Raw genomic sequence first — 142,350 nt, forward strand, 5'->3', positions numbered from 1 at the left:
GTTCTTATTCCCAGAACTCTTCTTAGATATTAGATTGACCCTTAGCCAACCAAATTAATTTGGCTAGAGACACTTGCTTAAGAGTCTCAGCCCAAAGTGCCAGTCTGGATTTTATTTGTAGTTATATTATGGGCAAACTAGATGGCCATTTCTTTAACAAAATGCCTTGAAGTTTAAAAAATGTTCCCCAACTCTTTTGCCACATGTTGTTTTGTCAGTACGAGTCCAGTTTTCACATGCAAAGTGAATCAGCTTCATCACTCTCGGTGTTAAGTACATTTTTGCAAGAGGTCCCATTTTTAGCCAAGTCACAGCTGAGCTTTACTTTCAGCTAATTAGTACTTGTTCTTAAATTGGGCAGTTCTAACCCAAGCTAGAAGATGCGATGCGATTTACTTCCTCTCTACCCTCCTAAAATTAACCAAGCTGTACAATTCAAGTGCTCCCTTGTTTTCCCTTTGTCTCCCCCAGGGTTTGGTTCCATCATAAAGAATTCAACAGAACTCACACTATTTCAACAAATCTTGCTGTTCTGATCTGAACAGTAATGGAGTACTTTCTTTCAAAACCTCGGCTCTTTGGTTGCCAAGCAACCATTAATTTATTGCAACTAACTAGTTTTGAAATTATATGTGATAGTTGACTAAATAATATGCTTTCCATACTCCTAAATTCACACAACATTGGGCAGATTTGAATGGATATGGTGTTCTTGCAGTATAAAAAAAAATAACAAGGAACATCTCTTGAGATTAAGAGAAGAGGGAATCTGACTATTCCCTGATTTAGGAATACAGGGATCTGTGGAATCACACAATGTGATGTCCACAAAATTGGAGCAATTCCAGGTACTAGAAGATCCCTTTTCCTGAAGAAGAGTGACAGGAACTAGAAACAAGTTCCCTTGAAGGACCTGTTATTTTGTTAAGCTGATCCACTTTAGCCCATATTTTATTATATAAGGACCTTATAAATAAACCAATAAATTGGTTTGTAGTCAATTTTATTAAATAAGCTAAATTTAAGGGGATAGAAATAGAAAATGACGTTCTTTTCTCATCCAGCATCCTCTCCAACCTATTCCATCATATCTCCCTTCCCTTCTCCTGTGTCCATTTAGGGCAGATCCTATTTAAATCAGAACTTCCATATTGCATCTGGCTTAGATAATTTCTTCTCCTTTAGTCATTTCTGACCAGCAGCTTGGAAACCTATGGGTGGAGAGCAGGAACATCTTTCACCCCTCCTTACTGATCCACTCCAACACCCCCATCTCTGCCCTGGCTCTTCTGCTGTCAGGACAGGGAGGAGACTAGGGAGGAAAGGTGCTGAAGTCTTTGTGCTTGTCTAGAATGATTTCTCCTTCCTTGGCTGCTGCTGTCCTTTGTGGGCAGGCATCCAAACGCCATCATTCTCACCTGTGGATTCTTTAGTTACCTGGGAAGGACAGACACCTGCATTTCCCATGCTTTGTAGTTGCCCTCAAATCCTGCATGAATTGCTCACCTTACAACTTTTACCTTACAGTGCTAGGGTCTCCACATTTGAGTAGGTGGCCCTCTTGGATGAAGAACCTTCATGATGGTTTGTGCCTTCCACGTGCTCACTGAGCCCCTTTTGCCGTATCAGTGATAGACGTGCAGGTTTGATGTCATCCTTCCACGAGGCAGGAGCACTCCCTGCTCTCTGGAGCTCCAAGGAAGGGTGCTCATCTCTCTCTAGGGCTCTCCCCATGCTGTTCCTTTGGGAGGATTAAGGTGGGTTTGCATGGTTTTGCATCCAACAGGAGTGGGATAAATGAGAGATCTAATTTCTATGGGATGAACACATAGCCTCTTAGAGACAGATTTTCCTTCCCAGGGCATGTGGGAGAAAGAGCTATGGTTCTGCACTGCTGTGAATTTCTTTTCTCCAATAAATGTAATTCTTTGTCCTTCAGCCTGAATGGGTAGTGAAGTGAGGTCAGTGGATGGTGATGGCATTTTGCAGAGTCGCCTCTGGTAACTGTCCTTTAGAATTTATTGATACTAAACACCTGTTTCCTGAGCTTTGGTTTTGTAGTTCTGTGACAATGAAAATATCCATTCAGTGTCATTATAAAGGCAACCACAAAAACAGGCAAGGTTTTAGCAGTGGAAACAGAACCGTAGGGTGTGATAGCTGCTCATCTTGGAGTCTGCCAGTTTTGCTCAGATGCCTTTGATTTTCTTAGGTTGAAAGAGAGATGGGAAGTTCAGAGTTGGGTCAAGGACAAAGGCCACATCAGAAGAATGAACAGAGAAGAAGGTGTGGTCAGGCAGCAGGACCTCTGACTGACAGACAGACATAGAAAGATTAGAAAGGGATCTGTAAGGGAGAGAGTGGGAAGGTAAGTGGTCCTCACCCATCCCTCTTCTCGATTCTTCTCTGTGCTACGCTGGGCCTTCCAAGAAGCAGTTACCAAGTGAACCATTGGATTGTGACGCAGGTATGGGCATTTTGAAGGAGGGAGGGAAGGAGGGATGGTTTGGGGAAAGAGTCTGAGTCTGCTGGAAAGTTCTTGCAAAGTTCAGTAAGGCCGTCAAGTTGTTCTTGAGCCTATGTCACCCCTCTGAGCTGCCCCTGCCACCCACAGTCATCGCCCTGGAGCAGCCCCTGCAAACACGGTCCCAGCAAAGACAACTAAGGGTTCTGGGGCACAGCAGCTTCCAGTCAGTTGAACTCCTTGTCATTAGAGACACGAGAAGCGCATTTACGTGGCCACTGCATACTCCAGACAATGAATGAATGAACCAGTCAATATCCTTTCCTTTTTCTTGACCATTAGATTAAACCACCCAATCTTACCTTTTCTTCGATGCCAAATTTCCTGAAATACAAGTACACACCCAAGTGCTCTTCCTTCTGTACATTCCATTCCTTTGTTCACCCCCAACCAGATAGGCTCCCCTCCCATTGCCCGTGAACACTGCTCTGGCCACAGCTATGGTCCATTTCCGGGGACTGCAGACATGCACCTGGAGTTAAAATAAAGTCAGGTAGGGAAAAGAGTTGTGGATTGGGGGATGCGTGAACAGCCGGAAATCTGATGGAAGGAAGCGGAAAGCAGATGTTTGAATGTTTTAGAAAAGAGAGGGGAGAAAAGAGAGCAGAGAGGTTGAAGAACGGTGTGGATTTTAAAAATAACTTCTGGGATGTCCAAAATCTTTGCAGATATATGGTCTGGGAAGACCTCGGGCTTTCTGGCCATGTGTAAAGAGAAAGGAAAAAACAACCCATCAAATCTGCCATCTTTGGTTGACTTCAGATTTGTCCAAAGAGGTCAGCAAAGACATTGATAAGAGTCTTTGCTCTCCCCAGAGAAGAGGCAAGCAGGAGAGTGCATGCTGGGCCTCTGCTACCCAGACTTCCTTTCTTTCTTGGGCCCTCTTCCAGGTTCAGCAGCTGCTGTCCTCCTGGTGAGGAGCTCTACTGACCCATAATGAACCACCACAGATTATGTGTCTCATGATTTTCAACTTGAATTTATATCCTTCCCCTTTAAGTCTGAGCACATTAGTTAAATTTTCTGGCATACTAGACCATGCGGTTAGACAAGAGAAAAAACTGCAGATGTAAGATATTGGAAAGGAGGAGAAAATAAAATTAACCTTGATTTCAAAGGATGCATGTATCAAAGAACACAAGAAAACAAATTAAAAATACAGTAAGATAACTCAGTAATGTGACTAGGTATGAAATTTATATTCAGAATCAAAAGTCTTCACATAAGCAAACGCATTCAACATTAGAACACATAATGGTGGCAAAAGACGTCATTTACAAAAGCAGCAAAAAAGAAATGTAACGTTAGGAATAAATTTAACAAGTAAAGTTCTACTTAAAAGAAACTTAAATTTTTTTCCTGACAAACACTGAAGAAGACTTAAGGTGGACTCAATAAGTGGTCTACTTCACAGAAGAAGTATGAGCAGTCAACAAATATGTGAAAAAATGTTCAACATCTCTAGCAATTAGATAAATGCAAATTAAAACTACACAGATTTCATCTCACTCCAGTCAGAATGGCAATTATTAAGACTACAAGTAACAATAAATGTTGGTGGGGATGTGGGGAAAAATATACACTCATAAGTTGCTGGTGGGACTGCAAATTGGTGCAACCACTATGGAAAGCAATATGGAGATTCCTCAGAAAACTTGGAAGGGAACCACCATGTGACCCAGTTATCCCACTCCTCAGCATATACCCATATACTTAAAATCAGCATACTATAGTGACATGGCCCCATCAATATTTATAGCAGCTCAATTCACGATAGCTAAACTATGGAACCAGCCTAGGTGTCCTTTAACAGATGAATGGATAAAGAAAATGTGGCATATATACACAATGGAATATTACTCAGCCATAAAGAAAAATGAAATTATGACATTTGCTGGTAAATGGATAGAACTGGAGACTATCATGCTAAGTGAAATAAGTCAATCCCAAAAAAACAAAGGCCAAATGTTCTCTTGATATGAAGATACTGACTCAAGGGGGGCGGGGAGGGGAGGTTTACCAGATTGGACTGCATTGAGCCGGGGGAGGGGTGGGGAAATGGGAATGGGAAAGATGGTAGAATGAATTAGACATAATTTTCATGTGTTCATATATGAATACACGACCACCATAACTCCACATCATGTACAACTACAAAAAAGGAAGTTATACTCCATGTGTGCACGATATATTAATATACATTCTACTGCCTTCTCTAACTAAAAAGAACAAATTTAAAAAATGCAACCTAAAAAAATTACAAAGAGGTCATCTACCCTAAAAGTAACCATAAAATTATATAATCACTATTTAAAATATCATTCTTTTTAATTAAACAAACAGGTTAAAATTTTACATGGAAACATGTACAAGCAAAAGTTAGATCAAAATATTCTGAAAAAGAAGGGTGTTGAGGAAGAAATATATCTGTAAAATGGATCATATAGTAATGATTAAAATGCTCAAATACTATCATTGGGAAAAGATGGATTATTCAATAAATGGTGAAACAAACTAGGTAATCATCTAGAAAAATAACCGAGTTAAATTCACTATTAAATGTTTCACTCCAGGAAAAAATTCAAATGGGTCAGATTTAAATGTAAAAAAATAAATCATAACTTAATGTAAGGAATGAAAGATTCCACTCTCACGACGTGCTGGTGACATACTGGCAACAGGCTGAACTCAGCTACATCTGATTCTCCCAGATGGGCGCAGAGGCAGTGAGAGGCGCTGAAGACAGATTTCAAAGCCAATGCCCAGACTTCTGGCAACAGCATAAAAATTACAAAAATAAAAAAAGGGATAATCAACCCTGACTGAAGCTTGGAATGCTACATTTTCAAGGTGAAGATGTGTGGGCACCTGTTATGACAGATTAAAATCGATCTCACTTCATGGGGAAAGATACATACCTGTCTTATTCATACATTGACAGTGCCAATGAATTAAAGTGCACTTCACTCTTCAAAAAAAAAAAAAAAAAAAAAAAAGAATGTACATAAGAATGTATAGGATATTTCTAAGACATCTCACAAAAAACGTTACCAAACCTGGCCTTATTAAGAATTTTCTAAAAAAAAAAAAAAAAAAAATCACAATGGTTCATACCACCTCCAACAAAATGAATATACAAATGAAATTGCTGGAATACATACTTGCAAACCATATTGCAAAAGGCTGATCTGCCTAATGTATAAAGAACTCCTACATTGCAGTGAGGAAAAATCATAACAATCGAATGGAAAAATGGGCAAAAGATAAGAACACATGGCGACGCCTCCATTTTCCCTCATAAAGAGAACAATGTAAGTTGAAACTGCACCAGGATGCCTCTTCTCACTTATTAAATCTGCAAATGTCAACAGGTTTTCTACACATCGAGGGAAGGAGCTAGTATAAAATGCAAAAACCTGCCTAAAGAGCAATTTCACGTCAATCAAAGTTGTAAATATCCCTAAGCTTGCTCTAGTGTTTCCCCTTCAAGGAATTGTCAGTCATCTATTCTGGCACAGGCAAATCGTGTGTGTGTTTGATTATTAGATGCATCACTGGTTGTAGAAGCAACAGCTTGAAAACAACTTGAATGTTGATCAGTGGGGAACAGTAAAATAAATAAAGGCATATTCATAGAGTAGAATAATCTGAGTCTTTGAAAAAAGAGGAAGAGGAATATTTTATGTATGGCTATATATGATATGCAAGGTTTAGGACAATTATTTAATATACCACCATTTGTAGAAAAAGAAAAAATGTGTTTGCATCCATTTGCTTATATATGCCTGAAAACCTCTATAAAGACATAAGGAATTGATAAGATTGGTTTCAATTGAAGAGAAGAATCAGGTGGACAAGTAGAGAGAAGTGTTTCAAAGTTTTTTTAAGCTGTGTGAATGTATTATGCCTTGGTGCCTTAATATTGAGTATAGTTATATCTTCATTTCATATTCTGGCACTTAAAAATGGCTGTTTTAAAGATATGCTGAGATCCTCAATCTCTAGATACCAAAATTAACATAGAGATATGTCTACATATGTCTCTGTATATAAAATATATAAATAGGTATAATCCAACTCTACAGCCTTTCTAGAACATACCTAAAAATCAGAAAATAGCAAAACAAACCAGAAAACAGACAAAATAGATGTCCCAAAGTCCATGAACTAAGTGAAGTTTAGGCACTTTACTCACAGGGAGTTTGTTAAACTGCCTTTTGCCTATTTATTTATTTATTAGAGATAATTGTATCAAGTTTGCTAAAGTAATTTACTTATAGAAAGTCAATAAGAAAGGGCAGGGCCTCCTGTGAGCAATGAGGACTGTGTCAGCTCATGGCCAGGAGCATTTGGGGAAAACTCCTCTGCAGAGCTGCTCCCCAGTCTTGAGATCTTTGGTTCATGGAGACCAGGAGCTGGCCTTCTCTGAGATCCTCTCTGTATGGCCGCGGCCACCTAATGTTGATCTGGAGGGACCAAGAAGGCATTCATTCAGAAATGCTCAACAGGATCTTTTGAAACAGACTTTCATGCCCAATATTTAAATGAATGAGAAAAAACTTTCAGTGATTGAAAGTCTAAAATTTAGGCTATCTGGAAAACACAACAATGCTGTTCAGTTTTCCGGTGGTTTACAATCTATGTTTAAAACGCTTAACTGAAATATTCACCAAAGACACCAGAATAACTGGTCAGAGGTTTCTATCTCTATTGAACACAATAAAATAACAAGATGAGGATTCAACAAATGAAAATGCCAATACTGAGAACTGGCAGAGGGTATACCAAAAACGAAGCAACACAACTATAATAGCATAAGAAACAATTCCATAATACTTAAGGGCCCAGAAGAAGCTTCTAACTTTTCTGCAATGAATGGCTCCAAAATAATCACAATAAACATGTTAATAAGAGGTAAAATCTGTTAGCAAAGAGAGGAGAATTGTACCAGTCATCAATCTAGGACAGGTTGGAATAAAGGAGATGGTAATTTAATGATTAACCATAATGGAGTAATTAAAATGATGACTGGTGTACTCTTTGACCTAGCCATTTCTAGGAATTGTTCTTCTAGATAATATGTACATAAGGGTACAGAGATATACACACCAAGATATGAATGCCTTTGTTAGAAACCTATCTGGACTGCTTTGAAATAATGAGGCTAAAAGTAACTTAAATATCCAGTGAAAGGGGACCGATAAAACAGATAAAACATAAAATTAACTACTTTAAAACAACGAAAAAAATAAAGGTGCAGAATATTTTATAAAAATCATATTAAAAATTATGTGTGTATGTGTGTGTGTGTGTGATTGAAAAAACAATTAGACAGTTACCTACCAACCAAACTATTATATAAATTGGGGATTTGGAGAAATGGACTATGGGTTAGAATTTTTCACATTACTTTTATGTAGTTATGTTCGAATTTTTTAAAAATGTTTTTTAAGTGTTTAAAAACAAGAATCTTGTTGTAAGGTTTGAAAGATTAATTGATGGGATGGAGGAAGCAATCACACCTAAATTATAATTGGGTTAAAATAAAGCATTCACCATGACAGAACTTGAGAATGGGGTACAATGGGTAGGGATCGCTCTGCCTAGAACATGCCCTTCCCTCCTCTGGAACAGCACTTCCTTCCCTGGGGCCATGTCTCTTCCCTTCTGCAAACCTTTGGCTGAGAGAACATACTACGGTCTCTCAAGTTCTCTGCTCCTGACCTAATGACAGGCCTTACTGGAAGCCCCCAGCCTAAGCTGGGCCACTCACAGAAACAGGACCCAGCGCCCAACATGAACCATGGAGGGGGGCGGTCCAGGCAAGACTCACTGCAGATCTTTTCAGCATGTGTCAATCTGTGCTTAAGAAGGGGAGTGTGGTGGGATGTAAAGGTGCATCTCTGGAGCTGTCCCCTCCAGGTGGAGAAAGCCAGGTGGCAGAAGATAATGAGCAATGTTCAAAAGAAGCTGTGACCAGAGATGGAGAGCACATTGTTCCAGCTACACCACGCCCCACTTCCCTTCCTGTGGTTGCAGGAGAAAACAATTCTTTTGACTAAATTAGCTCAGGTTGGGTTTCTGTCCTTTTCAACCAGAAACATACTGGCTAATAATAGAAAGAACAGGCGAATGAGCTAGCACATTCATTTGCTTCCACATTCTTTTCAATGGAAATGTCATGAGGATATATTAATCTAAAAGTGTACTGGAAATATTCAAAAGATTATAGATTGGGATGATTATAACTCTTAGAACTTGAATCATAAATCCAGGAATAGAACAATATTTGTTAAGTTCTTAAAGAAAGCCTGTTCTCTCTCTCTCTCTCTCCATATATATATATATATATATATATATATATATATATATATAATGTTGGAGGGACCATTTATTTGCAAAGAATGAAAAAGGAGATAAAGTTTCACAGGTTCAAAGGCCAGAGAGAGATTTGCTGACTTCTTATCTCATTGCTGAATACATTTAAAATAATGTGTTAGCAGCTTACCATGTGATAAAAGCGTGTTGCAAAGAAGATACTGAGAACTCAGGAAGCAAAATGGATTGATGTCATGGTCAGAGGAAAGCTGGATTTAAAACCACACATGAGATAAAAAAAGAGAATGAATGAGACACACATTTAGACATGGGACAACTAGTGCCAAACCTCAACAGAAAAGAGTCCAAAATTTCTATTTGCTGTTTAATAGAAACAGAAATAAGAACTTTTTTTATTAGTTAACCTGTAGAATTGAATTCCATAAAGTTTTCTTCAACCCATTTAGGAGAACATGTAAATGAGGTCCATATATAAAAAGGAGAATTTTTAAAGCAAAACAGAACAACAAGAATTGGGGGAAAGAAAAGCAATTCAGTAGTGTGCATGCATTTCAACCATAATTACTACTTTTTAAAAGATAAAATAAAATCCACCTCTCAAAAGAGTCCCATTCTATATTTAAAAGCGAAGTCAATTATAAAGTTTAAAAACCAGAAGGTTAGCTGGGGGTCGTGGAACTTGCCTATACTCCCAGCTACTTGGGAGCCAAGGCAGAAGGGTCACAATCTTGAGACCAGTCCCGGTAACTTAGTGAGATTCTATCTCAAAATAAAATAAATAAATAAAAAGGGCTGGGGAGGTATCTTGATGCTTGAGCACCCCTGGGTTCAAACCCCAGGATCACAAAGGTGGGGAGAAAAAGAAACAACACGAGCTGAGACAGTATGAAATCACAAAGAAAAGCATATGTGATGTTCAAAGTGGAAATCATTTCATTAATTATTAAGCACGATGGTGACTATTTAATAATGCAATGCAATGAAGATGCATAATAAAAAGAACAAAAAGCAACTTTGCATCCAACCCAACAGTTTCACATGAAAACATGCTTAAAATGGAAACATGCTTAAAATATATGCTTAAAATGGAAGAAAGGTGGCAGCCACCAGAGCTGTCCTTGCAGACACCAAGTATGTGGCGCTGATTGAGGAGCGCTCCTGTTAGCTTTGAAATGCGTCCCTGGGGGAGGCTAAGCCACCCCCATGCTGCTCCCGTGGGCTCCTCAGCACAACCCACACCTGGAGACAAGGGTTTCCTCTGACTATAGCTAAGTTGGAGGGCTCCCCAGTGACACCCCCAAGCCCTTGTAGACAGCGCGGCATGCAGAAAACTGCCACTCACTTTCTCTTCCTTCACTCTGGGACAGTCTTGCAGGAGGCTTGATGACCCTCCCCATATTCCTTCCCAGGCACTCTCCCTAATAAACCCTGGCACGTTAATCTGGCTTTACCAGCTGCTTCTCTGCGAACTAGACTAAAACACAGAGAGTGATAAAATAAAACACCACAGAGTTCTGAGCCACATGGTACGAAAACGTGCAACGGAAGCAAATTCAGGTACCATGCTGGCTGGAACGTCCACATTTCAAGGGTGTCAGAAGGAAGTCACAGTTAGACAGAACTTTGTAATGACTCCCCACTCCAGTGGCAAACTCGACTTTCTTTTTTTAGTAGAATTCAATGTTTCAAGAAGATCCCAGTAGTTGAACTGGAGATTCAAAACTGTGGGTGATTCATCTCTTCTTCCTGCTGAGAGGGACAGGGGAGCACAGTCAAGCTCCCCAGGTAGTAGCGGCGATCCAGGTGGAGCTGGGATCCCACCATGTAGAGAGCACAACTAGAAATGGAGATTGAAATTCTACAGTGCCAGTCCACACGGAGGCGGGCAAAGAAGCAAGACCTCTGGAGGCCCACCCATCCACTATGAAGCCCATTGGGAGCAACAGAGCTCATCACAGACTCCTTATACTGTAATGACGACTAGTAGTAAGACCCCTGATGTAATTCTTGGGGCTAGGATCAGACCAAAAAGAACTATGATTCAACTCACAATAGCTGAACTATGGAACCAACCTAGGTGCCCTTCAGCAGATGAGTGGATAAAGAAAATGTGATATATATATATATATATATGATATATATATATATATGATATATATATATATATACTGGACTATTACTCAGCCATAAAGAAGAATGAAAGTACGGTATTTGCTGGCAAATGGATGGAATTGGAGAATATCCTGCCAAGCGAAATAAACCAAACCCAAAAAACCAAAGGCCAAATGTTTTCTCTGACACATGGATGCTAATTTACAATGGGGTGGGGAACTAGGGAAGAATAGGGTTACTTTCTATTAGGTAGAGGGGAGTGAAGGGAGGGGAAGGGGTTTGGGAGTAGGAAGGGCAGTAGAGTGAAGCAGACATTATCACCTCCTGCACATACACGACTGCGTGACAATGTGGTCCTCCAATATGTGTAGTCAGAAAAAAGGAAATTATACTCCATTTGTGTATGATTTGATAGGAGGATGCATTTATATTGCATCCTATTGTCATGTACAACTGATTAGAACAAATAAAAAATTCAAAAAATAATTAAAAGTAAAAAGCTGAAAATGAGAACCTTAAAAAAAAAAAAAACTCTGATTTTTAGGAGTGGGAAAGGCATTCACAACATTAAGGTGATAAAACTCCTTAAGAAAAATATTAAGGACTTGAGACAATTCAACAACTCAGGAAATTTTAATAAATCATTGTGAAATTAACTGAGAAAAATAGAGGATATATTTCTGTATAGCTGCCATAAAAAAATCTAAATAGGTCATTAAAGTATTTTTAAAATATCAACCACCAACCTCCTAATAGCAGGAATTCTGCCCAACACATTTTAACCACAACAGATTTAAAGGAGAAATGAATAATTAAAATATTAATAAATTGCTTAATTTCTTGAGATATTAAAAATACTTTTTATAAGTAAAAATTGGCATAGGAAAGAAATTAAGAATGCAATAAAAATTGCATTCTAATAAACACAGTTCGCATATCAAAATGTGATGGGATGTGGCCAAAACAGTGTTTAGAAGAAAATGTACTCATTTTAGATGTCTTTAATAAGAAAAGAAAAAGAGAACTATTAGTGAAAAACTAATATACGATAAAATTCTAGAACAGAATGAAGTATTAATTTAAATATGCAAGCATAAAATAATAACCCCAGAAAATAAATGATATAATCATACACAAAACTAAGAACCGCTTATTTGATGAGAGAAGAAAATTGGCAAGTCTCTTATAAATATAATTTAAAAGACATAGAATAGTCTAGTATCTACGGATATCTACAGAACACCCCAATGCAACATCCCCAGTAAAAAATATCAGTGCACACTTGCATACACGCTGGTGAAAACCCTAACACTCCTCAGACTGGCCTCCCCTGCTGGCTTCTCTCTCTGACCATCAAATGTTGGCATGGTGCATGCTCCAAACTCATTTCTGGTCCCTCGACTTCCAGGACAACATACTTAAATCCAGCCTTGACCTCTCTGGAGCTCCAGAGGTTTTATTTAATTTTCTACTGAACATTTCTTCTAATGAGCATCCTTGAATTTAAAAATCTAAAGCAAAGCGCTCACTAGCAACTTGTTCCTTAATTTTCTTTGAGGAAATTTCACTGCCATTCATCCAGCTGCTCAGGCATCAGACCTTGGCTTGGTAGCCACATCCCCACCCCATCTCACATGAGGGTTCAACAACTAACCATGTTGCTGCAATTCTTAGGGGCTGTATGCAGATCTCTCTTGATTGCGGCCACTTCTTGCCACCTCCATTGCTATCACTTTAATCCCTATCTTCATCATGTTTTTCTTGGATCTTGCAATGATTCCAACAGCCTCTTAATCAGCCTCCTGCTTCCAGTCAACCTTCCCAGGAGTCTGGGCAATTCTTTATGAACTGTGCAATGACACCCCACTGCCCATGCAGGAAGCTTGAAGTCTTCCCTGAGATCAGCACACAGTGCCTTCTGCCCTCCTGCTTATCTGCCGGATCACTCCATCAAAAATGGCACCCAGTTACCACCTTCCTCCATCCCTCCCTGTCCTCTTTTCCTGATTTATGTTTCTGCATAGCAGTTATCACCCCATGGAATTACAGTATTTTTGGTACAGCTGTTTATTGTTTGCTTATCCCTCCCTCTGGGTGCCAGGACACTACATGTGCCCTTGGCCCTTATGATCTTTCTTTATCTAGTGAGAAACAGCATTTCCCAAAACTCTCTTCCAGAAAGTGGAGGGGAGCCTGGAAGAAGGTCTTGCATCGTCCGAGGCTGTGAGAGTCCGCCATAGGTCATGGTCAGAGGCAAGGGATGAGCGCAGTGCTGGGGATTAGAGTTTCAGAAGATGAAAGGGGCTGACAACAGAGGTCTTGGCACCAGTGAATGCCTGCCGGAAGCACAGACAAGGCCTGGAAGTAGTAGTTCCCGCCATCTCTGATATGAGAATGGGAAGCATCTTCCTACGTCCAAGGTATAACTGGAAGCCTTCTTTATTTCTCTGAGTGGGTGAATCTCAAGGTATAAATGAAGCTTGGTAACTTCTATTCACCTCTACTCATAGAAGAGATCTGAAATAGAAGAAGGGATGGCGCCTCCATTCTCCAGGTACAGTGCATGGAAGTGTTGGGAGCGAAACTGGGGGTCACTATGTCAGCCTGCAGGCCCTCAAGGCTGACCTCCGGTTCAGTGAGGGGAGGAACAGCGTTTCTGAGTGGGTTTGAGCAGGCTCAGTGGTAGTGGCCTAGGCAGGGTGCACATTCCTGTAGTTTCAGACATACACAGACTCTGGGTCACCTTCTTGTGTGGGGATTGGTTAACAGCAAAGTCCTGACCTTATCCAGAAATGGTTAGGCATTCTAGACTCAAGTAACCCACTGGTCTTTTAAATATAGATAGTACAAATCCAATGACACTTAAATTTCAACATAGAATTGGCATCAAAACTCAGACTGCTGTACTAAAATCAAATTACATCCGCCAGTTCTATATTTATGGACCACAGGCTTTAGAAAATTTAGAGGACAATCTGGAAAGCAAAGTAAGAACATTTCTCTTCAAAATAGAGTTTTCTTGGGAGGATTCAGGTCTCCAAAAGAGAATAATTCTATAGAACCATTCCCAAACCAGCCACATAAACAGACCCAGACTGTGCTTAGAGGCAAGATCCACATTTTCAAACTGTGCAGTGATAAGTCTGGGCAAACTTACCTTGTTCAATTAAGAAGTGAAAACACCTGGGACTAGACCTCCAAGAATCTGGCATTAGGGACTCTAATGATGGGACTTGTAAATAGTTTTTCTATTTTAACTCCAACTCCCAGAGTGATTCCTTCTTCTGCTGGGTGGTCTCAGTTCCCAGGATTCATTAATATACTCTTTGCTCTTCTAGTCTTAATGTATGTAGTTTCTATTTTTTGTTGATAATTTTGAGGTTGTTTCATTGATCTCCTACCTGTTTGGTTTCTTGATTCTTTTATCACCTGTATATCCAATTAAATAGATTGTTTCCTCTGAAATACCTACAGTGATTTCTGTCTTCTTGGAACAACTCCAATTATCCGACTCATCCAAATAATGCCAAGTTGAACAGCTTGTGCAAGAACATCTAGGTCTCTGAGTAAACCAGCAAGCAGTATAGGAACAACATAGCTGTATGAATGAGATCAATAGACTCTTTTTGACATCATGCTACTTGTTAGGGACAAGGTGCTATGTGACCCAACCCTGTAGGAAACCACGCATACCCTAGACCAGGCACTTACCACTTCTTGAAGCTGTGCAGTTCACAATGTGGTCATCTGCATCTATCAACTCTGGGTAGGTGGACATTTTCAAACCCCATTTCTTTTAGATAGTAGTGCCTGTGTGTTAGTAGGACCAGAGTAAACCAGGAGTGATAGAAAAAAAAAATGACACTAGCCTAAATCAAATAGTCATTTTTTCACATATAAAAGTCTGTTGAGGTGCAGTCCAGAGCTGATATAGCTGCTCTTTTTCACAAAGTCCACAGACCTCCAGAGACTGGATTTCTTCCAGTTCATGGGTGTGCTGTCCCTCAAGAGTAAACCTCATTCTTATCATCCATGGAAACCTCTGCCCCCAGGCAGTAGAATAGGGGCAGGAGCCAAAAGAACAACAACAAATGAAAACTCCACACAAATACACAAAACACACAGAGGTGATATGAAACTGTAAGTATCTTCCAAGGAAGATTCCAAAGAGCCAATGTAGGATACTTTGCTTATATCCCTTTGGCAGAACTTCCAGGAGTGGAGAAGGCAGGTTTACGTTGTTCCTCACCTGATCTATGGTTATCTTTAAGGAAAGAATCAGTTCCCTTAAGTTGCTATGACCTTAGAACTATACAGACTTCCAAGAAAAATGTTGAAGCCAAATCAGAAACCCGGAAGCACAGGCTTTCAATGCTAGATTTTATTTAGATAGAAAATTAGGTAAAAATCACCCAGCTAGTTTAAGAGAAATTTGCAAAAAACCAAGTTTTCTGACTCTGAGTTCAGTGAACTCTTTATGATTTATGACTTGCAAGGAAAGTTTTCTTTATCTTTATGGCATATCAAATATGAACACAGATGGCTAAATATTCTTTGCAATTCCTTCCCTCAAGTCAAGGAGTTTAGTTTTCAACTCCTTTAGTATCAGGTGGTCTTGAGACTTGCACCGGAAGATTACGGCTGAAGTGATGCTGTGTGCCTTCCGAGTCTCGGTCTCCAGAGTCTTGCAACTTCCATCTTGCTCCCTTGGAATCCAAGAACACTAGTCCAGCCAGCCTGATGAGGGAGATCTGAGGCACCTTGGCCAACAGCTGCAGCCAACCACCGAACATGTTGAGTGGGACCATCCCAGACTGGGTAGATGTGAGTCTTCCCCTCTGTGAAACTAAACATGTGAATAAGCACAGCATACACTCCAGCTGTACTGAACTTGTCAATCCATATAATGAATAGCAACAAATTATGAAATTATGTGTTTTTTTTCTGGGGAGGGGATAGTGCCAAATTTGGGGATGGTTTATTATGGAGTAATAAATAACTGGGGCACACCCTAACTCCCTAATCACATTTATCCTGTTCCTTAAGGGTTCATAGAGGGAGAGTATGCAACTTGTCCCATTATTTTGCTTTCTGTCTTTCCAAATGGGAAAATTATTGTTATGAATCCTTCATACACACAGAGAGAACTTACTGGACATTAGATAGAAACTAGACTTAGGCAGTGCTAAACGTTTTATAACATTTGTATTCATGACATTTAATTGCTATGATGCTTAAATAAAATTCTCCAATTTTCCATATGATGAAAAAAGAAGTACCTCATCCCTAGTCATGTAGTTAATGTGACTGGTTTAATAACAGACAGACTTGGCAGAGCACAGAACTGACTTATTCTTTCTTGCAACTATTCCTGCAAAACCTGCTCTATCAACTTGTTCATCATCTCTGGGTGAAGTTAGGCAAGACCAGTAGTTCTTCTGGGTACTTTCAGTAATAAAACATCCAGTCAGTTGCTAATAATAATAATAATAATAATACTGGTGTCTAATCTGCCACCAAAAATCTGCCTTGTCATCTGTTTCAAAATTTCTCTCCCAGTTTGCACTTGTCCTGGGATTTGGGACTGCAGTGGAATACAAGTGATAGTCAACATCTTTCTTTCTTTATCCACCTCCTTTCTAACTTGAAATAGCTGTTTTGGTTCCTTCCAGGTGAGCTTGGGGAGGGAGGAGAAAGATGGGATGGAACTGGTTTTACTTTTAATCTGATGTTGTAGCCTTCTAAATGAGACCGATGTCCAGAGTTTTCTGTGTTCTGGGACACTCTTGTATGTACTCTTCAGAGTGATTCTCCCTAGGAATAAATAACTGAAGTCATCTGAATTGTATCATGCTTCTCCGGTTCATTGTTCTTAATTCTTCCTTAATTTTTCCATCCAGAAGGCTATGGCCAGCCTCTTCCTGCCCACCAGTGTATACATTTCAATGCAGCTCATGGCCAGCTCTCTTCCAAAGGACTCACATAGCACAGTAAACGGACATCCATGAAGGTGCATGTAACAGGCCACATGTTGTTCTTGCTGGGCTGTCTCAGGGCAAGTACCCAGCAGCCTGGTCTTTATGGTTTTCAGGCATGAGTCACGCACTCCTTCTTGATACATCAGGTTCTTCAACATTTTCATGTGGCTCAAAGTGAGAAGTAAACAGGACTCTTATGAGGAGAAGAAAAATCACAGTATCACAAAATTATTAAGTCAACATTCTCCAATATCTTCAACCTTTCAGTGAATTTCTATCCTTGTCATATATTCTTGAGATGTGAGACAAACCAAGAGCAGAAAAACCAGACTCACAATCTCTGATTCTTGACTGCATCACTAGTGTGAAACTATTATGAATAATATGTTCTTAGAAACTCTGAAATGGCATAAACACATCCACACGGATGAGTGAGGAGAGCTAGCACTTGTTGTTTGTCCATACTATGCAAAGCCATGGATAAAACACATCATTTTCTTTAGTCCTTACACTAATTAGATCAAACAAACCGTGATGGTTGCTTTAAAGACAAGGATATCAAGGGCATGGAGAAATCACGATACTTTCCTAAGATCACATGAGCAGGAACTGGTAGAATTCGCACTCCCAACTCAGGGATACCTGGGTCTAAAATTCCTGCTCTGCATTAGATCACACCATTTCTGGGAAGCACACTGAGCTTATTTACTGGGGAAAATGTATACATATGTTTTTATATTTATTATATCAGGTGAAGGATGGGGTAGCCAAGAGGGACACGGAGGGCTGGAGGAGGTTACACCACAGGGCAGAAGAGGCCAGTGGAGATGTAAAGAGGCCTCGGACTTGCTGCAGGAGAGGGAAGGAGGGAACACCAGCACGGTGTCTCTTAAGAGTCCAGGAAAGGTAAACAGGAGACATTAAAGGAGATTAGAAGTCCACAAACAAGGAGGTACCCTTTTGTAGATGAGGGTGGTGTGTGTGTGTGTGTGTGTTAGAAGGAGTTGAAGAACAGAATTTTTAGTGAAAAAATAAGTGGGTGAAGAATGAGTTAAAGGTAATTGCTTCCAGGGTTGGAGATGATGACCATGATTCTTGATATATTCAGAAAATTTTGTTAATGTTCAGTTGTGGCAAAATACAGAAAATTTACCATTTAAGCCATTTCAAGTAGCCAATTCATTGGCCTCAAATATGTTCGCCTTGTTGTATAACTAGTATCACTATCCTTCTCCTGAACTTTCTCCTCTACCCAAACTGAAACTCTGCCCACAGTATACATCAAATCTCCATCCTCCTTTCCCCCCACCCCCAGAAATCAGCGTTCTGTGTTTTGTCTCTATGAACTTAACTACTCTAAGTATCTCACCTAAGTGGAATCATGCAGTATTTGTCTTTTTTGTGACAGGTTTCTTTTCCTTTTCCTTTCATTTATTTATATTCAACTTCATTCAGAAATGTTTGGATCCACTGTTGTTTATATAACCATTTCTTTGCCGTGGAATAGTTTAGGGGGTTATAGTTTTTAAAAAGTCATTATAAATAGCACTGCAATTATCCTTATAGTAAAGCTTTCGGTACAATCATTCACTTCTTTCTTCCCAGTCAGTGTAAGATCCCCCTGTTCTGTGCCAACATGCTCAAGTCAGTAACTAATAAATACTCTCAGTAGAAGATGATCTAACTTAAGAATCAAGGAATTAGGTCAGGCATAAGTGAGAGTCTTTGGATTCCCAAGAGACCAGGCAACCTGAGAGTTGTCTATGCAAATTCCTCCACATGCTAAGATTAGATACTCCTTCCTGGGCTTTATTTCCTTGCCAACCCCTGCCAACTTCAATCCATTCTATTTCTTGAACTCAACACATCTTGCTGATGTCTTAGGATCTAAACTCAACCTTGATTTTTACTTTTTCCTATTCATGTTGTTGGAAAGATCTCCATCTCTTCTAACTGCTGTATTGGCCAAATGACACTGGGGATCACCAATATAATTTGTGGGTATTTTTAGATATGAAATCTAAAGTACAGGCAACAAAAGCAAAAACAGACAAATGGGTATATCAAACTGAAAAGCTCTGTCCAGCCCAGAAAATAATCAACAGAGTGAAGAGACAAGCTGTGGAATACAAGAAAATATATGCAAGCCATATGTCAGATAAGAGCTAATATCCAAAATATGTAAGGAATTCAAACAACTGAATAGTTACAAAACAGAAAACCTGATTTAAAAATGGACCAAGGATTCAAAGACACATTTCTCAAAATAAAGTATATAAGTGGCCAAGAAATACATGAAAAGTTGCTTAATATCACTAACCATCAGAGAAATGCAATTAAAAACTATAATGAGATTGTCACCTGTTAGGATGACGGTCCCAACAAGATGAAGGTGACAGGTGTTGGAGAGAATGTGCAGAAGCCTTTGTATACTGTTGGTGAGAGTATAACACAGGGTGGTCATTATGGAAAACAGTTTAGAGGACCCTCAACAAATTAGAAACTGCCACGTGATCTGGGTGTACATCCAAAGGAAATGGAATCAGTATGTTGAAGAGATTCTGCACTCCCATGTTCTGTGCCAAACCAGTCACGATGGTCAAGATATGAAATCCACCTAGGAGTCCATTTATGGATGAATGGATATAGAAAATGTGCCATTTATATGTAATGCAATACTACTTGGCCTTCAAAAGAAGGACATTCTGTCATTTGGGATGACATGAATGAACCTGAAGGTTATTATGCTCAGTAAAATAAACCAGGCACAGAAAGACAAATACCATATGATCTCACTTAGATGTGGATTGTGAAGAGCTGAAGTCATAAAAGTAGAGAGTAAAATTGTGGTTACCAAAGAATGAGGTGTGGGGAATTAGGGAGATGTCCATCAAAGGATATGAAACTTCATTTGGAAGGAATAAATTCAAGAGGTTTAATGCTAGAGGTCACAGTGGCAATAGTTAATAGCAATGTTATTTTTATTGTAAACAAATGGGATACATGTTGTTTCTGTTTGTACATGAAGTAAAGGCATACCATTTGTGTAATCATATATCTACATAGGGTAATGGTGTTTGATTCATCCTGTTATCTTTTCCTTCCCCCCCCCACCAGTTTTTACAATTTCTAAAGAAGATAAGATCGTGGGTAGGGGGCTGGGTAACAGGATCTTACTGAAGTCTTCCAGGAGCTGAAGATCCAAGACATGGGTTTAAGCCAAAATCCTTAGAGTGTTTGCACACTTAAATCTGTATTAATTAAGCTGAAGCATCAAATCTGAAAGAGGGATACTAGGCCTAAAAGAGAAGACAGAGCCAAGGGTCAGTAGCAGAACCAGAAAGAGCAGTCAAGGTCAATATTAAAATGAGAAGACTCTTAGAGAACATTTTTTTTTCTGCAAAAAAGCTAAGTCATTTTGGCCATTTGCATGAGTTGGTAAGCTGGCTTAATTGTTCACAGATGAAGGAATGCTCCTTTGCCTACAGCCTGAGATGCCCGGCAGTGCGTAAGGGCACACAAAGCAAGGACCACCATTCATGTGATACGATAAGTATTGGGGTTTCCTCACACAGAAGGCTGACCCCATTTGGTTCCTGCCATTTCATTTCTGTGTGAATTTCTGATGGTCTCACACAGGGGCCAACTTTTCTGCTTCCATAACATGATGACCAGACCACAGCTAGAGAGTATGTGGGGTTTTCAGTGGAATATTTATGGTGATTTGGATTCATTAGTTAGCAAATATTCCCTAATGCTCCCCTCCTGCTGGAGCAAAGTACACTTGTGTTCCATTGACCTTGAGCTCGACCATGTGACTTACTTCAGCCCATGGAATGTGAGCAGATTTGATGAAAACAGCCTTAAAATTTCTTACATGCTTTGGGTTAAGTCCTGGACTCTAGTGATCCTTTACGGGAATACATGACTTTCTTAGCCTCTGTCTGTAAGCCTGGGCCCCAGAATAAACACAGATGAGCACAACGTAGATTGGCCAAAAAACAACATGAGCTTAACACACAGAGCTTTGAACCTGATAGTAAGTGCTTCTTTTTGCATCCACTGAGTTTTGGGTGGTTGCTACGAATTACTGGTATGCCAATGATCGACTCAGACAGTTGGTTTAGGTTTAGCATACATTGAATTGACAAAATTAGAGTCTCCTGTATCCAGAATACTGCCATGAATACATATTGGCAGGGAAGGAAGCATGGACAAAATACTAAGGAAAATAAAGGACCAGAATCATCCTTTTGATATGGTTTGAACTTTGGTCATTTGGGCATTACTTACAAGTTTTTGCCATGCTTAAGTACCAACCCAACTATTATCTGTTCAATGTATTTTTAGTTGACTTACTTGTTTAATCTAACAGGGATTTTGTATTCTAATCTTGCTCTAGCTATGGAAATTAAATAAAAATGTATATAGAAATTGAAATAGTAAACTACTTAAATGGTTTCAAAATTACTTTGTGAAATACTGAAGTTATAATTTTTCTATCCCAAGTCCGGTCTCTAATTCTCAAGTATGCTTTCCTTTGAGAAAGTAATTAGAATGTCCCAGAACTTGCCTCTGGGAATCTGTGTCTCCTCCTTTTCTTGCCAAAGCCCTTAGCATGGCTTGTGACACAAAGGATCATTCAGAATCAGGTCTATGATGATTAGGAGGTGGCTTCCTAGTTGTTATCCCTGCAATCAGATGATCTTGGAAGCAAATTGCCACTGATGTTCACACCTAAGTGTCACAATAGGTAGATAAATATCCTGCCCTTCATGTTGATACCGTAAGCACTGTAGTTGGTTGGATTCTGAATCGATTAAAAAAAAAAAAAAAAAAAAAGGCCAGTCTTCAGAAGGTGAAACTGGATGTTCAAGAATTTGGAGAATAACAGCTCTTAAAGCCATCACATAACAAGGCTGGGCAGCAAAGAGTTGAAGAAAGGAAGGAAGACAAAGGAAGAAAACTCTCAAAGGCAGATGCTTAATGCCTAACAGGTTCAATTATTAAAGCTTTGGTTCAGTTCTCAGTTCTAGTAATTATTGATTTTTTAACCTTGGGAAAGTTCACTGTGCTTCCATGCACTTGAGTTTTCTCATTTATAGAACAGAAAATGGCAACTCTCACCTTCCTCATAGAATTGCTGTGAAGACTGAAGGGAAAAAAAAAAAAAAACCAACACAATAAGCAAATCATTGAATGCATTGCTGGCACAAAGGAAGTGCTCTGTCTGGAGTAGGTATCCCTGTTATTATTATTTGCAGTATGAACGTGGCATGAAGCAAAAGATCTTGGAATTAGGATCGACAGTGCCCAGCCACTAAGGAAACCCGGAAGCAGCATCTGCAGAGATAGACCCGGTGGCGGCTCCAAGAGCTGTGCTGTTAGCTCCCCTCTCTCGGTTGCCTCGAAGAGTGGGGGCTGCTCTTCACGCATGGCTGGGCATGGCTGTGGTGGCGGTGACGCCCTGAGTGGGAAGCGGGAGATAAGGGGCACTGCTCTCCTGAGGCAGCTCCCAGCACACAGCTTGCTTTGTCTTCAGGAGCAGCTGGCTGGGAAGGGGTGAATCGGAAGGCTCAGCCTCTCCAGCAAGGCCGGGATCCAGGATCAGGCTGCAAGGACCGTCCCCAGGGATCGAGCCGCGCAGCACACGCCCGCCTCAGTGCACGCCCACCCCCTGAGCTCGAAGGACACCCACATACTCTTATCTAATCTGAGCGGCTGCTGTTATCACTTTACTAGAGAAACAGCTCAGGAATTGATTGGCAGAGGAGGACTGCGGAAGGGGATGGGGTGGAGGAAGTTAGACGTTCATGGGGAGGGTGGTGGACTGCCTGGGGGAAGCAAGGCACCTTGGGCATGGCATGCGCCAGGCAGACCCAAGCTTCTGGAATCCCCACGCACTGTCTTTCCCCTCAGGCTGATCCCAACTCCCATCCTCAGTCAAGATTCCAGTTTTTCCACCACTGACGTCACTGTTCTTCTAGCCATCCAGAAATACAACTTGTGACCCCATTATCACCCCCTCCCATCAATCAGAATCCATGACTTTATTTTCTTGCATAAAACACTACTTTAAAAAATAACAGAATGAATCGAACACTATTACCCTATGTGAATGTATGATTGCACAAATGGTATGCCTCTACTTCATGTACAAACCGAGATACGATATGTATCCCATTTGTGTACAATAAAAATAAATTTTAAAAAATTTTTAAAAATGAGGTCAACAGGAAAAAAATGAAAGGTTCTACATAAGAAAACATATTTAGTAGAAGAAAAAATATTTCTGGATTGAAAGACTGCATGCTAAAATACATGAGGGTCTAAGTGAGTACTACAAAAATCTGTGTGCAAGTAAACAACAAATTTCAACAATTATGTAACTAAATTGGTTATACGTATGTGAAACTGTTAAAGCTATTTAAGATATTCCCCTAAGGTCAAATACTAATGTACTGATATAAACCAAGCTTTAACCTATATGTTAAACTGACAAGGATTTCTTTGGAACACTGATTTGCTCTTAATATTGTGTCTGTTAAATTTTATTCTTTAGAGCAATTAGTCTTAGAGAAATCGGGACTTGTACAATTATGGTTAAACAACAGATGTTAGAGTGTTGTACTATGTTAGAACCTAAATTTTTCTTTTAAGGGTAAGCTTAGTTAATATAAAAACATCAATGTAAGAAAAAATGCTACTTTAAAAATTTTTTTAGTTGTACAAGGACACAATACCTTTATTCTATTTATTTATTTTTCTGTGGTGCTGAGAATTGAGCCCAGTGCCTCACACAAACTAGGCAAGCGCTCTACCACTCAGCCCCAACAAAATGCGACTTTCCATCCACTTCTCTCCCTTTGTCAGCATCAGGGGCGGGTCCTTCACTTCACGTCTCTGCAGAACCAAAGTAGCCACCGACTCCTGTCTCTTATTTAATCAGTCCAGACCCACAGGACCACGTCAACCTTTCTGATGTACCTCTTCCTGTCACTCTAGTCCTCAAAAACCTCATTTCCCCCAATGCCTTATTATCTTTCCTGGTTGAATTGGTGCATTATAATTATATATAATAGTGGGATTCATTATGACATTTTCATACATGCATGTGATAATTTGGTCAATCTCGTTCCCAAGTAACTTCCCTTCCCTCCCCTTATAAGACCCCCTTTATTAAATTCCCCTCTTCCCCCTGTATTTCTCTCTAGCTTCCACATGTGAGAGAACATCTGACCCTTGACTTCCTGAGTCTGGCTTATTTCACTCAGCCTGACGTTCCCCAGTTCCATCCATTAGCCAGCAAACAACAAAATTTCCCCAATGCCATGTTTGCTATTCTGACTCATCTTCATAACTTTTTTCTGGGTCCTTCCACAATATGACCCCAATTGACCGGGCAGCTTTACTTCTCCAACTATGGAACCACCATTTTGTACCTAGCTCCATCCCAGGAAATGCACCCTGGTCCTAGCATAGTGCTGCTGCTCCTGTCAGTATTTCAGGACGGCATTAACTTGACTATCCTAATCAATTCCTTTCTGCCTAGGATGAGGACACAAGGAAACTCTTCCTGGAAATGTGCTTGCTGTACCGAGACTGCAGGCCACAGCTCAGTATGATGCAGGAAAGAGAGTTTCTGACGTGGAATTCCAATCATTCCTACGAACATTTTTAAAGCATTTTGGGTGCATGTGAAAGAAAAAGGGATACCGTACCTGTCATGAAACATTTCTTAAATTAACTGGGTCAGGAAGATGCAAATCACAGGTGCAGAAGAAGGCAGAAGAAAGATAGGGGCTCTGTAGAGTCTCATTCCTAAGTAGCAGGTGTGAGGCCTTGTGAGGTAGGCATAGGAAAACATTACCTTCATTTTCCAGATGACAAAACTTGCTTACCAGCCCGAGAGTTTAAGTGGTTTGTTTATTGTTGCAGAGCTAATAATTAGCAGATTAGGGTCTCCTAGCTGGGTGATCTTTTTAATGCACAACTCTGCCTACAACCAGCAAGGCTATGGAACACCTAGAAAACCAATTAAGCATGCTTGGGGACAGAGTGAATAGGCTTGGAGCTGAGAGGCCTGCTGGGTAAGGTGGCATTCGACCTGTGAATTAAAGAACACAAGAGATTCAATCAGGGAAGAAAAAGGAGGAGAAAGAATATTCTAGAAAGAAAGGAACTTCATGAACAAAGCCACAGAGCAGGATAAGAGGAGCAGACCAAGGGCAAGATTTCTTGCCTGGTGAAGACTCCTCCCTCTTCTCCCCTGAGAAACTGAGATAAAGCAGGAGAGGCTTGAGTGTCTCTCTGCTGATAAACAGGCTCCACCCGGAGGCCCATCGTGTGCGTTTGGGGACAGGGGCAGAGTGGCAGAAGTGCTCTTTCTTTCAGGGCCACAGACGGGGGGCAGGGGCAGGAGGGAGGCCATTTCCTGCCATCCCAGTCCTCAGAATCAGGAAGGACTCTGGGAGCCGGAGAGGACAGACAGATGGCAAGTGCCCTGGAGAAGGGTCTCCTTCTGTGGCCAGCCGCCTGGGGTTGGGGGTGGCTCTCTGAGAATGCCCTGTCCCCCGCTATGGAGCAGAGAATAAGAGGCTTCCGGAAGAGGAAGGGGCAGAGCAGGGAGGCGGTGGGAGAGGAAGGGGCGAAGAGGGGAGAGGGTCACCCTGAGGCCCGTCTGGGGACACTCACTACTTTGAGATGAAAATACATCCGTGGGGAAGGTTGGGCAGGGGAGTGTGAATGGCCTGGCAAGACTGTCTGTACTGCGCCCCCATTTCTGAACTAGCTTCTTTCTCCTCTTCCTTCCTCATCTCCTCTCGTCAGGAGGGTGGAGACAAAAATGGGCAAGAACCGAGGGGACAGAGCCAGGCCAGTGGCACAGGGCCTCCCTGGAGCCAGGAGGTAAGTGACTTCCTCGGTGGCACTGGAGTCAGTCCCTCCAGCTCTAAAGTCCCACAAACACTCCTCGCTGGATCCTCACCCGGGACAGGTGACATCCTGTGCCTTCTCATCCTCCAGTGTCTGGAGAGGGCTGGGTCTGGAAGAATCAGCAGAATTACCTCTGTGCCAAGGGGCCCTAGCACTAACTTATTCCCTCTCTGTCCCCTCCCCTGCCCCTTTTCTGTTCCTCTCTCAAAACCCCTCCATGTTGTGTTTTTTACCTCCTGGCTCCTCCCACAGAGCTCTCCAGAAGAGGGGCTGCCCACTGAATGGAGCAGAGACTGGTCACTGACCAGGCGGGTGCTGTTGGCTGTCTCCCTTTTCAGCCTGCTCCTTGGTTCTTCTGTGCTTTGGGTTTACATCTTCCGGAACTGTGGTCCTCGTAAGCAAGATTTTGGGACACTCCCAACCTAGGCAGCTGTCCCTGGGTCGTGGGCCCCGTCCTTGCTCCCGAGGCTCCTGCCCTTTGACTTACCAGCCGCTCACCCTGACCCTTGCATTCCGGTGCATCCCTGGATCCCGTGCCCTGCTACCAGTCAGACCGTGTTCTTCCCACCCTTGTTTCCCAGGTGATCCTCCCCTTGGATCCTCACTGGGGATTCCTTGGCCAGCCCCTTGGGGGAGCCCTCATCCCTTTCCCTCTTCTCTCCTAGCTCTGAGCTGTTCCCCACAGGCCCCTGTGAGACACCCGTGTGTTTGGATCTCCTGGCTCAATACCAGGCCTCTGGGAATACCAGTGAAGCCCCCTGCACTGACTTCTTCAGCTTTGCCTGTGAAAGGGCCAAAAGGATCAGTAATTCTTTTCAGGCTCTTGCAAAGGAGAACAAGAAGCGCCTGAAGAGACTACTAGGTGAGGAAACAGGCTGGAAGATTCTCTGGGCAAGTAGATGACTGAGCCTAGGACACCATGACCGCCCCAAACTCCGCATAACAGTGGGACAACTGGTTTGCGCCATCCTCAGAGGAATTGCTTGGTTTGCTTCTCTACCACTTCGCTTTCACATCAGATCTCTCCCTCCCTCCCTTCTTCTGTCTCTTCTGGTCCCTCTCCATGTTCCCATCCTCTTTCCTTTTCCACTTATTTATGCTTGCTGCATTCTTTTCAAGTTCTCCCTTTTAACAGGTTCCATAATCTTTGTTATTTGCCCCCATTTTTAATTCCTATCCTATGCATGGGATCTTCTTCCACCTGCCTCACTTGAAGACATCCTGCACTTCAATTCTTCTCTGCTTTGCTCTCATTTTCTAGACTTTAAACCTGGTCTTCTAGTGTCTCCTTGTCAACATTACCTTCTCCTTCCCACCTCTTCCCAAGTTCCCTCACAGTGACCTCTGGCTTCTCCCCTGAAACCTTGGGCCATGGCAAGTTGAAATGGAACAAGGGCTAATGGGGATGGGCGATAGGACATGGTAATGGAAGGAAAGAGGCACAATAGTGGGGTGAGAGGGGCTTTGAATACTGGTGGTGTGTAAGAAAAAGAATGAGGAAGCACAAAGAATCTGCCCGAGGAAGAGGAGAGACAACCGAAATGCAGGTAAAGAACATTCCTGAAGATGGAGGTTATGCAGAAGAATAAACAACTGCCAAGACTGAGAAGAAAACCAAGAGGAAGAACTGAGGCCATCCAAGAGGTGGAAAGGAGTTCCCAGGAAGTTGGTGGATGGCAGTGAAGGATTTAGGAATAAGCACACATAAGGTAGGCAAGAATTTCCAATCCAGGGAGACCTGGAGAATGTGCTGACAGGATAAATTGAAAATGGAACCTCTCCCCCCAACTTTTATGAGAAAAGAGTGGGAGGTAGGTTTTGTTTTGGTAGAGGAGAACTTTCAGTTAAGGCACAGAAATGAAAATAAATACCATGCTCAGGAAAAATTCTGTTGCTCACATGGGATGAAGACATATCATATCAGGGACATGAAAGGAGAATTCTAGGTATCAGTGGGCTGATGATTCGGATAGACGTGTGTTTGAATCACTGTGATGTTTGGATTGTTTGTTTCCTGAGATCAAGAGGTGAGGAGAGTCTGAACGAAGCGAGTCCTTGCGTCCTTCTCTGGGCGAGCCTTTCCATGAGCTTTCTTCCATACAATCCCTCAAGTCCTCTGGTTCCTGATTTTGTCCCTGTCTCTTCTGCCTTCCATTTCTGTCCATTCTCCTTTAATCGTAGCTCACAGAGGACTCCTCTCCTCTTCCTTTGTTCCTCCTTGTTTTACTTTCCACATTTCCTTTATTTTCTTCCTCATCTTCTTGTCTGCAGCCTCTCTGCTCTTCTGCTTCCATCACGTTGATCCATTTCAAATTAGGTGCTCTTTCCATTTTCCTCAACATGATTCCTCCTCTTTCTCTCTGTCCCATAAGTTCCCTTTCTTTCCTTTAAGTGCTTTGTCTCTCACCTTCTCTGTTTCCACACTAGACTCTACCCCTTTAATTCTTCCATTCTTGCTTTTTAGAGGATCCTGAGTCCTGGCACCAAGGCTCTGGGGAGGAGAAAGCCTTCCAATTCTATCACTCCTGCATGGACACAGATGCCATTGAAGCAGCAGGAGCTGGTCCCCTCACACAAGTCATTGAGGAGGTGAGAAAAATTGGGACATTGACTTTTCTGAACATAGAACCCATAAGACCAATGTATGCTTGGGGCTACCATTTTTTTTTCTAGAATCTGGGTCTCTTTCCTAGGGATTCCCAAGTTCTAGGAGGGAGATGGAGATGGAAATGGTAGTGCCCTATGAAGAATCAGGATCTAGGGTAAGAGTAGAGAGGAAGGATAGATATGGAGCCCTAGGGGGATCAAAGGGCTCAGAAGTCAGGAGACAGAGCTATGAGAGGAAGGGAAAATCAAGACAATGGACAGAGGTCTTATAGATCCCTGTCCTTTTTCCTTTTTCTCTTTCTAGCTTGGAGGCTGGCACATCTCTGGTAACTGGACTTCCTTTGACTTTAACCAAACTCTGAGACTTCTGATGAGTCAGTATGGTCACTTTCCATTCTTCAAAGCCTACCTGCGACCTCATCCTGCCTCTCCACACACACCAGTCATCCAGGTGAGAGCTGCACTGGCAAAAAAATAGCTGCAGTTGGGCCTGGCTCGAACTCTAGGCTGTCATCTCTTAGAGGAAGACTACAGGCTGGGGAGACAGAACAGATGTTCAAACTTCCCTATATCAAGAGCACATTGTTGCTATGAGAGCCAGGGACACTAGGTCAGGGTGGAAGAAGGAACAACAGACTCTTCCCAGAGTCAGTTCTGGGAAGACTGGAATAGTTCCAGCCTTCCTTATTGCTAATCTGGATTTCTCTCAACCTCTTAACTAGTCTTCCCAGCTCCAGCTTTGCCCTTTTCTTATTTACTCTTCATTTTTGCCTGAAGGGCCTTTCTAAACTAAGAGTTAACTATGCTATTGTTTCTGTTTAAATGCCTCCCATTTTAATGGCTCACCAGATCATCAAGATCTGGTCCCTAATCCTTAGCAAAGCATTGCGAGTCTTGTGATCTGACCCCTACACACTTCTCCAACCTTATCTCCTGCCACATTCTTTCTCCCCTCATGCCCTAACCTCTGCTGACTCACGTGTAGCTCTAAGAATGCTTCTTCTTTCTTTACATACTCTGCTCCTTTTGCCTACAATCTTCCACACCCAGCCTAGAGAATTCTCATATGTTTTCAAATGTTGACTCTGAGTATCTTTTCCAGAAAGTCTTCATTGACACCCTGGCTATAAATTAGGTGAAGTCCTTCTGTCCTGCCATGTCCTCATGCACTAAGCACTTAACACTCTAAATTGAAGATTTGGGGCCTCCCCCTAACAGGCAGCAAGAGTTCCTCCTCATCAGGCAGTTGGATGTCTTTTTCTTTTTCACTTGTTAAAAAATTTTTGATTCATTATACACAAATGGGGTATAACTATTTTTTCTCTAGTTGTACACAAAGTAGAGTCATACCATTTGCATATTCATACATGTACATAAGGTAATGATGTTTGTCTCATTCTATTATTTCCTTCCCCCCACCCCCTCCCCACTCCTCATTTCCCTCTACAAAATCCATCCTTCTTCCATTCTTCCCTTACCTCCTCCTCCCCCTGACCCCCATTATGTACCATCATCCACTTATCAGAGAAATCATTCAGCCTTTGGTTTTTGGGATTGGCTTATTTCACTTAGCATGATATTCTCCAACTCCATCCATTTACCTGCAAATATCATAATTTTATTCTTCTTTATGGCTGAATAATATTCCATTGTGTATATATACCACAGTTTCTTTATCCATTCATCTATTGAAGGGATTCTAGGTTAGTCCACAATTTAGCTATTGTGAATTGAGCTGCTATAAACATTGATGTAGCTGCATCACTGTAGTATGCTGATTTTAAGTCCTATGGGTATAGGCCAAGGAGTGGGATAGTTGGGTCAAATGGTGACTCCATTCTGAGTTTTCTAAGGAATCTCTGCACTGCTTTCCAGAGTGGCTGCACCAATTCGCGACACCTATTGTTGCTTGTACTCTTGATAATAGACATTGGTGTGAGGTGAAATCTTAGAGTAGTTTTGATTTGCATTTCTCTTATTAGTAGAGATGTTGAACATTTTTTTATATATCTGTTGATTGCTTATAGATCTTCTTCTGTGAAGTGTCTGCTCATTTCCTTAGTCCATTTATTGATTGGGTTATTTGTATTCTTGGTGTAAAGTTTTTTGAGTTCTTTATAGATTCTGGAGATGAGTGCTTTATCTGAAGTGTGTGTAGCAAAGATTTTCTCCCACTCTGTAGGCTCTCTGTTCACACTGTTGATTGTTTCCTTTGCTGAGAAAAAGTATTTTAGTTTGAATCTATCCCAATTATTGATTCCTGCTTTTACTTCTTGTGCTTTGGGAGTCATGTTAAGGAAGTCTGATCCTAAGTCAACATGATGAAGATTTGGACCTACTTTGTCTTCTATTAGGTGCAGGGTCTCTGGTCTAATTCCTAGGTCTGTGATCCATTTTGAGTTGAGTTTTGTGCAGGGTGAGAGATAGGGGTTTAATTTCATTTTGCTGCATATGGATTTCCAGTTTTCCTAGCACCATTTGTTGAAGAGACCATCTTTTCTCCACTGTATGTTTTTGGCACCTTTGTCTAATATGAGAACTGTATTTATGTGGGTAGTTGGAGGTCTTTACCAGGTGTTTGTTGAGCAAGTAAATAAATAAAGAGTGGAATCATCACTATTGTGGTAGTTAATGCCAGACTATACATTTTGCCCCTGTTCTCAAAAAGTTCCATGGCATTATGAAGACGAACATTCAAGAAGACCTGATAATCAGTATGAGGTATTCAAAGTTCAATTTTAAAGTGTGTACACAGGAGTTGAACTGGTGTGGCCTTTGAGGATTTGTAAAGATCCGAGTGGGTTAGGGAAAGACTCAGAGCAGAGAATGTGAGCTGAGACTTGAAGCGTGGTCGATCTGTGCAGATGCAGGTGAAGCTGAAAGGCATTGCAAGGCTGCTGGAAGCTTCTGAGCCAAGGGAAGAACTGGGAGCACTGAGGCTCTTCCATGGGGTCAGTGAGAAGACTGGTCTGGAATTAGGGTGGGGGACTGAAGGAGGAAAAGGAAGACCAGTTGTGAAGTTTGGCCTGGTTATTATGGCCAAGGAAGCCAGGCAGAGATGCTAACTATTGATTTACTAGGAACGCCAACAAGAAGAGCAAAGCTACTGAGGCCTTTCTAATTTTATGATAGTTGTGTGTAGAGTTTGAGAGGCAGCAGTCTCAGAGGTCTACCAGAGAACTGTTAGGAATCTAAATGAGCACCATGAGGTCCTGAAATGCTAGAAGAATGGAAAGGAAGAGCCAGGCATGAGGATATAGGCAACTTCATCCGGTGGCGATGGCCTGAGGTATTTCCAGAGGACTTGGTGACCGAATGAAAAGGAAGACAATGGAGGCATTACCAATGACCCCATTGTTTTGAGTCCTGTGGGCCCTTGGGAATAGAGTAGGAAGGGAGAAGCACCACAGAGGGAGTACCCATGAGAGACTGACTCAGAAGGGAGTCACAGAAGAGTAGAACAGTCAGGAAGGTGGGAGTTAGACCAGCGTATGTGGGGCCACCACGGAAAATGTAGAACTTCTAGAAAGGGTCATGTTGATTCCAGAGGTTTCCAGATTTCTTTCCTTTCCATAAAGAATGGAAAGATGCCAGTGGAGACCTGGAGATAGTTGCAAAACAGTTGTAGAAATGAACACAGTTTGAAAAAAAATGAACACAGTTTATATGGAGCTTAGAAGAAGAGTAAGGAAGTTGGAACAATGGCTTAGATGCCTTTTCTCTAAACTTAGAGCACAAGATGTTACAAAAGGGTCAAGTGAAAGATTTTTTTGTGCTAGAGGAGAAGTATATAGCTTCAGTTGGGAGTGAGAAATAGACATTGAGGAGAAAAAAGAAAGTGGGGAAGCAAAGGTCTTTGGAACCAAGGGCAAACCAGGGCTAGACCGAAGGGGAATTGGGGCACTTTCCTGGGTGAAAAATTTAAGAGTTACCCCCAAACTAAATATCAAGATAATTAGGATTTTAATATTCTTAAAAAACCCCAAATCAATGCAGAAATATATTATGAACCAAATTTCAAATTTTTGTTCATTGTGAATTTTGGGGGGGAAATTATGTTTGTTCTTCCCAAAATGAGACAAAAAATTCTATTGAGGACCTTGTTGAAAATACTTATAATTTTAAAAGTAGATTAAAATGCATTGTGGAATTTATGGTAAAATAATGATAAGCAAAGTTTTGATATGTTATTATTCATCATGGATTTTTGCATTAATTTAGATTTTTGAAAAATATTTATTAAAATATGTATCCTGTTTTCTGCATTGTGGCTACTCCTAATTATTGCACCAATGGTGGGTGTCTCACCTGCCTTATCCCATACCTAACTCTGGCACAAGGAACAGTTCCATCCAAGATGTTGATTATTATGCTTCTTTCTCACTGAGCATCCCCACACTAGTTGTAATTCCAACATCTGCTCGCATTTTCATGCTTGGACCTTCACCCATTCCTCTTGCCCCCAATCTCTCCCCTTCTTTATAATGGAGCTTTTTCTTTGTAGACTCTTTATTCCCATGTCCCCAACCCATCTTTGGTGGTGCCTCCTCTACCTTCCCACACCTGCCCTCTCCATCCGCCATGCTCCCCATTTCTCTCCAGTCTCTCTTGTGTCCAGATAGACCAGCCAGAGTTTGACATTCCCCTCAAGCAAGAGCAGGAACAGAAGATCTATGCCCAGGTAAGATGGTGCGTGGAAAAAACCCTACCCTCAGATCTGGAGAAAGGCGGAGACCTCTGGTGCCTCTGACCAAGGTTGTCTTCCTCCAGATCGTGCGGGAATACCTGACTTACCTAAATCGCCTGGGAACTTTGCTGGGAGGAGACCCAATCAAGGTGCAGCAACACGCGTCCTTGTCCATCACCATTACCTCGCAGTTGTTCCAGTTTCTGAGTCCCCTGGAGCAGCGGGAGGCACGGGACAAGCTCTTCCATATGGTCACTATTAACCAACTTCAGGTGCCTAGAACTTGGGGGCAGAGGACTGTGGGCATGACAATCTCTTTCCCAAGTTTTTTTTTTTTTTTTTTTAATATAGTCTATCTTCTTCCTCCTGGTGTCCTCGACTCCTTTCTATCCCTAATGTTCTCTGGCTCCAATTTCTCCCCAACACTCCCACTCCTTGCTCCCTTATGAACCCAAGGAGAAGCACTTTCCCTTCCTCCCCTGCTTCCTTCATTCCCCTCACCCTCAGTTTTGTGTTCTTTCTCTAAGGAAATGGCACCTGCCATCGACTGGTTGTCCTGCTTGCAAGCCACGTTCACGCCGATGTCCCTGAGCCCTTCCCAGCCCCTTGTGGTCCAAGACCTGGACTATTTGAGAAATATGTCACAACTGATAGAAGAAATGCTGCTGAAGCACAGGTTTGCCCCAGGGGGGATTGGAGAGGAATGAAAACTGAGTCTGAGGGTCCTTAGGTTCCAAGGACCTAGGACATTGTAGGTGAGAGAGAACTTCCAAGAGGGGACAGTGAAGGTGTGGGGTGGATGGCACAAGAGCGAATGGAGGGAACAAGAAGTATGTAAGACTTGAGAGCATGAAGAAGGAATATCCAAGAAATGAAGGACCCAGGGGTCTGCTTGAGGGAGAAAAACTTCAGCCCATAAAGAGGCTGCATCAGAGGAGATGCTGGAAGGACCAGCCAGTGGGGACAGCTGGGAGCAACCTGGGATGTGCTGGAGGAAGAAACCAGGGGAGGGGACACTTCCCAGCTGTGGTGAGCAGATCTAAGTCCCATTGGGAAAGAATTTCCAAGACAAATTCTGCTATGATTAGGAAGTCAAGGATGGTGGGGACTTGGGAGTGTGACTCCATGTTGGACTTGCTGCCTTCCCTGATGACTAAGCAGCTGCTACCCAAAGGTAGTAGCTCCCCTCCAGGGACTTGGACTCAGGACCCTTCTGAAGAGTGCTCAGGACAGCAGCATCTAGCAATCCCCTTTGAGGGAGGAAACAAACTCCCATGTGGGCACCAGCAGTTCACATGGTGTACCTGCTAAGAGAGCTGCCAGCTGGGCAGAGCTGTGCTTGGTTGTGCTTAGAAGATGCATCCTCAGATGAGCTGAGGTTCCTTGGTTGTGGAAATAGATGAACATGTTTGTTGAATGCAGCCTTCTCCCTGTGACTTGAGAAGGCTGCCTCTTTATCCAGTTCCTTATCATTCCTCAACCCTCATCAAGAAAGACTCCTCTTGACTTGTGTGCATGCTGTGACAGTTATTCTCTATAAATACACAGAAGGCCCTGTCCCTGGAATACTGAGGTGGCTTCCACAAGGAAAGTCTTTTTTTCTGAAACATTCCCCCAAGCCTAGGGTTTATATGAGGTCTCTTTTGTCTTCCTAGGGATTTTCTGCAGAGCCACATGATCTTGGGGCTGGTGGGGACCCTTTCTCCAGCCCTGGACAGTAAATTCCGTGAGGCACGCAGGGAGCTGAGACAGAAACTGCGGGAGCTGACAGAGCGACCACCCTTGGTGAGGAGAGGAAGCCATGTATTTTCCAGATGGGGGTGAATAATGGCGTATCTCTTCAAGGGAAAGGTGCCATGGGAGCGGAAGCCCCTCCATGTCTAGGCGTTCCATGGAAGCAGGCAGGTTGGGAAATCAGAGACAAGAAGTAAAGACAATCAAGAAGCAAACTAGCAGATACCAGATCTTCAGACACATATTTCCTGGCCACCTCTCTGGCCTTTTGCTGAGTTCTAGAGCTTAAATATAACACTGACATTATCAAGGACTGCTCTTGACAATTTCTCATCACCCTTTAACTGTTTGCTCAGTTATCTTGAGCTCTGTGATTGGAGGACCTGGATCTAGCATTTAGGATTCACTGGGATGATAGACAAGACAAGCAGTGGACTTCCCTCTGACTAGGTGTTTCCATGTTTTATGTTCAAATGTGCTTCACCAAGAATTCATCTCTGATCCAGTAGGATTCATTGGGTCATATGTGGACTTAGTGGTATATATTCCTAATATCTCTGAAGAGGGGTCGATGTAGGAAATATGCTTCACTAGTCAGACTCTACTGATTAGTGAAGATGTGCACTTGTTTTTTTCTTTTTTAACTGAGAACCTTGGAATTCTGGATCATATACATCCAAATGAAAGTGGAGATTTCTACTATCCTGAATACATTCCAACCTCAGCGAAGGCCAGTTTCACCTTGAAAATTATTTTTTCCTTAATAATTTGTGGACCATTTCTCTGCTTTAGAGAAACCTGAAATATCTATGGAATTCAAAGATGGGAAATGTATCCAGAGACAAGAATATAGTTATTGCTTTTTTTTTTTTTTTTTTTTTTTTTTTTTGGTACTGGGGATTGAACTCAGGGGCACTCAACCACTGAGCCACATCCCCAGTCCTATTTTGTATTTTATTTAGGGACAGGATCTCACTGAATTGCTTAGCACCTCACCATTGCGGAGGCTGGCTTTGAACTCCTGATCCTCCTGCTTCATCCTCCCCAGTTGCTGGGATTATAGACATGAGCCACCATGCCCAGCTAGTTACTGTTTACTGAGAGTTTATAATGTGCTAGATGTTTTCCTAAAACCTTTGTCTAGTAGCTAATTTAATCCTCAATATTCTCTGCGATACCATGGCTATCATTTTATCTTTGTTTCAAGATGGGGAAATGGATGTACACCTGTTAGGGAATTTGACCATAGTAATATAGCTTGTGAGTTGTTAGAGCAAGAACTTGAGCCCCAGCCATCTGGCTTCTGGGTCTGAGTGCAATAGAACATTCCTTCTTAGGCCCTTCATGCAGGGGGGCAAATTCCAAAGAAACTCTTGCCCAGCATCTCTCTTGATTGAACTGAAGCAGAACGGAACCCCAGCTCCTCTTTGTGGGCTTTACTACAAAATTCCTGGAAACAATAGCTTTCTGTAAATGCCAGCCCCATGGGCTGATGTCATGTCTTGAAGGGTGCAGGAGTGCCAACCTGAGACTCATGCTTAAAGAATGTAGAAGACTTACAAACCCTGAAATCACTATCCTTTCTTTTAGGGTACATATTTGTCCTTAGGCTGAAAAGCTGAGCCAACCTCTGCTGACAAATAGTGATGTGACCTTGGGGAAACTACTTCACCTTCCTGGAACAACAGTACAAAACACGACATAATAATCACCATGTCACCAACAAACATTGAGTAGCTGCTGTCTGTCAGGCACTGAGCATAGATGTGCATGTAGCATAGATTGTATTATTTAATCCTCCCACTCCGAGGTTTTCGATCCCCATTTTGTAGATGCAAAAAATTGGCAGAGAAAGGCCAAGTAACTTCCCTGAGACCATCATTCCTAAGTGAAGGAAGAGACTCCAAAGTAGATGTGAGGTAATGGTTTTAGTCACATATCATGAGGGATTGAGAAAAAGTCCAGATCTACCACCAGTGGGTTAGCAAACCTTTATATAAAGGGCAAGGTAGTAAATAATTTTGGCTTTGCATTTCATATGGTTTGTTTTACAACTGCTTAACTCTGTCCTTGTAGTGGAAAGGGACTAGTTGCGTTACTAGAAAACTTTGGTTTAAATAATAGATTCTGGGGGCTCCCAAGAAGGTACCATGGTGGCAGGTTGGAATGTCAGTGGGATCTCTTTTCAGTAGGACTGAAGCAATGTCTAGAGACCAGAAGGAGGTTTTACAGCAAAGAAAGAGCGCTCACCTGGTCAGGACAGCTCTTGCAGCAGGCTGGTGGCTCTGCCCACAAGGCTGTGTCCAGTGCTACTGCTGCAGCAGGATGTGGGTGTTTGAGACCAGAAAGCTGAATCAGGGCGACTGAAACAGAGGGAACAGGAGAACAGTGAGTTGGAAATGAGAGAGGCGAGGAGAGGACCCCACAACGTCTGACAGGTCACTGTGAAGGCTTTGGCTTTTCTCTGCATGAGGTAGGATATCCAGAGGGATTTGTGGGTTTTGTTTTAATAGGACATATTTAAGGTAAGTAATGGGATGTCCTGACTCACATGATGTAAGAAAAAAATTGGGGACAAGGACAAAACCAAGGTTTTGGCTTTGATATGACCAAAATTCAGAGTTCTACCCAAGGGTCCTAAGGAATTCTAATTTCAATAGTCCTAATTCTAAAAGATGGCTGACTTTCATCGTCTGACCATCTTTGTTGGTTAATTTTGAATATGTCATCAATGAAAATGTTTTGGAAAGTAAGAAACAAACAAAAACAAAACAAAAAAGACCAGGATATCATATTCATACCTGTTAAATGTGAAGTATTTAGATTCAATCAAACATCCCAATTTATGTTTTCAATCATTTGAATCTTTGTTTGAACAACCCATTCTATGACCTACCCTTTACATTCTTGGGTTGTTTGCAATTTTATTCAGTGTGTCTTCCTCAGACTACTGCTAGGTCCTGAAGCAGGGGGCACTTTGGGCCAGGTTATTGATGACTTAGCTGTAGAGTCATCCATTCATTTATGCAACGAATATTTATTGAGCAGCTTCGATGTGCCAGACACTTCTCTGGACACTTGGGATACAGAAACAAAACAGACAAGTATTCCTGCTTGCAGGCATTTACGTTCTAGTGGAGGAAGAAAACAATAACCACCACCACCAAACAATGCTGGGTGATGTTAGGGAGAAGAGCAGAACGGCAGAAGAAGAAAGTGATGCGAGGTGGGCAGCAGTTGCGAGTCTCCCTGGGAAGGTCAGGAGAGGTCATAGGATCCCCAAGTCATCCATCGACCATGTTTAGTTACGCTCCAGCCAGAGGAGAGACCGTTCACCTTGCACCATCATTCAGCATTGATTTCTTTATCGAATTTCTTAGGACTAGGACTTGATTTGTGGTTCTGCCTGAGGCTGTCCTTAAGTCAAAATAACGCCAACAGAGTGACAATAGAACAGACAGAGGAACAAGCCAGGCGTGGGATGCACGCCTATAATCTCTGGAGGCTGAGGCAGGAGGATGGTGAATTTGGGCATTGCACAGTCTGGGCAACTTGGGAAGACACTGTTTCAAAATAAGAAATAAAAAAGGCTGGCCAGGCCTGGTGGCATGTGCCTGTAATCCTAGCTGCTTGGGAGGCTGAGGCAGGAGAATCGTGAGTTCAAAGCCAGCCTCAGCAATTTAGAGAGGTCCTTGGCAACTTAGCGAGACCCTGTTTCTAAATAAAGTATAAGAAAGGGCTGGGGATGTGGCCCAGTAGTTAAGTGCCCCTGGGTTCAATCCCTGGTACCAAAAGAAAAAAAAAAAATGTTGAAGGTGTGATTCAGTGGTAGGTAGAGCACCCCTGGGTTTAACCCACAGTACTGAAAAAAAAAAAAAAAAAAAAAAAAAAAAAACCGAGTAATGCTAATGGAATTCTAGTGAAATTTAGAATATGCGGAGTATTTTGAAGGTATTATTTTACCTGATCCTCCAATCTGAGAGGAAGGTAGAACAGGCATTACTCTCATTTTTACACCAACGTGCAACCAAAGCACAGGGGTCTAAGTTAACAACCATGCTTGGTAAATGCTGGATACTGTTCAGGAGTAGATGGTGGTGAGCCTTTAGTCTATAGATTTGTTTTGTTGATTTTCAGAGTAATTTATGACTTTGAATTAATTGCCACTATTCAAAAACTGGGAAATGATGTGCCAATATTCAGATTTCCAACTTGTGTGTGGGTGCATGCTTGGGTGCAAAGCTTGGCAGCACTTGGCAGCACAGGGCAGCCTTCTCGGGTGACAATGTTTGACTCTACCTGAAAAATGCAGCTCAGTTCGGCTGGGTGCACTCTGTCGGGGATGCTACAGCCCGCCATGCTCTGAGCTTCTGATGCTGGACTGTGGCTCCCTGGTATGTTGCTGCTTGACCCCTATTTGAGTTTGTGGCTCCTGCTTGGTCTTATACCCAGTTTAATGAGCCTTTTAACCAGATAAATTTTTATTATTTTGGTATTATCTGTCCTCTGTGATCTCTCCTTGATCCTTAATAGTTACATATTACTTTCAGAGTTCTCTAAAACAATTCCTTTAATGATTCATTCTAGAATTTTGCTCAGAAATTAACATTGAAGATTCTCAACTGGGCTGTAATCTTTAAATTCTACTTTACCCCTATTGAAAATTATCCAAGGTTTTGCTTCCCTCCAGACTCTTGGAATTTTTCCTGAGTTCTGTCATTTCTTAAATATTATTATTCATGGTTCAGAGGTGATAGATACAATTTTTTCAGTGCCCTAAAATTAATCCACTGAGCTTGTGTTTAAAGAGTTTCTTCCATTTATATATTTTACAGACTTTTTTTTTCCTTTTCATTCTATGTCTTTTTCTGTCGGCAATTATTGTGGCTTACTCTTGCATTTTCCTCCTGAGTGACGGCTGGGGTCATAGTGTGAATGGTGTCTGTATTCGAGTAGCTAGGTCCCATTGCACAGGGCATTGGAGACATGGCAGGGCACCAGTGAAGGGGATCAGCAGGAGGTGTGAAGACGGCAGGCAGATCCACACCACCAAGCTCAAACGGGTCCCCCTGACGCTCTTGTTGCTGCCCCAGGTGCAGCCACAGTCAAGGAAGAGGTCTTGGCAGAGCTGGGTCTGTCTGGAGCAGGAAGGAAGCTGAAGGCGTCTGCAGAGCTTCCACTTGACCCAGTCTTTGTAGTCAGGGGCAGATTTCCATTTGCTTTTCACATTGATATTGCAGAGCTTCAACCTGCACACCGTAGAAAGAGTCTGAGCCACTTCTTCTCACGAGAAGAGACGTGCACAGACTTTAAGGTGCAGATCACACAGATGTGGGCCTCCAAGCCTGGAGCAACCTTCTGGATGATGAACTGCCCAACAGGCAGGCCCAGGAGCTTCCTCTCCACCCACTGCTGTAATGACCTGCCTTTCCATTTCTTCTAGTGGGGTGCCCCTGGGGCCCCATCTCCAAACGGTGGAGCAGCCCAGCCCATGTTGAAAGCATCAGCGGCAGCTTTCCTGCCTTCCTGGCAAGCGGATCTTTGGGAGGGAAAAGTTACAGGAATAAAATTGCTGGCTTCATCTCTTCTAACCCAAATCAGCATAGTAGCTGGTTTTTGTAGGTTCCAGCTCAGCTCCCCTAGGCCAGCTACCTGAATTCTTTCCTCTGGCTCCTCGAATGTGTTTCTGCATCCATCTCGTGTCCTCTTTGGGGTGACCTCTTGGTCAACTTTTCAGTCATCCAATCCTTTCTCTGAAATCTCCCCCAGCATGTTTCTCTTGGTTTTTGTTTTTCTTTTTTTTATTCTTTGGGTCATGATTTTAGAACACATCACTCACTGGTTCTCTGGAGCTGCTAAATTTTCTGTACCTCTGAAGTTAAAGCTTTGCTATTCTCATCCTGTTTTCTTTCCCTGATTTGACGGAGTTTTCTACATACGTGAATTATCACTTAGTCTTTCTTTTCTCTTGCTTCTCCTAGCACGCAATGCCCACTTTCACTGAGGATTTTCTTGTCTATAACTTAAGGTCCCACAATATGATATGCACACTTAGAGAGCCGGCCTGGGTGATGGTAGAGAAAGGGATCACTGTCTTTAATGTCCATTTTGAGCAAAGAAGTGTGGAGTTGGAGTCATTACTGGGAACCCAGGGCCATGTGTGTGGTGGGTGGGGTGGGAGTCAGGGTAATGGATCTATTAAAGTAAGAGGCTCAGCTTTTTGTCCTTCCTGTCCCAGGAGCCTTTAATTCCTCCAGAGTGATGCCTGCCAGGGGCCTCGCTTTCAAATTAATAGGCAATTTGTTTAACCAGGCTCACGAGACTAGTCGCAGAGGACGCAAGCCCCTTTTATGCGGAGTAGCTGTGTATGGCCAGAAGGGGTAATAAAGGGAGATAAATCAGGAACTCCAGTGAGGGAGCCAGCTGTGGGTGAAGGTCTAGAGAAGATCGTCCTGGGAAAACGGTGAGGATAGAGTCTCAGACTAACTCCAGCTTCGTCCCTGCAGCCAGACCACCCACGATGGGCGAAATGTGTGGAGGAAGCGGGCACTTTCTTCGAGCCCACCCTGGCGGCCCTGTTTGTGCATGAGGCGTTCGGCCCTGGCATCCGAAGCGCTGTATGTGAGGGCTCTCCCCGCGGCGCCCACCCCCTTCCCACCTGCGCCCCATGGCTGCCCGCTTCTCAGCCGTGTGCAGTGCACAGGGGGAGCCCAGAGGCCTCTCCACCCCCTGGGGAAGCCCAGCTCAGCTCTGGGACACAAAGTAGCCACAACATGCCCTAATTTGGACATGTCACCCGACCTTCTTGGTCTCGTGTTCCTTCAACCATAAAATGAGAAAAATTGAACTCTGCAACCTTGAAGGCTCCTCCCTGCTGATCTAAGATCTTAGAGCAACACATGACATGACATGAACCTAAGGTGACGTCACCTTGAGTAAAATAAATAACCTCAGAACACTTGGTGAGTGTCTGTCACATGCTGGGGACTCTTGGAAGCACTTCACCTGAGACTTTATAACGTCTAGGTGTCATCCTGATTTTATAGGAGCAGGACCTGAGGCTCGGAAAGGCTCAATGACTTGGTCAAGGTCACACAGCTACCAAAGAGCAGAGTCAGGGTTGAACTCGGGCAGCCTGATGCCAGCGCCCAGGCTCCCATCTGTTGCTGTCTTCCCCCGAGGAAGGGTGCACACAGGAAGCTGGAAGGCTGGAGAGCAGCAACTACACCTGCAGATCCTGGAGGCTGGGAGAGTCCCACCTTCCGGAAGCTGGAAGAGCTCAGGGAGATGAAGAGAGAGAGAGAGGGTGGGAGGCCAAGCGCCCCAAGAGCAGAGGAGATGACAACCCTCCTCTCCCTTGGCTCCTGGTGTCAGGGCCTGGCCAGCTCAAATCTCCTTCTTCCTGGTTGACCTTGGGGTGGCCGGCTCCCACTTCCCCTCTTTGCTTGGCACAGCCTTTTTGGCCCTGGATTTTGTAGCACCCTGGGAAACAGCCCTTCCCTTCGTCTTTCTGAGCTCTTCTTCCTTCTCTGGTGGCTCCTCCAACCCAGGCAGCGCCCCCAGGACCAAGGCCCCTCTGAAGGTCAGTGACATGGCAGAGCCAGAGCTGAGACTGATCCTGGTCCTGTTTCCCTGTCCCCCACCCTCATCCCCACAGGCCATGGAGTTATTCACTGAGATCAAGGATGCCCTTGTCACACGCCTCAGAAGACTCCCCTGGATAAGGGAAGAGACCCGAAAAGAGGTCCAGAATAGGGTAAGGCCAGGAGTGCAGGCCAGTGTGGGAATGCTCAGCGGGCAGGCCAAGAGACAGTGGTCAGGGGAAAGCCAAAGGCACGCGGGCAGGCGGGAAGTCCGGATGCCACTGTGCTGCACGCACACCTGGTGACAGTGTCACAGGCTCTGAGACTCAGGGAAGGTAAGGTCCTTACCACCTTTCATGTCTCTCCCCAGGTAACCCAACTGCAGGTGACGATGGGGGCCCCTGACTGGGCCCTGAAGCGGGAGCTGGCCAGACAAGAATACAGTGATGTGGGTCCCCGCCCCTTCCAGCTCACCTCCCTGACTCAGCCGAGTCTTTTCCAGATCATCCATTTTCCCTGGGTGAAGACCCACCCTTCCTTGCCCCGGTGCTGGCTGGGTCTCGCCAGCAGAAAAACAAACCATTCGGGCTGTGATGCTTGTGTGCACACACCCGTGCGTGTGTTCTGCGACTTGCCTGTTTCAGTGCGTGCTGGTGCACGTGGGGCCTGTCTGCACCATGTGGTGGTGGCACAGTGGTGGTGGTCTCCACTGACTTGGGGGTGTTTGCATGCGAGGGAGCACCCGCTGGGGTTAAATGTGCTCGTTGGCAAACACCAGGGTCCATCTGTGTGTGTCTCTGTGTGTGTCTCTCTGTGTGTCTCTGTGTGTGTCTCTGTGTGTGTCTCTGTGTACCCAAGTCACCTCTTGCCTCCTTGCCAGATACAACTTGGACCCAACTTCCTGCAGTCTGTTCTGAGCTGTGTCCGATCCCTCCGGGCTAGAAAGGTCTGGAGCTTCTTGCAGCCTCTCCCTCGCCACAGGTACAGGGACAGAGAAGATAGGGATGCGCCACCCGAGATAAGCCATCTGTAATTAGTAGGAAAGGAATCTGGAGGCTCGGGGGAGGCACTGGGAACGGTGATACTGGCTGGAGGGACTGAGGATGCCTTGAGGGCAGTAAATGAAGGAGCTGTGTTCCCGTGTGCTTTCCCCGCAGATGGCTGGTGTCCCCCTGGGGCGTCAATGCTTACTATTCAATACCTGACCATGAGGTGGTCTTCCCAGCTGGACTCCTCCAACCTCCATTCTTCCACCCCGACTACCCTAGGTAAGGGCCCTTCTGTGAGGGTGGGCCGGGAGTTTCCCAAGAGAGATTGACAGTCGTTATGGTGGATAAGATCTGTGGCTGGGGAATCAGGGTAGAAAGTGTTGCAGGGTTCTGGAGGTAAGACAAGCTCTTGTCTCCCTAGAGCCGTGAACTTTGGTGCTGCTGGAAGCATCATGGCCCATGAGCTGTTGCACGTCTTCTACCAGCTGTGTGGGTAACAGGGGCCATCGGGATGTGGGGCCACAGGAACCCATGGGCAGACCTCGAAGGCGTCCTGGAGGGGAAAGGAAGGTTATTCAGGGGCTCCAGGTGGGACAATCCTAGAAACGTTCCAATGTTTCTGGGAGCCAGAACCTTCTGTGGCACAACCCCTGTCCTTTGCCTTGTCATTCTTTTGCTCTGTTTTCAACAGTGCTCCCTGGGGGCTGCCCAGACTGTGACACCCGGGCCCTACAAGAGGCACTCCTGTGCCTGGAGCGCCATTATGCTGCTTTGCCATTGCCCAGTGGAACCTCCTTCAGTGGCTCCAGCACTCTCCTGGAGAACGCCGCAGACGTGGGTGGGCTGGCCATTGCGTTCCAGGTAGGTCAGCGGCCGTGACCTGTTTTCACCAGCAGACCAAAAGCCCTGTCCTCCAGTTTTCCTTCCACCTTCTCTCATGCAAACCTAGTTGCGTATTTTTTTGTGCCTTTGGATCCCCAGTGAGCAGTTGGCAACTTGAGGACACCCACCCCCGTCATCCCTTATAGATTTCCCCCCTCCCACTTTCTAAGATATCTATCAGTCTCCCGGAAGATATTCTTTCTTTTGGCTCGGACCAACGTCGTCAGTTCAGAACAGGGGACGAAGGTCCATGAGTTTGTCTGCGGTACTGCCTAAAAGGCATCAAGCTTCCAAATGGACATGGGTCTCAAGCATAAAGCCAACTCTTCGTCCTATCCCCAAATCTAGGCATACAGCAAGAGCCTCTTACAGAACCGTGGGGAGACCAAGCTGCCCAACTTGGACCTCAACCCCCACCAGCTCTTCTTCAGAAGCTATGCCCAGGTAGGCAGCTGCCCCTGCCTTCTGTTACTTGCTTCGTATCAGATAAGCACCCTATTACTAATATTCAAAGACATTATCTCTATGACACACCCTCTTCAGATACCCCTGACTCACTGCCACAGACGTCCCTGCTGTCATCCTTTCTCACTTGTTCCCTTGGAATCACCTTCCAGATTACTACAAAATTCTTCCACCAAATTCAGCAACCCTTGCCCTTCTCAAACAGAAGAAAAAATTCTACTACTAGGTCCCTCCATGAGATGAGTCCAACATTTTCTTATCTTGTATGCCAGAAATACAGACCCCTTAAAAATGAGCCTGCCACAAGCTGGCTGTGTGTAGTGTTCCTCCTCAGAGACCTCACCCCAGGAGTGGTCCCAGTTTGACATGACCTCCTTGAGCACTTGTGCCCCCCCCCCAATAGGCTCTGTCCCCAGTTCCTCAATATGCTTAAGGAGTCCCTCACAGAGCTGTTCCATTTTTAGACTCTGCCTACTGGTTCTTCACAAATGTCATAACAGAGCCTGGGCCCTCCTCCATTCTGCTAGTGCCAGATGAAATGATGTACCAATGGCATGCACTCTGTATGGCCCTTGAACTTGTGAATCCTGCTCCACTCTTTGCCTGCTACTCCTGGTGACCCTCTCATCCCAGCCTTGCTCTGATAGCCCTATAAGAACCTGATCTGCTCAGGCACACCTTTAATCCTAGTGACTTGGGAGGCTGAGGCAGGAGGATTGCAAGTTTGAGGCCAGCTTCAGAAACTTAGCAAGACCCTGTCTCAAAATTTAAAAACTGAAAAGGGCTGGACTGTAGCTCTGTGGCAGAGCACCCCTGGCTTCAGTCCCCAATATTGGAAAAGTGATTAAAGGATTCTCTGCTCCTCACCCTCCCTGAGCCTGGCCTCTCTTCCTCCTCAGGTGATGTGTAGGGAACCCAGCGCTGAGCACTCCCAGGACACTCACAGCCCTCCCAGCCTTCGAGTCCACGGACCCCTCAGCAACACCCCAGACTTTGCCAGACATTTCCGTTGTCCGCGTGGCACCCTCATGAACCCCTCCAGCCACTGCCAGCTCTGGTAACTTGGTGACCACAGACACAGCAATGCAGGCATATCAGCACCCATGGCCTGTCTAGTCAGTGGGGCAGTATCTCCATTCCCCTTCCATTCTCCAAATAAACGGTGGCACTGCGTCCCCACCTGTCTCCTAATGACTCTTTCCTGCCATGTTCTATTCCTAGAAGTCAGAAAAGATAAGAGGGAAACGTGCCAAGGACGGTAGGTAGGAAAGGGAGGAAGCCAGGGCTGGCGAGATGGCGGGTCTGGAGGTCAGTCGGTCACTGGGCCAAAGTTCTGGCAATTAAGCAGACGGTTTAGAGACCCAAGGGCTTGGGGTAAGTCTCAGAAAGTACTTGCAATTGTTTTCAGGATTTTATTGCCATTCCATTGTCACTGCCTCCTCCCTCTAATCTTGTGTTCTGGAAAGAGCCCAGGGGAGGCGGAGGAGGGAGAAGGGCGGAGGTCTGGAGTTCCTGGTGGTGGGAGATGAAGCTCTGGGCGTGGGGTGGCGACCGAGCAGTGGCGATGACGATCAAAGTCTCCGGTGCTGCACCATGTCTAGGTGCCGGTGATGGGGTGGGGAGTGGTGAGTGGGTCCTTTCTGGGAACAGTGACCCGAAGCCCACTGGAGGGCAGAGGTCAGTGAGCAATCATGAAGCGGAGGCAGACATTCAAGTTTTCATCCAGGAACCAGGCCACCACCTCAGCCTCAATGTCCCTTATAAAAAAACCATGATGCTGGCCAGGTTAAAGCAGAAGGCTAGATCAAAAAGGTGGTCTCGGACAGCTGCCGCCTCAGATGACATGTCCTCCTCTTGCTGGGCCATGTCCATCACCTGCCACAGCTCACCCACTGAGGAGGCCATAAAATGCTCTTCAAACTGCTCTCGGTCCTGGTCTGGAACAGGGAAGAGGGGAGGGATGGGCAGCACTGATCCTGACCTGCCCCCAGCCTGACCTGGCTGAGGGGAAAGTGAGGACCAAGGGCATTCGGCACAATCGCCACATCTTTGGCCTTGAAGAGAGGGAAGATGCGCCGTCTAGATGTCTTTTCTGCTCTGGGTTCAACCACAGCCCTCACTCACACACACCCGAATCCCAGCTTCAGTGCCCTCAAGGGGTACCTCCCGTGGGAGTGAGGGACACCTTTCGTACCAGGAAAGCCAAGGTTCTCAGGTCGAACACACTCGTGCTCGTCCATGCGGCTGCAGCTGGGAACCCTCCCTGCTCCAAACAGGACCTACTACTGGACAGGGAAATGGAGCTATCTCCCAGAAGCTAGGCGCCTCTCAGCGTCCCCTCCCGCGACCCACTACCTGGGCCTGGCCTCAATCGAACCTACCCCTTACCTCCAGACCGCGGCTCTCTTCTCCACCTACCTGCAGAGGGCATTTTCTCTTGCTGGTCCCCCTCGCCCAGGTCTGGGCTGCCCTTCTGAGACTTCATCCCCTTCACCCGCAGCAGCAGGAGGGCTGTCAGAAATGCTGCCCAGCAGAGCTGGGAGCCCAGGGTGGTCATGGGCCAGCCCACCCACAGCTTCAGGCCCTCCAGCTCCCGCGTGCCCTGCAGGCTTCGCCCGCCTGCCTCCCCACCCTGCCCCAGGCCTTACCCCTGCCCTGCCTCGATTCCCTCTCTTCTCTTCCATAGGACCTCTGACTTCATGTGCTCTGTGACATCACAGCCTCGGAGCTGAGGCTCATTCCAGCTCACAAGTGCGTTCCATTGCCAGGCAGGAGGTGCAGAGTAGCCAGCAGATAGCAGAGGTTTGGAGAATGGCTCTCCTGGGTCATCCTGCAGAATGACAGCAAAAAGGACTTAAGCGCTTGCAAAAAGTACTTTTTTTTTTTTTTTTTAATACTCAAGGACTGAACCCAGGGGTGCTCAACCACTGAGACACATCCCCAGTTCTTTTTATTCATTTATTTAATTTATTTTGAGACAGGGTCTCACTAAGTTGCTGAGAGCCTTGCTAAATTGCAGAGGCCGGCTTTGAACTTTCGATCCTCCTGCCTCGGGCTCCTGAGACACTGGGATTACAGGGGTGTGCACCACTGTACCCAGTTTGCAAAGTGCTTTCAAATCCACTGTGTCATTGGCTCCACATAGCCACTGGCACTCCAAAGTAATAGTATGCTCACACCCATTATATAGAGGAGGAAACTGAGGTTCACAGAAGGAATGATCTCCCTCTCAAGATCGTGGAGTTACCAATGGGCAGAGGAGGCTCTCAGTTACAGCTTTTGAATGTGAACCCATGCAGCATTTCCTTAAAGAGAGAGTCTTGTAGAGATGAGGCCCAGACCCGATGTAGCAACAAGGATCCTCCAGTCCTGGGAACACGCTTGGTGCTGTACATGAAACTGTAGTCTGTCAAATGGGAAACAGTGTAATTTCTCGTTTTTCTGATTGCACAAATTGTAGGATCCCTGGATCAATTTATTGAAATGCATAAATGCATTCTACTGTCCTGCATAACTAATTACAACAAATAAAAAATTAAAATATATAAAAAAAGTGAAATAGAGTGGAGCAGACAGGGAGAGGGAGAAAGCCCCATGCTCTGAACCTGTGCATGAGCAACAGACAGACAGGCACAGACAGAGACACATACGCAGAGAGTGGACAGATCCAGAAACAGAAAGCAGTCTCTTGTCCCCAAGGAGAAGCCATTATCTCTTCCTCTTCCCCTAGATTTTTTCCCCTTTCCTAGCCTTTGTCCTCTTGGACCTCTCTCTCTCTCTCTCTCTCTCTTCTCTCTCTGTCTCTCTGTCTCTCTCTGTCTCTCTCTCTTCTCTATTCTCTCTCTTCTCTCTCTTTTCTCTTCTCTCTCTCCCTCCCTCTTTTGTGGTACCAAGGACAATGAGACCCAGGGTCTCACCATGCTAGGCAAATGGTTTACCACTGAGCTACATCCATGGTACCCAACCTTTTAAATATTATTTTGAGATAGGGTGTTGTGGTGTGGATCTGGAATGTCCCCCAAAGGGCTTGACCCCCAGTGCAGCAATGTTCAGAGGTGGGGCTTTTATAAAATGCTTGGCTATGGAGGCTCTGACCTCGTTAACAGGTTAGTCCATTTGGTGGATTAATACTTGAATAGACTCTTGGGAGGTGATAGAAATTGCAGGAGGTGGGACCCAGCTGGAGGAAGAGGACCACTGGGGGTGTGCCCTTGGGGACTATTTCTTGTCCCTGCCCCACCACGCCCTCTGCCTCCCATCTGCCAAGAGCTGAGCAGCTGTCCGGAGGATGCTTCCGCCATGATATTTCTGCCTTGGAGCCAGCTGACCAAAAACTGAAACCTCCGAAACTGTGAGCCGAAAAGAAAAACAAACCAACAAACCAACAAACCACAGAGGGTCTTCCTGAGTTGTCCAGGGTGACCTCAGACTTATGATAATCCTGCCTCAGCCTCAAGTAGCTGGGATCATCGGCATGCACCGCTGCACCCAGCAGTCTCTTCTCTTATTTTACACTTTTCTATAAGACACAGAGAAAAAGCTGTTACAGGCTCATCCCCAAGCCCCTCACTTGACGGAAGGAGTTACTCTGCAGAGAAAAGGCAGCAAGACAGGTGTCTCAGCACCTCACTTTCATCCTGCCCGTGAAGCTGGCGAGCAGACATGTTGTGGGTTAGGGCGACAGGATGAAGCCCTTTCCTAGAAAACCAGAAGCCAGTGCCGGACCATGAGAGGCAGGCGGGGTGCTGGGACAGAAGGAGGATCTGTCATGACCTCTCGGGCTGCCGGCCAGGCCATGCCTGAATGAAGCATGCGCACACTCGTGCAAGGACATGCGCAGAAACGTAGCCTTAGTCGAGAGGGAACTGCAGGCGTGAACGGGAACTGACAAGACTAGCAGGCCAGTTTACGTGGAGGCTGTCCCGTGTACAGCAGACACCACCTCTCTGTTCGTTCTTCCTGGTGACCCAAACCGGTGACGGGGGACTACAGAGTGGTCCAGAAGGGCACTTGATGAGGGCGGGACCATTCAGACTGGGAGTGACCCTGCTCACCCTTGCTTTGCACCCATTGAACTGCAGATCCAGAGAACTGATGCTTGAAAGGAAAAAATAAAATCACTGATCTCCTCCTGACTCTTTTGGGGGAGGAGACTTTTTATTCCCTGGTACAAAGAGAAGCCATCTCCAGCTCTGTAGGTATGAATGGGGAGGGCAGCTGCGGGAGGGGCAGGCTGGAGTGGAAAGAACCGGGTTATACTGACCACCATTACTTCCATCTGCCTGCCTCCTGGTGTCAAAAGATAAATCCTTGGGAGAAACCAACAGCCCATTACTTTTCTTTTTCTTTTTTTAAAATAAAGTACAAAACAAATTAAAAAGCCTAATCATTCCACCACTGAATGATACTCACTCTGAATGTTTTTAAAATATAGTAGTACCCGAATCTGTTTCCTGCTTGCCTGTGGGCAGCTGGGGGGACAGGGCATTTCCTACAACTTGAAATCCAGGTATGTTTTCTCCTCCTTCTCAGCATGTCAGACTAAGAAATCCAGCTGCTTTGCTGTGGAGCACTCTGGGATGTGTTGATGTGACCAAGTGCCCACCCCAGCTGCTCTCCCAGGCGCTTGGGGAGGAGCATCACTGGCGACACTAGACTCTCAGGTGTCCTGGCTGGGGACGCTGCTGTCTGAATCGCTAATGTGCTTGTCCACAGAAAGCTGGAGGAGGACAGAGGAAGACAGGATGGCAATGCAGACTATTGCCAAGACGAGGAGTGGCGGAGAGGAAGGCAAGAGGAGATAAAAGGAGAGTCAAATCTCCCATCTACCAGCTAGGGCAGGCAGACAATTTGGTGTCCATCCAGGGTACTTATCCACACTCCTCCATTAAAGAGAACAGTGCAGGCAGCAAGCGGCAGGGGAGACGCTGAAGATCCAGGAAGGTGGACTTGAACCTGGGGTCCCTCTCCTCTTTCCCAGACCCACAGCTGATGCCCTCAGTGGCCAGCCCCTGGGTACCTGCTCTGTGCGGCTCTGACAGGGCCAGCCTCCTTGGCTGCCAGCCCCTCCCCCCCAGGCCCTGGAGGATTGGCTTTATGGGTTGAGTGTTTCCTTGGCAAGTGCTGCCTTCCCGGCCCCTGCTTATCAGCGCATCTATGACCCCCACTTCAGCCTTATCGCTCCTCCATCTCCTTAGACTGGAAGTCCCCAGGCTTCAGTGGTCATTACCACCCACACTGCCCCAACCCCGGGGGAGGCAGAAAAATGTCCCACAAGGTGACCCCTTCCACTCCCTGGGTGAGAACACCTCCCTGTCTCCAGCACCTCCTCTTCCTTTCTTGCTTTATTTTCCTTTCAGTTCTTGTCCTTCTCTAGAGGTTATTTTATCCATCCCTCAATCTCTGCAGCAGAACAAAAGAAGAAGGCAGTCCCTGGCTCCTGAGGATCCCCAAGGGGAGGGTCCCCAACATATCTCTCATATCTTTATGCACAGAAGGTTCCCAAGAAGGAACAAGATCTGGAAAGAAACTCGCTGGGAGCAGGAATCCCCAATTCAGAGTCAAGTCCCGTCTTGCCTCCAGCCTGGGGTTTGGGGGGCCACTCTCCTCCTCTGTGCTCTATCCTTCATTCAGGAAACAGAGAACTTGTGCCCTATTCCCCTTGACCTCACACATCCATCGAATGACTACAACTCAATAACATTGGTATGCCTTTTTGAAAATGATCAGAACAATAAATACAAGCTATTGCACAATGAAATAACATAACCTGGCTTTATCATTGCTTATTCCTCCTGCAGTCTCATTCCTGAAAGAGTCTTAAAAATTTCTTTGTCCTCCACTTCTGCTCAGCTCTTGCTGTTCAACTTCCCTTGGAACATAGTCCCCCTGGGGGTTTCCTGGGATTTGTTCCTGAGAGTCAGGCTCAGGCTGGACTCAGAAGTTGTCGGGGGAGGAGGGGTCATCACAGACAGGGGTGGCCTGAAAAGGGGAGGGGCAGACACCTCCTTTGAGGTGGATCTGGATAGGCACCTGGCTTTTGAGGAGAAGCCATCCCTGGGGTCTTTGGAGGAGAATCGGCAGCTGGTGAGGTCTTGTGACATGTGGTACCTTATATACACTTTCCAGTTAAGGTATAATTGCTTCCCCTACTTCAGAGCTCAAGAGATTGAGGTGCAGAATGCTCACCTGGCTGTAAGAGGTAAGATCCAGAACTTAAACCAGGATCTGCCAGATTCCTGAGCTGGAGGCTTTACTTCCCACATCTTGCATCCCGTGGCCTGCACACCTTGTTCGTGGGACCCACCTTCCAGGCACTATCCTCGTTCCCTCTCCAAATCTGTCTGCCCCACCCCTCAGCCTCCCCAGGTCTCAGCTGACCCAGCCCACAGACAGGGCCCAAGAAGTTCCCTCCCCTTCCCCTCCCTGCTCCAGGGCAGCTCTGTGCCCCCAGGCTCAGGTCTGGAAGGACTCCGCCCCCTCCAGGGAAAGCCTCCTCTCCCCAGCAGGTTGGCTAGTCCCTCCGTGCACGTGCACACACCCCACAACCACACCTGCACACACAAGTCACACAGGGGATACACTCTCTCAGGGTCCCAAGCAGACCCTGCCTCCTCCTCAGTTGCTGCCATCCTAGCTTGTTCCTCTTACCAGATTCTCCTATTCTGCCAGTGCCTGCAAGAAGACATGGGAGCAAAAGGACCTTGGATTCAACTCCAGAAACTTCTGGCCTCCTGGCTGGTTGGAGAGCAAGACTGGGACCAGCACCTGGACCAGGTCTACATGCTGCAGCAGAAGAGGTAGGCTTCTAAAGCTTCGGAGCACAATGTACGGATTTTCAAACGCCCTGACCTACAGGGCTGATTCCCTGGCAGAGCACCCTGGAGTTTAGCATCAGGCTCCTGAATGTACTCCTCCATCCACTCCAACACTCCAGCTGGACCCTCTTGGTGGTAGTGCAGGGTGTAGCATTGGGCCATCTTAGGAGACCTTGCAAATGCAAAGGCAGGAGCAGAATGACAGCCCAGGCCGGAACTTGCCTGCCTCACAGAAGGAGGACCAGAAGCAACCAGATGGACGAAGCCAAGCATGTAGGCTGGGGAGGGCAGACTGGAGCAGGTTGCTGGGAGCGGGTTGCTGGGGACGGGATCAGATCTTACCTGCCTTTTGTTTCAAAAACGTGGTGGAAGAGAGAGCAAGATGTTACCAACAGTACGAGTTAAAGTCAGTTGCCTGGAAAAGTGGGAGGAGAGATTTGTTCTGTGTGACACTTGGAGGTGACCAGGTGAAGAGGACATCCAGGGTGACATTGAGGAATCCTGCCTTCAATTCTGCCTTTCATTGTGCGTACTGCACAGGGGGTGCACCAGGTTGCCCACGACGTGGAGAGTGAATGGGGCTTGTGCCACTCCTGGGGTCTTTAGTTCAGGAGGGGCTGGTGTACCTAGGGAGGATCATCCTATGGCTTAGCCCTGAGGTCCAGAGTCAGGAAGAGAAGCCTAGTGGGGGCAGGGCTGCATCCTGCAGGCCAGCCTGCAGCTGAGGGTGTGGGGTCTTGTGTCCCACTCACGAGCTGAGGGGTGGGGCGAGCAGATAGCCATCCTCTAATGCAGGAGAGTCTTGGTTTTGGTTCAGTGCCCTGCTGTTCCTGTCTTGAGATTCTGCATAATTGTGAACAGGAGGTCCTGCATTTGGCTTTCACACCGAGCACTCCTATTGACAGGGCCTTCTGCTTATTCACTACCCCCTACCACCAGGTCCCTGCACTGGAACCTTTGATCTCCCCTCCCCTGCATCAGAGTGGGGCTAGCGTGGTCTCCTGGGGAACTGGCCATAGGACCTCCCTTCTGCAGAGTAGCAGTCGGGCCAAGGGTCAGGAGGGACAAGAGCTTTGTACCGTGGCCTTAGGACAGGGAGTGAACTCTGGAATCCAGCCCTGGCCACTCCAGACTGGTCTGGGATACACAGTTCACTGGGACTGAGGCCTGGGTGAAAGAGGCAGGCCCTGACCCCTCACTCTGCAATCTCTCCCAGGAGCATTCCCTGGGATAGAAAACTGCTTCTTTAACCAGAAAACTTCTTCCCCCAAGCCCTGGCTCCCGGGGCCATTGGAAGAAAGGAATCTGTGAGCTGGGGACAAGAAGGGAACCGCTCCTCTGCTCTGCCCCATGACCCTGGCTGGCTCTGTTTGCCTTTGGAGTCAACGCTAACTTGTCCAGCAGGCCAGGCTCCAGTTTTATCTCCTGTTGGGTTTAGATGCAGACAAGGGCAGAGGCTATAATGAACTCCTGCAGGGCGGTAGGTGACCATCTCAACCTGGCTTCTGAGTTGAGAAGCCCAATACTCATTCCTCCTCAGTCATGAGCAACATGCTGAGTCTGGGAGGAATACATGAGCCATAGGCCACCCCAAACTCTCCATCCTCAGCAGGCAGGCCCTGCTAAACAGCCCAAGGAGTAACCGGGGCTTTAGAAGCTCATGATTTCCACAGATTTCCTAAGGCCTAACAGCTGGTCCTGTCCTCCTTCACTGTTTTGGTTTCTAAACTCCCTGGTTACAGAGAGCAGGTTCCATAGGCATGAAAGTCTGGGGAACCCCACAGAAATGCACCTCCGCTCCACCTGCTCATTTCCTGAAGCATCTATGCAATTTCGATGGGTCGGCACAGTCTGAGGACCACTTTGAGGAATGTCGTGGCCACTCATCTCTGACCTCAGACCCTCCTCCATCAGGAACGACACTCTTCTATAACTCCCCATACCCAGTTGAGCCACAAAGCCTGTAGAGGAGGAATCAGCAGAACAGGAATCGCATGGGAAGCCAGGGAGACCCTCAAACCGGTCTTTGCCTTAATTTCCCCTTAGTCTCTTGAATTCTTGCAGATGACTCAAGACTGACAAAGTGCAGTTGTGTCCGTCTTAGAGAATGTCTCTGGTCCCCTCTGCTCATGGCTTCTCTGTGATGGTTTCTACCTGACTCCAGTTCATCCTCCCCCAGGATCTGGGAGTCTCCACTGCTTCAGGCAGCCAAAGAAAACGACCTGTGTACACTTAAGAAACTTCTGCTGGAACAAAATTGTGACTTTCGACAAAGAGGTGAGATCAGAGTTTAATGGGATAGAGGTAGGCAGAAGGCCCCTCTCCCTTCTGAGCATGTGAATGGATTTTGAAAGGGGACCTTGGAGGTACCCCTGGAGCCAGGAACTCCTTCCTGGAGGGCTTATGGCTGGAATTTGACCTTCTTGTCTTAATCCACTCCAGGAGCCCTGGGGGAGACAGCGCTGCACGTAGCGGCCCTCTATGACAACCTGGAGGCTGCCATGGTGCTGATGGAGGCTGCCCCAGACCTGGTCCAGGAGCCCACTGTGTGTGAGCCATTTGTAGGTGAGGGTGCTACTTGGTGATTCCGGGTGGAAGCAGGCATGGGAAGGTTGACTGCTACCTCTTGAAATGGGCATCTGAAAGGTGGGCTTGGGGAATTACTGGAGGGCCAGGAAGCAGAGCTTCCATGAACTGGAGAAATAGAAAAGTCCCAGTCTTTGCTTTTAGTATCCATGGATTCCTTTAGCCATTTTGTATTCCCTTCAATCCTCTCATAATCCTTGAGGACATAGCTCTCTCCTTCTTTCATAGTAATACTACAGTGATGATATTCGCATCAAGTCCTCCCTACCTGCCCCCAGTAGTTGAGGGGAAGGGAAAATGAGCTGGGCAACCTGAGAGACTAACTGACCTCAGTCCCTGGCCACTCGATGCAGCCAGGACAGAAGTCTATGTGAGGAACTGTCAGGAACTCTTGCTGGGGGTTCTGATGGGTGCCCTGTCCCTGAGAGAATTGGGGAAGAGATGGACTTGTGACTGACGGCTGTCTCTGGGCCAGGTCAGACCGCCCTGCACATCGCTGTCATGAACCAGAATGTGAACCTGGTGCGTGCCCTGCTCACCCACGGGGCCAGCGTCTCTGCCAGAGCCACAGGCACCGCCTTCCAACGCAGTCCCCACAACCTCATCTACTATGGTGAGGGACAGGGCCGGTGGGAGGAGGGGAGGTGCAGAGCCACGTACAGGCCAAGGAGGTGGGCTACGCAGGGCCTTGCTGTCAGCGCCATCTGTGGGGAGCAGAAGGGCAGCCCTCACAGGACTTAAGGCCAGAGGCCAATTCCCAGGACCCCTTCAGTGCCCTTTCCTCGGGTTCTGCTGGACAAGGGCCCATGTCCTGAGCAGAGACGTGGGAGGAGCAGGCAGTCACCTGGGAGAAACCGCCCCTTGTCTCGTGACCCTGTGGTCTCCTGCCACGGATCTCTCTGTGTCCCCAGGGGAGCACCCTTTGTCCTTCGCTGCCTGCGTGGGCAGCGAGGAGCTTGTGCGGCTACTTATTGAGCATGGGGCTGACATCCGGGCCCAGGACTCCCTGGGTAAGAGTTGAGATGGGATGGGGAGCTGGGATGCTGCTGGGGTGTGAGGGGAGGACCCCAGGCGGGAGTGGGACCATCGGGGACTGGAGGCCTGTGTCCCCATGCCAGCCCGTGTCCTCCCCAGGAAACACAGTGCTGCACATCCTCATCCTGCAGCCCAACAAAACCTTTGCCTGCCAGATGTACAACCTGCTGCTGTCCTATGACGGAGGGGACCACCTGCAGCCCCTGGAGCTCATGCCCAATCACCAGGGCCTCACCCCCTTCAAGCTGGCAGGGGTGGAGGGCAACACTGTGGTGAGAGGGGACCCAGCCCTAGGCCATCTCTCTAGTGACCCTTCTTTCCAAGCTCCTCCCAAAGGAGGTGATCCCTTACTTCCTACTCATCACTAAAACCTTCAACCTCAGGTTTCCCTATTAGGAGCCTGAGACTTCCACCTTAAAATAGCTTTCATAGTAACCTCAAGTCCTACTCCTTTCATTTGATTTTCTCTTACAAAACTTTATGGGGTTTATGGGAAAGAAAAAAGAAAACAAAAAGAAGATTCATGTAAACAGAAGATGGCCAATTCTGCACTATCTGTGGGGAATGAGCAACTGACCCTTTCCACAGGGGTTGTTCCCCCTGACCAACTTTTCACACATTGACTCTCCTGTTCACCCCTGTACTCTTTCAGATGTTCCAGCACCTGATGCAGAGGCGGAAGCACATTCAGTGGACATATGGACCCCTGACGTCCACTCTCTACGACCTCACAGAGATCGATTCCTGGGGAGAGGAGCTGTCCTTTCTAGAACTCGTGGTCTCCTCCAAGAAGCGGGAGGTATGGAGGTCAAGGAAGGTCAGAGACAACTGTGTCCACGTAGTACCTGCCCATTTGCTGGGATCCCAGGCTCCAGGAGATTTACAATAGGCCAAGATGAGAGCAGTCTCCTGGGACCTGGGGGAAAGACCTGTCAATACTCTTCTTCTGATGCTGCTCTCCCTCTGCTTGGCTCTAGTCCCTTCAGTTTATCTGTTGCATTCCACCATTTCAGATGAGCAATTCTCCTGATGGAAGCTGCTTGCCCTTCCTTCCTTCCTTCCCTCCTTCCTTCCTTCCTTCCTTCCTTCCTTCCTTCCTTCCTTCCTTCCTTCCTTCCTTCCTTCCCTCCTTCCTTCCTTCCTTCCTTCCTTCCTTCCTTCCTTCCTTCCTTCCCTCCTTCCTTCCTTCCTTCCTTCCTTCCCTCCTTCCTTCCTTCCTTCCTTCCTTCCTTCAACATATTGAGCACCTGCTATGCTCCAGACACTACCCAGGAACTTAGACTACAGAAAGAAAGGAAACATGTTTCCTGTCAGCCAAATTCCTCAATTTCTCATTCCTGTCTTCAGTAATCCCGGTAGAGTACAACATGTGCCATTGTAGGGGTGTGTGCTGTGTACTAGGGTAGCAACGTGGAAATGGGCTCAACTTGGTTTAGATGGCCAAAGGAAGTGTTGCAGAGGAGTGCTCCTCCCAGGTCTTCAAGGGGGAGTTGGGAGTCACCAGAAAGATGAATGAAAAGAGCTTTCCGGAGAGGGAACAATGCATAGATAATTGAGACAGTTCAAGATTGAATAACATGAGAGAAGGGAAAATTTGGGGAAGACTGTAGAAGGAAGGAGAAATTGCTTCTGGCTTTCAAGAACCTCCAAGATATTTGCAAGCTATAGTTTCCATTGTAGATGTGCTACATGACAATTTCCTAGGAATCTTTATAGAGCCGCAAAGCATGGACGATTGTGATAGATGCTGGAAGAAAGGTTGAGTGACCATTTTGTGTGACCCTCCTCAAAGAATCATCCTGAAGATGGATAAGCTTTGAGCAGGTTTCCTTAGGGATCAGATCCCCAATCCCTGTGTGTGGACTTTGTCACTATGCTTGCTTAGTGTTCAATAACAGCTCACAGTCCTCCCTAACACCTTCCATCTATTCCCTTCTCATGTTCTTGCTACCTTCACCCTTCTGTCCATAAGGAGGACCAGACTTCTACCTTATGATGAACTATAGCCACTCTGGCTGGAGGTCCTTAAACTTTCTCCTCTGAACTACCAAGTCTTTCTGGAAACTGCGCACTGTCTCTGTCTTTCCTTTAGCTTCAGTGGAAGAATTATTTTTTTCTGCTAAGGGTTAATCCCTTCAACTTTGCATTGGATCTGCCTCTTCCTAATTTCTCAGATGCTTCATTCCATTCATGACCCTCTCTAAAGCACAGTCCCATCTGGCTTAGATTACTGGCACATTCTACTGCCTGCTGTATTGCTTTTCTCCTGTCTAACAGTACTTCCAGAGCATACTGGACTATATCCCTGCTTAGACTTTCCAATTGCTTTCCATAATATTCAGAAAAAATATTCACGATACAAAATGATCTGGCTCTTATTTATTTTGCACTTTTGTCCACCAATCCAGACAGGTTCTCCCATATTTCCAACCACACCTCACCTGCAAATGAACAATGCCTTCTCATACCTTCCTGCCCTGGCGCCTGCTGGCACTTCATGGAGTGATCTTTCCTAACTCTCCTTCACTCAGTGAACTACTCCTCGTCTGTTAAAGCTGCAGTGGTGCTATGGTATCTCAGTTTGGATTCATAATAGTACATCTGTAGTATTAGCACAAACCTAGCATAGAGTAGAAAAGGACTAGTTATCCTCCAAAGAAATGACTGACTGACTAAATGAATGATGATGATGCTGACATGCCTTTCCGGGACCCAGTGGGAAACTCAATCTCCTCACCATGTTGGTCACCCCAAGCTACTCTCCTTCCATGGCAGGCTCGCCAGATCTTGGAACAGACCCCAGTGAAGGAGCTGGTGAGCTTCAAGTGGAAGAAATATGGGCAGCCATACTTCTGCATCCTGGGTGCCTTGTACATTCTCTACATGATGTGCTTCACCACGTGTTGCGTCTACCGCCCCCTCAAGTTCCGAGTTGGCAATCGCACAAGTCCTCGAGACAACACCATCCTGCAACAGAAACTACTACAGGTGATTTTCTTGGAAGAGATAAAAGGGAATAGTAACACAGGGTAATGATGCTGGAGACCAAACTGATGCTATCCAGGAAAGACACCACCCAGGAGGTCTAGAAGTTACAGGCTCCTAATATTCATGGTAGGAATTAGGCATGAGATGAGGGGATCAGATATGGAGCTTAATGAGTAAAAGAGTAACTGCCTAGGGACCTGTGGACTTTTTTACCACAACTTTGAAAGAGCACTTCATATTAGTAACCTCGTGCGTTTGCGAATTTTTCTGTAATTTATAAAGAGGACCAGCTTTTTGATAGTGGGATGTTCAAGGAAACCTTGTGCTAAAGGAGGAAGATTGTGCTCCGAGTCATATCTGGGTTATTTTCTGATCTGGAAGGGCCAGGCTTTCTGGCCTCTTTTCTTTTCTGGGCACTGTCAGTATGAGCTAATTGGCAATAATGGGTCAGCTCTCTGACTTCTTATTGGGTGCTTGTGGAGGGATGTTTGGATTGGGTAGCAGATTGCAGTAAGTGATCTCTAAGGTCACAGCCTGCCATTCCTTGATGTTCTTGAGACCTCAGAGGGTGAGAAGGGCTGATTAGAGGTGTTCACTAGACACAAAACTCTGCGGCTGGGGAAAGCAAACCATCCTTTGTGTGTAACAGAGGGAGTAGACTCAAATTAGTACTTTTAAATATGTGTATTCAACCAGTAAAACTACATTTGGGGGTGATCCATAGATTACTAAAACTTTTGTCCTGGTGAGCTAAAAATAACTGAAAGAGGACAGGCATATAGGAATAAAGGAACAGGCAGGGAAGAAGAATTTCGCAAGGTAAGTAAGAGTTGGGTGACGGGAGATTTATGCTCCGTGAGGGATAGACCAGCCATAGGAAGAGTTCAGCATGGACCACTAGGAAAAGTGAAAGTTTAGGTCAGAAAAAGAAGGTAAACTTCCTACAGCCAAGAAGAAAAACTCTGAGCTGGGTTAGACCAAAGGCAGTAGTATGCACAGAGAAAGAACAGGGCAAAGGACCCTGAACTAGCTAAAGACTCTCCATCACTCCCATTTCTAGCATTGTCTATCCTAATTATATGAGTAGCTCAAACTGTGCAAAAGCTGATTTGTAAGGCTGGAGTTAGTTAATCTCTGTCCAATTTTGAGGATATCTTAACTCTAAGATGCCTCATCATTCGTTCACAGATGTTATGTTTGAGAGAGAGAGAGAGATTGCTTCTGTATTGAGAGCCCCTGAGAGTTTGTGTTCCATGCATATCACTCTGGTGCGGAGGTTGTCCCTGGTGGGAGAACCCATTACCATGGGGCCATTTAGGAGATGATCAAGTTGGGTGGGAGAGTGCCTAGGAATGAAGAGAATGTCTAAACATGAACAAATTGAGTGTGCTTAGACTTTCCTAATGCTCTGGCCCACTTTCTTCATATGTGCTCCTTCCAAGACTTTGTCTCAGATTTCTCAGAGACTTCATGCATTTTCAATGTAGATAGTGTTCTGGTCTAAGAGTTGGGTGATGTTGAGCAATTAACCACCACTGTCTCCTTCTCTTGGGGCAGGACTAATTAGATAGGAACATGTTCCCGTGACCCAGATAGTTCAGTCATACTTACCAGGTCCCCTAGCTTTGCCTCGGAACAAGGAGAAATATGATCAAGGCTGAGGACCCCTACCATCCTTCTTCTCTTCTATTCCTTCCTTCTTCCTCCTTTTACCCTGTTGCTTTTTTCCCAGGTTAAATCCACCTTGATCCATATGGAAGGCTCTTGAGTTCACAATGTTCTTTCTCAGTGAGGGAGCAGGGCAGAGGGTTACGAGTGCAGCTGTGAGAGAGCTAGAGAGAAACAGCAACCAAAGGTCCCTCCTCTTTGGTGTTAGCCCTTGAGCCTTGACCCTGAGTCGAAGGCATGTTTGTGTTGCTCTTACTCAGTGGTAAATCAATCTGGATTAGATATCTGGGGCTCCCAGACATATCACCATGACTTGAAAGATTCTGCTTTCACAGTGTTGCTTTCAAGCAAATTTCATACTTTGTTAAATAATAAGAAATTCTCTTCCTTCCTCTCTTCTACTTTTTGGTTACTTGAAAGTCTTAGAAATATAAAAGTGGACCATATGGAGTCTTTATGAAGACAGCTAATGATCAGCTAGCTTATGGATCGTCAGCTTAGATCAATGAATACTTTATAGTCAAGTTTATTAATGAGCCTAGAAGCACTTGGCTTTCAGTCACTCTGGTATATTCTCTGTGGATATATATTTTTTTTCTCTCTGTGGATCTTTTGGAGTCCAAGGAATACACTGGGCTCCATAAACTTGAAGATCCTTTATAACTTACTTCTGGGATTCTATGACAGTGACTGAAGAGTGTCATCTCAAGACGTATGAAATTGAGGAAAACAAGCACCTAATTTTCGTGAAACTATACAAAAGTGGGCACGCACCAGGTTCACATTCTGGTTCATGACAGCGATGTGCAGGGCGGTCTGACCTGGCCCAGAGACAGCCAGTCAGTCACAAGTCCATCTCTTCCCCAATTCTCTCAGGGACAGGATACCCATCAGAACCCCCAGCAAGAGTTCCTGACAGTTCCTCACATAGACTTCTGTCCTGGGCTGCATCGAGTGGCCAGGGACTGAGGTCAGTTAGTCTCTCAGGTTGCCCAGCTCATTTTCCCTTCATGTAAAGATGGGTCAGATCATTTCTATCCAATTTGGGAGATATCTTAACGACTTTAAGATTCTTCATTGTTCAGCTTTCCTAGATTCTCCCTATTAATTAGAATTGTTTCCTCTCCATTCAATTTCTACCTGGTTTAAGCAGAGCAGCAGGCACTATAGAACCAGCTCCTTTAGGTTCCCAGGCAAATGGAAAGTTCAAAGGCTGTGAGCTTGGTGGTTTAGATTTTAGTCCTAAATCTGAAATTAAATAGTTGTTTGACCTTAGGCAAATCCTACCTCCTGTTGGATCTATGGTTTTTAACCAAGACTACATCTTAGAAACTTGGGAGGCTGGTTAAAAAAACAGCTCCATGCTCAACCTAGTAAATCAGAATGTCTGGGCTGAGTCTCTGAACTTGGTGTTTTTTTAAGAAAGTCCGGTAAATCTAATGTTCAGCCAGAATTGAGAACTACCAGATTCTGTCTTTGAGATTTGCTCAGTTCCAATTTGCTAGTCTTAGGGCCACCACACTGAGCATTTAAATTCTTAGTGCACTGTTCAGTGTAAGAGTCTTAATCTCACATCACCATATCTCCTTTTTCTCTCAGAAAAGATTCTCTCGAGCTCTTTTGCCCTTTCCTTTCCTAGAAACATTTCACTGATTCACTCATTAGACAAATAATTAATGCTAAACACTGTTCTAGGTGTTAGAAATTCAATAGTCACAGCCTGAGCAAATCACGAGGTAGGCAGTGTTTCAGTCTGATAGTGTACAGACTGATGCACTTTAATTAAATGAGCACATGAATAGATATTTCATTGCAAACTGACTAACATTACTTTTCTCCATGGTAAGAAAGAAGACATGGTGCAAAGAGGGCTTTTAACAGGGGCCTGGCTCTTCGGGAGGCCAGTGAGGGTCTCTGAGGAAGGCTGGTCTCTGAGCTGAGATTGGGGTGAGCTGTAGGTAAAAGGAGTATTTGGGGCAGAAGGAATGCTTATCCAAAGGTTCTAAGGCAGGAAGACCCTCCTTAAGGTCTAGGATCTACAAGATTAGCTAGAACACAGGGAACCAGGTTGGGTGCCTCCAGATGAAATGGTCCTTCCCAAATGACACAGGGTGCTGCAAGCTACATTGAGGATTTAACTCTTTATTTCCAAAGCAATGGGATGTTCAGAAGGATTTTAAATAGGAAAAGAACTTGACCAGATTTTTGTTTTTAAAAAAAATAATGACTGCTTGCATGGTAGAGGATAGAGTGGAAAAGCTAGGGAGGATGAGGAAGGACTAGTCTACATTCGTTAGAGTTCAGCGATCAAGAGATTGGCACAGGGGTGTGAAGGGAGGTGGGGGGAAGGGGTGGCCTCGGGGAAGATATGAAGGTGAAATTATGGCTCATGGGACAGAGTGGATGCAGAGAGTGAGTAGCGGACAGTGCAGGAATGACATGTGCTGTTCTAGCTGCTTGAAATCATCTTCTACCCGTTGCAAAGGATGAGATGAAGTGTCAACAGGTCGTTGTTTCTTATGAATTCTGGACAATCCAAAGCACCATAGCTAGAAAACCCAACCAATCTCCAACTCTGTACAGCTTTGTTTGGGAGTTCTAACCAAAATCCTGGGGAACAAGCACAGCAAACAGAAGATAGGGGAAGGGATGAGGAGAAATAGGGAGCCTAGGAGGGAAAAAAATCACATCTACTGAGTGCTTACTGTGTGCACTTTACAATGGTCAGCACCTCTGAGATCTTGTTTGGGTGCAGATTCTGGCAGTGAGGCTGGGTGGTACCTGAGAAACTGCATTTCTGACAAGCTACCAATGAGGTTGATGGGACTCTGCAGACACATTTTGGACAGCAAAGCATTCTATCATTTAAGACCATTAGCAAATAAAATGATCGCCATTTTAACAATGGTGGCTCTGAGGTCAAAAGAGATCAAGCAAGTAGGCAAAGACACTCAGCTGGCAAGGGCAATGTTGGGGTTGGGGTATAGGTGTGCTTCACTTGAGACCCTGCACCTCTAAATACCAGGAGAGGCCGTTTCTCCCTCCAGAGCCATGTGCTGCATCCCAGTCTTCCTTCTTATGAATTTTATAAGAATCTATAAGAGTTTTATCTCCATCATACTTTGAGCTCACCAGGGCACACCACACTAGAGTATATGTGGCCTCATCAAATCTTTCCCGGTCAGGATGAGAGGGATCTGGAGTGATGGGTAGATGAGATATGGAATAACTCCTAACCCAGAGACTGAGCTACTGCCTGTTCTCTCATATTGGAATTTAGATTGCCAGGCAAAAGGAGAAGAGAAAGCTTTTCAAGGGCAAAGTGAGGAGATGTAACCTGGCAAAGGACAATAGCAAAGGAGCAGCCACAGTTACATATGGCTTCTTGAAGAGAGTAAAATGCAGAGACCAGGACATAAAATAATTCCTAGAAGGTGGCCTCTCCTGGGAACCAGATCGTCCTCTCATGTGGTCCCTACCCAGTAGCAGTTCTGACCTTGGGATACATATTAGAAACTTCTATGGAGGCTTTTTTTTTTTTTTTTTTTTTTTTTAGGAAAGCAAACAACAAATTGATACAAACTAACCCAGGCTCGGCCTTTGTGTGTATGTAGTTACAAAGACTTGCCATTTAGTTCTAACCAGCAGTCTATTGAGGAGATCTGTCCCATTTAGAGAATCAGAGTAACTTTCATTAAGAGCTTGCAGGGCCCCTCTGGTGGCTTCATTGATTTACGAGTCTGGGGTTTGGGGGAGACAAAGGGAGATCTAGATTGGGGTTGACAAGTGGCTCTGGTGCCCTCCCACTCTCCATCCTGGTGGCCTATGCTCTCCACACTTCCCTGCATGACACACGCAGCTCTTTCAACTCAGTGGAGCCCCGGGCTCTGTCCTGCCTGCCTCTGGGCATTTCCTTCAAGGCAGACAGCTCAGGCACCTGCCAGGCGAGAGCAATCTCGTCGGGGCAGTTTCTCAGTGAAGTATGAACGGCCAACCTCTACAGGGGATTTGGCTGTTGACAACCCCTAAAATTCTAAGACATGTGGTGATGTAAAAAAATTCCAGACATTGTTGGAAGATATTTATTTTTAAAGGAGTGGTGTGGAGTATTTTCTTAGTGCATTATTAGCCAGACTTGCCTAAGGGACTTTGAGCGAGGACTTTGGAAATCTCAGAAAAACCCAATTGTCATCTTTTTCTCCTTTCAACCCCAGTTGGGTTTCCCCATTTCCACCTCTTGATTCCTTCTTTGACTCCCTTCAGGTAATCCTCAGCTTGAATCCATCATCTCTCCCCTCCGTTCCCACCTTCCTTCTTTCTTTTCTTACTAAATGAGTACTTACCCCTACATTGTTGGGCATTGTGGATAAAAAATAAGCGAGAGAAGTCTCTGTCCACTGGAGACACGCAGGGTAACCGGGGTGTACTGGGTGAGGGTGTACTGGGGACACAGAGCAGCACCAGGTCCCTGCAGGAGAGACACCTGACCTGGGCACAGAGGGTCAGGAAAGGAGAGCCAAGAGGAACACTAACCTGACCTCAGTCTTGGGCATCAGGAAGGGTGAGAGGTGGGGGCAGAAGGTGTTCTACAGAAAGGACACATCCTGCTGGAAGGCTTGACTCCACAGCCAAGCCCCAGTAGCTCAGAGCACGGGGACAGGAAGTAGCTATCAGAGCAGCGAGGGCTTTGTACATCACACTTGATAATCTGGGGCTTATCTCACAATGGGCACTTCTAATTAAATGAACACATACATATGACTTAAGATCAAATGACAGATTCGATGAAGAGCGATTGTCCTGCACTGCTCAGTCTCTCCCCACTGCTCTTTCCTGGGCACGACCAGTCCTTCCTTGCTTTAGCTCTCCCCTCCTGTCCTTACTGCCTTATCACTGGAATGACATGCAGCCATCTCTATTTATCAATCCAATTTAGACACTATCAAAATTTCAGCTGTCATATGAATGGAAAGGACACTGCTCTCTTGCCTGCTGAAGGCTATGGGAAGCAAGAAAAGGCATTAAATATGGAAACCACATGATGAGATTCATGACTTTAGTGTTTTAGAAAGATCATTCCAGAGGCTTGGGGGGAAGCGTTTGTAAAGAGCGGAAAGTGGATGCAGGTGAACGAGATAATAGATTCCGTGGGTTTGCCTACAGGGTTGGTTCTGTGAATTCAGGGAAAATGAAGCAGGAAGAATTGGGAGATTGAACTGGAACTTGGGAATGAGTGCTCCTGATAATTTACTTTGCTAAATATAACCTTGAAGTCGATCCCAAAACCTTGGTATGAGGATTACAAATCTAGAGAGCTATGGTCACCTTTCATTTTAGACAAAAAATCTTCAATACCATCCCCCAAGAATAAAATTCTAGAAACTAGAAGGAGGTCATTATTTGTTTGGGTTTAGGGCTTAATTCTAGTGGGACCAGGTGGTTTCTGAAAGAGGAATCCTTGTTATTGCTTTAAGAAACATAAAAAATTAATCACTGAAATTTGATGTCCCTTTCCATTTTTAAAACACTGAAATTTTATTAACTACACAAAGAGTACCTCTTCCAAACCGAGAGCTAACACAATATATTATATAAAACTCTAGAACTTCCCTTAAAACCAAAACAAAAGCCAAATGTTTTAAAAGTCTAATATTATTATTTTTATGGCAATTTTCACAACCAGAACAGTTTAACAACAACAAAAAAAGTAAACGAGACCCTACGTCAGGGTCTGTGTACTGGTCCAGAAGAGCAGCAGGGAAGGGGCCTCTCAGGAGACCCTGCACCAGCAACCTGGGACCCAGGGGAAAGAGCACGCAGGCAGCTAACCCAGGGCGGTGGATCCCAGGCGGGGCCGCGGCAAAGCGTGCAGTTTCTGGTTCCTGGCTTCCTCACGGTTGAATTTGTGCCGGGGAACCCCTCCGTGTGAAGCAATCTGCGAAATAAGCAGAGAGGAGCTCGCGAGAGGAAGCCCCAGCTGGAGAGTCCGGTGACACGCACTGTCCCCAAAGTTCTCTGTTGATCCAGATTTCACGGTTTTCATCTCCTGAGATCAAAGCTGGTGCCACTCCCTCTCTGGCCGCTAGGGGCGCTCTGATCTTCACAGTTCTGCTGGTCAACCTGGGCGCTGTTCCCTTTCCACAGCTGAGACAAGACACCAGAACGGGGGTTCACCTAGACGTATTCAACAAAGATACATTTTAGAACAAATAAAACAATTTTGTACAAACACGCATATGGCATGATTGCAGGACGTGTTCTGTTTTGTTTTTGTTTTTGCAGTTCTGGGGACTGAACCCAGGACCTCTTATTTGCTGTACCACTGAGCAATATCCTCAGCCCCCTTTTATTTTACTCTGAGACAGGGTCTTGCTCAATTGCCCAGGCTGGCCTAGAACTTATGATCCTCCTGCTTCAGCCTCCTGAGTAGGTGGGGCCGTTGCAGGTGCACCAGCATGCCTGGCTTATTTCTATATTTAATATTGTTTCTAAAGTTAATGTATTTATTATTTTTCTCCTACCATGAGTCTGAAAAGGAGTTGACATGTTTTACAATAAAAGACTGATGCTGTAGGAATGTTAAGATAAAGCAAAATAATAAAGTACATGAGCTGAATTTTAGGTGAGAAGAGAGGGACAGTTCAAAGACAGTTGCTAGGACTGAGGACAAAACAAGCCAATGAACAACAACAACTAACCCTTATACAGTCTGAAAGTTGCCTTAATATGTTGGAATTCATTGCATAATTTCATGCGGGAGTGGTCTGCGCATGAATGTGTTTCTCTGAAAGAGGATTCGTAGTTCTTACATTCTCAGGCAGGATCATGGCTTTAAACATGTTAAGGATTTTTAATGTAGGATTTCATCACTGCATCTGTGTGATGTTGCAAAATTTTCACTGTGAGATAACATGCAATGAAGTAGGATGGTCTTCATTCCACCTTGACCCTAGGACTATGCCTTCTCCATCTTCTGCTCACAACAGACAGGGACCCTTCCTGAGAACTAAAAATCCATAAAGTATTTCTAGCCCAATTTCTACCTCCACTGTGTATCGCTAAATCATAATAAAACCATGGTAAATGTATCAATGGTGCTTTATGGTTTGTGAAGTTCATCCAAATACATTGTATAATGTAATCTTTACTATAACTCTGCAAGGTAGTAGTAGAATCTCCATCTTCCAGTTGAGGACCCTCCGACCCAGAGCTCTTCAATGACTGGTTCAAAGTCTCACTGGAGCTAGTAGTTTCTGGGACCATACTGGAACCTGAATTCTGAGATAGGCTTACAGTGTATTCTACCCAGTGCCAGCCATAATGAGATTGGACAAGCTGGACTTTTCCCACAGTTGAAACCATCCCAAGTCACTGAGATCTCTTTTTAAAAACACCTGTTTTATTGGTACATTATAATCATACACAACAGTGGATATTTTTGTATATGCTCATAGCGTAAATTGGTCTACTTCATTCCCTCTCTCCCTCCTTCCCTCCTCCACTCTTTTGACTCTTTTGGTCTCCTTTCCATTTTTATGAAATCCCTTTTCTTTTCCCTTTCCTCTTGAGCTTCCACGTATGAGAGACTTCTGAGTCTGGCTTATTTTACTTAGCATGGTATTCTCCAGTTTCATCCATTTTCCTGTGAATGGCATAATTTCATTCTTCTTTATGTCTGGGTAAATCTCCATTATGTATATATATCACATTCATCTGTTGACAGACACATAGCCTGGTTCCCTATCTTGGCTATTGTGAATTGCGCTGCTACAAACATGGGTATGCATGAATTATTATGGTATGATGAATTTAATTCTTTAGGATAAATACCAAGGAGTGGTATAGCTGGGTCATTTGGTGGTTCCATGCCTAGTCTTTTGAGGACTCTCCGTGGTGGTTGTACTAATTTGCAATCCTACCAACAGTGTGTAAGCATAAAGATCTCTTTTGTTCATTCAGTCCTCTTGACTTGAATCTCTGAAATGTGTTCCCAGCTGCTCACACACATCATAAATGACTGCTTACAGCATATGTAGAGGAGGTGATACCTGATGATAGCTCAAGTCATTAGCATTTAGTTTTTTAGATAAGCCTAGGATGTGTAGACTCCTGAGCTGGTTGGTACAATGGTACTAGAGTGGGGGTGATGTAGAGGGGGGTGACGGAGAGCTTTTCTTCATCTTGGATAAGATAAACACTGGCATCTTTAGATCACTCACTTGAAAGGATTTGACTCTCCACCCGTCAGAAAGCATTCCTTGTCCTGAATTTCCCTCCGTAGGAGGCCTATGTGACTTACCAGGATAACATCCGGCTGGTGGGGGAGCTGGTGACCGTCATCGGGGCTGTGCTTATCCTGCTCCTAGAGGTGAGGTGTGGGGGTCCAGGCGAAGGCCATCAACCTGAGGCCCCAGGTGGAACTGCAGTCTACATTGTCTTTCTGTTTTACCGGTCCCCCAGATCCCAGACATTTTCAGAGTTGGTGCCTCTCGCTATTTTGGACAGACAATCCTCGGGGGGCCATTCCATGTCATCATGTGAGTGTCTTCTCCTTTCAGCCCCTGACCACACTTACCAAAATTGTTCCAGGTCTCCAGTCCACTCTCTGGGATGTAGACCTGAGGCGACCCGCACTCAGGTGCTTCTCTCCAGTGGGCTTGTATCTATGCATGTAGGTGTGTTTTGGGTGTGAAAATAAGCCTAAGTGTGTGGGTTCACCCAAGTCACCCCCATGCTGTGGGAACAGGATATTCCCAGCCCTCCTCTCACTCTGCTCCCTGCTCTCCTCCTAGTGTCACCTATGCCTCCCTGGTGCTGGTGACCTTGGTGATGCGGCTCACCAATGCGGATGGGGAGGTGGTGCCCATGTCCTTGGCCCTGGTGCTGGGCTGGTGCAGTGTCATGTACTTTGCTCGAGGATTCCAGATGCTGGGTCCCTTCACCATCATGATCCAAAAGGTCAGTGCTTTCTGAAGCCTTCTTTTGGCTTAGCCATAGGACCTTTCCAGACTGAGGGACGGGGACAGTTGTGAAAAGGAGCTTCTACTCTGAGTGGAGGTTGTGGAATTATGGGGGCCTCCTGATCCGTTAGCAATGGCTGCTCAGAGACAGTGGAGAAAGAATCGCCCCACCTTTCTTCTTCTTGTCTGTTTTCTGCAGATGATTTTTGGGGACCTGATGCGCTTCTGTTGGCTGATGGCCATGGTCATCCTGGGATTTGCCTCCGGTGAGTGCACTACTCCTTTATCCACTGGATCGGTAGGTCCAGATCGTCAGGAAACCCACCCTCACTCTTGCTCTCAGCTCTCATTTGCGCCCCATTTCGTTGTCCATGGGATCAGGACTACTCAGGCTGGCCAAGAAGTTAGACTCATGTGTCCTGGGCCAGGAACATTCATGTGACTAACTGCCCTACAAGACCTTCAAAGGAGAGCTGGAGCAAGGCTTTTGGAGAGAGAGAGATCTTAAACAGGAAAGACTGGCCCACTGTGGATCTCAGAAACCCATGTGAACAAAGAGAAACAAGGCAGTGTTGAACTCTTCTTTGCTTACAGTTCAGAAGCAGAAGCAAAGCATTCAAGAAGACAATGTGCTCTCTTTCTATAGGTGGTCTTTACAGTTGAGAAGAAAGGAAAGAATTAGAACAAAGAGGTATAGAAGAGAGTTTGGCGGGTTTGAAACATGACAGAGAAAACAGAAAAGGAAGAGTGGCAAGGAGAGACTGAGAAAATCAGTACAAGCAGAAACTCAGTCAAGGCATAGTAGAGAGTTGCAGGGAGGGAGAAAAAGACAGCACGGGAAGGAAAAGTGGCAGAAAGAGCAGAGGGCAGGGGAAGGAACTGGACTGAGTACAAGAGAGTTCTTGGAGCTGGAAAGATGAAGGCCCAGGACTGAAGAGCCGAAGGCCAGGACCTCTGACTCTGTCCTCCATTAGGCAAGCAGGTGTATCACGAGAGCTTTGAAGACCCCAACTCTAAAAGACAACGACTCATAGAGATCTCTGTTACTCTTTCTAGAAATTTTCGTGTTCAATAGGGCTTCCCACAAAACCAAACACGAACAAAACAAAACACGCCAATATCTGAAGCACAAAAGGGTAGAGCTGGCAGTCTTTCTGGAATGTTCCACCCCCCTGCACCCTCGTGTACCCCCTCCTCCCCTCTCCCTTCCCCACCTGCATCTGCACATACGCGGGTTACAAAATAGGGCAAGGATAACAGAGCCATTTCCTATAAATGTCCTAGACTCAAAATTCCCTAAATGGAAGTACAAGGCCATTGTACTTACTTTTCTTAAATAAGGAAGCGGTTCTTTGTCATTGACCCTATTTCTGCTCTTGGAGTCACCTTGCTGATGTTTTAGAGAAGCTGTTAAAGGGTCTAATGCTGACATCAGGTCCCAGGATGCCCACTACCATCCAGCAGGCCACCCACAGAGCAAGGATAACCTTCCCATGAGGGTCCAAGCTCCTCTAGGGATGCTCGGAGGGAGGGATGGTTATCTAGAGTCCATTGAGATTTTTTTTAAAAAGTTCTCTTCTTTGAGCCCTTTTATGTACTCCAGTCTTTAAAATTGTTGGAGATCCCATGCATGTGAAGAAACAACATATTGCGTAAATGTCTGGTTTTCTAAAAGTTAAGGAACAGGTGATGTTCATGCTATACATGCACACACATTTTTTTTTTTTTTTTTTCTGAATGGCTGAGTATTGTCATCACCCAGCATAGTGAACTTAGTCACACGACATCCTGGAGCTGGCCAGTTTCACAGTTTCACGTTTATGCATGTGTGTGAATGCGAGGAGATGTATGTCAGAGGTGGATGGATACTGACCGGGCCCATGCTTATTGTAATAATTCCGTTCTTTCTGGGGGAGCAGCGTTCTGTATCATTTTCCAGACGGAGGACCCAGCCAACCTGGGGGAATTCTCTGACTACCCCACGGCACTGTTCAGCACCTTCGAGCTGTTCCTCACCATCATCGATGGCCCTGCCAACTACAGCATAGACCTGCCCTTCATGTACAGCCTCACCTACGCGGCCTTCGCCATCATCGCCACACTGCTCATGCTCAACCTGTTCATCGCCATGATGGGCGACACCCACTGGCGAGTGGCCCAGGAGCGAGATGAGCTCTGGAGGGCCCAGGCGAGTTTATCCGTGTGACTCCTGCTAAGGGATGGGGTATGGAGAGAAAAATCAAAGTGGGATGTCATGGCGGACCACTCCTAGGAGAGTCACGGGTCACCTCAGTGAGGTGTGTGTGAACCTGAGGTGCGTGTGGCTAGGCAGAGGGGACAGAAGCAGGATAAAGTGGAGGGTAGAGGCAAGAGGTGGGGCCGTGGATCATGGGTGAAAAGTGGATCCCGGAGTCCTTCTTGCATCTTCTGGGAAACAGAAACTGTTCTTGTATATTCTAGTTTGTAAATTTGGACCTTATGTTCCCTTAGATTCTATAAATCCCTGTTCTCCATGATCTTTTCTTTGTGTCATTATGGGACAATAAGTATTAGAGTTGGAAGTTACCCTCCAGAGACCTCTAAGAAGTAGCCAACCTACTGCTCAACGTAATCACTTATTTGGTCAGAGTCCTTCAACATCTTCTTTGATGCTAATTAGGACCTTATTGCCTCAAATGTTCAGGTAGGGATTAGGAGGAGGGGAGTTTTCCCATATTATGAGAAATGTCCAGTTTGTATTGAGCTGAAACCTGTCTTTCTATAATTTTCATTCTTTGGCCCTAAATTGTCCCCCCTGTATAGTAGGGCATACATTCTTCTGCATGTCACTAGTCAATTATTTGAAAATAGTCATCATTCGATTTACCTCTCAAACTTTTTATTTGGTGACGATGATTCTTCAGGGCCTGCTCTGTGTTGGGAAATATCTAGGAGCTGGAACACAAGCATAAACCCACAGCTACAACCTGTGCCCTCATGGGGCTGCCAGTCTAGTTGGAAAGACAGGCATTAATAAGCAAATGACTTCACAGAAGGCTGCAAACTTACAGCGGTAAAAGTGTCATAGCAAATACAAGGTGCTCAGAAGAGGAGGCGACCAGGAATCTGCCTGGAGAGTTAGGGATGCTTTCACAAGGCAGGGACATTTAAGATGAGACCCTAAAGGTGGGTAAGAATCCATTGAGAACAATGATGGAGAAGAATAGGGGTCGGGATCATGGTCATGAGGACTCACGACAACAGGAACAGGAAACCAAACTCAGGCGCTGCGGCTGTAGCTCAGTGGTGGGGCGCTTGCCTAGCATGTGTGAGGCACTGGGTTTGATCCTTAGCACCAGATAAAAATAAATGAATAAAATAAAAGTGTTGTGTCCACCTACAACTAAAATAATTTTTAAAAAAGAAAACCAAACTCAAACAGACTTGTTTTCAGTTAGGGGGAAGAGGATGTGTTGATCCTCAACAGTGGGAAGTTCAGAGTATTAAACTAGCTTTGGGGTTGTCTGCTCAGAAGCCAGTCTTCATCTCACACATTCTGTCAGTTCCTTCTTCTGCTCTCTCTTGTTCTGATTCTCTTCTAAGTCGGACTCTCCTGCCATGTTGTCCTGATGACTTAAAGAAGCTCTGAATTCTGAGGGTAAGGGAAGGTTCCCTGCCATGGGTGATCGCAAGGCTGTTCTGGTTGCCTTCTGTCAATCTCTTGATGCTGTGTAGTGCTATTGACTTGGAAAGAGCACCTTTGACCCCAGAAAAATCAGCCTAAGATCCATGTCCTTGCAAGAAGTTTGGGTCATAGACCCATTTCTGAATTTTGATGATGGTGGTCATGGTGGAGGTAAGGAGCCCTCACCTCGAGTCCGTAGGGGAGAAGAGATGATTACCTGGGACTTGGCTATCCAGTTTACTCTAACCAATGGGCTGAGAGGCGAAGGAGCCATCCCCTAAACGAAGGATGGGGTCTGTTAGTAGAAAAAAAGGGAGGTTGAATGACAGCAAAAGAACAATAAATGTCCTTTTTGCAGAAGAGAAGATTTATCCAGAAAAGAGAACAGAATGGTTTGAATCCTGAGATTGACCCACTACAAACCTGAAGGAAGTGTGGAGTAATGAGAAAGTCAGGGAATGGGAGACAGTGACGTAGGCTGTTAGCTGTATTAAGGACGGCTAGCTCTTCAATCAATAATGCTTCCCAGCCCTGACCCATCATGACTGCACTCTGTTCCTGTAATAATAGATCACGGTCCTTTTGAAATTAGAATTATCCAGTCCCTGATATGATTGGAGCAGGGCTGAGGGAGGTCACGCCTGTTCTTACTTGGGATGTAATACTATTACTAATAGCACTTCAAACTGAGTCAGATCTTTTAGTAAATAAGTGACTGTCTCTTTCTAAGTCTATGATCTACTAGAACCTCTGAATTTTTGCCACATGACTTACTTAGCTAAGCTCCTCAAATGTAAATGTAGGACCTCACGTTTGGTTTTCTTAAAGTGGATGTTATTGGTTTTAGGGCAGCATTCTTATTTGGTGAGATCATTTTATATTGCTTTTGTCACCCCACATATTACATATCCCTCCCAGTTGTGTGTCACAGGCATATTTGATAAGCTTGTCCTGTTTCATCTGGGTAGTTAATGAGAGCTGGGCAAAGGACAGAGCCGGGGACATGCTTCCAGAAATTTCCCTGCCAAGTATGCGGTCATTAATCAATCCTTTTCCCTCTTGAGATATGGATGTTTAACTTGCTGAAATTTCTTTGAACTGGAGCAGCATCGTTTCATCCCTGAGATCATAGAGATTTTATTTAATCATTTTATTTAAATCAAGGTCACTGGTCTGTGACTTTCCTACGAAAAAGTAAATGAGATTACTTTGGAATGACTCATTTTTCACAAATCTGAATAATAATGTAGGAATCACTGTTGTATTCAAAACATAGCACACATAGAACATTCTCCTTTTCCGATGAGAAGGGCAGGTTGGCATGATCTTGTCACAGGCTGGAGGCAGCTGAATGGCACAGCTCTCACCACTCATCTCTGGGGTCCTCGTCTCACACATTGCTTTTGACTCCCTTCGTTGGTGGCCTCAGTGTCTCTCTGAACCTCACAGCCCTCTCTGAGTTCTTGCTCCGCCTCTCGCCTCCTCCAGGTCGTGGCCACCACAGTGATGCTGGAGAGAAAGATGCCCCGCTTCCTGTGGCCTCGCTCAGGGATCTGCGGGTGCGAGTATGGCCTGGGGGACCGCTGGTTCTTGCGGTGAGTGACAGAGGGTGATAAGCCTCGGAGGCGAGGGCCACCCGAGATGTCATGACACTGCCTCAGCCTGTCTTGCGGAGGGGGATGGAGTCGGGTGGGGATGGAGTAGCATACTTGGCAGGGAAATTTCTGGAAGCATGCCCCGGGCTCCTGCCTGACCAGCATTTCCAACATACTCTGTCCTTGAGTCCTCCTTCCTCCTTCCTACTCTCCCCTAATCTGACCTGGCTCTCCTCTCTCCCAGGGGTTTCCTGAACTCCATCTTCTCAACCTGGTAATCCTGTGTCTGTTCGCTGACTCCATTTTCCCTTTCTCATTCCTCTACATTAGTACCACACATGTCCTACTACCCTCTAACTGCTGATTGCTTGACACCGTCACCTCACTCCAGTCTCCTGCTCCACTCTTGATCCTAAAGATCTTCTTGCTTCAACTCTGGTCCCTTCCTTTTCTTTCCCCGTGATCCTGTTCCTCCATGTTCACCTCTGCTTCTCCCCATGACCTGTCTCTCCCCACCTCCACTGAATCCTTTCTGCTTTCCTCTCAACAGGGTCGAGAACCATCACGACCAGAATCCTTTGCGAGTGCTTCGTTATGTTGAAGCTTTCAAATGCTCAGACAAGGAGGACGGACACGAGCAGCTGTCTGAGAAACAGCCCTCTGTGGCTGAGAGTGCAACGCTAGCTAGGGCCTCTCTGGTCCTTCAAACTCCTTCTCTGTCCAGGACTACATCTCAAAGCAGCAGCAGCCACCGGGGCTGGGAGATCCTTCGTCGCAACACACTGGCACATTTGAATCTTGGCCTGGACCTTGGTGAGGGGGATGGAGAGGAGGTCTACCATTTCTGATGAGGATCCCCCGACTCTTGGCCTGACTAGAGGTGGGCCTGAGTGCGTACAGAGAAGGAGATGCCTGCTTATGTAAGCATCTAAATTTCATGCCTGTTAGTCATGAGAGGGTGTAGACAGAAACGTTCCTGAAGGGCCATATCTCACCCGTCATGTCAGCGTTTGTGCAGATGGGCAATGGTCATCTACTGTCCCATGTATCTTATGGGTTCTTGGAAGTCTCACATCTTGAAAATGGCAGGTGTCTTTCCGAGCAAAGTTGGACTTGGCAACTAGAGGCATGAGGTAGGGAGGCCAGATGGATATCTGGACCACCTCTCTTCTGCCCCATGCAAGCACCAGAGAGTAGTAAGCGGTGAGGCCTGCCTGGCTCCACAGAGCTCACTGGGGAAAGAGCCAGGCTTGGCATGAAGCAGTGGCCCTTCCTCATATCTTACCCCCCTGTTGGACTTTCTCCCACTTAGCAGCCAAACCCCAACTGCAAGCCACAAGAAGAAAGTTTCCTTATCCTCACTTTCTCTAAATTTTCTTATTGTGGCTAAGTACATGTAGTTTAAAATTTACCATTTTAACTAGTTTTTAGATATACATTACAGTGGCAGGAAATACATTCACATCAGTGTACAAACTTTCATCATTTTGTAGAAGCTTATCATCATCACAGATAATAAGCCCACTAAATAACAACTCCCTAGCATTTCCTACCCCCAGTTCCTAATAATTGATATTTTACTTTGTGGTCATGAAGTTGACTACTCTAGGTACCTCATATAAATGGAATCATGCAATGGTAGTTCTATTGAATCTCTCTTACTTCACTTAGTACAATATTCTCAAGGTTCATTCATGTAGCAGGTATCAGAATTCCATTTCTTGTTAAGGTGAGATGATATTTTGTTGTATACACACACACACCCCACATTTTGTTTATCCATTCATGTATCTATAAATATTTGGTTATTTCTACTTTTGGCTATTGTGAATAATGCTGCTATGAAAATGAGTGTATTCATATCTGTTCAAGTTCCTCTTTCAACTCTTTGGGGCGTATGCCTACAAATGGAATTGTTGGATCACATGACAATTCTATGCTTAATTTTTGGAGGATCTGCCATACTGTTTTCCACAGTGGGCTTCACCATTTGACATTCCCTCCTAATAAGTATGAAATGGTATCTCATTGTAGTTTTGATTTGCCTTTCCCTAAGTACTGAGGATATTGGACATATTGTCATATATTTATTTATGGGACATTTGTGTACCATTGGAAAAACATCTATTCAAGGTCTTTGCCTCATTTCGAATTGGGTTGTTTAATTTTTATGGTTGTTGTCTAGTTTCCTTATCTAATTTCTATCCTGGTGTTTTTAAGTATGGGTGGTGAATGTTGGCTTTCTCTGTTTGAATGGCCCAGTCATTTCTTCTGCAAGTTGCTCCCTGCTCTATCCTTCAGGTGGCTCATTTGCAGCTAATCATCCTTGAGCCTGGAGGCAAAGGCTCTTGCTTTGTATCCTGAAACTGCCTCACTCCACACCCATCTCCCTTTGCCCCTGTGCAGAGGTGTGAGTTGAACAGCAAGAATAAAGGGCTGCCCTCTCTGCCAGGAGGGAAATTTGGAACCAGGTGTCCAGGTTATAGGGGCTCACACATAACCGCCCTCTTGTCCCCAGCCCTTACATCTCATCTCAGTTCTATCATTGCTTCTACCAAAAAAAAATTACAACTTTAAAAAGAACTGTAGTCTCAAATAGCAACGAGGTGAGTGGGATTTGTGAAACCATAGCCAGATTCATTCAGATACAGAAATCAAGAGTTGCATTCCCCAACAGTGAGGGAGCACACCAAAGGGTACAAACGCTGTCACACACACTGGGACCTGCTGGGCATGGTATTTAAAAGTGCTGAGCCATCGTGACTCCTCTGTTCTCTTTCAAGTGGAAGCACTTCCAGGCCTGTGTAAGGCTGAACTCTCATCTGTGCTCCAGATCCAGGTCTCTCTGTGTTTTCGGACACCTGTACGCAGCACTGTCTCCTCCGACTTTTCACACTTAGGTGTCTCCAGCTTCTCCTCCACTCACTCATCATTAGATAAACATGTGACACTTTTTCTTTGTTTTTCAATATGTTTTTAGTTGTAGGTGGACCAAATACCTTTATTTTATTTTTATGTGATGCTGAGGATCGAACCCAGTGCCTCACATGTGTGAGGCGAGTGCTCTATCACTGAGCCACAACCCCAGCCCCATGCTGCCCTCTTAAGCGCCATCCCTCAACCCCACACTTCTTTCAGCTACCTATGACTTCTACTCCCTGTTCAACGGAAAACTTCTTAAGATTTGACTCCATTGTCTACTGGTCTTCCACTGAGTCCTCCACCCTCTGTGATTTGACCTGGTCTTCTCCACGTTGCCCATTCCATCCTTGTCTGGGGCCGACTCATGGAGCCATCTTGGCCTTGCTTGGACTCTTTGTAGCATTCAGATTACAGTTGATTATCTGCCACTTCCCATGTTCCTACCCCTCTGGCTGTTTGTCTTCTACCTCTTCCTTAAATGTTTTTGGTCCACACGGCTCTGCTTCCTCTACCACCTGGGCAGTCCCACCTACTGCCAACAGATTACCACACGTAAGCTCATGACTCTCAAGTGCCTATCTTTAGTTTAGATCTGTCTCCTGAGCTTCAGGCGTGAACAGCTTGGATGCCATCTATTGGACTGCTCTACTTGGATATTTTATAGACATCTCAAACTCAACATGTCCCAAACTGAACATTCCTCACCAAACCTGCTCCTCCACCAGTGTTCTCAACCAAATAAGCAGCAGCACAATAGGAAAAGTTGCCCAAACTAGTATCTTAGGTGTCATCCTCAGTGTTACTGTCTCGGTTCTCAAATCCAGCACATCGCAAGCCTTGTGGAAATTCTAGTCCTTAACATCTCCTTTGTGAAAAAGAAGTCATTTCGATGAGACAGAAAAGTAAGCTTTTCTACCTCTGCCTCAGCCCCTTGGGTGTTTTCTCCAGGGCTATTCACTATTAAAAGTTTGTTATTTATCCTTCCAAAAATACACCTAGTGTGTTCAAGCACATGAATGTACCTGTTTTCTTTAAAATGATATCATGGGATAGTGTACTAGAAAATCATTTCTTGCTTTTCTCATTTTTTAAATTTTTTTATGTGTTCTAATTAGTTATACATGACAATAGAATGCATGTGTGCATTTTAATAAATCATACAGAAAATAGAGTATAATTTATCATTTTTCTGATGGTACATGTTGTAGGATCACATCAGTCATGCAGTCATACATGTATGTGAGGTAATAATGTCTGTTTCGCTCTACTATCCTTCCTACCCTGTATCCTTCCTCCTCCCTTCTCTCCCCTCTACCTAATCTAAAATAATTCTGTTCTTCCCTCGTGCTGCCCCCCACTTTTGCAGGGGGAGGTTGGGAAAGAGTCATTTCTTGATTTGTCTTATAAATGCTTTTCTCCTTCAGTGCATTTTTAAAGACTATTCTGTACTGATAGAACATGTAAAAGCTTCCATTTTTTTTCTGCTTCTTTGTAAAACAGGCCACCATGGTCTGCCTCCTGCATGACAGGAGTGCATTCCCAACTGCTCTGATCGCAAGAAGTCTTGGTCTTCTCCAGTCCATAGTCCCCACCACAGCTATGACCGTAGTAAGCGGCAACCCCTGCCTTAAACTATGGTCTTCGGGAAGTGCTGACCCCTGGCCACCTCTCCAGCCTTCTCTCTTTTCCTGTGCTGTATGTCACCAGGATGAATTACTTTCATGTGTGTGTGTGTGTGTGTGTGTGTGTGTGTGTGTGTGTGTGCACCAGCTTGGAGGGAGGGGTAGCTCCTGTCCCTGACTCCCTAGATTAGGTTAGAGACGACCTGCTCTGTTTCCTAATAATACTTTCTTTTATATTACGCACCCTACACTATTCCACTTACTTGTGTAAATACCAGTTTTCCTTAGTAGACGACACGCACCACAGAGGCAAAGATGGTGCCCATCCTACTCACTATTGTATTCCCAGAACCTGGCATAATTCCTGGTATTGTGAAATAAATATTCATTAACTGAATCTATGAATGATTGACCTGTTTTTAGTTGAAGTTCTCCACTGGACACACTCACTTTTTTTTTTTTTTTTTTTTCAGTACTGGAGATTGAACCCAGAAGCACTTTGTTACTGAGCTACATCCCACCCTTTTTTATTTTTTATTTTGAAAAAGTGTCTTGTTAAGTTGCTTAGGGCTTCGCTAAGTTGCTGAGGCTGGCTTTGAACTTGTAACTCTCCTGCCTCAGCCTCCACAGTCACTGGGATTGCAGACCTGCACCATTGTACCTGGCTTCTTTACTTCTTAAAAGTGGTTAAAAAATAACTGCCTTTGAGTGGAGTTGTAGTAATTAAAGAGAGCAATGAGATGAGTAGAAACACCTGCAAAGGATAAAACCAATGCAAACGCAATTTTTCCAGCTTAAATATACATGTGGGTGGGGGGAGAGAGGGGCCGAGGAAGGAAGGAAGGAAGAGGTGAAGGGCAAAGAACGATGAGGAATATCCGAAGGGAGAGGGAAAGGGCGCAGATCCCAGCAGCAGCGCTCTGGGACAGGCCTGCACTGTGACGGAGGAGGAGCTCGAAGACTCCGCACTTGCCCTCAGGAGCTCAAGGGAGAAGGGGAGAGAAAACATGGCCAGACCTCTGTACCACGGGCCATGTGTGAAGGGTGAGATCAGAGAGCAGGGGTTCTCCTCCTGCCCTCCTGCCTGATGGAGCTCCAGGGACAGGGACAGGAAGTAGAGCAAGAGAAATACTGCTGCTTCTGTCTCCGAAATTCTGCAGATACCCAACCTGGTCCCCATTCTCCCCTCATGCACCCACCCCTGGCTACTTCAGAATAGAACGCAGAACATTCTGGCTCCTGCCTGCCTCATCGGCTAGAAGTAGGGAAGCCATGGGGAGGTTTTATTCCCACGAGCATCACAGGACTTGACAGGGGATCCCCTCCGGGCGGTTTCATTAATAAGGTTCTGAGTCCCGGTGAGAAGGACTGCGTTGTACCTGGGCAGAGGCTCTGCTTGCAGCCAGAGGCCAGCATCCTTCCCCCTGAGCTGTACCTGGAGCAACGCAGGCTAAGGTGCAGGATACTGGTGCTGAGGGAGATGGAGAAGAGGAGGAAGGAGAAACCAGGAGGAGGAAGGGCCGGGGGCTCAGCCAAGACTGGGCAGTGAATGGAGTTGGAGAGAGAAGGGCAAATGGTGGCCCCTTGGCACCGCTAAGATGACTCAGTGAGAAAACTCCATGTAGGGCCGAGGGTCACTTACCTCATTGAGCCATGCCTCTTATTCCTTAAAGGTTAATGAGGGAAAGATGAGAAATGTGCAGGGAAAGACACACTTTGACCAGGTCACTGGTGTCACACTGACGGGAGAGGCTGGGGAAGTGTGGCCCCCTTTTCCTGCCTGTAAGGGCAGCCAGGCAGGAGCCACCTGGGGAAGGGCTGGACACACCTTCTTTCTACTTCTCCCTCTTCTTTGTCATCCTTGGGATTGAGGAGGCGGCAATTAGGGCCAATTGGGCCCGAGGGAGCAAGGGCTTGTGCAAGGCCTGGCTGCAGCTGGGAAAACGCAGCAGTGTGTGACCGCTCTTCCCTCTGCTGTGCAGGGTATCTGAGAGGGTGCTGCTCAGGCTTTCCCAAGGGGCACTCTGATCCACAAAGCCGGCTCTCCTCTCCCTTCTCCTGTGGCTGTGTTCCCTGCTCCTTCCTGACCAAGCCTGGAGTCAACCAAGGGAACCAGCACAAAGTCGCTCCCTTCCCTGGCAGCATGACCCCCCTTTCCGGACCACCACCATGGGCTTCTCTGGCCGGTGACTTCTTCAGGTTCCTGAAAACCTGAGGTTGCTGGGAGCAGGGCTCTCTGGGGGACCAAGCCCTTTGGAGGGGATGGGTGCACATGCAAACCTGGGCACAGTCCCCATCCCTGCACATGGGACTAGCTGGGGTCCTTGGTCATCAGACCACGATGACAGTAATTCCCCACGTGTCTAGCTGGCACAGCTGTGACAAGAGAGCGCCGTGCGGAAGCAGCAGCTGAAGTTCTCCTGATGTAGGAATCACAGCGCTGTCTTGGGCCGCCTCTGGCTCCCTCTCCTTTCTCGTGGCCTGGCTTTTCCTCAGCCCTGTCTGGGCGCAGCCTTCCAGTTCCGGGATAACAAGACAAGAGAAAGAGCCGCGGCTTCACGATGGTGACCCCGGCCCAGTCCTCGTAGCCTCTCTCAAGCTCCTGGGTCAGAGAGCATTACCCCCAGTGAATGGCCAGCTCTTTCTTCCAGGGACTCCTGGACCCCGGGCCTCACTTTCCTCCTGTTCTCCCATATAAACCACAAACAGAGAGGCCGGCAGCACATTGGTCCCAGTGAGTCTTCCTTCCCTGAGAGACACCGAGGTCTCTGCCCCTTCACTCTCCCTCCATGAGCAAACCTGGTGGCAGGAAGAAGACAATTGCAAGGCTTTGTGGCCATTGTTTAAACCCCTCCTGGTCTCAGGTCAGTGACCACTCCCTTCCTGGGGTCACAGGCTCCTGAGATGGGCGAGTTCAGTTCACGAGTGTGGCAGTGGCTGGGGCACAGGTGCCTTTGCTGCATGCACCCCGCCCTCCTCATCCCAGCTGCTGCTCCCTACCCACCTTCTCTAGGACAATAAATCTTTCAAGAGCAGATGGCCAGCCATTTCTGTGTGTAGGCTGAGAATTGACCAACACCCCCCAATCCTTACTGGCATGTGTGTGCGCGCGCACGTGCACACCACACACAAACACACACACACACCTGCCACCTTCCTTTTTCCCCTGTTACCTTCAGGGGCCCCTCTTACACACTGACCTACCTTTGCCCTTGGGGCCCCAGAAAGGAAAGACATCTACTCGATGACTTGCAATTTCCTTGGCACAGCTCGCTCTTCACAAAACACTGTTCAACATAAACTCTGCCAAGTGCTCTCATGGGGAGAAAGAAGAATTCTGTGTGGGTTAGCTTCTTCCTTGGAGACTCTGAGCAAGGGAAAGAGGTAAGTGAAGGAAGACCATTAATGCTGTCGGTCGCCTTGCATTGGAGCAGGAGGAATGGGATTGGGAAGACCGGGAAGCAGGGATGAGTCCCAGCTGTGTGGGATTAGATGCAGAGGAAAGAAAAGGGAAAAGGTGGCATTTGAGAGGAACGTCCAGGGGTGAGCTGGAGCTTGCAGACCAGGCTGGTTAGAGAGCGGATTGGGAAATGTCATAGACACTATTTATACCCTTCTTAAGTCAACTGTGAATAAGGGAACTACATGTATGCAGTCTCTTCTGGAGGGACGGGGCCAAGAAGTGGGATGGAAGATACGGAAACTTACCCTGTACAGGTGGCAACAGTCTGAGATTGGAATTTGCTCTGGTCGCATGGAGGGAGGGTAAGCTGGTTACTGAAAGGTCCCCAAGACAGGAAAAAGCTGCATGAGGAAGACTGAGGGAACAGGAACAGACTGTTACTGTGCGTTGGTCACGGCCCAGGCGCCTCTCCTAATTCTCCTGAGCCTGCAAGTGAGCTCTTGTTATCCTTGCTTTCCAGACAGGCGACTAAGGGCCAGAGAAGGGTGAATTCCTTGTCCGAGGTCAAGTGACGATGAACGTGCTCGTTTTGCAGACAAGGAAGCTGAGGCTCAGAGGTGGACTAATTTGCCCAAGCTCATTCAACCAGCCATTAGCAGAGTCTGATTTTAAACTCCAATGCATCGGGCCCCAAAGCCTGGGTTTCCACTGGAGGCTGGAGAGCCCCTGAGACAAGACAGATCTGTCTCTACCGAAAGCAATTTCCTAGAGTCTTCGATTTCAAATACTCCCACCTGAGCAAAGATGATAAAACAAATGACTTGCATTCCTATGACATTTTATAGTGTGTAAAGTCTTTTCATGTCCATTATTGTCTTTAATCCTAACAACAACCCTATAAAGTTAACAGAGCAGGATGAGTGTCCTCATTTTACAGACAAGGAAGTCCATTCTCAGATTATCTGATTGAGGTCATGGATCTCGCCAGTACAGAGCAGTACACTAACCCAGGACTACCAACTCCCTTGTTTGTATGGACAGCTGGACAAATCCAGACCCATGGAGGGTGGGTGGTGCTACCCTCACCACAAAGTCCTTAACAAGGGCAGACACAGAAAAAGAGATCCAGAGATGCCCGGTGCACTGCCAAGCACACAGCACTCATGGACCTCAGACAAGGAGGGTGCTTTCATAGATGGCCCTCAGGAATGGGCAGAAGCCTCGGTCACCAGTCACACCCCATCCCCTTTAGGGCTGGCTTCCTGTGCACCCCTGTGCTCTGAAGCTTCTTTCCTTTCTCTGGTCTGTGTGACTTTAAGCTCAACTCTGACTGTAAAATGGTTCGTGGACATTCTAGTAGCTCAGAGGCTCCTGAGCTACTAGACACTCCAGAGTCGGCTCCTGGAGTTGCGGACTTCAGCAAAGCAAGGAGGGGGAGGAGGCAGGAGAACTGCCCTCAGGGCACAGCATGCAGTTTGTGATAATGTAATGATAGGTCAACAGGTTTCTATCTAGAGATTGTTAGATTCTAGCCAATGCCCGCCCACCTCCACTCCACCCGACTTCCCACTGCCCCATGCATGTTCCAGGGCAGGCGTGCTGAATAAATTCAGGTGGCACATTCTGACATCACCATGTCTCCTCTCCTGGGATTATATGTGGACAGGGGAGGAAAGAGAGTGGCAGAGTAGTTAAGATTTTCTTTTTTCTTTTTTCAATTTCCTAGTTCCTGTTATTGTCGTGAGTGACAAAGGACCTCAGGCTCTTGGTTCCTAGGTAGATTCAGAATTGCCCAACAGCCACCTAGAGAATGTACTATTTGGCTTCCGGCCCTCCCTTGTACCCAGCAGGGACACCACCTTCTGGCCCCCTTGGTTCCTGTCTCTCCACCCTCCTCTCTGCCTCCCAGCGTACCCAGCCCAAGTATCTGCCACAGAATCTGCCCAGCTCCTCACACCCTGGTCTGGTGCTGACCTCCAGTCCAGGGGATGCAGATGGTGGGCCTGGCTTCCACTCCATCCCAAGGGGAACCACAAGCCCCAGCCACGGGAAAGGGCATTTCATGCCCTGACTCCAGGACTCAGGTTCTCAGGGGGCCCCTCACTCCTAGTTCATTTCCCCCTCCATTCTGCCCCTTCCTTATCCCTCTGTCTCTCTGCCTGGACTCCTAGGACCTGGGCCTTCAGGAGGAAACACTCTTCTTGCTCCTCGTGCGTCCCCTCCCACAGCTTGCATGTGTCTGTACACATTAAACAATCACCCCTACTCTTAGACAAGTCTGGCATTTTACTTGGTTTTTATGACGGTGGTGGGGTGTTGGGTGAGTGCTTGTGTTAAATAAATAGAATTTGAAAGAGTTCTTATCGCTTGCTGCCCTTTCACTGAGTGTGTTGGGTTGGGGAGAAAAAAATAAGTGCAGGTGGGAACAAATCGGGGAAAGATCAGTGATAAATTTGGCTGCCAGCAGGGGCCATGGCTTCTGGACTAAACGCCCTTGGAAAGGGGTCTGGCAACTGTGATGAGCTTCGGGATAATGGTCAGGTCCTGTCTCTGGGCCCCAACCAATGCTATCTATTCTAGGCTCTAGGGCCCCACAGCCCTGGCTCAGAGGCCACAAGATTCTGGCAGAGGAGAAATAGTTGGTGGTGTAGGGCCTGTAGCCTGGTGACACTACCCGGGAGCAGAGAGCCAGCCTACTGCTGCCTTGTCACAGGGGCCACACACCTTGTTCCCTCCAGAGCTCTGGGTGTCGCCATGGTTGGGGAGCTTCACCCTTCCCCACCCAGAGCTGGAGGTGATCAGAGGCCGTGTGCCCAGGTTCTTCCCGCTACCCTCTCCCTCTCCTCTGTGCCTGGTGGAGCCTCTGCCAGTGTCTTTCACACACAACGGCCACCTAGCCTGGGAAAGATGAGACCCCTGCTGCATCGACATGATGCTGCATCGAACTCCTTCCTTTCCACAGCCGGAAACCCAGGAGAGCTTCCTGGGGGAGCAGGGGCTGGAGAAAAGAGCAGGGAAGTTGAGACATGAAATCTTTAGTTTTGCAGATCAGGAAACCAATGGTAAGTGACTTGGTCAAGGTCAACCAAATCATTTCTGGCTGAATCAAGATGGTATTGCAGCTGTCCCGATCACAAACAAATTGTTCTCCGCTCTGTTTTCCTCTCCCAGAAAGCCAAACACCTCGGCACATTCTGCGTACTTGTAAAGCTCATTGGCAGATTCCATGCACTTCTGCAGCCTGTCCTGGTTGGTTGGTTTTGGTGCCTGAAAGAGAGTAGTTTGGAAAGGGTACAGTGGGGTGAAGGGGACTGGGGTCCCTCAGGTTTGGTGAGGAAGAGGCAGAGGCAGAAAAATGCAGCCTGGGGAAAAGAAGGCCCACAGGGCTGCAACTCACCCAGGGGCAGGTTGTGGACTTTGACACCTTTCACACGTCAGTCATATCTCTAGGGGGCCCTGCCTGGGCATAGGCCAAGACTCTAGCCTGGTGCTAGGTGGGTCAGGGCCAAGCTAGTGGAGTCCCTGAGTCTCATGGTCTTCCTCTAGATCTCGGAGCTTCCCCTCATAAATCCGGGAGGTCCAGCGCCCATCCCACCCAGACCAGACCTCAACCCCTCCCCTGACATCTTCTGGATGGGGCACTAAGGAATAAGGTGCTCAGACTCCCCGTCAGGGTGAGAGGTGCCATCATCTACATGAGCACTCTCAGAGTAGGACCAAGCAGTCTCCAGCAGAGTGTCCGGAGACACTCTGCTGGGAGGGGTAAGGGAGAGGGGTAAGACTGGGCACCTGGTGCATGGAAACCAATAGGAGGAGGAAGATGCCCCTCACACGTGTTCCTAGATGTCCCTTGGGTATATCCCACAGAGGTGTCAATTCCAGCAGGACTAAATACCTGAGGATTTTGAAGGCTACAGGAAGGAAGCCAGAAAACAGAACTGTGCACACATACACACGATCCTTGGAGAACATCACTATGGCCTAGAGACACATTGCCACCTGAAACACACCATGCATCAATTCAGGTCAAACATCGTTCATATCTGAGACAGTGGACTAGCTGCATGGTGCTGTCGTCATGGCCGCTGCCGCCCACGGGCCCACATCCACCACCAGCTCAGCCCTTCAACCATCTCCCAGGTGGCCCCTCCCCAGCGCACTCAGGGAAGCAGATGTAGAGTCTGAGGCTCCACAATGTCCCCCATGGTGTGAGTCTCCATGGGGTCTAGACAGAGAGGTTGCAGGAAATGAGGGTGGGGACAGGGCTGGAGCTACCTGCTTCTGGGGTGGAAAGGGGGCAAGGGGACTGAAGGCACGCCTTGGTGAAAAATGCTTGACCCTTCTGCTACCAACGAGATCCTGACCCGTGAGAGCTGAGCGACCCACGTGTGAAACCCCGTGGGCGTCCTCTGTCTTCAGAACCACAGATGCTTGAGCGGAAATGGACCTTGGGGGGTTTCAGCACATTGGGTCAGGCAGACACAAACAGGGGAGTGACAGAGTCAGTCAGACATTGCAGTGGAGCACCCCTGTCCCCAGCCCTGGGCAGTGCTGGTGGCCTGCGCAATCCCCTGCTGACCTGTCAGTGCAACTCCACAGGCTTTATGAGTTGGCACCTAGGGCTTGTGAACCCAGTGACTGGAACAAACTCCACGCCGAGTGAGCGCTGGCTTTGACCTCACTGTCCTGCGCAGGCTCCCTCCTTCTGGCCCTGTGGCCAGCCTGGCCAGTCCTCCTCCTGACCACAGAATGAGGAGACACCCTCCATGAGGGTGTGAGGCCAAGGACAAAGAGGCCTAGGTAGAGACAGAGAGGATGAATGGAAAGAGGAAGCAAGAAATCCAGGGCTCACAGAGGCCGCGAGAGGTCCTAGACAGCTGTGCATGCACACACACACACACATCACACACCCGCGCACAAACCACACTGCAGAACACACGACACACACGTGACCTACCACTCACAAAACACATTATACGGACCACACCCATGCACACACCATACAATATAGCACACACCTCCACACACAACACACATTACACACCACACACCTCCACACCACACACGCCCCCCACACCACACACGCCTCATCCCAGGACATGTACATGACTCGCATACCATAACACACACCACACACGTGCACACACATCACATATATACTCCAAATACCACAGGCACACCACGCAAGCATGTGTGTGCACACACACATACACACAGCGTGGAGATTAAGACGGAGGGAGCAGGGACACCTCTGCAGAGTGACTAAGAGTGAAAACCAAGGAAAACGTAGGTGAATGAACAAGATGAGAGTCAAAGCCAGAACAAAACTATGTATGAATCTACTTTTTTGCCTTAAATCAGTGGTTCTCAAAGGAGGATGATCTGGCCAGCTGGGGGACATTGGGCAATACCCACAGAAACATTTGTTTGCTCCAACTGAGGAGAAGGAGAGGCAACTGTCAACTGGTAAATGGCGCCTAGGATGCCGCTAAGCATCCAAAGATGCCTGTACGACAGGCTCAGGCCTGAAAGAAGTTATTTGTTCCAGAATGAAGTGTCCAGGGACTGTGTCTGAAAGGCAGACTCTGTCCTAGACCCCGAATCGGGGGTGTGTCCCAGCTGCTCCTGCACCTGCACGGACACCCAGGGCTCTGGCTGGGAGCCTCTAGCCCTGCGGGGTCCTTCAGTTGACACCTAGGGCCTCACTGTTGCTTAGAGTTTGAGGCTCAGAAGCTCAGCTTGAGGCAGGAAGGGCCGGCTAGAACAAGCTCTTCTTGTGTATCTTGGCCTGCTTTAGGTCCATCCAGGCGGATCCCCCTCCCCCATGGGCCCCACCCGCCCTGAATCTCCCCAAGGCATGATAGGAAACTGCCATGAGGTTGGGGCAGACTAGGTGTCAGCGATCCCAAGTCCATGAACTTGCTGTTACAGCGGGGACTACCGAGAGGGATGGGACTCGCAACACGGAAGTCTTCTCCGATTTGGAGTCTGGATAAGTGATGTGGTTGGAGTGCAGGGCAAGTCTCCCAACCTGAGGCCAGTCCCTGTGACAGCCCTGCTGGGGGCGCCAACCTCCCTCTCACCCTCCAAAATCCCAATCCCAATCCCAATCCCAATCCCGACAGCCTCCTGCTGGTGGACACTCCTGGGCTCCAGGTTGCAGAAGAGATTCTTCCCCTGCATGGTGGAGTGAGCATAGGACCACACCATTCTCAGGATCCTTCCTGTCCCCTGGGAAAGTAATCCTGGGGCTACATCCTCCGGATATGAGGCAGGGAGTTAATGGGGTGCCATTATTGGCCCTCAGGTAGTGTCACTTCCCCACTCTCCCTAACCACTGTCACAAGTACGGGATGTGGGGCCCAAGAATTGAGAGAACAGAGCCACCAGAGCCTGTAGCCAGCAAGCCCCCACTTCTTCGCCTCCTCCCCATCTCGAGTCCATGCTGAATCTTCATTGCGGCGCTGACGCAGGAGAAGGCAACATGAGGTGGCGGAGCTGCAGGGGGGCAGGGATCTGGACACTGGCTCCTCTTTCTGTCCTTCCATAGCCTCCCTTCCTCCCAGGCATGACACACACCTCATGGCCCCATCCCCACCCACCTCCACCAGGGACTAAGCTGGGGTCTTTTCCTGGAGCTGAGTAGCACAGAGGTGTGGGTCACAGGCAGACAAACACTTGGCTTAATGGGCCCAAAGGTCCTGGGTTCAAGGTTTGGATTCCAGCACCTTCCCCCCACCCAGCCCGAACCCACTGACCCTGGGTGGGTGGGGAAGGCAGCTAATCGAACTGCACTGTTTGCTCAGGGCTGTCTGGGCTGGCCCTAGGCCCAACAGCAGGAGCACAAGTAGCTTTCCATTTGTAGGTAGCTCTTCTACGCTCCACCCACAGAGACGCCCCACCTTGCATCCAGGCACTCCCTTCTGCCTACACACATGCTCTCATGCCCACATGTACACACTCCATACAACATGCATGATGCACAGCACCTAAGATACTCATGTGCCATACCACACGTACCCTACACAGACACCGCAGGCACTTAGCACCCATGCCATCATTACACACAAACCAAACAACATATACACAACGCTACACACTGCATGCACACTATACGCCAAACACACAGCACATACATGCAAGCACCCCATAAACAAATACCTCATGCACCACGCAGTCATGCAGAGAACACACACGAACATCAAACCCAGATGCACCTCACCTCCTCGCCCCCATCATCCATACCATCACCATACACTCCAGAGAGGCCACACCCAATACACACGCCACACGCTATACACACATACCGTACACACCAGACACCATAGACACATCATATACACACCACACCTACATAGCACGCATGCATGCACACATCCCATGCACACACACCGAGGCCACACACACCATACACACGACACATATATACGAGTGTGCACACACACCACCTGCACCAAACAGGCACCTCGCAGACACACATACTCCCTGGTTCCAACTTCCCACTCGCGTATCAGAGACAGAAACAAAACATTGCAAAGTTGTGTTTGTGACTTGAAACACCCAGACATCTGCCCCAGGCAGCACAGCCTCAGTTTCTTCCCCATGAGGCAGTTAAACCAGAAGCTCTCCCTGTGGCTCCCAGCTGAGGCTCTCTGTGGCAGGCCCAGTGTGGCCCAGGGGGAGGTGGGGGAGCATCTTTGCAGCAGCGTCCCTCTGTGTGGCTGGGAAATCTCTCACCTCTCTGCTAATTAAGGTGGAGTGCAGGATGGAGCAGAAGGGAGGTGGGCTTCAGAATGGGTGGGTTTGGACCTTGACTCTTCCACTTCTGTGACCTTGGATGGCTTATTTCATCACTTTGAGCTTCAGTTTTCTCTGTGGGAAAATGGGGATAATACCTGCCTCACAGGTTTGTTGGAAGTGTCTGTGGGAACACTCAATTAAAGGGCCCAGCACCAGTAGTGGTGAATAAATGTGGCCTCTACCAAGAAGGCTGCAGGATAAAATGCTTGCAACATTTGTAGCATATTTATACTAATTTTTTTTCTTTGCTGATTATCCAAATTCCAACTGCCAGGCATCCTGTATTTTATTTGGCACCACATCCACAGCATGTTGGTGGTACTGGGAAAGGTCTCCAGAGCTTCAGAGCAGGATCTGCCCACAGCTAGATTTTGGGCTCTGGCTAAAGAACTCGAGATGGATTTTACATCTTTAAAGGTGGAAACAAAACAAAACAATTTCCCACATCCCCACAAACACAAAACGAAGAAGAATGTGCATCAGAGACTTCATAGTTGGCAAAGCCTGCACTATCGGGCCCTTTACAGAAACAGTTTGCTAACCTGAAGTTGGTTAGAACCAAGAACCTTTGCTAGTTTGATATGTATTCTAGGCCCAGCAAGAGGTTTAACTGGAGGACTCAAGAAGACCTAAGTCTCCAGGAAAAGGAGCCAAGGAGACCCTGAGGAGGAGGAAGGGGACTATAAGAAAGGGGGCTCCCTCCTATGGCCCCTCTACCCAAGGAAGGGACCTAGCCCTCCTCTTCCTCACTGCCTGGAGTCTCTCAAGTAAGACTGACCTGTCCAGGCCTTCCCAAGAGAGGTCACTGGGTGTCCCAAAGTCCAGGGGAGAATTCTCTAATCTCTTTGAAGGCCTCCCCTGCAGTGACTGGCCTGGGGGCAGGGAGAGAGTCCCAGGGTGGAGAATGAGAGGAACTGACGCAAGGCCCCCTAGTAGGCAGGACTTGGGGCCTGTCTCTTTAAATCTCAGGTAATTTGGGAGGAGGGAGGGAGTGTCTGCACGGCAGCTCCAGCTCACTCCCAGCAGGAGCTCCAGGCGGACCAGCCCAGCAGAATCCCAGCTCTGCCAAGAGTAACAAACTCCGAGCCCTCTGCAGACAGCGAGGCGGACACGAGGAGCTTCCCGGGACCTCCGCAGGACAAGTAGGAGACGGGACCTCTACAGGGAGAGGGCAGGCCGGCTCTTGGGGTTGCCGATGTGGCCCCAAGGTCGAGCCCAGTCGGGGTCTGGCCTCAGCCCCCCAAAGAGCAGGTCCTGCACTCCATGGGGTTGTCTCTGCCCAAGGAGAAGAGCTTAATTCTCTGCCTATGGAACAAGTTCTGCAGATGGTTCCACAGACAGGAGTCCTCGGCTCAAAGCCGAGATGAGCAGAACCTGCTGCAGCAGAAGAGGTAAGTCCCACCGTCCACTCCTCTTGCCAGTCCCAGGCTCACGCTCCTGTTGACCCCCTTGACCTCTTGTCTTTACCTGTCCCCCCGCACCCCCCCCCCCCCCCGGCTGGGCAGATGGTGTCCCACGGGTCTGAACTGGCTCTTGGGAGCACCTGGTCTCCAGCGTCTTGCCTGTGGGGCTCCCTGTCTGGATGCCAGGTCGGAGAGGTCTGGAGCCTCTCGTTCAGATCCAGAGCCTGTAGTGAGTACCTCCCTCCTGGAAGGTGCTCCACGGGGCCTTGTAGGCGTTGTGGCCTCACGGAGCCCCTCACCCCAGAGGGTCTGGCAGTCAGGCAAGGCTCGTATATTCTCTTCTCTGTGCGCCCCAGCACGATCTCATGGTGGAAACACAGGGCATACACGCATGCTCACGGGAACGAGGGCATGACCGAATGGGTAAAGCGGAGAGGGGACTGCGGACACTAGTGATCTTGAGTAGGACAAAATGTGAAATAGTTATCATCTCTGCATTTATCTCAATCAGACCTTGACCGAGGCTGCACTCCATTCCAGCACTGGACAGGACTGGGGGTGGGGCATGGGTTCCTGGCCAAAATACCAGATGTGCTAAGGACCAGGCTCACCCACCTTCTCGCTTTGGTTGGGGGATTTGAGAGGTTCTCGAGTTTGAGCCCTAAGCAAATCTCATTGTCGTCTCCAGCCCTGAAGACCTTCCTCAACTCACTTGACTCCTACCCTTCACCCCCAAATAGCAGCTCAGAGCTGGAGTTGGGAGCAGGAGAGAAGAGAAATCTGTAGGATCTTGGAGCCATCCTGCTGTGTCTCCCCTCCGTTTTCTAATGGATTTCCTCACCCAGTTGATGACATACTAGAAGGAAGTTTTGACCCTTGGGATTTTCCCTGGGCCCCTAATGAGGCAGATAATATGTCTCTTCATAGAAGAAAATCTGAAGATTTTGTGTCTTGGAGTTTTTCTCCATCTCAGAAAGCAGGGGTCTGCCTAGGCTGACTGGAAAACTGCCTGGGGTTTCCTCTGCTTTTGCTCAAGAATTCTGGGCTGGGATGTGCCTTTCTTTGAGTTGTGACTTCCTGTCTCTCACATCAGCCACCCACCTCTCTCCCCCTAGGCCTGGGAGAGTGGGGGCTGGGACACATGTCTGGCTGATGACGTCTTGGGGCAACAGAATGGCATTGTTGTTGAAGAATAGGTTGTCACTGGCTCACTGGCTCTTCCCACTCCTAGGACACTAGGACTGGGGGCACCAAATCCTGGCTGAGTTAGGTCACTTCCAGTATCTCCGTTTCTTCATAAGACCACCTGGTGGGCCCATTCTGCCATAGATGGGGACTCCCCTCTCTTCCCTGACATCTGACCGCTGCATCTATTTTGTTTCTTGCCTCTACCTCTAGATACCAAGTGTGCACAATATTACCTCCTCTTTGGATGGCACTTCCCAGGAGGAGCTGATATTTTCTGGAAGGGGGGCTTTCCTAGTCTATGTGGTCAACTAGACAAAGGAAGACACATTGGCAATTAGAAAATCATGGGATGGTCATGCAAATAAGGACAAGATGGCTAGGTGAAGATTGAGCTGAGGAGAGACAGGGACAAAGGATGTATCAAGAACCTGGCACTGAAATAGTTCCCAGCTCCTACCTTGTGTCATGTGATCTCAGATGTGGGCTGTGGAGGTAGGTCCTCATGTCCCTGTAGGAATGAGGCAGGCCCAGGGTCCACAAGGGAGGAAGAGGTGAGTCAGAACGTGTGCTGAGCAGGACTTGGAAGGGAAATTTGGGGTGGGGTCAGGTGGGATTCCATGGATGGTCCAGTGAGAAGGGGTTCTTTCTTGGGTCTCCATCAGACAGCCCCCTACTTAACTCTGGTGTTATTGGGGTCCAAGTTGAGTTCTCAACCTTCTCCCATTTCTTCCAGATCACCTCTCCCTCTGGTTTGATTTTTTTTCATTTCCTTGAAAATGCAATATTTATTGCATTGAATATTTGTTGAGCATAAGATATTCCACTAGGTTTGGGAAATGAATAGGACACGTTCCTACTCTCAAGGGCTCACATTCTGAGGGGCAAAGTATACCAAAATTCATCTACACAAGGCCCTCTGCAGCTGCAGATTCAATCTCTTTTCTTTTTCTTTTTTTGTCTGTGGTGCTAGGGATGGAAGCCAGGCAGGGTCTTGCTCATGCTAGGCAAGAGTTCTACCACTGAGTTATATTCCCAGCCCTTGCATCTGCAAATTCAACCAACCTTGGAGAGGAAATAACTGTTTAAAAGTTCTGTTGTGGCTGCCATGTACTGTGTGGTTAGGCACATGACGGTTGTGTTTGTACTGAACATGGGTGGACTTCTTTTTCTAGTCACTATTTCCCAAACAGTAGGGTATAACAACTATTGACAAAGCATCCACATCAACTTGGGTCTTACAAGTCATCTAGAGACATGTGTAAGTTGTATGCAAACACCACACCATAGTATAGAAAGGACTTGACCGTCTATGGATTTCCGTATCTGTGGGAGTCCTGGATCCAGTCCCCTTTCCAGATGGGAGGGATGACTGGATGTGGTTAAAGATGAGCTTGGTCAAGGTCACCAGAAGGATACAGACCCGTGTAAAGGGAGCCCAGAGGAGGAAGCCGCAGTATCTGATTTCTGCTGAGAGCGATCATAGAGGCTGCCCAGTCCCTCCCATGCTGGCACCTTCTCTCTGCGCTGGACAGTTTTCTACATGGATAGCACAGGTGAACTGAAGTGTCTGAGAACACTAAGCCCTGGCACGCCCCACGTACCACATACTCCTGCCTCGGCAAACACACGCACATCTGCTTGCATGTATGTCCATCTACTCACACGAAGAAATTGTGGCAGTTAAAAAGATGGCCAGGCTCCAAGTCTCTAAAGTGCCACTTTCCCCAGATTTTGGCTTCCTCATCCCATTGCCAGGAGTCTCAGCTGGAGGGAGGTGACCCACAAGTGCCCAGTGAACACCGCCTCCCACACATGATTGCTCTCTTCTTCCTCTGTGGTCACCACCCCAGGCATACCCCCCACCTCCCAAGAAAAACCAGGAGGAGCCATAAAACTTGAAGAACCACATAATTTAGTGGTAAGAGCCCGGGGCTATGTTCTTGGCCAAGCTTTCTGCCTTTTAACCCTGTGTAATCTCTGGTAATAACTTGGCCATTCTGCCTCAGTTTACTTTTCTAAAAAATGGAAGAATTACTCCACCCGTGGTAGAGGGTTATAATGGGCAAAAGTGAGATGTTGCTTTGGAAACTGAATGGTACGTTTAACAAATGGGATTATCATGATAAAAAAAATACATAGCAGTAAAAAGGGCAACTCCCCAAGGTGGGGAGCATCACAAGGGCTATGAACTTCCTCCGAGCAGAACAGGACAGAATCTACCAGAAGGTGTACTGAACCATACTGTGTATTACTCCATCCCCACCACAAAGGCACATTCATCTGAGAGGACGTTTTGGGAGAAACCTATGGGAGGGACGTGACTCCACAGGGTCTCCTCTGTGGTCTCTAAGCCTCCTTCCAACCCTGATTAGCACAAAGAACAAGGACAGAGAGATGGCTAATGGGGCACTCCTCCCAGCTCTGCCTCTGCCTTGCTTGGATAAATCACATCAGAGCTCTGGGAATCTGTCTCCATCTGTCACGTGAACAGATTAGACTCCATTTCTGGGGACTTTCTAATCTTAATCTTCTGATTTGAGCTTTTGCTGTAGACACTCTCTATCCTGCTGTTTTCTTCAGCACCAAAAGCAAAACTTGACAGGTGTACATGGCACACATAGATATACAAGTACCTGAGAACCCGGAGCACAGTGGGATCCAGGGACAGAGAGGAGGGAAGTCAAGCACCCTCACTTGGTGGCCCAGAGGTGGCCTGAGTGGAAAATCATTGATTTGTCTTCACAGCAAAAAAATGTGCTAGGTTTTGTGCCAGGAGCCCCATAGCCGGGTTTCTACCAATTGGTGTTCAATGTAGACTTCAATTTTATAATTAATCGACCAGTAAAACAAAACATTCTAGAACCTGAAAACACCTCTCCTAATGTGATCATTTCAGATTTGCTCTATAATTCTTTTTGCTACTTAATCAGCAGGAGCTTAAATGGCCTCACCTTTGTGTTTCTTCCTTACTTGAGTATTTAATGATCTGTTAGAAAATATTTTGTATGTAGTGAATTTCTAATTCTCTTTCATGTGAAGAATCCTTTTTTCAATGGATTATGAACACTTGTACCTAAGTCAGGGCTTCTCTACTTTGGCCTGATTAACATTCGGGGCAGGGTAGCTCTGTGGTGGGCGCTGTCCTACTCAGGATGTTTAGTAGCATACCTTCCCTCTACCCACCAGATGCCAGGAGCATACCCTGCCCCTCAGTTGTGATCTAAACTCCTGTGATGGCTTTCATTGGAGAATCTACAAGCTTCTTTGATGCTCTTTGCACTTTCCTATGGAGCCTGAGAAAACTCAGAGATTTGGGGGCCTTTCTCCTAACTACCGAGAACCTCAGCTTGGGCTTTCTCTGCTGTCCCCTGGTGGCCCTATTTTATTATTGCAAGTAATGGCTCTGCCTGATACCATGGAACCCATTCACACACCTGCCCAACTTTTTGCTGGATTCTGGAATTTACAACCAGAAGAGGCTGTTGTCCTACAGACTTTGCTGGGTTGGGTTATAAGTTGTTTCTTCACCCAGGGTGTGGTCTGACTAGGTTGCCAGATAAAATCCAGGATACCCAGTTCAAGGTGAATTTCAGATAAACAAAGAGTAAGTTTTTTAGTATAAGCATGTCACAAATATTGCATGGGACATACTCACACTAATAAAAGAAAAGTAGTGGATCTAAAATCAAAAGTTAACTATGCATCTTGTATTCTTATTTTACAAATCTGACAAACCAAGATTCTCCCCAGGCCCACTAGGATATCTGCAGAGGCAGGAAAAGGAATATGGAGGGAATGGAGGCAGAGAGGGACATCTGCAGGCTTCAGAGATGTATAGGGGCCTCTCCCCTTGAGCCTAGCCTAGTGGAATAGACAGATGATAATTACAACACAAAGAATGGGATGCTGGTATAAAAGTAAAGCCGAAAGAGAGAGTAAAGACCATGCTGGTAAGGGTGCGTGTGTGTAAGTGTGCCCACTCTAGTGCTGGCTGTGTAATATCCACAGAAGAGGAACTTGGGCACATGGCTGGAGCGGTGCTGGTGGTGGTGAAGGAGGAGCAGAAAGCGTTTCTGTAGCCATGTCCACATAGCAAGCGTGCTGCTTTTCATTTAGATGTACGTTTGCTTAAGGTTGGTTCTGGGGTGGTTGCTGGAGAAAATAAGGAGGGGCAGTAAAACCAGGCCACATGTTTGGCCCCTGCTAGGGATTCATCCATTCTGCAGCTAGCACGGGTGAGCACCCACAGCATTCTAGACTTTTCCCCCAGCATTGCAGTGCAGAATAGACAATGAACAATTCAGAGCTGGGGAGTCGATTCTGGGAAGCGGCAGCCCTGTGGGCGCAGGCAGAGGGAGAACTGTGTGCTCTGCGGAGTTCAGGCATGTGGTGAGACCAAAATGCAGGGTGGAAGGAATGAGTGGGAGGAGCAGCGGATGGAAAAATAGTTGCACAGAGACTGTGAAGGACCTCTGTGTTCCCTATCCTTGGGCTTCGAGGTACCCATCCGAATATGGTAAGCTGCGATTGCAGGTGCCATTTAGAAAGATTACCTTGGGAGCATCCAGAAGAATGGGCTGGAGGTACCTAGGGAGCAGGGGAACTAGTTAGGAGAATAGTTGGCTCATCTTGGGCTGGAGAACGAGGACATGAGTTAATGAGGGTAAGCAGGAGCCAAAAGGAAGGGAATGAATGGAGATGGGACTTTAGATGTTGCAGTGACAGGCCTGGTGGCTGCCCATGTGGCCTGGGAGATGTGTGAGTCTTTTTTCCTCTTCTGATCACCACCCCAACCCGTCTCTCAGTAGGTTTCTCGCCACTGCTCACACTTCAGGATGTGAGCTCCTGTTGTTTTTTGATATGTAATATATTTGGTCACATATAAATAAATAGGGTTATTTCATTCGCTCCCATAGAAAGACCAAATGGCTCAAGATCGGGAGAGAAAATCGAATAGAAGGTGACCACATGTCTTAGTTGGGGAAGGTTCTGATTTTATGAGATTTTTAGTTCATCCTCAGAATAAGACTAGAGAAATAATCTGGGCAGTCATAGAAGACAAGTTTGCCCAAAGCAAGTAAGAAGCGGAGAATTAAAAAAGTAAAGACTAAGGAGAAGGAAAATTTTTTTTAAAAAGGCCTATGAATTTAAACTCGGTGAAGCCCAAAAAGAACAAAAGGAAAAATGGGGCCATTCAGACCCGCGTGACATTTGGTGAATGAATCCTCCTGATCGGGCTTTCCAGCTTCTCTGCATCTGTCATCGTTGGCTAGAGTTTATATCTTCACAGGTGCTAATGGTGGAGGTGAGTAGCACCGACTCCCTGTAGGTAGAGAGTGTGAGAAGGCAGGAGCATGTTGCCTCCTACGCTCTAGGTGTGCTGCCTGCATGTGGAGTTTCCTGAGCCTGCCTGGATTTATCACCTCTGGTGTTTTGCACGCAGGGACCACACTCAGATAGCTACTGACTTGAGTGATGCTTCTCAAAGTCTAATATGCACCAGAGTCAGTTGGAATTTTCTTAAATTGCAGACCCTGCTTTTCCAGGTTCAAGGGTGGGCCTGAGAGTCCACCTTTCTTATAAGTGCTTACGAGATGCTAATGATCTCTTTAAGAAGAAAGGGGGTCAGGATAAGATGTGAGAGGAAAGAAGAGTAGGAGAAAGAGAGAGAAATATACAAACAGACAGACAGAAAAAAGAAGAGAGAAGCTATGAAGTGAGGAGGAAAGGAAGCCCAGAATCAGGCCTTTACAAATGGGCAATTATTGCTTTCGGGCTGAACCCCAAAGATGCTACCAACAGGAGGAGGAAAAAGCTGGAATAAAAGGACTTTGCTGAGAAAGTCAAGTAGGCAGAGCATCACAACAGGGAAAAACTGGCTAGCCTCTGCATGTTGGCTTCCTCCGTAAACATGAGGGAGGAACTCCTTGTACCCCTAGTCCATGCGAAACAAGGCTTATCCTGGAGGCAATCTCAGGGCAGCCAGGAGGCTAAGCCAGGACCACTCCAGAGGTAAACAGGTCAAAAGGTGAATGCATACTGGAGTACAACTCCTCCCCGTCACCTGATAGGCAAGATAGCACGGACATGCACTGTACATTCTGGCCCAGCACTCAGGGTATGGCAAGCCAGTCACGACAGTCTCCCACACGTGCTGAAAGAGCAAAACACTGACTGACCAGGTGAAGGAAGACTGGGTGACCCTTGCTCTGCCCTGGCCCCACCTGCCTGGGTCAAGGACCTTGGGGCCCATGGGGCCCAGGTGCAGGTATCTGGGGGAGCACAGCCTCGCCACTTGTTCCACCCATGGGAAGCTCACTGTCACCACTTCTCTCCTCCCATTCCCTGGTAGGATCTGGGAGTCTCCTCTCCTTCTAGCAGCCAAAGAAAATGACGTCCAGGTTCTGAGCAAGCTGCTCAAGTATGAGGCCTGTGAGTTGCACCAGAGAGGTAAGGCTCAGAGCCCGGCACCGGTCTACTGGGTCAGTCCCACTACAGGACTTCCCAGGAGAGCCCGGGACCCGCTCCATAGAAGCCATGTGACTCTTTTCTTTACAAATGCCAGGAGCCATGGGGGAGACAGCACTGCACATAGCAGCCCTCTATGACAACCTGGAGGCCGCCATGGTGCTGATGGAGGCTGCCCCAGACCTGGTCTTCGAGCCCATGACATCTGCGCTGTATGAAGGTGAGGGCCCAGGGGACCAGGATGAGAGAAGGGGCGGTCTGTAGATGTTTCCCGCCGTCTCTGTGAGGGACCATGTGGGAAAACCAGAGGGGGCATCGGAGCCTCCCTACCCTCGCTTCCCTTCCCCAGAAGCCTTCCGTCTTCCTTGCCGTCCTGATGGCACATTGCTAGAACATCTGGCTTCTGAAATGCCAGGGGCCTAGAGAAGGAGAGGAGATGGGGACAGCAGGGTCCCTGGGAACCTTGACACCTGAAGGATTCCTGTCCTCCATCCCAGTCTGCTCTTAGGAAGGAGACCACGGGCTCACACCAGAAAGAGCCTTTCAAGGTTCTAGGGGCAATTTGTGACTGACGGCTGTCTCTGGGCCAGGTCAGACCGCCCTGCACATCGCTGTCATGAACCAGAATGTGAACCTGGTGCGTGCCCTGCTCACCCACGGGGCCAGCGTCTCTGCCAGAGCCACGGGCACCGCCTTCCAACGCAGTCCCCACAACCTCATCTACTATGGTGAGGGACAGGGCCGGTGGGAGGAGGGGAGGTGCAGAGCCACGTACAGGCCAAGGAGGTGGGCTACGCAGGGCCTTGCTGTCAGCGCCATCTGTGGGGAGCAGAGGGGCAGCCCTCACAGGACTTAAGGCCAGAGGCCAATTCCCAGGACCCCTTCAGTACCCTTTCCTTGGGTTCTGCTGGACAAGGGCCCATGTCCTGAGCAGAGACGTGGGAGGAGCAGGCAGTCACCTGGGAGAAACCGCCCCTCGTCTCGTGACCCTGTGGTCTCCTGCCACGGATCTCTCTGTGTCCCCAGGGGAGCACCCTTTGTCCTTCGCTGCCTGCGTGGGCAGCGAGGAGCTTGTGCGGCTACTCATTGAGCATGGGGCTGACATCCGGGCCCAGGACTCCCTGGGTAAGAGCTGAGATGGGAGGGGGTGCTGGGATGCTGCTGGGGTGTGAGGGGAGGACCCCAGGCGGGAGTGGGACCATCGGGGACTGGAGGCCTGTGTCCCCATGCCAGCCCGTGTCCTCCCCAGGAAACACAGTGCTGCACATCCTCATCCTGCAGCCCAACAAAACCTTTGCCTGCCAGATGTACAACCTGCTGCTGTCCTATGACGGAGGGGACCACCTGCAGCCCCTGGAGCTCATGCCCAATCACCAGGGCCTCACCCCCTTCAAGCTGGCAGGGGTGGAGGGCAACACTGTGGTGAGAGGCTCCCCAGCCCTAGGCCATCTCTCTAGTGGCCCACATCCTACTCTGCTGCCCTGGGAGGAAACATGTCAATACACATCCCTGGTGCCTAGGTTCCTGTCTTAGCTCAGACTGGGAATTTCCTCTTGACCTCTGTCTCTCTTGTCCCTATTCCATTTCCTGCCCACTTTCTCTGACCCAAGTATTGGAGATTTAAACCAGATCCATCCTGGCTTCTGTAATGCTCAGGGCCATGTCCCTTATCCAGAGTAGCAACCCTTCCCCTCTCTCATCTTCCTTCCTGAGCTCTAGAGAGTCATGGGGAAGGAAGGTGAACTTAGAAGTCAGACTGGACACGTGTGAAGCTGCCCCCAGATGAGGGGCCGCTGCCCTCTCCAGGGCTTCTCTCCTCCCAGACGTGCTTCTGCTTTACCCTCTGTGGCATTCCCTCTGCCTGCGGCCCTGATGCTCTCCACTTCCCTCAGATGTTCCAGCACCTGATGCAGAAGAGGAAGCACATCCAGTGGACATATGGGCCACTGACCTCCACCCTCTATGACCTCACGGAGATTGACTCCTCAGGGGATGAGCAATCCCTGCTAGAACTTATCGTCACCACCAAGAAGCGGGAGGTACAGGGGTCTCCACAGCGGAGGTGGCTGGTGAGAGGCACCAGGGTCTCAGAGTTACCCATTCTCCTCTTTCTGCTGCAGGCTCGCCATATCCTGGATCAGACTCCAGTGAAGGAGCTGGTGAGCCTCAAGTGGAAGAGGTATGGGCGGCCCTACTTCTGCGTGCTGGGTGCCATCTACCTGCTGTACATCATCTGCTTTACCATGTGCTGTGTCTACCGCCCCCTCAAGCCCAGGACCACTAATCGCACCAACCCCCGGGACAACACCCTCCTCCAGCAGAAGCTCTTCCAGGTGACACCCCAGGAGTGGTAGACGGACAGGGCAGGATGCTGCTCTCTGCTCTTCCTCAGTTTGGTGCCACTGCCTCGTGCTCAAATCCACATTGCTCTCCTCAGATCTGTGATATATGGGTCCAGACTCAACACACACACACACCCACACACACACACACACACACACACACACACTCCAGGAGCTGTCTGAGACTAGGCAGACCTCATGACTTAGAAAGGTCTGGGCTGCTGGCCCTTGGCACCAGGAAAGGTAGGGCAGATGCATGAGAGCCCTGGGTGCTTTGAGCATCTTTTTCTTCCCTCAGGAGTCCTATGTGACCCCCAAGGATGACCTCCGGCTGGTGGGGGAACTGGTGACCATTATTGGCGCTGTGATCATCCTGCTGGTAGAGGTGAGGTGTGGGTGGGATCTGGAGTGAAGCTGTCTGTCCCAGGGATCCAGCCTAATTCAGGTCCTCAAGTGCCTTTTTGTCTCCCCAACTTCTCTTCAGATACCAGATATCTTCAGGTTTGGGGTCACTCGCTTCTTTGGACAGACCATCCTTGGGGGGCCATTCCACGTCATCATGTGAGTCCCCTTCCTCTCACCCGGCCTCCCTTCCCTCCTAGGGCTCGTTTCCCTCCCTGGATTCCTGATTCTCTAACCTTACCTCCAGAGATCCTTCTCTAGGGACATGTGTCCCTATGCATTGAGTGTGCTCAGGCTGAGTCTGAATGTGTGGGGGCTGCCCCAGTGACCCCCTTGCTGCCAGGTCCCCGGGATAATCCCAGCCCTGCACTCATGGCCTCCCTGCTCTCCTCCTAGTGTCACCTATGCCTCCCTGGTGCTGGTGACCATGGTGATGCGGCTCACCAATGCGGATGGGGAGGTGGTGCCCATGTCCTTGGCCCTGGTGCTGGGCTGGTGCAACGTCATGTATTTTGCCCGAGGATTCCAGATGCTGGGCCCCTTCACCATCATGATCCAGAAGGTCAGTGCTTTCCCCCGACACTTCCTAGAGAGAGGTCCCAAACTAAGCATCAGGGAACACTTCTGCAGAGGACCAAATATTCAATATTTCAGGATTCGTGAGCCATACATGGTGTTCGTTGCATATTCTTCTTCTTTTCTTTTTTTAAGCAATCCTTTAAAAATGTTGAAACTATCCAACATTAAAACCATTCAAAAGCCACACCAAACAGGCCAGGTAGATTTGACCTGCAGGCTATGGTTTGCCGACCCACATCTTGGGGTGGGGAGCTGTTAGACAGATTGGCGCTAGACCCGCCATCTCTGGATGGAGCAGTTGCTCAGGGATGTGTTTTCTCTCTGCCTCCTGCCCCTCTAGATGATTTTTGGTGACCTGATGCGGTTCTGCTGGCTGATGGCCGTGGTCATCCTGGGCTTTGCTTCAGGTAAATTGACCATCCAGAATGGGGGCCGTGGATGGAGGGATTGGGGGAACCTACAGATTTCAGAACGTCTCTGGCTAAACTTGGGGAAAGTAGGGAAGGAAAAGACAAAAGTCAGGGGAGGCTGTGCAATGTCTGAGGAAGGGATTCCTCAGAGGTAAGGGAACATTGGGAGTGTTAGGGGGAGCGGTTCTTGGGATCAGGAGGGTGAGTCCTGTAGGAAATAAGGGAACAAAAAACCTGAAACATGGAGTGCTGTGGGCCGAGAAGGAGATCCTGGGGGTGAAGGGAATGCGAAGGAAATGTGCAGCAATGAGCTGGTGTGGGCTGTCATGATACAGTTGCCATGGTAACTCTCACCCCCTTGGGTGGAGCAGCCTTCTATATCATCTTCCAGACAGAGGATCCTGAAGAGCTGGGCCATTTCTATGACTACCCCATGGCACTGTTCAGCACCTTCGAGCTGTTCCTCACCATCATCGATGGCCCTGCCAACTACGACGTGGACCTGCCCTTCATGTACAGCATCACCTACGCGGCCTTCGCCATCATCGCCACGCTGCTCATGCTCAACCTCCTCATCGCCATGATGGGCGACACTCACTGGCGAGTGGCTCACGAGCGGGATGAGCTCTGGAGGGCCCAGGTGAGCTCCCAGTGGCTGGGTAGGTTAGTGCAAGTCATCCTCTTCCTGCCCAAGAAATGCCCATGCTCAGGGAGAAGCAGCAGGTAGTTTGGCCCTGCATATGTTTGGATAGTTATTCCATGGTATGCAAAATAATGCCAAGTGTGCAGAAGAATTGAACTAGCAAAACAACAGAGCAACACCGGACTCTCCGGAAAGAATTCCTCACGGCTTTCTCAACAGTGAAAACCTCAATCTCTTCTAGAATACTCAACAGGAATAAAAGCTGAGAGTGGCCAAAACCACAGTCAGTAAATTTTGCTCCCAAGTGAGAATGGAAGTTTCAAGTTTTCTTGACAATATTTAAGTCTGCAAAATCTGACCCAGAAAAATTGCAAGTGTTAAAAATAATGCCATAAAAACTTCCTATCCCAGCAGAAGCTATCTTCAGCCAAATCATCAGGATGGGCATAAGACAATCAGATGAATCAAATCCCTATGTAAAAATATACTTAGAAAAGAATTGATATCAACAAAGATAATTTCAGCAAAATAAAAATGGAAATTCCAAACACTGGAAGGCATTTAACTATGAAAACAGTGAAACCTAAGCTGACTAAATGAGATTTGCTCCGGGAAATATTTTCCCCTTGAAAATGTATAGATATTAGATTTGCAAGTAGGATGTTTACATCTATAAATGGCCATTATGTGGGGTCAGACTATTCTGAGCCCTTTCAGACCCCTTTCTATTTGCTTCCCTACTCTCCCTGTCTTCCCTGGAACAAGGTCTCTCCTTCTAAGGGAATCTCTGCATCCCAGCTGACCGCCAGGGTTTGCCATGAATGTCAAGTCTGGGGTGAAGACTTGTGGGGCTCAAGTCCCATCAAACTCTCCTCCACAGAAGAGACTCAATCCAGTTCTAACCACTCTCCCAGATCAGGGGCGTTGCTCATCCCTCTGGGAAGCCATGAGCTGCGAGTTTCTTTGCTGCTGGAAAACTTGTCTCTGCTGGGCTGCCCTTTCTCCCCGGCTCTTCTTCTCAATCTACATTGCCTCGTCTGTACCTGGGCTCCTTTTTGACTTGCCCTCTTGTCCTCACACGCAGGTGGTAGCCACCACAGTGATGCTGGAGCGGAAGCTGCCTCGCTGCCTGTGGCCTCGCTCGGGAATCTGTGGGAGCGAGTACGGCCTGGGGGACCGCTGGTTCCTGCGGTAAGTGATGGTGCTGGGTGGCATCCCCCGAGCAATGACTTTTGCAGGGTACCCTTTGCTCAGACAACCTCCTGCTCCCAGGGGCCCCATGGAGGCCTCTGTGCCCCCTAGGTTTCAGATCCATTGACGGGATCACAGCTACTGAGGAAGTGGCCCCATCAGGAGCATCCTGAGAGCTGGTGGACCAGAGCCTGCTATTTCCTGGGCCCTGGCTGCTGCGGGCCAGGTGTCCCATGCCCATGCCAGTTGCAGGGAAGAAAGGCCAATGATGGTGGGCTGGGGGGCAGGTGGATAGGAGAGAGGCACTGGTCTTGCATCTGTTCTTCAGTTCCTGCTCCTCAGGTGCTCAAGTCCTCCTCCTGCATCCCACAGGGTGGAAGACAGGCAGGATCTCAACCGGCAGCGGATCCGACGCTACGCACGGGCCTTCCAGCAGCAGGAAGTCCTCTGCTCCGAGGGCTTAGACAAAGACTCAGGGGGAAAACCAGAGCTGGGCCGTCCCTTGGGCCCCCACCTGTCCTTCCCTACACCCTCAGTGTCTCGAAGCACCTCCCGTAGCAGCATCAACTGGGAAAGGCTCCGGCAAGGGACCCTGCGGAGGGACCTGCGGAGGGACCTGCGGGGGATGATCAACCAGGGCCTGGAGGATGGGGAGGGCTGGGAATACCAGATCTGAGTGCTCACTCCACTGCGAGCATGAAAACAAAACAAAGCAAAAACCAACAAAAACCTAGAGGTCGGAGAGAAAGGGGGCATACCAGGAACACTAAGCACATTGGGAATTACTGCTCCAGGTCTCCAGGATGCCTTCAGCTGGGCTAAGAGAAGCTGAGGCTATGGTCCTCACCTTGTCAGAGGCCTTCCTCCTTCTCTTACGGAAGTCCCATTGCACGTCAGAGCACTTTAAGGACAGGTCTGCCTTCTCAGGCACCTGTCTCCACCCCTGTGTAATAAGTGGGAAGGGAGAGAGCCCTTCCCAGGGTGCTCCAGACAGTTGAAGAGGGAAGCGCTGGGCTTACGGAAAGGCGCGTGGGAGGGAGACAGGCACCTTTCTAGGGGTAAAAAAGCTGGGCTGAGTCTCACCACTTTCCAATAAAGTCATTTCCTGCTCCCCGTCCCACCCGCTTCAGCTTGTCTGCATTGCGCCTGCCAACCACATCCTCAACTCCGCCCCTCCTTGCAGACTGAGGCCTGGACACACCTGAACTTGCAAATTCCCTTCCCTTTAATGTAGGGGAGGCTGGCAGAGGGGGGAGGAGGGGATGTGCAGCATCCAGAGGAGGGCTGGATTAACATGGCGGTGCAGAGGCCGAGATGGAGCCTGGCTCACACCTCGCGCATCCCTCCTCGGACCTGTGTCCAGGGCTGGGTCACCGGCATCATCAGCTCACAGCTTCCTGCCCAGACATCACTCACACCTCCACTGAGCCTGGCTGCCTCAGATGCTGCTGCAGGAGCTGGATGTTGTGCAGCAGTTTCTTCTGGTGGCCAGCCAGGGTGATGCCCAGGGCAGGCAGGTCTCTGGTGGGGAAGGAGTGGATCAGATCTGGGCCAGTCTCTCCAGGATCCCAGATACCCCTCTCCTGGGGCCTTGTATTCCTGTCCACCCCGCCGCCCCTGCTTACTCCAGGCTGAGCTGAGCCACATCACTGAAGGTGCAGAGGCCAAACTTGGAGAAGTTGTCCTGGTAGCACTCCAGTCCAATGGCCGAAAGCCAGGCCTGGGGCGAGTCCAGACAAGGAAAGTCTAGGGCCACAGGGTTCAGGAGGGCCTGGGAAGGTCTAAGGTGAGGAGGGGCAAGCAGGTCAAGCTCTCCTCTTCGTCTTAGCCCTCTCTCCTCAGTTTTCTTTTTGGCTTTCATTTACCCTCCCTGGCTTCCCCAGGCTCCAGCCCCAAGTTCCAGACCTGTCCCCGGGGCCCCCCTCAGCTTGCAGGGTGTCTGGCTTGCGGATCATCTTGTCAAATGCAGCCACCAGCTGGTCAAAATGAGGCCGCCGGCCACGGTCCTTCTGCCATGTGTCCAGCATCAGCAGATGCAGTCCAGGAGGACAGCCGGGAGGCGGGGGCAGCCGGAACTCCTGCTCTATTGCATTTAGTACCTGGGGGTCAGGGGAAGCATCTGGTGATAGGAAGCTCTTGCTAGTAGTGTTAGGAAAGCAGGAATGGACTGTGATCTGGTGCAGCATGAGGCCGGAGTGGAGAGGGAACTCTAAAGCATGGATTTTACCAGTTGTGACATCTTAGGATGTGAATGGATTAGAGAAGGGAGGTCTTGGAATATAGGGGCCTGGGAGGGATCATGGTAAGCTCACCTCTTGCTCACTCATGTCCCAGTAGGGTCGTTCTCCGTAGCTCATCACTTCCCACATAAGAATCCCGAAGCTCCAGACATCGCTGGATGTCGTATGCTTTCCATGAGCAATGACCTCTGGGGCCGCCCAGCGAAGCAAGCAACTTGGGCCCTGAGGAGTGAAGTCAAACACAGCAATAGCAATAATCATAGCAAGAGGAGTCACATTTACTGAACAACTACTCTGGGCTCAGGCATATGTTAAAGGTTTCATGCTATGTCTCATTTAATCCCCTGAACACTCCTGTAGGGTGGATATGAGGATGCAGAAGCTGAGGCATAAAGAATATGAATTTGTCCGAGGTTGCAGTGCTGGAGATGTGCTGGGGTGTTCTGGATTTGTATCCAGCTGTAGTGATTCTGGAGCCTGCAACTCCTCCATCTTAGGGGGAGGGCAGGAATGGGTGCCCATATGGCAACTCTCCTGCCCTCCCCAGGCCCCTTTCTTTGCCTTAGTCCCTGAAATCCTTCAATGGCCCCTTGCCTGGGCTTCTTTCTCCCCATCACATGGGTGAGCTCCAACCCCCAGACACTGATATCCTACCTGACACCCACCCTAACTAAGCCTCTCAGGCTCTGCACTCACCTGAGGACTGTGTCCAAGACGGGCCACCTTGCACACCAGGTGGCTGTTCACCAGCACACTCCGGGCAGAGAGCGCGCGGTGCACAAAGGCAAAGCTGGACAGGTACTGCATGGCGGCGGCCACTCCCCGCTGCATGGCCACCAGCTGCAGGCTGCTGAATTGGCCTTCCCGTTGCTGAGGGGCAGGGGACAGAGGTCAGCAACAGAGCAGGCCCCTGAACACACTGAACTGAGCAGCAAACACCAGCATGAGGGCGGTGGGGGGCAGAGGGCGGATTTGGGAATTAGACAATGGCCTGGGAAAGGACGAAGACCACCATGGGAGGCGGGGAGGAGGGTGCAAAGGTCTAGGCTGTCTCCTGGAAGAGGGCAGGACCCCAAGCTCTCCTGGACCCTCGTACCCTCCTCCTCCACCCCAGCTGGACTGACCCTGAGGAAGCTGTCCAGGGGGCCGAGCTCCATGAGCTCCGTCAGCACCATGAGTGGCCGGCTCTTGGTGACCACGCCCTCCAGCCGCAGGATGTTGGGGTGCTGGAACTGGCCCAGGAGGGCAGCACGGCCCAGGAAGGTCATCTGCAGGCTCTCGGCACCCCCGGCCCACAGGGCCTGGATGGCCACAGCCTGCTCCCGCCGTCCCCGGGGCTGCAGTCGGCCCCGGCGCACTTCTCCAAAGGAGCCTGGAGAACGGGCACAGGTGGCACAGGGGTCAAGGAAGGCTGTGGGCTTAGAGTGTCCTGTTGCACTTAGAGGGATTCCTAGGCCCCAGTCCCTCCTTGCCCCTATAGTACCTGCCCCAATGACCTCCTCAATCTTGATATACGCAGGGTCGACCTCCCGGGCAAGCTCTCGGATGGCCTGGCAGGGGTCCTCGTATGTGGAAGGGTCCGTGTAATACTTCACCCCTAGGCCTGTCGGGAGGAGTGGGCTCTGTGGCAGCGGGGCAAGGCCTGGTGCCCACACGCCCCAGTTGTGCCCGCTTGCTTCTGGAAGCTGGTGAGGGAGCCCCCACCCAGCCCCTGCCCCAGCCCGGTCCCATCCCCTCCTCCTGCCCACCTGGGCTGCTGTACTGCTGCAGTTGCTCTGTGTAGCCTGTGCCCCGCCGCTTCCTGAGGGACGAAGCGGCCACCTGAATGACAGCCCCATCTCCACCCCTGCGCCTCCCTGCTCCCCACTCTTGCACGGGGTCCAGGGCAGGGCTGGGGTAGTGGGAGGACTGTGTGTGTGGGCGGGTCTGAGGGTAGCCAGGGCTGCCAGGACATGGACGGGGCTGGGCAGGTGGGGTGGGTTGGGGCACAGGGGCCTCACCGCTGAAAGATGACAGCCAGGACAGTGATGGCTGCCAGCAGGAGGAAGGCCAAGGCTCCCAGGATGGAGCCAATCACCAAGGACAGCTTCTCTGGAAGCTGAGAGGACAGTTCACCTGGGGGACCAGGCCTCACACATGAGCGTGCGAATGTGCCCCGCTACCCCAGGCACCCACACACCCCAGGCACACTTCCCACCTCACAGACATACCCACACACATGAACGCACAATGGGTATGTACACTTCCAGCCCAGTAGAAACCCATACACACGCACACATATGCACATGTGCATTAATACGCACTCAGTCCTGTACACGTGCCCACAACCCCTACCGCCCCGCACACATGCACACACAACATGCACATCCACACAACCCACACATTCATCCCTACACACCCTCCCTCCCCAGACAGCCCCTGAGGTCAGGGGTCAGCCACAGTACCCTCCTCACATCCTCCTTTCCCAGAGCCCCTGGTCCAGAAGATGCTGGGTCAAGGTTCAAGGCCAGGACAGTCTTGACCTCTCCTCACTGTCCCCTTGGGCACCCCGCTCCCATGCAGGCACCCCCTCACCTTGAGGCAGCGTCTGGAAATAGACCTTGCCCCCATAGGGGCCGTGGCCAGCAGCAGTCCGAGCCCGCACCTGGAAGCCATAGATGTGGCCAGGACTCAGCCGCGTCACTGTGGCAGTGTTGGTCTCGCTGGTCAGAGTGAAGGAGTGGGATTCGTCTTCTGCCTGGGGGCAACAGCCACTCACTCCCTGCACAGCTGACCCCACTTGCTCCTGCTCTTACCCGCAAGGCCTCACTGCCCTCCTCAGCAGAGATGGCTCCCAAACACATTCCTGGGGCTACCGTCACCTAAGATTCCCCCTTGCCTTACCCGAACCCCAGACCCTCTGGTGGGGACTTTGTGCTCCCAGCAGCCCTGCTGCCGTGCCCCCTGCTCCTTGCCCACCTGGTCGTAGTAACGGAGCTGATAGTCAAGGATGTTCCCGTTGGTCTGGTCAGGCTGTGGCCAGGACACAGTGATGCTGTTGGCTGCCCGGCTCACTTGGTGCACCACAGGGACTGCAGAGGGGACTGGATTTCGGGAGGAATTATTAGGGGGATGGGAGTCTCTGGGAGCAGGAGCATCCCTGGTGAGTGGGGGGCATGCAGCTTAGACTACAGATTCTAAGGCAGCTTGAAGGGAAGGCAGGTGTGGGGAGGGCAGCGGTGGGTCCTAAGGAGCTACCAGGAGATGTCATTCCGCTGGGTCAAGGGGCTTACCTTCATGGCTGGTGCTGACGTTGATGGCTGCAGCGTGGGGAGGGTCAGGACTGAGCTCAGACACCCCATTGACAGCCTGCACCTCCAGGATGTAGGGTACATGTGCTCGGAGCCCCCCGACTAACACTCGGCTCTCAGTCAGGCCCCTCTGGCGGGGGTCAAAATGCACCTCATCTCTGCAGCGGCGACAGGAGCCCCCGCTGCCAGGCTCCTGGTGACCTCCACACTCCTTGCACACGACATTAAAGAGCAGGTCCCCTCGTCCCCCCAGCTCCTGTGGCAGGCGCCAGTGCAACATGAGCACTGAGCCTTGCACCTCAAACCAAAGCTCCCGGGGTGCTGATGGAGGGCCTGGGTGCCGTCAGGTTCAGTAAGGGCAGGACCAAGAAGTGGGAGGGTGGAGATGACGGAGGAGGAAGGAAGGCGGCGAGGAGGGTGGGCATCCAGAGGAGGGACGAGGGCATGGGGTGGGGGCAGAAAACAAGAGGCGGTGGGAGGAGGGAGGCGTGGCAGGGAAGGGGAAAAACAAGGAAACAAGAGAAAAAGAAAGTCACTCCAAATGCAAAAGGCACCCGGTGTGGTAGCAGGCTCCCCTGCTTCCCTCCCAGGCTCTTTTCCATGCTGGGCAGGGAGGCAGACTCACCAGTACACGGGGCCTCTGGTGGATCAGAACTGGCCCTATAGAAGCCCTGGAGGCAGGGGCAAACGGAGGCTGCAGGGTCGGGGGAGTGGCTGCGGGCAGGGCATGGCGAACAGGGAGCATTCCCGGCCATGGCCTTATAGGACCCCCCAGGGCAGGCTGAGGAGGCAGAGAGAATGGGGTGTCACTCTTGCTCCATCCACCACAATGACCTCCAAAGCACCTGTACCCAGGCTTCAGCGCAGCTCTCTGCTCCCCAGTGCTGGTTCTCCTGTTCTTCTGAGACCTACCCCCCTCCCTTTCTTGCCTAGGGCAGAGACTGCTGTCAGTCACTGGGCAGAACTGCATTTCCATTGATGAAAGAGTGAGGTGAGACAGGGGTTGCAGGCCTGGCAAGCCCTGCAGGCTTGGTTGCATAACCCCTCTCTGCAGTCATATTCACTGCTGCCTTCTACTTGCACCTTCCCAGCCGCCTGGTGCTGCAGTGAACCCTCCCCAGCTAGACAGAAATGGGAACGAGCCACCCCATTCCCGGGTAATCCAGGAGTTTAGCAACTTTTGATCTATATCACATCTTAGGTCTGCACCCACATATCCATAGCAATTGTGGAAAGTTCCAGAAGCTTCCAGAAATTTCAGATGAATGGGTGTCAGCAAGTGTGCACACTTTAGTAAATAAAATGGGGGAAAGGGGTCCTGTTCTAAGATGGCTTGACCCTGAACTTTCGGGGAACAAAGCAGTTTGGGGTGCTTAGGGGAGGAGCCCAAGGTTGAGAGCAGGTGGGAGGTGCTGGGTCAGTGTAGGGGAGTGGACTCTCACCTTGGCACGCTTTGTCTCCATGGGCAGGCTGGTGTCCAGGCTGGCAGCGGCAGCCCCCAACAGCTACCATCCACTTGCCCTCCCCATTGCAGTGCAGCCTGGGGGGGCTGCCCCCTGCCTGGCCCCCAACTCCATCTTCCTCTGGCTCTGCGTGAGCCACACAGGTGCCCACAGCTGCCACCAGGGAGGCGCCCCCAGCCCCACTGGCCTGTGTCTCAGGAAAGGAGGCAAAGGCACGGAGCACAGTGGGGCAGATGTAGGAGAAGAGCTTGACCGCTACCAGGGCCAGGCAGGCCCCTGTGTCCTGGAAGGCCACATAGAAGCCACGCTGGGTAAGAGGTCCAAAGCTTCGTTCCTTGACATTCAGCTGCAGCCCCGCCCGCTGACCAGTCCCTTGGGGCCCCACAGCCCAAGAGGAGGAGGAGGACGAGGAGGTGGCAGGAAAGCTCTCATCTGCTGCGATTGTGTCCACCTTGGTCCAGCGTTTGAGGTGCCAGGCTGAAATGCTGTCGGCACTGTCAGGCTCCTCCGCCTGGCGGTAGTAAAGGGTGAAGGTCTCCCGGCAGGTGCCCCCGCTCACGCCCAGGCTGGAGCAGGCCCTCACGGAGAAGTGGAGTCGGATGTGTGCCCTCTGGGCCCCTCGCCGCTCCACAAAGTGCGTTTGTAGCCAGTTGTCCTGTGTGGTCCCTGGAGCAGCCCCTGCCACGTGGCATGCCTCGAAGGTCCGAGTGAGGCGGCGCTGGTCATCCAGAACGCTTACCTCGTCCCACTGCAGGGGGCCAGGAGAGGCATCAGCTGCTCGGAGCTTGGGCAGGGAGGCGTTGGGGTGGGGGGTGGGGTGAAGGGGACATAGCTGTTCCACTGAGACAAGGACAACCATGCCTTGAAATTCTGCTCAGGCAGGAAGGGAGTCTTATCCCACTCACAGGACCCAGGGATTCCTTCCCAAATTCCACTCTAGGGAGCAGGGAGGGGCAGAGGTGGGTTCAGAATGAAGAGTGGCACTCACCCCACCTGGTGGGAAGGTGAGCCAGCCAATCTCAGAGGTCTCTCCTGTGGTGTCCAGCAACACCTCTGCCCAGAGATGAAGGGGCACTCAGTGCCAAGCCTCCAATTGGCATCTCTGACCCCAACTCCATTCCCGTGGGGAACCAAAGAATGTCCCTCCCTGGTCCATTTCCTTTGCCAGCTGTCTGCCAGGAACTGGTCTCTGGAATCCCTGACGCAGCTCCCGACCCCTCCCCAGGCTTCTCCTCTTTCGCCGTCTCCCTCACTTCTGAGTCGTTCCCATTTCTCACCCTCACTGCCCCCCCCCCTTCTTACCTTCCAGAGCCAGGACTGAGGGCCCCAGGACCAGGACCCACAGGCTGCACACCATGCCCGCCACTCTGCTCCCTGACCGGGCAGCCCCCTCAGTAGCCATGGGGCATCCTCGAGGCGCTCACCATTGCCCCGGCCACCACCCTGCTCCCAGGTGGGGCTGTGGCTTTTGCTTGAAGGGGGGTTGGCAGTGACGCTTACTTCCTAGGGACACACAGAGGCCCGGGAGAGGTAGGGTGGGTGGGGAGGAAATTGCATTCTTATATCCAGCCCAGACACCGCACCTGATGCCGAATCTCAAACTGCCCCGGCACCCACCATGGGCAGAAGCCAGCAGGGAGCGCTCTTGGGGACCTGCTGTGCAAGTTCAGCATCCTGGAGGGCCTCGTGCCAGGCTGCTTATTGCTACTCCCCGTGTGACCCTGTCTCTGTGCATTTGATTCTCCTGGCCCTCTGCCTCAGAGGGGGAGTACCGGGTAGTTGTGGCTTACCCTTTTTTTGTGAAAGGCGTTATTCCAGTTCTTTCTCTTCATTGATTCTCCTCCCTTTCTCCAACGGCCACTCTGTACTGGAAGTTAGAAGGTTCTTCTGGTTAAAGACAGGTGGGTAGAAAGCAATCCTGTCCTTACAGACACAGGGATGCTCCTTGGGCCCCAGCAACGCTGCCCTGGGTATTCGAGACACTTCACAGAGGCAGTGAAGCGCGGGGGACACAGAAAGATGGCTGTGGGGTATGAAGGGAGGGAAGATAGGAGAACAGATGTAAACAGAACACGGGCATAAAGACTCCGGAAGATAAAGGAGGAGAGAGCTATGTAGGTCTGGCACACACTCGGTGAACAAAGGTTCTCTCCCCCAAGGGGCACGTTTTTTTTCTGTGGCTAACAGAAAAATAAGTGTATGGCTTAAACATATGAAAAGATGCTTTTTGTTTGCTCACATTTAAAGGAGGGCCTATTAAAACAACGGTGACCTGCCATTTGTTAGAGACTGAATGTTGGTTCCTCTGCCCTGGCTTCGCATGTCAAAATCCTAGCCCCCAGTGTGACAGTATTTAGAGTTGGGGACTTTGGCAGGTAACTAGGTCATGAGGGTGGAGCACTCATGAACAGGATTAGTGCTCTCCTAAGAGACCCCAAAGAGCTTTCTATCCCTCTTTCCACCAGCAGTGTTACAGTGAAAGTTAAAAGAAGACTGTCTGCAGTCCCGAAGATAACTCGCCAGATCACAACCATGGCACTCTGACCTCCAATCAGCCTCCAGAATGGTGAGAAAGAAATTCCTATTGTTTATAAGCCACTCAATCTATGGCACTTTGTCATTGCAGCCTAAGACCTTTTTTTTTTTTTTTTCTGAACCCTGGGGTATTCTACCACTGAGCTTCATCCCCAGCCCTTTTTATTTTTTATTTTGAGACAGGATCTCACTAAGTTGCTTAGGGCCTCACTAAGTCGTTGAGGCTGACCACAAACTTGCAATCCTCCTGCCTTAGCCTCCAGAGAGTGGCTGGGATTACAAGTGTATGCCAACATGCCCAGTTCTAAGATTTTATTTTTACTTATGAAGTTGATAATCATGTTGGACAAGTATGGATAATAGGTTATCTTCTATCTATCATACTATGAGTTCAAATTGGAATCTTGGAGTGAGGAGAACAGTTGGCAAATGTATCTACAATTTCACTTCTAAGAAGTGCCCCAAGGACAGTTTGCATAGGTATTTGAGCAGGATACTCATGTTAATTGTTTATAAGAGAAAGACTATAAACTGTCCATCAAGGACAATGGTTAAGAAATTGTGGCACATCCTTAATAAGGAATATAGGCTAACTTCCAAGTAAAAGTGGTATGCACAGACAAAGATGAGGTAAACTCTATTTTCTATGCTTTAATAATCATGTCAAGATGAATCCTAATATTATGTATAACTTAACCAATAAAAAATAAAATAAAATACATGTGGGGAAAAGACAATGAAAAAAGAAAGAAAAAAGAAAAAGAAAACAGAGAAATAAACTTAGCTGGGTATGGTAGCACCTGCCTGTAAACACAGTTACTTGGGAGGCTGAGGCAGGAGGATTGCAAGTTAGAGACCAGCCTCAGCAACTTCAGGAGGCCCTAAGCAGCTTTGTAATATTCTGCCTCAAAATAAAAAAATAAATTAAAATAAAAAGTGCTTGGAGCTATAGTTTCGTAGCTCAGTGATAGAACATCCCTGGGTTCAATCCCCAGTACCACACACCTACACACACACACACACACACACACACACACACACACACACACACACACAAAAAAAAAAAAAAAAAGATGAACAAATCTATTCATATGTAAGAAAGGATGGATATTTGTGGAGACATATATGCACCTTGGAAGAAATGAAATGGAGAGGACTGGGCACCACAGCTAGGAAGACTTACTTTCACTGTATTCTCCTTAGATCTTCCATTTAAAAAACCTTGCATACATATTATCTTTTCAACTAAATCATTAATTAAAATGTCATTTAGAACTGTCGCTAATAACTGTTTAGTAAAACAAATTAAAACAATGTTTCTGACTCAGAATGATTTATTTGAACTATGCAATGGCTGCTTCTTAAAGGAAACCTTCCTGTATCTTTAGAAGGCAGAGTATCATACCACCTTCAGGGACCAGGCATGCCTACCTCCAGGGCCTCAGTTATGACTGCGGGCTGGCTGGGCACCTTGGCTGTTGCTCTAGAGACTGGTGGCACGCTGACCCTCCTCGCGACTGAGTCTCAAAAGTCCATGTGCTATATGGACAGGAGTGGTAGGATCCATTTATTTCTGTGGAGAAGGAAGACATGCATTGTCTAAAGGAGAGGACTAAGGAAAAAATAAGCCAACCGGAGGGGAAGCTGCCACCTGGGTACGTGGGGTCTTGTGATTCGCAGTGGTATGGAAAACTATGTGTTTCTCAGTGAAACTGAGATCAAACTATAAAACTCTATTAGACTCTGATCAAGATGAAAGCCATAATTTCATTCCCATTCATCTAATTTTTTTATGTTCATGCTGGCTGCATCATAAGATGAAGCCTTCAGTGTTATCTCCATGAAGTCGGTATCTTGGAGAGGTACATTTGGGCATCCTTCAACTAGCCACTGAAATTGATCCCTCAGATCTCCAATAGAGAGTTCAATTCACAACACATGGAGGCAAGTAAGAAGCAGTTCCATGTGGCAAACAGTTTTTAAGAAAAAGAGATTCTTTGCAAATACTGTCCTAAATGTTGTTAGGATCATTCACCGATGAAATAAAAGCTCCAGAGAGGAACAGGAAGATCGTGAAGTAGAGGGCATGCCTAGCTCTCTGAACTTCAGAAACAATGACTCCATCACCAACAGCTGTTCAATAAACACCCCGAAGCAATTCATGTTGCAGGTGCAATCCCCAAATTCTCAGTGCCTGAATTTGGGAACATGCTTGACACACAAAAGCAAACCAGATTCTGTCCAGAGGCTCAGTCTTTGGGAACACTGTTATCAAGAACAGAGAATGCCAGAGGCAAGCTTTTAAACAATGAAGGCTATTTTACTATTTGCCCAGAAGATATTCTTTAAAATAGTTTCTTTCAGGCGGAACATGAATGGGTTCTGTGATTGGTACAAAGAAGAAACAATAAGGACTCTGCTTTCCTAAACTCACAACTAGACAATCATGAAGGAATAATAAATATTTTGGTAACATCGTAATGAATTTTTTAGATTGAAAGACAGCAAAGCAAGATAGAAAAGATACTCCACAAATAATATCAACTGAACCATATGGAACATTCTAGAAGATGAAGAATGGCAAGATATTTCCTTTGATGACCCACAATACAAGTAATGCAGTGGCTTGTGGCTGCATCAGGGCGTGCTTGGATAGCCTTAGCACGCATTTTAATGACAACATGAAGCTGGCCTCTCTCCAGAAGATCCAGAAACAAGTAAGAGCAATTTGCTTTGTCAATTTGCTTCTGTCATCAAGAACAATCAGAGAGAAAAGAATCAAATGGAGACACTGCATGGAGATTGCCACTTGAGTAATTTCTTGAAATTTTACTAAGAACAAAGATATTCATGAAAAAAGAAACAGTTGAAGATTCTAAAGTACCCAGAAGTGTATTCTGCTATTTGATAAGAACTCCTTTCAGATTCAGACCCAGAATACTGAAGGTTAGAACCAAGTTTCTTTAGAAGAAAAATGACTGCTGAGTCAGACTAGGAAGTTAGGTCAGTTTTTGCTTATCTAACAAAACAGATAAATTCGAGTCTTTCATTTTTTTAATAGATAAAAAGACTGAGTGGATCTCTACAGCAAGAATAAAAAATACAGCAAGAGGAAACTTTAAGATATGGAATAAATTGCTGTCAACTAATTCATACCACTGCGGTCTTCCGAAGCAAGTTTCAAAGGTAGAAAAACAAGCGACAAGAACATGACTAATGTGCATGCCTGGAATACTAAGCAAGCAAGACTTGGAACCTGACTTTCAAAGGTGCCTTCAATGGCAGTGGACATGGAACACCCAGGAGTGCATCCTGGGCACCGTCAAGCAGGAGGACACCGCTGCACCATGGGGAAGAGGCCTCAGCAAGTCCAGGTCTCGCTCTTCCTCCTGTGGTCTGCAAGAGTCCTCTCTCTACTCCAGTTCATGAGAAGAACTGGCCATGTTTAGAAATCTCCATGCGAGAAAGTGCCAAAAACTGATTTCAATCAGGAAAACATTCAAATTTCAGATGCATGTAAGGTTTTAAAAATATAAAACAACCGAAGCAGCAGAAATGTGGATGTAAAACGACAGCACAGAAAATGAGACTGATTAGAGTTTCATGTGATAAAAATTGCATTCTATCGCTTCATATTTTTTTCTCAGCTCCTTTTCTGGATATATTTCACTGTCTCTCTTTCTCTCTGCCTCTCTGTCTCTCTGTCTGTCTCTCTGCCTCTCTGTCTCTCTCTCTGTCTCTCTCTTTTGTACTGGGGTTGAATTAAGGCAGGGGTGTCTACCACTGAGCTACATGCCCAGCCATTTTTATTTTTAATTTTGAGACAAGGTCTTGCTAAGTTGCTGAAGCTGGCCTTGAACTTGTAATCCTCCTGCCTCAGCCTCTGAAGTAGCTGAGATTATAGGCTTGCAACACAGCACCCAGCTGTATATATCACTTTTTGTCTTGCTACACTGGAGACACTAAATCCACATGCATGCTACATTTCTTTGGTTTACAAAACTAAGATAGGCTCTTGGTCATCAGGGTTGTATTTTGTTTTCAGAAACTGGCAAAAATTAGAGGCTTGTAGAATCTTTGCTTATAAAGCATAGCTCATGAAGTCTCTAAGAAAATGAAAGATTCAAAAGTAAATTAGTAAATCTGTATGCAATTTGAAAAATTAACTGTGCTCCAATTAAATGCTAAATATGTTACTTTCATGAGCAAATCCAGCTTCCTTAATAGAGTTTATGCACCTCAATCCACAAAGTGAATTTTAAAAATTAAATAATGCAAGCCAGATAAGCTTAGAGGCAGGTATGACAGAGATATATTGGACCATTAAAATTGGTTACTGTAGGAGGTTGAAATGGAGGGTGGTAGGTGGGGTATAATTAACTTTGTCTTATACATATTTGAATTATTTTTCTTGTTCCAATAAGCATACCTTATTTTTATAGTTACAACAAAAATCTAAACTAGAAAGTGTTTTAAACATAGACAAATACAGCGTATATTTATATTTTATCCCCTGGTCTGCTATCCTCTAGGGATTCAAAATATCTAGGAATTTTCATCTGTAAGAAGAAAGTGGAGATGAAGATAGTAGGAGATGGAGCGTGAATGAGCTGAGAGCAACATAAGCAAAATAACTTTTTTATCTTGGCAAGTTCTTTAAGCTTCTCTCCCAAGAAGTTCACATTGTCCTCATACTTTTCTGCTACTATGTCAAGCAAGGACTGGGGGTACCAAGGGAAAGAAGGAAACAGGGGGTCTCCTGTAACACAGGGCACCTTTGGTGGCAAAGGGAGCCTGGGCAGGAGGGGCGGCCGGCTGCAGGCCAGCAGGGAGAGGGAGTGTCCCAAGGCAGAGGGGCCTGGTGGATTTATGTCTGCTGTGGTTGCTGGGCTGGTTTTCACACCTGTTAGCTGTAGGGTCACCGTGGGAGGGGTCAGCACCACAGGCCCTGTCCTCTGCCCTGGTCTGCAGCTGTTAAACGCCCAGGAAATTCCAATATAATCCTTGCTCAGCTGAATGCTGCCGCCTCTGCCCTTTAATCTGCACCCTGGAGACCCTCTGGGTAGCTCTCCGTGCTCTGGCCTTCTGCCTTGAAAAGGATTCTGGTAGGCTTTAAGGCAGAATTGAGGACAGACAGGGAGGAGGTGGTTGTCCTTTGGCTCTTGATCCCCTGCTGCCCAGGCTGGAAAAGTCAATTCATGGATCACCTAGCTGAGGATAGTCCTGTGTCCCTGGAGGCCTCCAGCCTCAGAGAATGTCCCCCAGAGCACGCCAACTCAGACAAATGTGCCTCCCACTCCCAGGCTGTGGAGCTGGAGGAGGCTTTTAGGATGCAGGCAGTGTCTGGGTCCAGCCAGACAGTCACGCAGAATATGCCACTCTGTGTACTGACCAGTGACGTGGTTGGCTTTGGAAAACAGCATAAGGGAGGGTGTTGGGGCAATGGGCAAATGTGCATGAGGGATGACTAGTGAAAGGTGGTGGGAGGATCAGGACCTGTGTCCCCAGATGCCTGAGGATGTGTCTCCCTGGCACGGTGTGTAAGGGAATGTGTGTAAGACAAGGTGGGCAGCAGAAGCAAGTTGGGAGATGAGTGTGTGCCAGAGTATGTCCCTCAGTGCTGTTCTGGAGGGTCCCATGAACCCTGCCCCTCTGTCTGGGTGAGAGCTCTCTCCTGGGAGGTGCTTCTGCAGAAACACCTGGGCTGGGGGAGGGGCCAAATAAGAAGGAGACATAGGGAAACCAAGGCTTCCTACCCCTTCCCTGCCATTCCCCTTCCATCTAGAGTGGGGGGCGGGGTATGGGCAGGGGACCTAGCACCCAGGTACAGGTGACAGTGAGGAGCTGAGATTGCTGCTGTCCCAGAGGAAGCATCTGCCTTTCCCACGCTCTGTCACCCAGGCCTGTTGATCCTAACTCCATGGTCATTTCCAGCCATCTTCTTAAACCCTGAATGGACCAACAGACTCCACAGGAGTCTAGTGAGATACATAGGAACATGGGTACCTAAGAACATAGTCACTAGGCAGGTACACGGGAACCCCATCCTAGTTTTCCTTCGAGAAAAAAAGGTCCATTGCCCTGGAAAGTCCATTGCTCCACTGAGCAGAGCTCAATCCCCCCAAGCCACAGTACTTGGGCAGCTTCCCTGGACTGTGAACAGCCTCAGGTTCCATCCCACTGGTCTCTCAGCTCAGAACCATCATCTCCCCTTCCAGAGCCTGAGTCAAGTTCCCCCGGTTGGTGGAGGGACTGGGTTAACTGATTGGGAACAGGCCCGGCAGCTCTTCCACATGGGCACTGCCAGGGACATTACAACATCAGCTATGCTGGGCCCATGCCAGCTCCCCTAGGGATGGGAGGAGAGAGGGTGCCAGACAGCCAAGATCGGTGGGTGGGGGTGGGGGACAGGCAAGGCCAAGCACCCAGATTCGGAGAGGGGTGGAGTTGGGGCAGGCGCAGGCAGAAGACTTCGGTTACAACTTGGGGGTCAGGGCTGGTGAGCACAAACTGAGCCTCGCCTTCAAGACTTAAATGTGATGGGGATGAGGGGCGGGGGACGGGGGCGCAGGGGATGCTGTGCGGAGCTGGGGGCAAGTGTGGACCGGCCTCCTGGCTCCTCCCAGCTCCAAGAGGATTGGAGAGATGCCCCTGGAATCGGAGGGATGGGCAATCCTTTTCCTAACGCCGCGAGTCGGCCTCTGCGAGGAACCCCCACACCCAGATCAGGACCCCCACGCCAGAGCCAGAGAAGGGTCTCTAGAAAAACCGCGGAGGGGTCCTTAACAGCAAGGATGGAGGGGCGTCAACGAGAGACGGTGGGGCTATTCCCTCGCCCCTCACGAACCCGCTCTAGCCTTGGGGAGGTATACTCAGCACTCCCCCAGGAGGCCCTCCAGGGTGTGCAGAGGCCCTGCCTGAAGGGCCCCTGCACTTTGCAAACCTTAATGCCTCTGTCCCCAGGCACATATCCACCGACCCCTATGCCGCTTGCGACCCCGGCTCACCTTCCCGCCGGCCTCGAGCTCCGCAGGTCTGCGCCCCCGAGGGCCCGCGGCGGAGCTGCGGCTCCCCGAGCTCACCCCGCGCTGTGCGCGTCTTCTCCGGTCCGGGGACCCTGCTGCCCGCGTCTGCTCCGCGCCGGAGTCTCTGGGATTCCGGGGCGAACCGGGGGCTAGCGGCAGGGGCTTCTCCGGAGGCGGGGCGCCGGATGGTGCAGAGCTAGTGTCGCGATCGCGGTCGCAGAGCTCAGTCGCGGGTCCCACCGCCCGCTGCTTTGGAGCGGCGGCAGGAGCGAGCGCAGCCCGGCCCGCCCCCTCCGCGTCCCCTCCCAGCCCGGCCCGCCCCTCTCCGGCCCCTTCGGCCGCCCTCCTTCTCCCCTCTTCCGGGGAGCCGAGCCCGCCCTCGCCCCTCCCGGCCTAGGCGGCGAGTGCGCGGCGCCCGCTCCTCGCCCGGCGCGGGGGAGCGCGGGGAGACGCGGGGCGCGCCCTGGGCTCGCGGGAGCGCCGGGGAGGGGCGGCCTCCGCCCGCGGGTGCTGCCCGGGCAGGAGGGACGTGGGCCGGGAGGGTGGCACGCGTGAGCTGCGGCGGCGGGCTGCGAGCGGGAGGCTGGGAGGCGCATTCAAACCCTTGGGCTCCAGCCCGCAGAGCCGAGCGCGACTGGCGGCTGCGGGCGCCCGGGGCGGGACGGAGCCCCAGCCCGCGCCCTCCCCTCCTCCTCCCTCGGCTTTAACTCTGGGAACTAGACAGTGGGCTCCTACTGAGGTTAGAACTAAGGCGGGCGTGGAAGAGGAGAAGGAAGAAAGGAAGGGGCTGGAAGAAGAGAACAGGCATCCCGGGGGTCCGGGCGGTGGTGCGGGGGCTCTGAAGCCAGGGAGAGGGGCGCCTGCTCCAGCCCCGAACTCTTCTCGGTTTTAGTGCCTGGATTTGGGTCAACGTCGGGGCTTCGGGCTCCAGCCTTCGCCCTCCACCCACCCCAAGGGACAGGGAAGCTTGGGGCTGAAAGGGGGAAGTCCTGGTGTTGCTGCCTGGCTCTGACATGGCTTGGGCAAGTCGCTGCACCTCTGGGCGCCTCCTCCCTCGCCTGCGCTCCACAGAGAAACTTCCCACAGTGACGCGAGGCGGTCCAAGGTGCTCCCAGTGTGTGCCCGGAGGCACGGTTGAGGGACGCGGGGGGTGCCACGATGAAAAACGTCTCCGCCCACCCCTAACCTCTTAACCTCAGGACTGCATTAGGGGTCCATTGTTTCGGTCCTAGAGAGCTGCGGCCTTGGCACGCAGTGTTGCTACCACCTGCTGGTCCTTTCAGGCAGCGCAGGCACCTGGTGGAAGTACTTCTGGCTCTTTTCCCCTCCGTCAGCCTATCCCATCTTGGTGTCCTACGTCTTTTACTTGTTCAAAGACGTGCTTATGAAAGCACAGGCTGCTAAAGGGCTGATCACAACTAGTATTTAAGGAGCCTTCGGAACCCGATGAAAATTGTGAAAGATCTATGGGCTAGCAAGCACAATAAACAGCAGTGAAACTCATAAGTGGCACCCGGAGAGAGAAACAGGCTTTAATGAATTGACGGAATCAGTGACAGCAAGAAAGATAAAGCTTAGGGAACGAGTCCCAACTTGGCCAGCGGGTTTTTCGCTCTTAATATCGGGAGTCAGTTCATAAGACTAATGAAGTTTAGTGATTCTGCATTTGGACCTCATTAATAATTCCAATCGCACTGGTGGGTATAACTAGAATTATTTCTCCCATTCTCTCTAAAGATCCTTGGTAAGAGCTGTCTTCGTTCCTAGTCAGCCCTCTCCAAAGCCTTCCAAGACTTGTGAAAAACCTGTATTTACATCCAATGCAATATGAGTAAATACATATATATGTATATATATACACATGTATATGTATATGTGTGTGCATATATGTGTGTGTGTGTGTATATATATATATATATATTATATATATATATAATGATTTTTTGGTGCTGTTTATTGAAATTAGGTTCCTATACACGCTAACCAAGCTTATATCCCAGCCCTCCTAGGTATATTAACAGTATATTTTGCTAGACAATTATGGGTACTTGGAGAACTTTAAAAAAGTAAATAGCACAAATTAATTTATGTTAAAATAAAAGTATCCACAAAACCAAAACATAATTTTTTTACAGAACTCAGAAATTTTAATAGCAGTTTGCAACATTATTATTAATATTACCATTAAAATGTTTGTATTCCTTTTTATTGTATGGCATAACTCATAGTAGGTGCCTTTAATATGAAATTAAACATTTTATGCCCAAGTCTTATGACCTTATTTTTTCTCTTGTTACTACAATTTGAGAGGCATCTAGTATTCAAAGAAAACACTATCATACTCAGGATACAAAAAGGTTTAAATTTGTGATACCCATTGACCTTATATTCTCATCTGTGTTTTTAGACCACATTTTATTGGTAGATGGAAAACACAGAACGCACTGCAAACTATGCCACACCGTGCAGCTATGGAAAGCAAAGTACCAGATTCTTTTTAATGTCCAACATAAATCTTTGCTATACTTTGTCCAATGTTTGGTTCATATTAGGTACTTAGAAGTGTTTCAGAATGAATAAATATGAAATTATAATATTTAAATTTGTTCAGTGCTAGAAGGCAGGACTTAATGAAGTTTGTGCCTCACAGAATTCACTATCTCCTGCACATACAATCGATCATGTAAATTTGAAGCCAAAAGACACTCCTGAGTAGGAAACTCCTGGAAGGATGTGATAGCTCCATGATTGGTTCTGCCTGGTTTCCTGACTTTTCACCTCCTTCCTGAGCTTTTCTCTCTTCGGTATCTATCACTCTCCAAGGACATGCAATTTGCTTCTTCCTTATTTCCCCTCAGAACAGCTGATGCAAGTTGGTGTTATTATACACAAAGAGCTTTACAAGTAATTTTAGTGGTAAGAAATCTAGCAAAAAGCAATCAAATAATTTTCTAAGCTTCCAGATCTCTTATTTCAAAGTGTAAGTTACAGGTCCCAAGGCAAGGCTTCACAGGGGTCTTTGCTGAACTGTCTTGAGCCCCTGTGGCCCCTAGGTACAATCTTAATTCCCCAAAATTAGGTCCTTAATTTAAAATCTTTTGCTAATAAAAATGTCAAATACCCATTTCTCCAACTAGACTTTTTTTAAATTTTCTTTTCTTTTCCTCTGTACAGAAACTTTGAAAGTGTTCTCCCATGATTTTGGTTTGCTTGAAAGATGAATGTAGATTGCACCTGACTCGTAGACCAATGGTGATTGATACCCTGGATGGTGCCCTATGTTCTGCCGTCATTACTTACACTTTGATAATAATTGCACCAAACAACAGTGAAAAGGTATTGATATATTCATGCATGGAGAGGAGGAGGAGGATGACTCTTCTCTAAGTGCAAAATTATCTCAGTGAGCAGCGACTTTCGCTGCACTTAAGAAGGGTTATACTACAGTGGTTTAAACAAATCAGTGATCCAGGAATGCTATGAAGGTCCCAGGTCTGCAAGGCTCCCTCTTTAGGGTGAAGTCTTTTTCTCCGGTTCTCAGCACATTGGCCAGAGCTCCAGTTACAACATCCATTAATTTCAGGCAAAAGAATGGAAGAGGATTAAAGAGATTCATCCAGCTGAGCTAGCACTGTTTCAAGAAGCTTTCCAGAAGCTCCACTAAGTGACTTCTTATGTATTACTGGCCAGGACTGTGCCACATGACCATCCCTACCTGCAAGAAGCTGGGAAATCCATGCTACACCAAATGAAGTGAAAACTCTGTTAGAAAGAGTAGGAGAGAAAAAGAATACTGGAAAAAGAAGACAAAATGACCGCAATTATCTATATCTTTTCTTGTAATCAGTAAAGAGGCTTTTTATAAAACATCCTTGCTGATGTCCCCCCCCCTCACACACACACACACACACACACACACACACACACACACACAATACCTATTCACATATATAGTTTACTCTTAAAAAGAATTAAAACTAAGGCACATTAAAATGTCTTTTTCAACTCTATGTTTTTTGGGGGGACACGGATTAATGAGAAAGTAAAAGAGTAATACCTTCAGAGTTTTCAGATGAAAGAGGTAATATAATTTGAGCAGGCTCCCTAAAGCCATTCCCAACTCTTTTTTTTTTTTTGGTACCAGGGATTGAACCCAGGGACACTTAACCACTGAGCCACACCCCCCAGCACGTTTTACTTTTCATTTTGAGACAGGGTCTTGCTAAGTTGCTGAGGTGGGCATTGGCAACCCTCCTGCCTCAGCCTCCAGAGTTGCTGGGATCACAGGTGTGCGCCACTGTGCCAGCCACTCCCAACTCTGCTGAAGCTAAAAAGCTAAATAATTGCCCTCCTCTCCTTTCTTGCAGTTAGAGTAGATGTAAGGCTTAATTCTGGTTCGTAACAAACCTTTTGGGGGGTATTTCTGAGAAAGTTTCTGGATCTTTGAGGAGAGAACACAAATTTGACTAGTATGACCATTTCTCCTGTGTCTTGCTTTGACATAATCACTTGGACTTTGCATTGGTTTCTTGCAGTAACACAACAAATTTAATGGCTGAAAGATATTATCTCATATTTCTGGAAGTCAGGAATCTGAAATAGGTCAAGGTGTATATCTTTGGAGTCTCTAGGGAGAATCTGTTTCCTTGCCTTTCCTGGTGGTTTCTAGAAGCCACTGCATTCTTTACCCATGACTCCTCTGTGTTCAAAGCCAGCCATGCTGGATGAATCCATCTCCTGCTGCCATCTCTATGACTCTGCCTCCCTTGCCCACTTACAAGGATCCTTGTGATTATGATGGACCCACATAGATAATGCAGGATAGTCTTCCCATCTCAAGGTTAACTGATCAGCAGCCTTCAATCCCCCATCCACAAAAACTAGCATGGCAGCTCCCACGGATTAGGAAATGGACATCTTTGGAAACCATTATTCCGCTCACCACAGACATGATGGTGAGGGCTGCAGCACTATATTGACATCTGGGTCAAAACTAGCAACCACGTACCTGCAGATTTCTTGTTCCATGACACCTGTGATTGTTCCAAACACTCGTAATTGTGATTTGTGCTGCTTGCTGCTCCATTGGGTACAGATTCAAATATCTTATCTAACTAAGGGCTTATTATTTTCAAAAGGCAAAATATGGTCATTTTTAGATCTGCAATTCTTAGAAAATTTGCTACTCCAGACTGTTTTCCAACAAGGCACACTACAAATGCACTCTGAAAAATTAAGAGATAAATAAGAAATTTGTTCTTCATTAGGGAAGTTGTGATCAAGAAAAAAGCAGTTATGATCACATAAACTATCTAAAATTGTAGGATAAATAAAACACAAAATGAAATATAAACCTATAAATCATTATCCAAGAGGAAAATTAAGTAATTGAGAGTGACAGGAGTAAGACTATAGCAACAAAAGTAAAAAGAAAGTCTGTTTTTAAAAGGAGAGTTTAAACTCCAGGTTAACATCATGCAAAATATGGAAGAGAAATAGCAAAGATGGGAATGTCATCAGTGCCAAGTCCCTTGACACCCATCAAGGAAGTCATCAGTTTTTGTTGGCTTAATCAGGTAAAAAGAATTTTAATGCCTTAAGATAACCATGTAAGCTTATCTTTAAAATAGGGCGTTAACCTTAGACATCATAGATAAAAGATAAAATTTCTATAGTAAATGGTGCAATAAGGACATCATGGATCTCTTCATGAAGTTAATAACATAGTCTCTTTCTCATTTTACAATATGCATAAGTGAACCATTGTTCTTTTGCATTTTTGGAAATATTTGTATACACAAGACACAATATTTTGGGGCCAATTGGCCCTTTAATTTCTCAAGTAACAACAGAACCATGTGACAGTGCAAATTAATGCATGTTATATAATTAAATGTATCCTTTTGGCATATTAAAACCAGACTTTAAAATGCACGTATGCATGCACACAAACACATGACACACACAAGCATGCACCTACACTGTCACACACACTTAATCGGAATGAGGAAATTGCCAGCCTCTCCCTTTTCCCACCTCTTCCCTTCTTTTCTCCACCTTTTTCTAGCTGACATAATTCCAGGAAAGCTGGGAAGATGATGGGGACTTCTCTCTACAATGGATTAGGCTCTTACCAGGAATGATTTCAAAGCTTCATCTGAGTCTTTGTGTCACTAAATCAGCAATCATCAAAAGGTATATAACTTAGAAATGATCCCACTTTTTACTTAGTATAAACCTAAGAGAAGGCTGCATGAAAGTGGTTGATGATTTTTAAAAATCACGCTATGCTCACATTCAGACTCAGCAAAAATATAGACTTAAATTCTTTAATCACTTTAAAGACATGAAATTGTCTATTTCCATGTTGGAAAATAGAGTGCATTTCTTAACTGGATACATTCATTCATTCCATTCAAAGCAGTAATGGGAAAAAACATTGATGGCTAATATAAAATCTTAAACATAATTATTATAAATTACAGAAATTTCCCAAGTTAGTGCTCATTAAATCCCAACTAAGACACTAACTCTCCTTTATCTCATCCCTGTCTCCATCTTTTAATTGCCTGGAAAGAACTTTTCTAATACTGCTCTGCGTAAGAGGGTAAGTTACTGATTTTACCGTGGGCAAGGTGGGCTTCACCGTAGTTAGAGACTCTCCTCTTGGCAACTTTGTTCTGTATTATTTATGAGAATTAATTGGTGGCCTTGGGAATTGTGCTTTTCTGAATCACTGTGACCTACTGAATAGTAGAAGAAAAAAGTGACATGTTTATGACACCCTGGTTGCATGACAAAGAAGGAGAATGGATCTAAATGCTAGCCTGCACTACTCTGTGGGAGACCCAGAGGAAGGTAAATAACTCAGAATCTCCCCCAAAAGAGACTTTAAGTGCCAGATTAATTTAATACATTATGTGTAAGGGAATGGAAAAATGAGATAGTATCAAGATTGTGTTCTTTGTCATCCATAGAGGAATTTAGTACTCACTGTTGTTCAAATCAGTCTTCTCCTCAGAGAGATTTTTTTCTTGACTTTTGTCAATTACTTAATTCTTATTCCTCCTTAAAATATCAGCTCACAGCCCATAAATAAATCTTTATATCCATGGTCATTGACTTTTAACAAGAGTGCCAAGGCTGTTTAATGGGGAAAGGACAATCTTTTCAACAAACGGTATGCCACAGATTGAAGTTGAGCCCCTACCTTACACCATATGCAAAATCAACTCAAAATGGGTCAAAGATCTAAACTTAGGAGCTAACCCTATAAAACTCATAGAAGAATGCACTTGGGGAAATCTTCCTGACTTTGGATTTAACAACAATTTCACAGACATGGTACTAAAACTATAGGCAACAACAGAAAAAATAGATGACATTGGATTTCATAAAAATTAAGAAGTTTTTGCACCAAAGGATGCTATGAAGAAAACAAAAAATACAATCCATACAATGAGATAAAATATTTGGAAATTATATATCTGCTAAGGGATTAATTTCCAGAAGGCATAAAGGACTAATAAAACTCAATAACAAAGAGAGAGAGAGAGAGAGAGAGAGAGAGAGAGAGAGAGAGAGAGAGAGATTAACAACCCAAATCAAAAGTGGACAAAAGACTAAAATAGCCATTTCTCCAAAGCAGATCTACAAATGTCCAATAAATATGTGAAAGGAGGCTCGGCATCATTAGGCATTAGGATAATGCAAATTACAACCATAGTGGGATTCTACTCCACATCTACTAAGATGGTTATTTAAAAAAATAGAAAGTAGCAAGAAGTAGAGAAATTGAAAACTTTATGCACAGCTGGAGGGAATGTAAAATGGCGAAGCCCAGTGTGGAAACATGTAACTGTGCCTCAAGAAGCTACACATAGAATTACCATGTGATCCAGCAATCCCACTTCTAAGTATTTTCTTCTCAAAACTGAAGTCAAGGATGAGAACCGATTTTTGTACAGCAATATTCATAACAACGTTATTCACAATAGTATCCCACAGGTAGAAAAAATAAAAATGTTTGTCAACAGGTGAATGGATTAACAAAACATGGAATAAACAGGCAATGGAATATATTCATAGAAAGGAATGAAATTCTGATCTATGTTACAAGATGATGAACCACAAAAACATTATGCTTAGTGAGACAAGCCAGAGACAGAGGGCAAACATGATTTGATTCCAGTTATATGAACATCTTAGTCTGTATGGGGCAGTTTAACAAAATACCATAATCTGGGGACTTATAAACAACGGTAATATGTTACCCACGATTCCAGAGTCTGGAAGTTCAAGATCAAGTCAGCAGTGGGTTGGGGGCTGGTAAAGGTCTGCTTTCTGTTTCACACAGTCATCTTTTCCCTGGGTCAGAAAATAGAATAGAGGCTTCTGGGATCTGGGACAGGAGGAGAAATTATTGTTTAATGAGTAAGGAATTGTTTCTTAGATAGTGGTGATGGTTACCTAACATTGTGGATGTATTTAATGTCACTGTATTGTGGTTAAAATGATAAATATTGTTATGCATATTTTATCATAACAACACCCCCCAATCCCCAAAATTCTCAGCTTTCAGGTTTCTCTCTCAAAGAAACCTTCTGAATGATATACTCACAGGAGACTCCACCTTCTCTTTTATTGTATTTATCCTGGACTGTGAAGATGTATTTATTTGTGTGGTTCTTAAGGAATATTTTTCTCCTCCCCAGGACTTATATTCCATAATGATTTCCATGTCGTTTTTGCTTACTTGTGTCTTAACAGTGTCTGCCCATTGAAACAATCTGATATAAATTTTTATTGAATTTACTTTTCCATTACTAAGGAAGGAAAATTAGATGCAATCTCAAGTACCACATACATTGCAATTATCTAAATCTTTTCTATCCAGGACATTTATGGAGTTGACCAATTTTAATAGGTCATTTGAAAATATAATTTAGCAAATGTGACATGAGGAGGCCACACAAACACAGAGAAACAAGTCTAATTACTCCATTGTTACATCACATAATTATCTGTGATCAAATTACAGATTGTAGAAGGGATAATTATTCCTAATGGTCTCCAAGAGCTATCATTTTCTTTAATTTGAATTTGGTAGGAACTGAGTGAGGTAGCCGATGACAAAGGGACACAGCGATGCATCTGATTTTGGGTAATTCATCCTGAAGACTATTAACGATGGCCAGTTGCCTATATTTCCTGTGAAAATCTACATATCTTGAAATGGGCTTCAAATAAACGAGCAAAGTAGAAAGTATTAAGAACTTTTCTATCTTAGAATTTGGTTGAACATATTATTCAACCACTCACAGTTTAAGACATGAACAGAAAAGACAAGAAAAAGTGAGATTGGCTCCTGTTTTTTTTTTTTTTTTTTCTTTTCTCATTTTAGGGGAGAAAATTTAAGATTTTATAATAGCTTCTTTTGTCAATACTTTTAAAATTCTGAACACCCAGAAGAATATTGGCAGCATTTTATTCTGTAAACATTTTATAAAACAATTCTCCTTCAGTTAAAGGCTCTTCTTTTTTCAGGGATGGTTGTGGTAATGGAGATAGGGGGATTCAGTGCTTCTGACGATGGGAAATTTCTGTAATTTAAATTAATTATATCAAAATTATTTTATTATATGTCAAGTGTCTATTCTCGCTTAATCTGCTTTTCTTGAGATAAGTATATCTCCAGTTATATCATTTAGTCTATTTTTCCAGATGGAAACAATTTTGTCTTTGTAAATAAGTGATTAGGGCCTTTGAGACTGTTTTTGTTGGGACTCAAATAAGTTTGTGTGTCATCATAATGTTTGGCTTTTTCTGTGATCCAGGGATTTTTTTCCTCTGCTAAGTGCCACTGAATAATTTAAAAAAAGAAAAGAAAGAAAAAGAAAAGGCTGCTAAGAAGTTGGTTGGCAGAGACACAAGCCAATTTGTGAAATATTCAAGCAGAAGTTAGTATAATGTGATAGGGAATGATTTTTTTTTTTTTTTTTTTTTTTTTTCCTTAGCAGCTGGTTTGAAATTCTCCTTGGGGAGAGTTGTGATGTTTTGTTTTGTTTTCTTTGGAGGCAATGTGTTGGTAAGATATTTGGGGCAGAGGAGGTTGTGATGTGCATGTGGAAGTCCTACAAGATTCTCTCAAAATCCCCTGTGAAAGTCCAGGGGTTAAGCCAGGTTGGCAGTCACCTTTCCAGCTTTTTATTTTGGGCCAAATGTAGCACGCATATGTAAATTGGGGCACAGAATTTTAGGCAGAGCTGAGCTGTTCTACATAATAAAAGGGTGAATGTGACTTTGTTTATTTTTAAAATAATAATTAGATGGAAACTTCAGGATACCAAACACAAAACGAAAGAAGAGCAAAAGACAGAATAGTCAAAGGGGATCCTACTTCCTTTTCAGTCAAATGGAGTGATCAAAAGTGACCCAGATGTCAGCCATGCTGCTTCACAACTCCAGTCTTCATTTGTGACTCTGGAGCAGGTGGGGCGGGGACCACCCCACACAGGAGTCAATGCTTGTCTGAGAGTGGGACCTCACGAAGAGAGGGAGTGTGTCATGGTCTTCCTGGGGCAGGACCTTCTGTAGGCGTCCCAGGACTCTGGTGGGAAAATGTACTAACATTATTTTTGCCTTATTTGAGGTATTAGAGGACAGCCTTCTTTGTAGTCTGTGAATGAAGCAAAAGTGTAAGGTAAGTACAAGTAAACAAGGGTCCTGAACTGGTTGATTTTGAATATTGGTGGACCCGGCTCATTTCCCCACGAAGTGGCTGGGCGCGTGTCTTTAAAGAGAGGTTCAGTGATCCCAGCTGGCTGTCTTTAGGTTAGGGTCATCACTACTCATAATTCGTCACAATTGCACACCTCTGTTTTTCTTCCTAAGATGAGACCAGGAGACTGAACACCTGAAACCTAAAGTATTCCTCACTATCCAAGTGTCTTCCCATAACTGGTACCTTGCAAATTGCAAGACTGGGAGGAAAAAGGGGCATTAAATAACAAAACCTGGCTGTCTCAGTCCTTGCTCTTGTCGCTGGTCATGAAATCTAAATTAATAGTCACAGCCACCTCTCCGCCTGCCTCTTTTCTGGGAGCATCTTGGATGGACAGAGCGCTCTTTCGGTAGAATGAATCACACCTTCGTTTTCAGAGGATCTGAGTCCTTGTTCCTGAGGGTCCTGACGTCCCTGGGTTGCTATCATTTTCATTATGTAGGGATATTGGACAAGCAAATGCTAGAGGCACGCCAGGGAACGCTCTGCTTGTCACCGTTATGTAACTGCAACAACATTTTCCATGAACAGCAATGGGGATCATTCATTCAAGCCCGTGACCACCTTTGCTGCCTGTTATTTCAGTAGCGGGAGGAACTGCAAATGCAGTGGGAATGTTTTTCCTGTATTTCCAAGAGGATAATAGAATGGTTTTACAAATACATAGAGTTGTGTTTGCCTCCAGCTTTTCAAACATCCAATGTCTAATGATGCTCAGTTGTCCACCGTGTTCATGAACAAAAAGGTAAGTCACTGACTACCATTCCCCTGAGTGGCGGCCTCCTCCCCGCTTGGAAGCTAAGCGCAAGCTGGGCGTGTGTGGTGTGTGGACTGGCAGGCCGTCCTCTTGGATAAGCGGCCTGGACTCTGGGAGCCGCTACCCCTCTCCAGCTGCCAGTTTAGTTCAGCCGGGCTGGACAGTGCTTTCCTCCAGCACGGCACACCTGTGGTGCTCAGAGGGACCTGGCTCAGCTCTGTGAAGAACATACTGTTCCTCAGTCTATGGTCGTGCTCTGAGTCCTTTCTCATGCTCTGACAGCATCTCAAAGGACACAGGGAACACAAAGGGCTCTGTTCCACCTGCTGTTTCGTCCTCAGCCTGTGTAGATCTGTGGCTCTCTCCACCACAACTTACAGGTCACTTTGGCCATAGTCAACTGGTCTTTCAGAAATTCAGAAAATCTTGCCTAGCCAATACTCTCCTCCCAACATTTGTAATTGTAGTGATTTTTTTGTTGTTGTTTTAGAACTATATTTCAATAGTTTATAGTTTTTGTGGAGTAGAGATAAATTACTTTTTCTACCATCTTGAACTAAAAGTTGCATTCTCACTTAGCAATATATCCATCGCCAACCAATACAACTCTTTTTCTGTATCATTAAATAATATCGAGAAACAAGTTTGAAATTTGAAAAATATTCCATTTGATAATGTACCATAAATTACCTGTTAATTTCCTGTTAATGTATAGCAAATTTTATTTAAAAATGATAAATTACTTTTAAAAAACGAACCAGTGACTATTTCTCAAGATTGATGCGAAGATTAAATGACACAATGTATGGAAAAATACAGAGCAGCATTATCTAAGTCGTACATGTGTATGAAATTTTATCAGTCTCTCTCATTTAAATCCAGTTCTCTTGAGTGTATGAGTAACTTAAATCCCAAAGCCCTAGCACGAACACAGGGACAAGAAACAGATCATGTGCCAGCATCCAGCTTCAGGCAGGTGACCATTACAGAGGAGGATTCTAGAGACAAACAGAAGATGGACCTTGGGACTTCATGCCCCTTGGCCAAGCTTTCCCTCTGTTGCTTACAGAGGCATCTGAACATCTCCCTGTGAGCATCGTATCCCTCCAATGCAGTCACCTTCCTGTCCACACCCTGTGTCTAGGTGATTTTCTGTCCCTTGACTGCCATTTCCACTGTATCAGTGTGTGAATGTGACCAAGGACCATGGAAGACACTTCCGGTTTTAAGAGCTTTGAGAGTTTTGATAAAGCTGATGAGAAGGAAGGTTCCGAGTTTTGAAAAGAGTAAATTGAAAAGAACTAAGATAATAAATGTTGCGGGTAGCTAAAAGAATAATATTGGATATGGCAAGGTGCACATAACATTATTGGAAAGTTAGAACCTGAAATTGTAGCACAAAAGAGAACCTGAGGTAAATGGGTAGACCGATTTTCCAGATGCAACTCTGCCTTGGCATTTTCTGTGACCTTAGGATATCTGTGATGATACAGTGGCTACATGGACCATTTTGCCTTCAAAGCCTTATGTTCTTCCACTTCTCTTCCTTCTCCCTCTGATTTTCACATCCTGGAGTATACCCCCATCAGTTAAACACAGTCATTGTTTCTCTTTAATCTTTGATTCTAAAATAATTTGATTAGAAATAAGTGTCACTAGTCCCATGCAAGTAGTCCTTGTGTCCTACTTTTTTATTCTTACATCTGTGCCCTGAAATTAACTCTGAGCATCCTCCATGTATCCCTTTTTGAAGTGAATGAGTCTATCAAGTGTCCCAAATAATAATATCCTTTCTGGTTCCTGTCAGTTAGGTTGTGCATTTTTCTGCTGGTAAGAGATATCAAATCATTGCTGCTCAAACAACCACAGGACAAAAAGTGTTTTTGTTTTGTTTTTTTATTGGTGGAAAAAAAAATTCAAAGTGAGGCAGCCTTGAGCTAGTGAGAAGGCTCCGGATGGAAGTTTCTCTTTCACACAGAAGACTGAATGCAAATAGTTCAGATCCATTGTGGCAGCTACCCAGTGATCGAGGACCCAGGATGACTTTCTGCTTTGCTCTTCCCACAACAGGAGGATGGAGAACAAGTCATCCCATTTGGGTACCAAGAAGGAGACCAGAGGAAGAGGGAGAGAGTGGACATGTAGTCTTTTTAGGACACTGAGTCAAAGTGGCACACAATGCTGGACCTCACATTCCACCAGCAGAACTAAGTCATACAGCTATTATCTGATTGTAAGCAAATCTGGAGAAAGTGTTTTTGTTTTTGCTGGAAATGTCCATGTCCCCAACTAAATTTAAGTCTTGCTTGTTCTATTAGAAGAAGGGGAGAACAGATATTGGGGAATAACTCCCAATTTCTGCTACAATAGAATATTTCACTTTGTAAAGAGCATGAGAAATTGAGAATAAAATCAAGCAGTTTTAGGAAAACAAAATATTTTAGATTAATTTTATCTGTATTAATTTTAAAATTAATTTTGATTATGCATGGCAGTGAGATTCATTGTGAATTGTTTGAGGACATTTTTATTTTTATTCTCAGTGAAACTGGGCTTGGTTGAAGTGGCCTTCTTCCATTGACTAACTGGCTTTCTTTCTATATCTGTGGAGATTTTGTGACCCCCACCCTGCAAATGACTCTTTGTGCCCCAAGTTTTCTTCCAAAAATGAATGTATTTCTTCACTGTCATCTGCTCCTGTGCAAACTCCCCCTACTTCAGTCTCTCAGGTCCCATTCTCTCATTCTGTGAATGCCGGGGTTAAAATCCTGGCTCTACCACTACCAGGCTAGTTTAGGACCCATTATTTTCATTCATAAATGCAATGGATGAACTGTAAGAACCTTCCATTGTAGGAAACCACGAATCTGTGGACTCACAGCGAAGCAGGAAAATTTACCTAAATCAATAATTTCCAACATAATCAACTAAAGAGTCAATTTTATTTTTAAAAATTTTTTTAGTTGTTGATGGAACTTTAGTTTTTATTTATTTATATGCGGTTGCTGAGAATCGAACCCAGTGCCTCACACATGCTAGGCAAGTACTTACCACTGAGCTACAACTCCAGTCCTGATTTTATTTTTTACATAAATATAATTCAAGGGCTCCAAAATGATTATATGGCTTTGTTTATTCTGTCAGGAAACAACACTTACTGCTTTGCAATGATTTCCTTTGTTGAGAGCCAAATGCCCTCCCTCCTTTGGTGCTGTTGAACAGTGCCACACCTTTACCAAATCCTCCTGGACACTCACCCTCCTGTGCCTATAGTGGGAACTTGTTCCCAATGTCCACCTTTCTGCCCTCTACTGAAGTGGTCAGTCGGATTTGCTACAGCTGCTTCCTATTCTTTCCATCCTTTCTGTCTTTTTTGGCACAGTCTGCATTTTATGCAATCATGTGTTTCAGAGGTTACCGACTGACTTATCTATAGTTCACACATTTTATGAATTCTGTCCATGTCTCAAAAGTCCCTTGCCTTCGCACTGAATTTCTCCACCCTCTATTTGCTTCCTTGTCTCCATAATTGATCTAACAGTCTCAAATAATATGTAACTGACAAGTATCTTTGGAGTCTCTCTCCCTCCGTTTTTCATGACATCGACTGTTTGAAGAGTCTAGACCAGTTATCATGGACTGCAGCTAGGGACTCCTATCTGCAATCCCTAACTTCTGCTCTTGTGCTTTCCTCAGACCTGGGTCTTATTAGGAGGAAAAATGGGGCTTCATCTGACTTAGAGTTGATAATTCTTTCAGCCAAGGCTCTGCCCTGAGTGAAAATACTTCCTCTTCTTTGTGTTTTTTATTTTCCTAATTACAGATTCATTAAGTCTAGAAGTAGTGGCCACACCCAGGCTTTTACGAAACATGGAGGAACACGCCCTCTCATCTCCCCTGCCCAGCATGACGCTTCCTTCTGCTGCACAGCCTGCCTTAGCTGGTGCACCACGGTGGGAGGGTTGTGTTAGAGGAACATCAGAAGGGGACGTGATCATATTGATTACCTTGTTCACCCAGAGCCTCTCCCCTCACCTCCACCTTGTTTATCTGACAAATTCCTCGGGAAACGGTGGAGGTTCCTCTTTTCAAGCCCATGCCAAGAACTTCATCTGCTTCCATCAAGCCTCAGGTCATGCAAATGAAATCTTTATGCTTTTATGAGTAGAGAGATACTGCATTTAAAGTACTTATTGCACTTCAAATATCAGTAGATATTTAAAATTAAGACCAGACATACTTGAACACTACCCTCCTTTTTTTTTTTTTTTTTCATTTAATTATTCCTGTGACCAAATGAAGGAATGGCATCTTTGGGAAACTTCTAGCTTAAAAAATAGAGACAGTTTCTTTACTAAAATTACTTTTCCCTGGGCTCTATTTGGCCTGAGTATGTCTTTTACTGATTTCAGTTGCATCTTTTCCTTTTCAGTCCTGGGGATTGAACCAGAGTTTCCGCATATGCTAGGCAAGTGCTCTACCACCCAGCTACTCCCCTAGCCTCTAGTTGGATCTTATACTTCACTAAAGCCGTTCTTACGCTTTGGAAAATATGCCTAAAAATTCTACTTTCTCTCCTTGTTTTGATCCTAATAGCCTGCTTTTTCTCAGCTCCTAAATTCCTTTTGAACACATCATTGATACCATTTACCTTCATCTAGATTTCTCTCTCTCTCTCTCTGCTTCCTGGCTTGTTATATGGTTAGAATCAGATATTTAAGATCAGATATTTAAGCAATTTGTTTCTTAGAAAGCCAGCCTTATTTCTAGAAACAGAGACTCCCATAGTTCAAAGAACAGGACCTTCTTTACTAAATAACATTTTCAAATAAAGTGTGTCTGCTGAGATTCTAGTGGTCATGGAATTCAATCTTCCGTTCACTGTTGCTGAGGAGAGGTTCTGAGTTTCTAACAAGGGGGAACAGTCGCTGAGTGTCCTGACACAGGACAAGGTCTTCTGTCTGTAATAGTGTCTGATGATTCAATTTACTTCATGTGTCCTCTCATTCTCTGATGTCTTCACAAACTTTCCTTTGAGTGTCATTTGGCTTAGCATAGAATCTCTTAGTTCTAGGAATCATTAGAGAGTCCAGAAATTCTCAGTTCCCTGACAGTCCCATTGGTTTCCAAATATTTGACATTGTTAAGCCTGCGAATGTAAATGCAAAAACAAAACCCGGCTTTGTTTTTCTTTGGTCTGTTCAACATTTTTGTGGCAGGAAAATTAAGAAATATATTTTATCTCCTCTCTCTGATCTGTGGGGAAGCAAAGATACATATCTACTCTGGTACAGCACAGCCCAACAGCAGGCACTCTGGAGTCAGACCCAGGTTTGGTGTCTTGGATCAGTGCTTGCTGATCTTGTGACCGTGGGCTGAAGCCTCCAACCCATCTGCGCCTCAGCTTTCTTACGCTTGGAGTGGGGGTGACAGCAAAGCACTCTCAGCACAGGGCCCCTGTAGGGATCAAGTTATTAAGAACCAGACCTGGGGAACAATAAGCTCTAATAGAGGCTGGCGGAAACAGCACTGCCTCTGCGCAGTCGTAACGTGAATCCCTGCTGCCCGCTCTGTGAGGAGAAATAATACAGCGTGCAGATGAGACACTGCAGCTCTGTGCTCCCTCAGCGGCAGATTGGACCCAGATGCTGCCTGCCTGCGTGGTGGGACCGGCACTAATAATTCAGTGTCTCCCAGCCTCAGTGCCTCATTTGTTAAAAGGGGTGAATAACACCTACTTCCCAGGATGACAGAGCACAACTTTAAGGGTAATAATGCCTGACAACCCCTGGATTGTACCTGGACACAGCAAGTATTCATGCTACCTGTTAGAAAAAAGAAATAATCCATGTCTCACATCTCTTGAGGTCACAACTTTTAAAACTTCCTTTGGGAATTGCTTTGTCACTTATTTTCAAATCACATTTGAGGTTGATTGCCTGTTGGTGGACACTTCCTTCCGAAACTATTTCGTGAAGGTTTTCCCATCGGCTTCTGACTCAACTTCTTTATTAAGAGACAATTCGATTAGAATCTGAACAGAGCACAGCAGAATTTTAAATGGTGACAGTAAGTGGGACTTTCTCACATCTTCACTTGCCCTTAATCAAGAATAAACATACCTGTCAGGTCAAGTAATTGTCGCTGTTGGTATGACTCACTCCCTGCCTTGTGTTTGGAATCGTAGGGTGTGTGTCTGAGGGAAAGCCTGCGTGTGCTTGGATGTGGCCCCTCGTGGCTGGAACTTGATTTTCCTGCTCTGACATACTGGAGTAACAGCAACCAGACACCCCGGTTCTCACTCTGACTTTCCTCGGAATAGCTCCCCATTTTGCTACCTGCCTGAATGTTTGCATCATCCCAATTAGCCACACCCAGAGCGCAGGGCCCAGCGCTCCACCCGGGCCGTTTCGACGTGGCTCTCGTTGGCCATGCTGTTGGTAGCACCGTCTCATCCTCGAGGTCGCCGGCCTTTCGCAGTTACTGTCGGTTCTTTTGCATTTTCGGTTCTCTTTCCCTCAACTTCTCTCTAGATTCACACATCCATGCCCTGTTTAAAATTCTGCCCTCCTCTTTCAATACCATGCCTCCTACTCTCCTCTCCATGGGGAGGTCTCCCTAGCCCACCATGGTGGGTGGCGGGACTGGACCATGCCCTTGGCCGTCTCCATTGCCCACTCCGCTCGCCGTTCTTCTAAGTCTTGGCCTCTTATGCCCACAGCCCTCGTGGTCAGCAAAGGCTGACCCATTTTTACATCCAAAGATGATTCAGGAGCCGATTCGTGTTCTTTTCTCTATTTTTCCCCTCTGGACTTCATTTAGGAGGACATCTATCTCTTAAGTAACTCTTCAAGATCTCGGCCCTTGTATCACTCAACAATAAACACTGCGAATCAAATGATGCTTTTTCCACAATTCCCTTTCCTGATCTTTTCCAGAAATAAACCACTATTATCAATCCGATGTGCACTTTTCTAACCCTTTTCCTTTATGTATTTTCGTATTCCATACTAAAATAAGCTACATGGAAATGTATAGCAGACACCCAATTACTACTTATTGAATGAAATTGTGTATGTGTGTGTGTGTGTGTATACTACACACCAGTGTCTACACACCTACACATACATATATACATATGTGTATATATACATAGAGTTTTGCATATATATTTGGGAATGTAATTTAATAGAAATCCTATTGCTTTATACAAATTAGTCAACAATTTGCCTTTTCAACTGAGCAACATATTTTGGAAATTTTTCCATGTTACAACATATGACTCTACACTATTCACTTTAATTGCTTCATAGTATTGTATGTCATGGATATTTATTTTTATATTTATTTTCTGATAGACATTTACATATTTCATATCTCTTGTCATTTGCAAATAATGCTATACCATAAATCCTGGCAAAATGAATTGCTCAGATATACATGGATTTTCCTGGAATTGTTTCCTTGAATCATGGAGTAAAATGTTATGTGCATTTTTAATCAACATTGCCAAGTCGTTGTGCTTTACTTTCCTGCTGTGTATGAGACTATCCTCCCGTGCGCTCGCCCATGTCGGACGTTATTGATTCTTTTAATTTTGCTGACTTTGGTATCCGTTGTTTTAAATTCACATTTCACTGGTCATTAGATTGACTGTGTTTCTTTGTGTTTCTTGGCTTTCTTCATTGCAGGTCTACTCTTTAGACATTTTTTCTTTACCTATTTCAGAGGGGGAAATTCTCCTCCTAGAATTAAAGAATTTCCTCATGCTTCTTCCGTTTCTCAAATACTTTTCCCATTAGCATCTTCTTTTGCATTCGTCAATTTCTTCCTCTTGGTCTTTGAATATAAGCAGCTTGCAATTATCTTGGCATTAACGGCAGCATTCAGCTCTACCTTTGCTCCCTTGCTCTCTGCCTCCCTAAATTGTCGAGAGTGCTCCATGCGTACTGCACCCACCTCTTCTGATCACTGAAATTGGTGATTAGACTCAGTCCAGATTTTGCTGACCTTGGCTTGTCCCTTTAAAACCTGCTCCCATCTCTTTTCCCTCTCAACTTCCAAGGCACTGCCTGTTTCTCTTCTTGCCTCAAGGATTACCTTCTTCATTTCTCAAACTTCTTTCCTATCTACAAGCATGGATTTTCACCAACCCCTGTTTTTGGATCTTTGTTCTTTTGCCTTTACTTATTCCTTGAGCGATCTCATAAACTCATTTCAACTATTATCTCTATGTAAATGACTCCAAAATAGTTATCACTAGTCCTGAAGTCTCACTAAAAATCTAGTTTTTCTTGGAATGGAGCCACCATTTGACCCAGTCATCCCACTCCTAGGTTTTTACTCAAAGGAATTAAATTCAGCATACTCCAGTGACACAGCCACATAAATGTTTATAGCAGCTCAATTCACAATAGCTAAATTATGGAACCAACCTAGGTGACCTTCAACAGATGAATGGATAAAGAAAATGTGGTATAAATACACAATGGACTATTACTCAGCCTTAAAGAAGAATGAAATTATGGCATCTGCCAGTAAGTGGATGGAACTGCAGAATATTATGCTAAGTGAGAGAAGCCAGTCCCAAAGAACCAAAGGCCAAATGTTTTCTCTGATATGTGGATGCTAATTCACAATGTGGGGGGTGTGATATAGGTACTTGGGATGAGACAGAGGTGAGTGAAGGGAGGGGAGGGGGCATGGGGGTAGGAATGATAATAGAATGAATTGGACA

General features: G+C 46.8%; 5 protein-coding genes across 6 annotated transcripts; 3 read left to right on the top strand and 2 right to left on the bottom strand.

The window, feature by feature from the left end:
• Nucleotides 1-25,531: 25,531 nt before the first annotated feature.
• KEL (Kell metallo-endopeptidase (Kell blood group)) lies at nt 25,532-45,919 on the top strand (the record flags this gene model as incomplete). The annotated part of the gene is made up of 19 exons (XM_079152659.1): nt 25,532-25,585; nt 25,783-25,860; nt 26,140-26,281; nt 26,573-26,749; nt 28,352-28,476; nt 28,799-28,945; nt 33,113-33,175; nt 33,265-33,453; nt 33,709-33,857; nt 34,837-34,966; nt 41,422-41,532; nt 42,573-42,671; nt 42,869-42,946; nt 43,379-43,479; nt 43,656-43,766; nt 43,909-43,976; nt 44,179-44,348; nt 44,718-44,813; nt 45,734-45,919. 19 exons carry the CDS (start codon nt 25,532-25,534, stop codon nt 45,893-45,895), a joined length of 2,250 nt encoding a protein of 749 aa, XP_079008785.1. The 3' UTR covers nt 45,896-45,919.
• Nucleotides 45,920-46,356: 437 nt separating this feature from the next.
• LLCFC1 (LLLL and CFNLAS motif containing 1) lies at nt 46,357-48,173 on the bottom strand (the record flags this gene model as incomplete). Of its 2 annotated transcripts, XM_079150608.1 has the most annotated exons (4): nt 46,357-46,771; nt 47,253-47,370; nt 47,483-47,664; nt 48,082-48,173. In XM_079150608.1, the coding sequence occupies 3 exons, from the start codon at nt 47,516-47,518 to the stop codon at nt 46,593-46,595; spliced, it is 333 nt and encodes a 110-aa protein (XP_079006734.1). In that variant the 3' UTR covers nt 46,357-46,592. The 2 variants fall into 2 exon arrangements, with proteins under 2 accessions (XP_079006734.1, XP_079006735.1); XM_079150609.1 differs by lacking the exons at nt 47,483-47,664; nt 48,082-48,173 and having other exon boundaries at nt 47,253-47,391.
• Nucleotides 48,174-52,390: 4,217 nt separating this feature from the next.
• On the top strand, nt 52,391-78,788 carry TRPV5 (transient receptor potential cation channel subfamily V member 5). Its single transcript, XM_079150841.1, has 15 exons — nt 52,391-52,633; nt 54,831-54,928; nt 55,094-55,216; nt 55,713-55,850; nt 56,149-56,247; nt 56,372-56,544; nt 56,925-57,071; nt 59,048-59,260; nt 69,210-69,296; nt 69,389-69,465; nt 69,721-69,886; nt 70,088-70,154; nt 71,808-72,076; nt 75,041-75,147; nt 75,698-78,788. The coding sequence occupies exons 1-15, from the start codon at nt 52,521-52,523 to the stop codon at nt 75,993-75,995; spliced, it is 2,175 nt and encodes a 724-aa protein (XP_079006967.1). The 5' UTR covers nt 52,391-52,520; the 3' UTR covers nt 75,996-78,788.
• Nucleotides 78,789-91,864: 13,076 nt separating this feature from the next.
• TRPV6 (transient receptor potential cation channel subfamily V member 6) lies at nt 91,865-106,593 on the top strand. Its single transcript, XM_079150840.1, has 15 exons — nt 91,865-92,285; nt 99,838-99,935; nt 100,051-100,173; nt 100,544-100,681; nt 100,980-101,078; nt 101,203-101,375; nt 101,846-101,992; nt 102,074-102,286; nt 102,594-102,680; nt 102,780-102,856; nt 103,094-103,259; nt 103,617-103,683; nt 104,058-104,326; nt 105,414-105,520; nt 105,893-106,593. The coding sequence occupies exons 1-15, from the start codon at nt 92,158-92,160 to the stop codon at nt 106,194-106,196; spliced, it is 2,196 nt and encodes a 731-aa protein (XP_079006966.1). The 5' UTR covers nt 91,865-92,157; the 3' UTR covers nt 106,197-106,593.
• Nucleotides 106,594-106,727: 134 nt separating this feature from the next.
• Nucleotides 106,728-113,930, bottom strand: EPHB6 (EPH receptor B6). Its single transcript, XM_079150842.1, has 16 exons — nt 113,816-113,930; nt 113,502-113,566; nt 112,493-113,261; nt 111,676-111,831; nt 111,033-111,383; nt 110,719-110,843; nt 110,335-110,497; nt 109,761-109,875; nt 109,509-109,561; nt 109,244-109,363; nt 108,885-109,132; nt 108,457-108,630; nt 107,833-107,982; nt 107,426-107,619; nt 107,146-107,301; nt 106,728-107,041 (listed from the first exon to the last, which is right to left on the bottom strand). The coding sequence occupies exons 1-16, from the start codon at nt 113,913-113,915 to the stop codon at nt 106,933-106,935; spliced, it is 3,048 nt and encodes a 1,015-aa protein (XP_079006968.1). The 5' UTR covers nt 113,916-113,930; the 3' UTR covers nt 106,728-106,932.
• Nucleotides 113,931-142,350: the final 28,420 nt, after the last annotated feature.

The sequence above is a fragment of the Sciurus vulgaris genome, assembly GCF_902686455.1.
Source record: "Sciurus vulgaris genome assembly, chromosome: 8".
NCBI classification, from domain to species: Eukaryota; Metazoa; Chordata; class Mammalia; order Rodentia; family Sciuridae; genus Sciurus; species Sciurus vulgaris.

Excerpts from the sequence above, each read along its gene's own strand:
- TRPV6 (XM_079150840.1), top strand. The coding sequence starts at position 92,158 with ATGGGGTTGTCTCTGCCCAAGGAGAAGAGCTTAATTCTCTGCCTATGG. Across the intron at positions 100,682-100,979 it reads CCACAACCTCATCTACTATG|GGGAGCACCCTTTGTCCTTC; the intron begins GTGAGGGACAGG and ends CTGTGTCCCCAG. Across the intron at positions 101,079-101,202 it reads CCGGGCCCAGGACTCCCTGG|GAAACACAGTGCTGCACATC; the intron begins GTAAGAGCTGAG and ends TGTCCTCCCCAG.
- EPHB6 (XM_079150842.1), bottom strand. The coding sequence starts at position 113,915 with ATGGCTACTGAGGGGGCTGCCCGGTCAGGGAGCAGAGTGGCGGGCATG. Across the intron at positions 109,562-109,760 it reads CTGGCTGTCATCTTTCAGCG|GAAGCGGCGGGGCACAGGCT; the intron begins GTGAGGCCCCTG and ends TTCGTCCCTCAG. Across the intron at positions 109,364-109,508 it reads GCAGCAGTACAGCAGCCCAG|GCCTAGGGGTGAAGTATTAC; the intron begins GTGGGCAGGAGG and ends TCCTCCCGACAG.
- TRPV5 (XM_079150841.1), top strand. The coding sequence starts at position 52,521 with ATGGGAGCAAAAGGACCTTGGATTCAACTCCAGAAACTTCTGGCCTCC. Across the intron at positions 54,929-55,093 it reads TTGTGACTTTCGACAAAGAG|GAGCCCTGGGGGAGACAGCG; the intron begins GTGAGATCAGAG and ends AATCCACTCCAG. Across the intron at positions 55,851-56,148 it reads CCACAACCTCATCTACTATG|GGGAGCACCCTTTGTCCTTC; the intron begins GTGAGGGACAGG and ends CTGTGTCCCCAG.